At 41.8% G+C, this 144,179-nt stretch overlaps 2 protein-coding genes across 2 annotated transcripts; both read right to left on the reverse strand.

Annotated features, from left to right (window-relative positions):
• Positions 1 to 31,831: 31,831 nt before the first annotated feature.
• GXYLT1 (glucoside xylosyltransferase 1) lies at positions 31,832 to 63,754 on the reverse strand. The gene is made up of 8 exons (XM_056847621.1): positions 63,499 to 63,754; positions 51,271 to 51,363; positions 44,515 to 44,689; positions 43,169 to 43,294; positions 41,803 to 42,054; positions 38,965 to 39,088; positions 38,073 to 38,245; positions 31,832 to 32,119 (listed from the first exon to the last, which is right to left on the reverse strand). Exons 1-8 carry the CDS (start codon positions 63,711 to 63,713, stop codon positions 31,958 to 31,960), a joined length of 1,320 nt encoding a protein of 439 aa, XP_056703599.1. The 5' UTR covers positions 63,714 to 63,754; the 3' UTR covers positions 31,832 to 31,957.
• An 11,226-nt stretch (positions 63,755 to 74,980) lies between these two features.
• On the reverse strand, positions 74,981 to 114,353 carry YAF2 (YY1 associated factor 2). Its single transcript, XM_056847624.1, has 4 exons — positions 114,214 to 114,353; positions 113,792 to 113,917; positions 81,008 to 81,160; positions 74,981 to 76,239 (listed from the first exon to the last, which is right to left on the reverse strand). Exons 1-4 carry the CDS (start codon positions 114,237 to 114,239, stop codon positions 76,002 to 76,004), a joined length of 543 nt encoding a protein of 180 aa, XP_056703602.1. The 5' UTR covers positions 114,240 to 114,353; the 3' UTR covers positions 74,981 to 76,001.
• Positions 114,354 to 144,179: the final 29,826 nt, after the last annotated feature.

The following is a 144,179-nucleotide window of genomic DNA, read 5'->3' on the forward strand; positions in this document are numbered from 1 at the left end:
TCTTTATACTTACACACACCAAAAAAAAAGTAAATGCTTCCTTGCAATTTGATTTTAAAAATGAGTATTAATTCTGACACTCTGCAGCATTAGTGCTAGTCCTGAAGAACTTTGCAAATAAGTAGCAAAGAAAGAAACAGGAGAAAGAAACAGGAAAGAAACTTACCACCTCCGTCCCCTGCACTTGCTCACATGGGTGGCAAGAGCAAAATGAGTCAGGGAATGGTGCCACACACCATGACATCACTTCTGTACATGGAAGTAATGTTATGGCTTCACATGATGCCGTTTCCCCAGCTCCCGCCCACCAGTACTCCTGGATGGCACCCTAGGAGTGACAGGAGAGGAAGTGATAATTTAAGATCATACCACCTCATGCCACTGGAAGAAGCACAAACAGAAAACAGGTTCCTTTTCATTGTTTTCCTGTAGCCCCAAACCTTTCTCAGATGTTTACACATGTGTTAAAATGCTTTTGAGCTTCTCCCATGCTATTTGTAGCATGTAGGAATGTTGTTAATGCATGTTATGCTGTGGTATAACATGCATTTCACTCTCCTTTCTGTGTCTCATTTGAATGCAAGTCCTATGTTTGTGTAGGTGTTGCTGCAAGCCAGGTCACCCACTATGGCAGGTGGTCTCCTGCCAGAAGAGCTAGTTGCTCACTGCCACTCTGAGTGGTAGAAAGAGAAGTTGTTGTTTTTTTAAAAAGCAACATTATCTGTTCTGCTACATCACTTCCAGGGAAAACCTGGAAGTGATGTAGGGCAGCTGTAGGTATTGCCAGAAACTCTATGGTTTTAGAGTTTGGGAATGTCATAGCTGACATCATGCCCCCCACGTACCTGCCCCAATCTGCCTGGCAACCCTACAACTTCACAACTATTGGGATTCCGGTGTTTCGTTAAATTTAGGTTCATGGTTTTTGACACAATGTTTTCTTGGATGAATGCCTGTTCCTACCATTTACCTCAGGAAGTCCACAATTAAAATAATAATTTGAACATTGAGTGTATTAAGACAGATAGAACCTTCTGTTTCCAGTTTGAAGCTTTGGTAACAAAGTGGAAATTCAGGAGATGGCAGATCTGTAGGGTGGCCACGTCCCTCTGCTCCACTGGCGGGAGCTTTGCGGGGTCCTGGCTGGGTGTGTGCAACAAGCCAACGTCACTTCCAGGTTTACCCTGAAGCTACGCAGATATTCTAGCAATCTCAGCTGAAACTCTATGGTCTCCACAGAGTTTTGGTGGAGATTGCTAGAGCATCCGTGTCACATGGGTGGCGTGCCTGGCCCTCTTTTGGCTGCCAACCAGCTGCAGGTCAGTGGGCAGTTTGGTGGACTGGCAGGCTTTTGTCCGCCCCTACCAAGCAACTGGCAAGTCTACAGATCTGGGAGAATCCCTCCTTGTCATTCTAAAACATCTGCTTGTTACTCCTGACCCAATCCACAATAAAGATAGAGGGGGGTGAGCACAAGACCTATCAGAGTTTCTGGTAGGGCCCAGTGCCACTGAACCCCTGCCTTCACATCTCCAGAGCCACCCAACCTGCACCTACTCAAGACCACTCTGCTCCAGTCTGCACATGCTGCCCAGCACCTTTGAGGAAAGAGTGATGGACCTGGGAGAAATTGATTCTGTCGTTAAGCCTTCAGCCTCACCTTCCTCACAGGAAGCAAGAACCATCTGCATCAGCCCAGTCACCTTGGAGGAACCATGCAATAAAAATGGACAGATAGATACATTATCGATTGCTATATTGTTGTTGCTCCTAGGAGATGTGATCAAATATATGATTATAGTCTCTGAAGTTACCCATACATTTGCTGTCTACAATAATTTCAGGTAGACACTATTTTTATTATAGACTTCCTACCTTTAGCAACACTTCTAGCACTCAGCACAAAGAAATCTCTCCTAATACCTGTAATAAAAGTTATTGATCATAGCCTCTTGTACTTCATTCTGTGCAGCTAGTCATTATATCCGAACTGCAGGACAAAACATACATTCCAATGCAGCCCATATTTAACCATGCAGGAAGTTTAATCTATTCTTCCAGCACATTAGTTTGAACAAGAACCACCAAAAACAGACCTGGAGGAAAATACTTTGATAGTGTTAATAAAATAATAATTATTTGGTGCTGTGCCAGATGCAGGTTCATAACAGAGCCAGATATTGATAAATGGGAAACAAGGGATTTATTTTAAAGGAAATTGTTATTATGTCAGCAAATGTATGCTGCTGCCTCATATCTTGTCAGGACCAATATTCTAGCCCTATTTGTGTATTTTCCTTGCTGCCTTTATCATTGTCCATGACTTGTGTCCTCCAGTTCTACTGAGGCTCAGTGGTTGTGGCTCAGTGGTACCACATATGCTTTGCATGCAGAAGGTCTCAGGTTCAATTCCTAGTGTCTGCAGTTAAAGAATCATATAGGAGGTGATGTGACAGACCCCTGCCTGAGATCCCAGGCAAATTCATAGGTTCAAAAATGCATCTCCATTGTATTGTTTCACAGCTGCTCCATGGAATCTGCAAACGACAATCACCATTCTATTTCATTCTCTTACCGTATATACTCGGGTATAAGCCGACCCGAGTATAAGCCGACCCCCCAAATTAGAGGCCAGAAAAGGGAATTTCTTATTGACCCGCGTATAAGCCGAGAGGCTGCAGAGAGGCTGCCCAGGGCCCCTCCCAGCGGGGGAAAATGGCGACGGGGGCCTGGGGGGGGCAGGGCAGCTTCCCTGCAGCTGCAGAGAGGCTGCCCAGGGCCCCTCCCAGCGGGGGAAAATGGCGGCGGGGGCCTGGGGGGGCCAGGGCAGTCTCTCTGCGGCTGCAGAGAGGCTGCCCAGGGCCCCTCCCGGCGGGAGAAAATGGCGGCGGGGGCCTGGGGGGGCCAGGGCAGCTTCCCTGCGGCTGCAGAGAGGCTGCCCAGGGCCCCTCCCGGCGGGGGAAAATGGCGGCGGGGGCCGGGGGGGCCAGGGCAGTCTCTCTGCGGCTGCAGAGAGGCTGCCCAAGACCCCTCCCGGCGGGAGAAAATGGCGGTGGCTCGGCGGCGGCGGTAAGTTCCCCCCTCCCTCCTCCCTCCTTCTCCCTCCTCCCTCCTTCTACCGTATTGACCCGTGTATAAGCCGAGGCCGGCTTTTTCAGCCCTTTTTTTGGGCTGAAAAACTCGGCTTGTACACGAGTATATACGGTATGTGACCAAATTGTTTTTAAACTTCTGCATGGTGCTGAAACGAGCTCCACAGCTGCCCCCTCCTCCAGATTGCTGGGCCTGAAAGATCCAAGGTGAAATGTGGGTGCAGAAGTCTGATGAAGCTGTTACCGCACTAGGTATTCCCAGTGATGTATTAAGAGTTTGGAAATGTTATAAAAAATGCTGTTCGCACTTTCTATGTATTCCCACCGATGTATGAAGAGTTTGAAACTGTTATAAAAAATACTGTTCGCACTTTGTTTGGCCCCTTTAGTGTGAAGACGTCTTCCAACCATTTTTTAGCCGTAGTATCCAAAAACCCTTTTAAAGCGATGTTTTTTATAACATTTCCAAACTCTTTATACATTGCTGGGAATACCTAGTGCGTTAACAGCCTGAGCCTACCATTTCCATGCTTTTGGAGTATAAGTGAATTCGTAAGAGCATTAACTCTTCTCTTGATGAGGTTTTTGAACCTATTATTATTGTAACTACTACAAAAGTAACATTATAAGAATCAATATTCAATCTACAAAGGCTTTAGCTGCACTGGGAAAGTCACCTTCTTTGCCTAGAAGGATTGTGCAGATTTTATGTCCCATAAAGCAAACTAAGAGAACAATTAAGCAAGTATTATTCCAAATGTGTAACTTCAATTGTTCCACTAGCTTAAGGAGACCCTACTGAAGAATTTGCAGCATTCATTTGAAAAGCCAAGATACCTTAAGCTGATCCTGAAAGAAAGGGAAGAAAGCACCATCTGCTGTACATATTGAGTATGTGGCTGAAATAAACAGGTGATCATATCTATTCTGTTTTGGTTGTTCAGAACTAATTACATACATTTTGTTTTAATAACAAAATGGTGCAAATAAGGCATAAAATAAAGATTCAAAACCAGCATGCAGCTGCAGAAATAACAAAAAAGGCACATTCTTCAAATTATTCTCCATCAGTGAGGTATACATCATGTGTCATGTAATCCATGAAGACACACTTCAGGAGTAAAATGTATACTGATCCAGCCAGTTTTCCCACTCAATCTCACTGAATTTGTCGCCACACTATGGTCCCCACATGAATTATGTACATGCATGTCCCATGATTCTGAGCATACCCTTTATGGGTGATCACAGACAATGTCTCCTTTCTTTTTCACTAGTAGAAAAGCAGGTTGGAGCCAACCCACTATGTTGATCATCCATTTACCAAAGGATTGCATTATAATTACATACTGCATCATGCTTCTTCTATCTACAATGCAAACTATCTATATTCACTTGTATCAAGAGTGCATTTGCTACCTGTGATGTTCCCAATACACACAGTTGTTATGTCATTCAAATGGGGCAACGTGCATATTTTGCATGAGTGTACAGCTTCGGTATGCATGAACACTAAAATATCCTGTGGTCAGTTCATGTATGTCAAAGGTTCATGCACATGTAAAATACACACATTGCCCCTGTTCAGACAACACATATTGGAAGGACTGATGCGTGGTTGGGAGGTTCCCTATATGTGTGGGTATAATGGGTTGGATCCACACAGCTTTTTCACTCAATCTCACCTAATTCCCCTCCTTACTGCAGCCTCTCGACAATACATTTTGTCAATTTTGTTGCAAAATTTGTCCATTTTGTTCTCATAGATGAGGGCAGTGAGCAGTAGGTCCCACAAAGATTGGTATTGGGACTGATTCTATTTAATTTTGTTCATAAATGATTTGGAATGGGGAGGTGAGCACTGTAGTTAGGGTGTGCATTAAAAAATTCCTGAGCTGAAGATATGCACAGAAATCACTAATTCGGGTCATTACCAAGATTTTCAGGATGGTAACACAAATTCTAGATACTCAAGAAATTGTGGACTTCACAGTGGATATAGTTATGGCCATAAGCATGCATAGCTTTAAAAGGGGATTAGACAGATTCATGGCTAGTAACCATGGTTAGTAACGTTCATATTCGAGACAGCAAACAGCTGAATACCAGTACTAAGAGGCAACAACAGGAGAAGGCCTTGGCCTCTATGCCCTGTTTGTTAGCCTCCGGGGTAACCAGTTGACTGCTGGGTAAATACGTTTCTAGACTACATAGACCATGGGTTTGAACCACCAGGGATCTTCTTATGTTCTTGCAGATCCCATGATCTTCACTAGCAGAAGAGCTGGTTAGATCCAGTCCAATGTCTGAATAGATCTTACCTTACTAGCTTACTAGCTATTGTTATGACATTCCATAGGATAACAGATACTGTACCAATGGAGATGAAGGATATTAAAAGATTTTTGTCTTTCCAGGCAACAGATGTTTTCAGAAGACTTCTGGTCTGACACACAGATGTCCAATAATTTTTGGTCTGATTCCAATAATGTAATTACAAAAGGGTTTTTAGAAAATACCATCCCTTCCTTAGTATGACCTCCCCCATCCTGAAAAAAGAATAGTTAAAAAAAAATCTAACCCTTCTCTGCCTACTCACGTTTTTGTAAGATTCACAAATGTATCCCATTGATTTTCATTCCTTTGTGTTTTGATTTTCAGCCCATTGTATGTACAGCTAAGGGAAACAATAACTGTATATACAACATATTGATCAGGGACTATTGATTCAGATCTCCAGGCTATCAAAATATTACTAACTTTTAAAGATAATTCTTTCTGCTTTTTTTAAAAGCACAGAGTAGATAAGATGCAGAGACTCACATTTACTTAACTCTGAAAGATAGTCGGGGGAGGGGCGGAACAGGGAAAAGTTAATTAGTAACATTACATGGATCAGTATAAAGTATTTCAGAGTTGGTGTGTTTGACCTGTTCAGCTGCAGCTGCCTAACCAGGGCCATGTCTGCACTGCGCATTTGCGGGCTTTCCTTGCATGTTCCCACTTCAACTTACCCGAAGGATTCCGAGGACGTCTCCAGAGTGCAATTTCGCCGCATTAAGTGCATCCACTTATACGGCGAATTAAAAAAATAGCACGTCCTCCACACCTGGTGCCTGAAAGTGGGAACATGCAATGCGTGTTCGATCCACTTCCTGCTGCCAGCCCACTTCCTGCTGCCAGCCAACCCCCGCACTCCCCCCGCCTCCCTTACTAATGCTGGACCAATCGCCGTCCTTGCTTGGAGTGCTGACTGGGCATGCGTGGGAGCATGCCAGTCTGGGCTTTTCAAATGCAGCGGATAAAGGCAGCGCGGTGGGAACAGAAATTTAAAGTTGTATTGGATTCTTTTGTACTGGACGCGTGTAAATAGCGAGGTAAGTTTCTAGTGCGTTCACGGGCCAACAGGAAGTTCTGGAACAGGCTCAGATAATCCCCAAGTGCCATCATGACCCACCAGTTTCCAGCCTTCTCTTCAGAGCAGAAGAAGGCCCTCTCTGATATAGCACAGAGGATAGTGGCCACAGGCAAAGGAATCCTGGCTGCAGATGAATCTGTGGGTACTATGGGTAACAGGCTGCAGCGGATCAACGTGGTCAGTAAAAACTACTTGAAGAAAAGAAGTACTTTGGGTACTTTGCATAAGCAACTAAGACAATTAGGGCTGTTGAAATAAAAAAATTCGGTATAGTTCGGATTCGGCCCGTCTGGATTTGGGATATGCCAAAGTCCGAACTCCCCCGCTTCGGGTCCGTGCAATTCGGCACCAATTCAAAGTTCGGGAAAAAATTCGGCCGAATAAAGCCATTAAAAACACAACCCTGCATTTCCGCGGCTCCAGGGGGCATTTTTGGGGGTAGAGGTCCCAAACTTTCAGCGGAGCTTCAAAGGACCCTTCTTGCAAGACCCCCCAAGTTTTGTAAAGATTGGGTCAGGGGGGGCTGAGATATGGGCCCTGAAAGGGGTCCCCCCACCCTTAATGTGCATCTCTGAGCAGAGCTTGCCGCCCACGCACAAAACTGCCAGCCCCGACAGCTGAGCTGCAGGGAGCAAGGGCGGGGCTGGGGCGAAGAAGTTTGCAAAGCAACACAACTGCAAAACAACACAACTGCAAAGCAACACAACCATGCAAAGCAACACGTTTGCAACCATGCAAAGCAACACCTGACACCTGGGAGTTTGCAAACCATGGAAAGGGACAGAGGCAGCTAGCTATGCATAATGAGCAGGAGGGGGTGGAATTTCCCCTTTTGCATCAGACTCGGGACCAGGCAAATGCATTCTTTAAGTCACCATTTGAAAACCAGTTTTGAGCAAGCATCAAAATAGACCTAACCGATCTTATGAATGAGGGAAAACCTGAGGACACACAACTGAAGCCCCCCCTCAAACCAGGGAGAGAGAGACTCGAGGGGGCACACACACCCCAGGCAGAACAGGCGAAAGCCCCCTTTGGCTTCCCCCACCCACCCACAGAAACTGCTCCCTTCCCACACACACACAGACTCTGCTTCCCCCCCACACACACACACACAGGAGAAAAATTATAGATTAAAGCCCCCAAAGGGGTCTTACTGTGGCTGTCTTCTGTTCCATCAGGAGGGGCTGGGAGGAGGACTGGGTAATCCAATACGATTCTATTTAAGCATGGGAGGTTTTGCCTTGGATTTGCCGCTCTGGAGATGCATACAGGATCGGGTGATCCATTCATCCTAATAGGGAAAAGGGGAAAGCCCATATCTCGGGACCCCCTGACCCAATGTTTACAAAACTTGGGGGGGTCTCTTAAGAAGGCTCGTCTGAACCTATGCTGAATGTTTGGGGGCTGCACCCCAAAAATGCACCCCATGCAGCCACAGAAAGAGAAAAGGGGGGAGCCCATATTTCTGCCCCCACTGAACCCATCTTTACAAAACTTGGGGGGTCTCTTAAGAAGGCTCGTCTGATGTTATGTTGAAAGTTTGGGGGCTGCACCCCCAAAAAAGTGCCCCCTGCAGCCACAGAAATGGAAATAGGGGAGGGAAAAGGGGTGGAGCCCATATCTCAAGACCCCCTGCCCCAATCTTTACAAAACTTGGGGGTCTCTTAAGAAGGCTCGTCTGAAGCTCCCCTGAAAGTTTGGGGTCTCTACCCCCAAAAATGCACCCCCTGCAGCCATGGAAAGGAGCGAATGTGCACACACACACCCACGAGGATTTTTCTCTCTTTCTCTCCCCGGCCGGGCCGCGCAGCAGCTGATTCCTCCAGTACTCAATCCTGACTGATTGGCCAGAAGAAGACCCAGCTTGGCCACTGATTGGCCGGGGGAGAATGCTGCTTACTGACGGTTATGCTGCTGCGCCCCGAATTTGCCGAATTTATTCGTGAATTCCCGATCTCGCTGAATTCGGCTCCCCGGTTTTCCCATTTTTGAGTTCGGTTCGTCCCGAACTAAAAACCGCCGAATCAGGGGAAATTCGGCTGTTTTTCAGTTCGGGCCGAACCAAATCGACAGCCCTAAAGACAATAGTCTCAGCAATTCAAAGGAAATTTTCATAACATGCTGCTCAAATTTTCATCACATCCAGGCTGCTCAAGCAACAGCAACACCAATAGATTCCAGTGTTCACTGTCACTGTGGATCCAATAACTGGATAAAGAGAAGGTTCCTCCTGTTCAGCAAGCAAGGAGTCCTTTTGTCCCATAAGACCTGAAGAGCAGGTAGCTAAAAAGAGGTATAAGCCACGATTGGCAGTTAAGGATGTTATTTAGCCATTTTAAATTTTAAGTGATGGGATCATAGTACTCTTTCTGTTTGAGCCAGGTGAAAATTGCTGAAATTTTGAGTTGGCGATGAAATGAATCAACAAATTGCCAAGAAGAATCCAAAGAAACAGAAGTTCTAATATACAGTTGCCACAATACAAAGCAGATGCAAGATTTCTTAAGCTTGTTGATTGCAATGCTGAACTAGGTGATCGCTCAGGGCACCAGGCTTCAAGGGGCGCCAAATTAAATGGAAGTGCATTTCTTTTCTCTATTAAAATGAATATATTCCTTATAAATGAAACTATCAAATATTGTATTTGTAAAACAGGGTATCATTGCCATGTCTAAAGAAGAGTTATATTTCATGTTGTGTACCACAGTTGTGTATGTAAAATACAGTTAATTTGTGTCCCCGTAGCTTCAGAAGAGTACCACCTAAGCTCAGGTGAATGGGGACATACTGGGGGTGGTGGGGGAGGTAGTTTGGAATTTCCTGCATTGTGCAGGGGGTTGGACTAGATGACCCTGGTGGTCCCTTCCAACTCTATGCTTCTATGAATGGGCAATGGGGCAACTGTCCCAGGCCCCATGCTTGTCATGATAGGCCCCATGATAGTCAGGCCCCTGGCTTTCCACAGCCCTGCCCCCTCAAAGGTGAGGCAAAAGAAGAAGCAGCTCCTGCCACTGCTTCCACCTGCCCCATCTGGGACTCAGGCAGCTGGCTTCTGGAGGCAGAGGTGACTCCTGCCCACTTGGAACAGGGCAAGGGTCACTCCTTGCTTGACTCCAGCATGGATGAGTGGCAGGGGGCAGTGATTCTGGGCCCCCAGCTTGGACTTTTGCCCAGGGTCCCAGAATCACTAAGACCACCCTGCCTAAAGTTTGGTGTCTGGGACAAGGTTTGACAGTAGCCCAGTGTCAGCCAATCATACAATTGAGTCATACATTATTTATCCCATCTTGAATCATGCTCACCATTACTCCTTCTGATTCATAAAGACACATGTTCATTCTTCCATGCTGGAAGAGAGATATGTTGGGCTGGCTACCATCTTGATACCACATGGAATAGTTTCAAAATCTTCAGGGATATCCTCCGTTTGGGTTAAATGGCACATGTTTATGAGGCTAGTGGAGGCAGATGCACTGGCTGCTGCATCTATTTGGTTTTGCCGGAATACATGTAGGGCAGTGGAGTTGCTAGCCAACAAAGCTCTCCCTAACCAAACCCTAGGAGAAGAGTGAGGAAAAAACTAGAGACACACTTTTTAGACTTTTTGAGAATCCATATAACATTTCACTGATTCATTTGATGCAATGGAAGTGGGAAGAGTAATGGGCAAAAAAAGTATTTTTCCACAGTATCTAACTTGCTGCCCTGTTTCATCATTAATACTTTCTTCCCCAGCCATTATGGGTAACCAAAGCAAGATCTCAATTTAATTTTGGTAGTCCTTTCAATAAAGCCATTCTCATTAAACATCAATGTGTGATATGGGTCATTTTCTGTAGATTTTTCACAAACAGATCCCCTCCCCACAAAAAAGAGATTTCTTAAAGTGCGTGCACACATGTGTGTCTTCGCCATAAGCACTGTGTTTATGAAGTGCTTAGAAAGCCTATTATCTTTCTTTATGTTGTTTTCCTCTTTATGACTCTTGGGAAAAGAAGAAGAAAGGGGAAACCTTCTCTTTGAAAGAAGAGAGATCAATTCAATGGAATACACAGTCATACAACTGCTTTCTAGTCCAAAAGCTTGTGCTTTTTATCAACAGAAAGTAATTGGTAGAAACCAGTAATTTTTCTGGCTTAAGAAAAAAACTTTTAAAACATGAATGCTTACCAATGGCCAAATCCAGGGTTCTCCAAAAATCATAGAGTTGGAAGGTACCACCAGGGTCATCTAGTCCAACCCCCTGAACAATGCAGGAAATTCACAACTACCTCCCCCACACACCCCCAGTGACCCCTACTCCATGCCCAGAAGATGGCCAAGATGCCCTCCCTCTCATAATCTGCCTAAGGTCATAGAATCAGCATTGCTGACAGATGGCCATATAGCCTCTGCATAAAAACCTCCAGGGAAGGAGAGCTTACCACCTCCAAAGGAAGCCTGTTCCACTGAGGAACCACTCTGTCATGCCTCCAACCAATCACTGCTGTTGCCTGCTGCTGCCCTGAGAAAAATATAAATGCTGCCAGCCTCTACCAGTATGTCACTTCTGGGTATAATCCAGAAGTGACATGTGTAGTTCTAGGAATTGCTGGAAACTCCATCATTACACATGATCCCCTATGTTTCTGCTTCCCAACCATCTGCTTGTTGCTAGGCTTAGCCTGGAAACCCTAACCGAACCAGATGATACTCTAGCAGACTCCATGTTTAGAGCTCCCAGTGATTTTTGAACTCAGATATCAGGCACATAGGGGCCTAACTCAGATTAGAACCGCTGGTCAAGGTGAGAAGGGTTAAATCTTTCTTGCACTCCATTTTTCCAGTCTAAAATGGCCCGAATGAGCTGCCATTCCTGCCACCGAAGCAAGCATATCAGTAACCATAGTTTTTGCTGCAGAAGCTTGCTTCCCCCCACCCGTTGACATTGGCAAAGTTAAAAGGACAAAACAAAAGACCATCCTCGCCCCACCCAAACAATAATTCTGTCTCATTTTTACATCTGAGGTAGAAACAACACAAACATTTCAATGGACCAGTGTGAGTACTAAGGACACATTTCCTGCTTTTTCCAAACTATTCTACCCCACAGTATGCCTAGCTGATGATATATATCTTCATGAAAAACCTCTCATGCCACAAGCTGTGATGTAATGTTTAAAGTCATTCTACATGTGGATATGTTGAGAGCCTGATATGCATTCTACGGTACTTTTTTCCTAGACATCCAGCTGAATACATTATTCATTGATGAAGAAACTTTTCTTAATGCATGTAAGGGTTGAAAATGTTCATAGGCCCTTTCATCAGACAGAACAAGAATAATTTATCCCGTTAAAGGCTACCCTGAGCTACCTGTCCAGTAGTCTCAGATTTATTATTGCTTTCACAAAGTACTAGGTAACATTAATTTCATTGCCAAAGCCACAAATACAAAGATGACATGAAAGGTCCGCCCAAAGCCCTGTTCAGTAGGATGACTATGAGCCGTAGAGGGGGTCTTCAAAGTTTATGCCACTTGTCTAGGGTTGCCGGATCCCTCTTTGCCACCCGTGGGAGGTTTTTGGGGTGGGGTTTGGGGAGGGGGGTGAAGTTTGGGGAGGGGAGGGACTTAAATGCCATAGAGCCTAATTGCCCAAGAGGCTATTTTCTCCAAGTGAACTGATCTCTATCAGCTGGAGATCAGTTGTAATAGCAGGAAATCTCCTGCTACTACCTGGAGGTTGGCAACCCTACTGCACCTGGAGATCAGTTGTCCATCTAGTACAGCATCCTGTTTCACACAGCAGCCAACCAGTTGCCTTAGAGAGCCAACAAACACAGCATAGAGGCCAAAGCTTTCTCCTGATGCTGCCTCCTAGCATTGACGTTCAGAGGTTGCTTCTTGATGGGGAGGTTCCTTTTAGTCATTGTGGCTAGTAGCCACTGATGGACTTATTCTCTATGAATCTTTCTAACCACCTTTTTATCTAACTTATGCTAGTAGTCATCATTACATCCATTGGCAGTGAATTCCACAATTTAAATACTTGCTGAGTAAAAAGGTACTTCCTTTTGTCAGCCTTGACTCTATTGCACATCAGCTTCAGCAGGTGTCCCCAAATTCTAGCATTATGGGAGAGGAAAACAAAATTCTCTCTATGTGCTTTCTTCATCCTAAACTTAATTTCATAAACTTCTGCCATGAGAAGTCCAGACTCTTCAGCCTTTCCTCATAGGAAAGATGCTCCGACATCTTAATAATCTTGGCTGTCCACTTCTGAACTTTTTCCAGTACAAGTAAGGCAATGCCAGGATTTTCCAGTACTGAATACAGTGGTTGGAGTGTTGGGTTTGGATTGGGAAGACCTGGGCTGAATTCCTCATTCATTCGGGCCACTCATTCTCTCTCAGATTATCCTACCTCAGAAAGATGTTGTATGGATAAAATGAGGTAGAGAGTACCATGTATGCCATCTTGAAATCCTTACAGGAAATGCTGGATAAAAATATAATAAAGGGTGTCTATTTAGGAGGGGGAATGTCTTGGTGCATGTCCCCTCCCAGAATCTGGAACCAGCACTGCCATGCCTTCAGGCAACAAGATTGGCTCTTGACATTTTAGCTGGTACTGTTCTAAAGACTTGTTCATGTAATAACCATACATACATAGTTAATCACCATAATTATTAATAATAATAATTAGATAAAACAGATTTTAGTGCAGTCTGTATGAATTATTTTTACAGAGAAACCACAATATTCCTGGGAACACAGAAAAGTGAATATTGGATAAATAACATCAGGTACCTCAACTCTGTATTGTGTTTCATTATAACAGTAAGAGTTCTATGACTGCTTTATTATTCCTAAATTATAGTCAACAATTTATTTAAAATGTATTTCTTTGCCTTTTACAAAACTATCTGCAACTAAACTATGAAATTAAACACATAAATTTAAAAACAAACAAAACATTGGATATGTTAGTCCTGACTGTAGATTCCCTATTTTGTTAGTAACTATCTCCGTTTCTTGGAGAATTAAAAAGCTCTGCTGAAAGAACAGAGAAGACCATTTTGCTCCCTTCCCCCTCAGCACAGCATCTCCCCCAACCTATGTGCCTGGTGGATCTTGTTGGTTCCACACATCAGGAGTAAACTTTCTTGGGGCAAGAAAGGACTCCTGGGGCGGGGGAACATGAGAAAGATCTGGAACCATCAACAAATACTTCTGACAGAACATGGGATCCATCCAACCCAGGGTTCCCAGGTGCTCTCCCTGAGGCATAACCAACCACATTCAGACCTGCTTAGTTTCAGCAAGCTTACTGTATTACATACCTTCAGACCATCCCTTGGGACTACAGGCTTTGAGTGGTTTTGTGGATAATGCAGATGCTGAACCTGCCAACATGATGCTGAAAAAATCCCCCTCTCTGAAAGTGCCGTGGGCTAATAATAAAATAGATTATTTTAAGACCACACACAGTAGTCTTCAAAAAGGCAAATTAAAATTTCTGAGCCACTAACATACCTGAAATCCTCCAGAACTCTTCAAGCAAAAAGGAACACGGTGATTTTGAAGTCTATCTGCAATCTGCCCTCATTCAGCACACTAGTAACCTTGGAGGGGGGGGAGTACTCAGATGGGAAACATTTTAAATATGCAAAAGAAATAGGAAGACTAGGGACTCATTGTACTGTCTCTTACCCAGTAGTTCTGAAGTTTTTCAAGATTATAACATTCAAGCAGCATGGGTCTCTAGATACAGTTGCTCAGTGAGACACAGTAGGATAGCAATATAAAGATAAAACATCCAGCTTAATTAATTTTTAATTTCCTACACTCCCAAATTAGGGAGTAAAAACTGATTAAATATCTTCCATTTTCTGGAAACAAGGGGGGAAAGTGCTCTAAAGAACTATGAATTCGACTACCTCATTTTTTATTTTTGTAATTTAGTCAAAATTTCTACATTCTCTTTTATATATATTTAAAAAAATTAACATGAGTAATATAAATTGATTTAATGTGGACTGCTGTGTTAAAATGTGTACATGAATGGCTGAATGAACATTAAGATTAATCAGAGATGAGCATAAAAGAAAAAATGAATCCTTTGTAGCCAAGTCTGTAATTATGTGAATGAGGATAAGATGTTAATGAACCGAAGGAAGAATGAGACACAAATTGACCTCCCCAGAACATGATGATAGAGAAAACTGCAAGAGGTCACTTTTACAAGTGGCACATCTCCATTGGTTTAGTAATTTTATTAATAGAAAAAATGAAGATAAAATAAGCAAAAGCATTACAGGAGGAGGTAGCTTATTTTTTCAAGTGGTGATGCAATAGAATCATGTAGCAATGATAATTTGCTGACAAGTAAAACCTGGATTTCAATTATGGAAGAGAAGCAGCAAGCAAAATTAAACTTTTACCCCTGTGGTTTTTGCGTTACTCTCCTTTCTCCATATTTAAAAACAGCTGGCCAATCAATGTATCCTTGGCAAAAAGTATACCTTCACTAGCCTTGACAGAAATGGTTTTCAGCCAGTAGATCCAGACTCTCCAGTGGTTCATGGGGCACCTCATGCTGGGACACAGACCTCTATAGAGCTGCCATTTTTTGGCTGTCTTTCCGAAGGCCCTCTGCATAAATAACTTCCTGTCTCACTATCATGAGGAGATGCTGTGCCAGTGGAGTCACAGAACACGGGTGACAGTTGGGGGGAAGCTGTTCGTTTTGTTCAGTTGCTGGAGGTTTGATCAGAGGAACTAAGGCTGGCTTTGGTTTCCTATTCCTCTGAGGAAAGAAAGGGATAGTCCGTAGTAGATGCTTTAGGGATTGTATGTTATTCTGAGGTTTATTTTTAGAACTTTACCACCTTGCATTGTGTTACATTCACCCAATCCATTGGGGATTTATGTATTTTAATTTGTCCTAACTCCTATTTCTTCTTATCCCTTCATTTACTGCTCCCATCTCTTTGAATCTGTTGCCCATGGTCCTGACCTTGACTCTAGTGATGTCATAACTCTAGCTCCCTCTTTCTGTGCATGACTGTCACACATTTGCAGCTCAATGCTTTAAATATACTTTCACCTACAATGAGAGTATTCTCTGTGTAGGAAAAAGTCTGGAGAAGAGGAGGTTGAGGGGGAATATGATTGCTCTCTTTAAGTATTTGAAGGACTTAGAGGAGGGCAGGGAGCTGTTCCTGTTGGCAGCAGAGGATAGGACTATTGCAAGTTTAAATGGGTTTAAATTGCAGGGGATATTAAGAAAAAAATTTTACAGTAGTAGTTCGACAGTGGAATCAGCTTCCTAGAGAAGTGGTGAGCTCCCCCTCACTGGCAGTTTTTAAGCAGAAGCTGGACAATCACTCGTCAGGGATGCTCAAGGCTGATCCAGCATTAAGCAGGAGTTGGACTAGATGGCCTGTATGGGCCCTTCCAACTATCATTCTATGATTCTATAAGTGATATGTGAACCTACCCACAGAATCAGAGTGCCTGATTAAGATGACAGTTGACTACTATGGAAAAAATGCAAACAAATTTAGTTCCTATTTATATTACATAAATTATAACACATCTTTGTACTGATTTAGTATTCTTTCTAATATTCAAAGGGTCCAGTGTATATTTTCTGATAATACACCCTTACATGAGAAAAACCCACCAAGGACTTGCAAGAGGCATCTCATTTCTCTCTCCTGCACTATTTCCTCTTGCCCTTTCCTGAAAGCCCCTATAAGCTCTCCCCTTTTCCTGCTTCCTCCTCTCCATCCCACCAAACACCTAACCTACCTTTATGTGCTTCCTTGTCTTCAGCTCCCCCCCCCCCGGGAAACACACACTATTTCCAGTTTCCAACCTTCTGACAACCCCCATATCTTCTCCCCTTTCCCTGTCTCATTCTCTCTTCCTCCATTCACCTGCCTACCTTTTATCTGCCTCCCATTTTCAGCCATATTTCCTATTTATTTCATTAATACCCCACCTTTCTTCACAGTGAAGACCAAAGCAGCTTACATTATTCTCTTCTCCTGTTTATCTTCACAACCACCCTGTAAGATAAGCAAGGCTGAAAGTATGCGACTGGCCAAACATCACCTAGTGAGCTTTCATGGCAGACTGGTGATTTAAACCCAGGTCTCCCAGACCCTGCTCTGAAGCTCTAACCACTACCATACTGGCATACTGGCCAGGCCTAGGTGTCATGTAGTTGGGTGGTATCAAGTAACCCAGTAGTTGCTGTCTGGCCTTGGCTCCAATGAGTCCTCTCTCAAAGACCAAAAGAGCCCTGGAAAGGGCCCTGCTCCTCCCCCTGTCTTTTATTCACAGAAACCAAGCCTAGCAACGACCACTGAGGGAATCAATTTGTTAAAGCTACAGGTGCTTCTTTTATCATTTTGGGTTTTTTCAAACCCACTAATTAAAAAAAATAGTTTTCAGATTTTTCTGCAAACCTGGGGCATTGTTTAGTTTGGTAGAAAGAGCTGTCTTGCCTGTTCCTACCTCCATTCACTGGGTTTAAGTATCATCAGATTTGGCCAATTTCACCATTTGAATACACAAGTGGGGACCCACAAGAAACTTGCAGGAGCGACTATCCCATTCCCGCCTTTGCTTCTTCCCCTCTCCCATATTTCTCTAGTCTCTCACTATTTCTCCCTCCTGCCACTCTTTTTCTTACTCTTTCTCTCCCCCATGCCTGTCACTTTCATTCTTTCTACCCCCCACCCCATCACTCTTTATTCTTTTTGCCTCCCATGCCACTACTTTTCTTGCTGCCCACCTGTTGCTTTCTCTCTCCTCAGCAGCAGCAGTGGGGGCTCTCCATTCAGCCTGCCTACTTCTTCCTCTCCCCACAGCAGCAGAACTGATGGCTCACTCTGCTGCCTGCCAGCTTCTTCCCCAAAGAACAGCAGAACCGGCTCTCCCAGCTTCTCCTCCCTCCCCCCTCTACTGCAGCAGTGGTGGTAGCGGCTCTCCAAGCCTCCCGCCACCTTCTTCCTCTCCACACACACAGCAGTGGCAGCAGGGCCCCACACAGCTGGCAGGGTCATATGGACCCAACGCATCAGCGGCAAGGTCCCTGAAAGCCACAGTTTTTGCAGCAGAGCCCCTGGAGAGCTGCAGCAGTGCCCATGGGAGCCACGACAGCGGCAGCAGGGCCCCCAGGGTTGCTGGTCCAGCCACAGCAACCCCTTCCAGTAAGCGCTTTGCTTGTGAGCAGATATTTTTGTTTTGGGGAAATTTAACTCCCCCCTTTTGTTTTTAGATTTTTCTGCAAACCTGGGGTTTTCCCCAAGTTTGGAGAAAAATCTCCTCTCTCTCAGTGTGGGACTGATCTGCAGATCTGTCAACACTTGAGAAAAAGACATACAGATAATAATATCTTTAAAAACACCAAGTAAGACCATGACTTTGCTGAATTGGGAACTTCTAGCTCCTACAGCATATTGTTTTCATACATGTATGATACACATGTATGATACCTGCATGATACACAGTGTTGGGCCAGTCACATACTTTCAGCCTTACTTATCTTACAGGGTGGTTGTGAAATAGGAATGAGATTTCTGCATTGTTGTCTGTACTGTCACACCTTTAATTCTTTCTTTTATTCCTCTTCCTATAGTTCTTCTCTTTAATTTGAGCAGTAGATACATCCAAGCAAGAGGACAACCCTTCCATCTGCTTTAAAGTGGACACTGTTCTTTGAACAGTGCAGCTGACTACTGGCTGAAACCCTGCTCATTATGGTAACTAATGTCTCACTGAATGGTACTATATGCAACTCACCTGCCCCCTTCAACTATAATAGCAAAAAGCCTAATTTCCACAAAACCTTTAGAAGCAATAAATTATTTGTGCGGTTTTTCTAGGACTTAATTTAATCTGAAGATGTCAGCCCAGTAGCTTCTCACTTGAACTAGTAAATTTTTGCAAGTAGTAACAGGGTTGGATACAGCCATCTTTCCCACTCAAGCTCGCTGAATTCTTCTCCATACTACACCCCCCATCCCCTATGGCTTTTGTTCATGCAGGTTGCATTATTTTCACCAATAGAAAAGCTGGTTGGGTCCAATGCACAGCCTGTTTTTCTAGCTCTCTGGCACTAAATGCAGCAATTTGGCATGACTGCCAACATGTAAATTGACCCAACTACATTGCTTTCATAAACCTGCATTTTTTGTGAAGCATCTGTTCTGATACATAGAATCTTTGCATTTTGAGATGCCTGCCAGATTCACTTAACAAGGACTGCTTAGTACATTTTGATCTTCCTTTTGTTCACTGAACCACAAGGTCATGAACCACTTTGAATGGCAAAAGAGGACAATGGCCAATCCTGGCTTGCCATTCAGGTACCTGACTGACACACGTTGCTAAAAATACAATCTCACTGGTACCCCATGTAACATACCTCATACAAAGGAAATGTGACTTCTCTTAAGTCTCTTGTTTTTTTCCATCTCATATTACAGAAATGTCTTCAAAATGGTATTAACTTATTTCAATTTCAAATATTTATCCTGAAATTTTCATAATGACCAAGATGGACTAATACATGCCACGTGTTAAGAAACATTCTTCCTGTTTACCACCTAGGTGTCAATAATGTCCTAATACCTACATTCACAAAATATAGGAGAGGCTCCCTTTGGGAGGAGTCACACCCTTACACAGGGGGTCTCAAATATTGGGAGCGATCTACTTCTTCCACACAACAATTAGCTAGTGAGAGTTAATCCTTTGTTCAGATATGCTTGCTTTCTCCAAAAGAGTAAGTTGCAATTCTGTAAATAGCCAAGCTGACTGCCTGGTTCTCCTGCCATTTCCAGTGATATCTGGCGATGTAATCTTCTGCCCAAAATTATTTATTTTTATTTATTTTTAAATCACATTATTTATAGTTCACCTTTCTCACTGAATCTCAAGATAGATTACAGAATGTATCTCAATATAATCAACAGTATAGTATAACAAGTGAATTGGGTTTGGATTGCAGATACTTGAAAACAAGCAGAAATCTGAAGCAGAGCTGAAACAAAGCATAAGCTCTTAAACGTGACACATTAAATGATGCCGAAATTACACTGTGAGAGCATACTTACAGCAGGCAGTACACAATAGTCCACAGTCCCTATCCTTTGAAATCATTTAATTACAGTGCAGTCCTATTACCTCTGTAAAAAAAGACCTCTTGATTTGGAGAAAGCCAAGAGAGTCGGAGCCCTCCTGACCTCCTCAGGCAGGCCGTTCCATAAGGTGGGCACCACAACAGAGAATGCATGTGTTCAGGCAGTTGTTGATTTTCTACATTTGCAAGGGGCCCTGATCAGATGGGCAAAGCTGTCATCACAGAGAATAGGAATAGACGCAGAGAATAAGAAGCGATGCAGGCTATCACAGGCAAAAGGCTTTGTATGTGATAGACAATACCTTGAACTGAGCCCATTAACTGATGGGCAGCCAATGGAGTGACTGCAGAATGGGAGAAATATGCATGCTTCACCTCATTCCCGATAATAACTGAGCTGTGGCTTTTTGCACCAGCGGGAGTCTCCAAGTTTACTTTGAGGGGTGACTTATGTATAGAGTGCATTATAGTAGTTTAGGGTTGATGATACCGTGGCATGGATCCAGGCCGCCAGATCAGCCATGTCAGTGTCATCTTGTGGTCTAGTCTGAGTTGGAAGAAAGCATATTTTTGCAGCTGCATTAGCTTGCTTCTCCAGCAGCAATGCTAAATCCAATATAACCCTAGGCTCTTCATCAAGTCAGCAATAGTCAGCTGAATCCCACAGAAAATGGGAAACACAATGTTCTTCAAATAGTAAAAAGTAGCCTATCTTGGTGTGTCAGTTTTGATAGGTCAATACAAACTAAAACACCTTTTTTATCTTACTCTTATGCATGATAGGAAGGAAGGAACTAGAGTTAACATGGAAAATATAAATATAGTAAATTTAAGAAATCTGGAATTTTTACTACAAGAACGTAAGAGGCATCCCTGCTGGATTAAGACCAGTAGTCCATCTAGTCTAGCATATTGTTCTACGTAGGGGTCAATCAAGAAACAAAGCACAGAGGTCACTGCCTCCCCCCCCACCCCGTGTTTCCTCATAGTACTGGTATTCAGAGGTTTACAGCTTCTGAACAGAGGAAGTGGAGGTTCCCTTTAGTCCTTTAAGAGCCCTACTGGATCAAACCAGTTTGTTTATCTAACCCAGCACCCCGTCTCACTCAATGAATAACCAGTTACTTCGGAGGGCAAACAACAGGGCATAGAGGTGGAGCCTTCCCTGATGTTACCTCCTGGCACTGGTATTCAGAGGTTTACTGCTTCCAAATGTTGCGGTTCCCTTTAGTCACCATGGTTAGTAGCCATTGAATGTAAATGTTGGGGGAAATTGAAATATATGCAATTCCTATTGTCCTATCAAATGTAAACCAATTTTACTGCTTTAACAACATAAAATGATTGTTTATAACTTACTGAGCATATAAAATTGCCACATTTGACCCTTAGTTTTCCATAAGCAAAATTGCAAATATAACCAGTACCTGAGAGAAAACTGCAAGCTGATGCACGCTATGCTATCTGAGCACATGTGCTAAGATTAAAGTACATGTACCTTAATTTTTGCTATCTGGTTAGAGAGCTCAGGTCTCGATGGAACTTTCCGTTGTCCTCTGCTTAAGTTTCTGCCCTACCTCCATCTGATCTCTTTTTCCCTCCAGCAAGGTAGGGCAAAAATTTACTTGTTGCCCAATCTATGGGTATGTGTCAGTTGAGGGAGAGGTGCAAAGGTCAACCGTTAGATCAAACGTCAGGTCAAAATGACAACGGAAGACATGAAACACTTGAAAAGCAATGAAAACCTTGCATGCTACCTGTCAGGCCTGTATCTCGGTTTCTATGTTTACTTTCGTTTCTCTGCTGCGCTACCCAGCCTCAAGGACGATTACACATACCAAAGCTGTTTGAAGTCCTGGGAACACAAATCCTGGGAACTGTTGCTCTGTTTATGTTCTATAATCTCCCGCCATTTCTATGCTTCTTAAAGCCAAATAACGGACAGCTAACTCATAGCTGTCACCCTGCCTTACATGCACTGTATTGCCTAAATGATCTGATTGTCTCTGTGGTGATTTCTGGTTCGATGGGTCAAGAGCTGACATTGTGACAGCTATCACTCCTCATCGATTCATCAGTCAGGCTGGAGCCCTGGAGGGTTCGCCTGCCACTCGGATGAGAGCTGTGAGGGCGCTCTCCGAGTGACCCGTGACCGACACCCCGGGTCCCCCCCCCAGCCTCGGGAGGACAGTTTCCCGGAACCCTGGAAGTCCAGTCGTGGACCCTACCCTTGGAATCCTCCTCGGAGGACCCTAACCTCCTACGGGACATCGTAGCTGAACTATTCAGGACTACTTCTGAGGTTGGCCGCTTAAATGGACTGATCCAAACGCAGTGGCGATCTCTAGTGAGAATTCCCTGGATGTCAACATCGGAGGATTCTAATGCTTGTTTAGACCTCCAGGACTTTGATCGGTTGCTGGATGATGCCCGACTGGCAACTGAGGATTTACAATTACTAACTGGTTTGTTGGATAAACTCATTGCCCGTGAGACTCTCCCAACCACAACTCTGCGGCGCCCCGTCACCTTGGAAAAAAGAGCCATGGCGGGAGCCGCACCAGCAAGCTTTTCTCTGGTACCCAATGCAGCTGACTGTCAAGCTGGAGCCAAGAGGATCGCTATCCAGACAGCGCTCCTCTTTACGGATTGTACAAAAGATACAACGGTAGCCACCTTGTCTCAACTTCTGATCCCGACGTTCGGGACCAATGCACCTGCGGTTGCGGTCCGAGTACAGCCGCTGTTAGGGGGGGAACCCGACCCCCTCCTCGCTCTCCTAGAGAAGGAACTTTTGCTGCATGTTACCGCAACTGCCGCTTTGAGGCTTGAAAATGCCCAAACTCTTGCGGATAGGGAGGCTGCCGAAGCGGCTGAGGCAGAGGCCAAAGCTCAACCAGCAAGGGGCAAAAAGCAGCAGTTGACTGCAGATTACGCATGGACTGGCGGCCGCCCCAAAGATTCCGGACGGAGCGATCCTGCGGGGGGCCTGTCGTTTTCCCCGGTATTTGCTCCATCGCGCACTACCCAACGCGCGCGCCGTCTCGCTGAACAGCGTCAGGACTCCGCAGAGTCTGAGGAAGAAGACTTGTACGGAGACAACTCCCAATGGGCCACGGATTTTCGAGCAAGCAGAGCTCACCGCACAGGCGGCCCTGGGGAGGAAGTTCACCTGTTGCGAGCCCAAAATCGGGAGTTATATGACTGTGTGGATCAACTCCAGGATCAAATGGAATGCTTACTTCAGGAAAACAGGCAATTACAGCGGGCCCTGACAACCCCGGCACAACCCGTTCAACAAGGGGCCGTGGTACCGATTCAGCAGGGAGTACAAGCTCAGCCACCTGCTAACGTGCCTGTTCAACCCTTGGTCCCCGGAGCACCCGCTCCCGGGGCACCCATGCAGCCGGGACCACCCATACCTGGTCCCTGGAAGCAGCTCAAACTAAAAACGACCTACGATGGATCGCTCGAAACTCTACCCTGCTTCTTGCATCAAGTGGACAGTTTTATGCGAGAACAAGGACAGTTCTTCCCTACAGAAGACAGCCGAGTCCGCTACGTGGCTTCCCTTTTGACAGGCCAAGAAGCCGACTGGATGGTGCTCCAGTTCGACACACGGTCCCGCTCTATTTGTTCCCTCAATAATTTCATGACTGCCTTGCGGAGGAGATTTGAAGACCCCTTTGTGGGGGAACGAGCCAAAGCAGAGCTTCTGCAACTCAGACAAGGCTCTACACCAGTCCGAGAATTTGCCGACGAATTCCAGAGACTAGCAAGTAGAATTGTGGACTGGCCCGAAGCCACCCTAATTCACCATTTCAGGGAAGCCTTGCACCCTGACATCCTGAACTGGTCATATATGCGGGGTGACCCCGACACCCTCGAGAATTGGATTCTATTAGCCGAGGAGGTGGAAAGCCGTCGACGCTTTATTTCCCTCGTCCGCCAGAGAAACAGGGAGAAAAGCATCCAAAAACCCCAGTCCAAGGCACCACTATCCAACCTGCGGAAACCCGCGCGCCCATCTCAGGACCGCGAAACACGGTTTCAAAGAGGAGCTTGCCTCACCTGTGGGGAACTGGGCCACTTTGCGGCAGTTTGCCCCCAACGCCCAGATACCTCTCGCCCTAGCATGCCAACCCGAGCTCGAGGACGACCTCAGCGCAGAGGCACCGCGGCCACCCGCAGCGCAGCGCCGGGAAGACCCACACCCTCTACACTTCACGCTGAGGACTTGACCAACCTATCCACATCGAATGACCCCGCCGGGTCCCGGATTACAAATGCCCCATTGGGGGACAGCTTTCCTTCTTCTGACGAAGACAACTCATGGAACCCTCCCGCTTTGAACCTGGAAACCCCCCTTGATTTGTCAAAAAACAGCTTCGGTCTGTGGTGAGTGGAGTGTCACCACAGACCCCTGCAGAATTTCCTGCTACTCCGAAAGCTCCCACTAAAGTGAAAGAGATGGACACCACCGTTTATGTGGACGCAGATTTACAACATTACAAAGGGGGTCCCCAATTACCTGTTAAGGCACTCATTGACTCTGGTTGCGGTCGCACTTTAATTAGTGAGGCCACATTTGCAGCACTCAAAGTCAAGTCTGAAGCTTTACCAGCCCCCGTCCAATTTGCCCAAATGGACGGCAGCCATTTCAAGGGGGGCCCAGTGGATCATCGCACTAAAGGAGTGGCGATGGGCATTGGCTCCCACTGGGAGCAAATAGACTTTACCATAGCCCCGATCCGATTCGAGGTGGTCCTAGGAATTAATTGGATTAAAGGCCATAGTCCCTATATAGATTGGGAGACAAACACTATCTCCTTTACCAGTTCCAAATGTGAACAACACCGACAGCACGTCGCGGTGCTGGATCCACCCGCTCCGGCATTGACTTCAGATACCCCATCGCCGCCGTCCCTGCCCGATGCGTACCAAGACTGTGCCGATGTCTTTGACATTAAAGAATGCGATGCCTTACCACCCCACCGTGCCACAGACTGTGCAATTGAAGTAGTGAAGGACTGCACACTGACCAAAAGCAAGATTTACCCTATGAGCGCTTCCGAGCGCACTGTGCTTCGAGACTTTTTGGATAAGAATCTTGCTCGGGGGTTCATCTGACCATCGAACGCTCCTAACTCTGCTCCCGCGTTCTTTGTCCGAAAAAAGGAGGGCGACCTGCGTCTATGCATTGACTTTCGAAAACTCAACGCAGTTACCCAAACCAACGCCTACCCCATACCATTGATTTCGGATATTTTGGGACAATTACAAGAGGGATGTATATTCTCCAAATTGGACCTAGTAGAAGCTTACTACCGCGTCCGTATCCGCGAGGGGGACGAACCCCTCACTGCCTTCTCCAGCTGTTTTGGAATGTTCGAATTCCTCGTGATGCCCTTCGGGTTAAAAGGGGCCCCGGGGGTCTTCATGCAGCTCATTAACGAAATCCTACATGACTTACTGTACCGCGGAGTGGTGGTTTATTTGGATGACATCTTTATTTATTCGAAAACTATGGAAGAGCACGTCACTCTGGTCCGGGAAGTTCTGCAACGCCTGCGCAGCCACCAGCTCTTTGCAAAATTGGCTAAGTGCGAATTTCATCAAAGCAAAATAACTTTCTTGGGATATATAATCTCCCACCATGGCCTTAGCATGGACCCAGCTAAAGTCCAATCTGTCCTCGATTGGGCCCCTCCCTCCACTCGCAAGCAAGTGCAACAATTTCTGGGTTTCGCTAATTTCTACCGCGGATTTATCCCTAACTTCGCCCAAGTGGCGTTGCCCATCACAGACCTTCTGAAAACGAAGGGCAAAGGAAGCTCTGCTACCTTGCCCTCCGCCAAGATACTGTGGACTGATCAATGCCAAGCCGCCTTTGTAGCCCTCAAACGCCTTTTCAATTCGGAACCTGTGCTACGGCACCCAAACCCAAACCAAATGTTCATTGTGCAAGTCGATGCCTCCGACGTGGCGATGGGAGGAGCGCTTCTCCAGAGAGGACCTAATGGTCTCCTTCATCCCTGCGCTTACTTCTCAAAAAAGCTTGCGCACTCCCAATTGAACTGGCCCATTTGGGAGAAAGAGGCATCAGCGGTTCACCATGCGCTTACTCTATGGCGGCAATTCCTAGAAGGATCTAAAGTCCCCTTCGAAGTTTGGACCGATCACAAGAACCTAGCTGCTCTCACGGGGACCCATAAATTGTCCGCGAAACAACAGCGATGGGCGGACTTCTTTGCTCAGTTTCGTTTTGTTCTGAAACATGTACCTGGAAAACAAAATGTACTCGCGGATGCCCTCTCCCGATTGCCTCAGTACCCTGTGAAGCTCGATCGGCCAACAGATTCTTTATTTACACCCGCGCAAAGAGGAGCCCTACCCATGCTGGCTATGCAGACCCGATCCCAGACTCTGCCCCCACAAGGGAATCAATCGATGGCCGGCGCACCCAACCTTCCGACCCAACCGGCCGCCCAGCCACCTGCACTCAAGCCGCCTGCCGAGCAGTCTGCACCCGACACGGCACCGCATGTAAGCGCTTCCCCCCCATCCACCCCCGTCTCTGATCCTTCTACTACCGCACAAAAGGGGGGGTTCCCATCTCCGATTCTTTCTTAGACTCCCTTTGGGCGCAATGCTTAGCGGAACGCACTGCTCAAACCCTGCCTCCGGGTGTAATCGAACAAGGGGGTTGCTGGTATAAAGATTCAAAATTGTATGTGCCCAAAACGCTACGAAAGGAAGTCTTGCGTTTAGCTCACGGAGTAAAAACGGCTGGACACTTCGGGTTCCTGAAAACCCTCCACCTAATACGCAGACAATTCTGGTGGGGGGGGATGCGTTCTGATATCGACTCATTTATTCGCAGCTGTCCAGTTTGCGCCACAGTCAAACGATCTCAAGGCAAACCCCCAGGGCTACTACAACCACTTGAAATTTCCAACAAACCCTGGGAGGTGATCGCTATGGATTTTATGACGGATCTCCCTCTCAGTGGGGGAAAAACTGTACGATGGGTAATCACTGACTTATTTTCCAAGCAAATACATTTGGTTCCATGTGCGGGGATTCCTTCCGCTCAGAAGTTAGCCCGCCTATTCGTGTCACATGTCTTCAGACTACATTCGTTTCCGCGCAAAATAATCTGCGACCGCGGAAGTAGTTTCGTTGCTAAGTTTTGGAAAGCTTTTCTTAAGCTGGTGGGGGTGGAGCAGGGATTATCTAGTGCATACCATCCCCAAACGGATGGTCAAACCGAACGTGTCAATGCTGTATTAGAATGTTATTTACGCTGTTATGTCAATTACCACCAAGATGACTGGGTAGAACTGTTACCTTTTGCGGAACATGCCTACAATAATGCTGTGCACCAATCTACTGGTTTCAGCCCCTTCTATGCGGTGTATGGACAAGATTTCGGTCCTATCGCCCCTATAGAAGGGTCCGAGGGGGAGGGGGATTCTGATATTGCCTCGTGGGCATACACCCTCCGTACGACGTGGCCCTGGTTAGTTAGCAACCTGGACCGAACCAAACGCAAATACAAGGAGCAAGCGGATAGACATCGTTCCCCCAGTCCGAACGTGCAATTAGGTGACCTGGTATAACTTTCCACTAAGAACCTACGCTCCACCCGTCCTTGCCACAAACTCAGTGCCAAATACATTGGCCCATTTCCAATTACCCGACTCATAAATCCAGTCACTGTAGAGCTGTCTCTTCCCAAGACTCTAAGGCGTGTTCACCCCGTTTTCCATATCAGCCTCCTAAAACCTCATGTTGCTTCCTCGCAATGGCACCCAGAGCCGCCTCCCGAGCAACCCGTAATGGTGGGAGGGGAAGAACATTTCGAGGTTTCCAAGGTCCTAGATTCCCATATACATCATGGGACCTTGCAATACCTGATCCACTGGAAGCACTTCCCCCCTGCCTATGACGAGTGGGTGTGCACACGAGATGTCTCCGCCCCCAAACTCGTCAACGCCTTCCACACTGCCTACCCAGACAAACCAGCCCCCTTACCGGATGGGAGGGGGTCTTAGGGGGAGCAGAATGTCAGGCCTGTATCTCGGTTTCTATGTTTACTTTCGTTTCTCTGCTGCGCTACTCAGCCTCAAGGACGATTACACATACCAAAGCTGTTTGAAGTCCTGGGAACACAAATCCTGGAACTGTTGCTCTGTTTATGTTCTATAATCTCCCGCCATTTCTATGCTTCTTAAAGCCAAATAACGGACAGCTAACTCATAGCTGTCACCCTGCCTTACATGCACTGTATTGCCTAAATGACCAGTAAAGCCATCTTCTTGGAATCTGATTGTCTCTGTGGTGATTTCTGGTTCGATGGGTCAAGAGCTGACACTACCCTCATGATTAGATATCATTCTGGGTGCAGAAATTCAGCTTGGATTCAAAACCTATATATGTCTACATATAAGAGCCAGCGTGGTGTAATGGTTAAGAGCAGCGGACTCTAATCTGGAGAACCGGTTTGATTCCCCACTCCTCCAAAAGAAGCCTGCTGGGTGACCTTAGGCCAGTCAGTTCTCTTGGAACTCTCTCGGCTCATGCGGAGGCAGGCAATGGCAAACCGCCTCTGAATGTCTCTTGCCTTGAAAACCCTACAAGGTCGCCATGCCAACTGTGACTTGAAGGCACACACACACACACCTACAACATGCCCATCCTGTCTTTTAAAGCATTTAACTCATTCTAAAAGAAAATATTTCAGAGAAGTTTTTTTACATTACTCCCCCAAACGTCCATTTTTTTCCCCCATCAGAAAAATCGAAAAAAGGACCTAGGAAAAAAACAGCGGGGGGGAAGTGGTTTAACCAGTTTTGAATCCATCAGAGAACCCGTCTTCTTATCTCACGATTGCTATGCTTAGTCAGGAATCTTTGTTGATTTTGGTTAGTATCCATTGATGGACATTGATGGAAGAATTTTCTAACAGAACGGTTCTCAGTGGAACAGGCTTCCTCGGGAGGTGGTAAGCTCTCCTTCCCTGGAGGTTTTAAAGAAGAGGTTAGATGGCCATCTGTCAGCAATGCTGATTCTGTGACCTTAGGCAGATGATGAGAGGGAGGGCATCTTGGCCATCTTCTGGTCACTAGGGGTGTGGAGTGGGGAGGTAGTTGTGAATTTCCTGCATTGTGCAGGGGGTTGGAATTGATGGCCCTAGTGGTCCCTTCCAACTCTATGATTCTACATCCTGCATGCATTTAATTCCCTTTTAAAGCCATGTATGTTAGTGGCCATAACTATATCCACTGCCAGTGTATCTCACAATTTCATTATTTGTTGAATAAAAGTGTTCTTCCTTTTATTGATTGACTATTTTGGGGTTTTCTCGGTTCTAATGCAAGCCCAGTTGAAAGTATGAGGAGCAAACTACGGGGAACTACTTTCATCAAAAGAAAAATCAGGGAAAGTTCTGGTGCACATTTGGAAATACTTATGTGTGCTCACCAACCTTTTGGTATCCTGTCCACCACTTGTAATATTTTCCTACTGTATAAAACGGGTTACAATTAGCCTAGTTAGAATTCTTAAAACTTTTGCTTGCTATATAATCTTACAAACTAGTATCTCCAGCCAATTTCCACCCTTCTCACAGCTCTCTCACTTTCTGTGAAGGTGAAATTGACTAACTCTAATTTTGTGTTTGTCACATATATATATCTAAATATGAATATTTGGGAGTGAGCTGAAGATACAAATTTATACCAGAAGAAATATGAGCTATTACATTTAGACTGCATTTTTTCTTTTTTCGCTGTAAAATAAAAGCAGCTGGTTAGATTTGAAAAGAACAGACAATAATATAAAAACCAGTTTATGTAAAAATAATTATAACAATGATCTGCATGGACATCAGTCAGCATCCAATACTGTCCATTTTCTAAAACGTCTGAAATATATACAAATATATTTAAGTTACAGTATGACTTCATGAACATGCCTTATGTATACTCATGTTTCAATATTAAAATGAGGTTTCTTTTTTCTTCAAGCAAGAGAGCAACAAGCAGGATAAAGGTCAGTTCCAATTAAGCAGGTTGGTATCTCTTGGTTGGATCAAAACCTGCAAATGGACCAGGTTAATGGAACTGATTTTTACTGCCTTCTTGCCGCAGCCAGTGAACAGCCACTACTGATGGTCATGGGGCTCTACAGAACAATATGTCACATGTTCAGGGACTCTGAATCAAAAGAAATTTGCCCTCACTATGTTGCAAGCTGTTGTTCTGTTCCCAGAGCTTGTTCTACTGTCACAAATAGGTGGGATTTCAGCACATTCCCCTTTGATACAGCCCTCCAGTCACAAGACAATGTTTCTGAAGATTCTCTAACCCTCAAAAGTAGCTGACTAGAGAGCACAATGGGATGCTGAGAGAAGGTAGCAAAAAAACTGATTCCACAAACTTGGTTCATTTGCTGAAGCTTTGATTCAACCTGTTTTCAAAAATAAGATACAAAACAAATAAAATCATGAGCTTCATTAAGACAAATGCTAACTTCCAAACTATGAAAATACTATTCTTTTGGTGCACTGGCCACTAAGGCCAACAACATTCCAGAGCAATGATAAATGAACTGATAAATTACCATTTCTAGTCAGTGAGACATTCTTTTTCGAAATAGTAAAATGTGCTTTGTTCGCTATGCAAGGAACAGTAATGTACTGAAAGACGTGCAGTGATTAAAGTTTGGTCACACTAGTTTTGGCAACTGAACAGACAACACACATTGAAGTGTGAAGTTTATTGTTCTACAGGGACTTGAATAATTGTAATGGTGGAATAAATTGTTCCACTTTTGGGGCACCAAACTTCCAACAGCACTGAATGCTGTTCAAGGACTAAAGATCAATTGACAACTTCATTCTCACTACAGAAGTATAACTCAAATATTATAAGATACCATTTTACAGTAATGACTAATATTAGACACAGCATTTCTTTTCTGAACGAACAATATAAACAGAAAAATGCATAACGGTGCCATTGAAAACACTATAAAAAAACGAAATCAGAGGTTTGTAACAACAACGATGCTGGCCAACATTTTAAAGCTTTGTTGCCAAATGTGCATTATCTATTTGGTAAGCAAAACAAAAAAGTCACATGAAGTTAGGTAACATAATCCATATAGTACTCATATATGATTAAACCTATTGCATATTAATTTTGATGAATAATAATGTACTAAATTGTTACTATAGGGATTCAGATACCTATCCATAATAAGCAATGGTATATTTCATATTTTCTATTCCAGAATGGCTAGAAAAGTCACTCACAAATGTATTTAAATTTAATAAGAACTATACTGAGAAGTATACATATCACATTTCACCTTATAGTATTTAAAAAAAATCCAGCAAGAGCATTTTGGCATTATGACTCAATCATGTTAAGATCTGGACAGAACCAAAGAACCCTACAAATAGCTCATCTGGTTCTGAAACTGGTGGGTTGTTGTTGTTTTTTCCAAATTGCAAGAAAATTTGCTTTAATAGTGACAGGATGTTGAAACCATGTGAGTCTGCAGTTCAAAGAAAAAAATAGTAATAACCCCTACACACCAGTTCTCAAGCATGCTCTTCTAATTCCCCCCATCCTGTTCATAGCAATGTTTCATTAACTATTGCGGGGGGGATGTATTTATTTCCACTAATTATTCTCATTTAGAGTGGAAGTCCTGGGTATAATTGTGCAGGCTTCATATATAACGTGATTGTCAAAATATCTTAAAATATAATACACAAAAAGGCACATATAGATTGTCTACACTCAAATCACATTCCTTTAAAAACAGAATAACTTCTGAGATTTGTAAACAATTTGTTCTCACATTTTTAAAGTGAGGTTAGTGCTGTCCCCATTATTGCTACATTCACAGTTCAGCAAACTTTTAGACTAGGTATGACTAAAATATAAATTCATACCTGAAGTATAAAGACCTTCATTTTGTCTTATTCATTTGAGGTTTACAAACAAGTGAGTTATGTAGAATAAACCTGAATACAAAGCTGAGTAACTTATTCACTGTGGTGAATATCTGTACTAACTGAACTTCTAACATTCTCTGCAGTTTTTTTTCCCTGCAGAGAATTCTTCAACATGAACAGCATCTTCATTTTGTCCACACTGGGAGACATTTCTGGGCACATGAGTAACAACTGATTAGCGCATTATTCTATTTCTTGCATGAATATCCTTCAGGCATAACATACTCTCCCACATCTGTGTTGTTTAATTCAGCAGTTTGGAGAGCCTATAATGATCACCTTCCCTTAGATCTTCTATCATAAATGTCCTTTATGCTTTTCGTTAGCTGCTTTATGAATACGTTGTATATTCTTCCACAGTAAGTGTGCTGTGTCTTTTGTAGTTCCAGTTCAAGGGGTAGCAGCAAAGAATGTACCAGGTCATCACCAAATGAATACTGGAAGAAGAAAAAATAGAAATGGTATATGAATACAGTTCTTAAGGTCTTAATAAAGCTATTCCAATAGTGCTATTTTTTTTCAAAATTGTTTTGAAAATGCTTTCCCATTCTTGCATAAAATATTCAACTTTGTGGAAGAGTATCTCTAAATATGGTTAATGGACAGGACCAGTAAAAAACTTGACAGTATGTTTAATACAGCACAATATACAAAATCCTCTCCTGACAAGTTTGCAATATATTTCCATTACTCAAAACATCCAATTACTGTCAACTAAAAAATGAATGCAAAATGTTTTCACCTAGGGAAAAAAAACACTCTTCACATAACCATTCAGGCAAACAAATTTAAAAATGAGTCAGACACCTAAATTAATGGGTTAATTTACATGATCACACGCCTGCCATGTTGCAGCTTCTGGCCTGAAATGGGTATAATTATCTCCGTCTGCCATTCTTTAACATAATATATAGCTCTTATTGAGCTGAAACAGTAGAAAAAAGAGTAATCTATAGTACCATTAAAGATGGGGCAGTTTCATTAAACTGAATTATGAACAAGCACGTACAGTATTTAATGGAAACTCGAAGTAAAAACAGCCATTAATCCAATGTTACAGGTTATTTTACTATGTATTTTTTTTAAAGTGATATGCAAACTCAACATTTCAAAATAAAATAATTTTGCTAATCTTGTTCACATCAGGTCAGTATTGATCTACATCGTTTCTGTGCCTTATGCATAAACAAAAACTGATCGTAAATAAAGTTGGGATATTTTCTTTCCTTAATATTTTTCTGGCAATACACCAAGGAGCAAAGAAATTGTATTTTTATGAGACCACATTTTCTTTCAGTGTGGTGTATCCTCAGACCCCCGATAGTACTTTTCTTCTTTTTTATACCTTTATGACAAGATGCAACAAAGCACCATTAAAATATACTATTGATTTTTGAACGTTATATACAAGAAAGGATGCACCATTAAAATAAGCAACATTGCTGCATTTTACAGCTCTTCAGTGAGAAGGCTGAAATACTGATAAATAGTTTATTAGAAACCTTATTTGCAGAACATGGAAGCTGAACAATTATGCCAAGCATGAAAGACTTCTACAGGCTTTCACGTACCATAAATTGTACAAATTAAATCAACTAAATTATACAGAATAAGAGTTTGGGGCAAAAGCAAAACTGAACTTTCAGTATCCAAAATTGCCTACTTGTTTTATAAAAAGGTGAAAAAACAATAACTCAACTCTCCCAGCTACCCCACTGTGGCCTGCCAGTGCACTTCTCATAACTGCAAGCATTTTGATTGAAGCAATGCAACCTGAGGACTACAGCACTGTGCCAGATGCCCCAGTGAAATCCTAGAGACTTCTGAGACAATTTGTGAACTTCATTACATTGACATTTAAATAGACAGAAAGGCACACAGAATTTCAACCAAGTATTATTGTAACATCCAAGACTATATTTCAGACTTTCCTTCTCTATATCCGGTAATGACAAACCAGTATTACAGCAACCTTCTGCATACCCTGCAAATTTCAGACAGTCTACTATATCACTACCTTTGAGAAGCTGTCCAACACTTGTATACACATTGCTCTTGGACATTAATAATGTCATCCTAAGCAGAGCTACACCCATCTTCACTGTAATGGTGGAACTCTGCTCAGAATGGCACTGTAAAGGTAACAGGGTTGCATTTGCCTGTCACTGCTGTTCATTGAGTGGTCTTCTGTGCAGACCTGCCATGGAGATCTGTTCCAAAGCTTTCTAAGTCCCTCTAGAGCACTCCTTCCCTCAGTCCTGCATTTGCTGCCATGGAGAAGGATCGTGTGGCAGAAGATCTTACAGTGGGGAAGGAAGGACAAAAGACCCACACAAAAGACCATTCGATGAACAGTTACAGGTACGTGCAACCTGTGTTCATCGCTGTGGCTTCAGTGCAGTCCCACATGGGAAAATAGCAAGCTGACTTGCCAAAGGAGATGGGTATGGATCCTCAGTGAAACAAAGATCGTAGAACTGCTTTCCCCACAGCCACATCCCTTCTGGAGTGACATAGTCTGAGCAATGGTTGATGAATGCTGATGGAGAAGACCAGGTAGCCACCTTTCATATGCTATCCAAGGGAACATTACCTAGGAACGCTGCAGAAGAAGACTTAGATTTGGCAGAGTAAGTTTTAAGGGGCAAAGGACAATCAACCTTTGAAGTAGAATAAGCTAATTGGATTGCCCTGACTACCCAGCATGAGATGGTTTGGGCAGAGGCTGCCTGTCCCTTGGACGGACCAGAGACACATATTGATAAATTGTCTTCCATACTGAAGAGTGCAGTACAATCTAAATAAAAAAGAAGTGACCTTAGTACATCTAAATTTTGTAGTGTGTGTTCTCTATTTGAGGTGGGAGAGGGGAAAAGGGACTGACCCTAGAAGCTAAAATTACTAAACTGAGGCTGTCGTATTTTGGTCACATTATGAGAAGACAAGAGTCACTGGAAAGACCATCATGCTAGGAAATGTTGAGGGCAGCAGGAAAAGAGGAAGACCCAACAAGAGATGGATGGACTCAATAAAGGAAGCCACAGCCCTCAATTTCAAGATCTGAGCAAGGCTGTCAAAGATAGGACATTTTGGAGGACTTTGATTCATAGGGTCGCCAAGAGTCGGAAGCAACTTGACGGCACTTAACACACATACACACACACACACAGGGAAAAATACTGGGAGGACTATATCTTGAGAAATATGAAAAGTAAAAAGGATCTTAGAGAGGAAATCTAGACTAGGGTGGAGAACCACCTTGTCTGCATGAATTCTAGTAAACGGGGGTGTACATCAGACAGCCCTGGTTTCATCAACCCTACAGGCAGACATAATTGCCAACAGGAAGGCTACCTTATAGGACGGGATAGATAGGTCACAGATGGTGAGGGCTTGAACACCAGTGCAGAAAGCTCTAGGGAGAGGCTCCACTGAAGGGATAGAGGGATGGAAGGATACAAATTAAACAACCCCTTTAAAAATTCTTGGAAATTCTTGGAAATTTGTGCAGAAAATAAGGAGGTACCATGGGATGAGTAATGAAAGGCAGAGATAGCAGATAAATGAACTTTAATTGAGGTGACAGCCAAACTACTATCTTTCAAGTGCAGAAGGTAACCAAATATATAGTTTAAAGGGCAAGACTCAGGTCGCACCCCACGACTGGATGCCCAGAGAGCGAACTTTGACCATTTGGAGCAGTACAGTTTCCTGGTAGACCATTTGGAGCAGTACAGTTTCCTGGTAGAAGGGATGCCTAGAAGATAGAAGGACTTGGGCAACCCTATCAAACCAGCCTAGTGCTTGTCTATGAGCCATGCAGTCAAATGCAGGGATTATATGATGGTGGAGAGGCCCTATATGAAGGAGATCCTCCAACTTCAGCAAAGGGAGGTACATGCCTTTGGAGAAGGATCAGAGTTGGGAACCATACTTGTCTCAGCCAAAAGAGGCCAATTAGGAAGCAGAGGGACTTTCTGTCTATAGTTTGGCTAGAACACTCTGTTTGGGCACTGAAAAAGTCCTTGCCTTTGAAAGGCAAATCCCCAGATTTCACTTTGGTGTTGCTGGGGAGAGCTGTTCAATGTAGCCAGGAACGTCTTCAAAGGTTTGCCACAGAGGCCATGGATCTGCTAGCTGAATCAGATAAGTGCCTGGCAGTGTTCAGTTGTTGTCTGCCAAGCTTTAGGCCCTCAGCTTGAATCTCCTTGGCTAGAGTCTTTCTGTCCTCGGGTAAGGTGTCTATGGACAGCCAGCATGGTGTAGTTGTTAAGTGTCAGACCAGGATCTGGGAAATGCAGGTTTGAATCCCCAACTCTGCCATGGAAACGTGCTGGGTGACCTTGGGGCAATAACACACTCTCAGCCTTGACCCTGACAAGTATTCGGTTAGGAGACCTCCAAGGAATACCGGGGCATGACATGGAAGCAGGCAATGGCAAACCTCTTCTTGCCTTGAAAACCCTCCATAAGTCAGCTGTGACTTGACGGCAAAAAAGGTGTCTACGTATGGGGCAATGCATTCCCATCAGGAAAATCTGATAACGCCCCATAACGACAATAAAACTGGACATTTGGAGCATCAAAGTCCCAGAAGAACAGATTTTTTTGCCCTAAGCAGTCAAGTTCTCTGCCTTCTCTGTCAAAGGACGAAGAGTGGGAGCCTGAGCGCTGTGTAATTGGGATCACCTCAGTGATGACGGAACTGCAAACAGGATGACTGAATAGAAAGTTGCAACCCTCTCAAACCTTGTACATACTGTCAATTTTCTTGGCAAAAGGAGAGAATGATACTGGTTTAGCCTATATACCCCTAGCTATATCAAGGAACTCTTGCAACATAGAAAAGGCAATAGGACCAGAGTTTGGTGGACACAAGACCTTGAAAATCAGATCCAATGTGGGAGGCTCTGAGCACACAACCTTAAGCTGCACCAATTTTGCTATTTGAATTCATTGCTCAGAATATAAATGATCCTCTGTTGGGAAGATAGGGGAAGGATCACCAATAGTTTTGTCAGGCAACGGTTCCGATGGGATACTGGAACTGACAAGGGATGGAGCCATGTTATCATTGGAATTGGATCTCATGTGAACGGTGTAGGGGTTGACCAATATCGAGTATGAGGGCTCAGTTCCAGAGCCTGTGACACCAGAACCGGAGCAAAATATCCTGGTGGCTCTCATTGCATAGGCCAATACATTGGTGGATCACGTTGGTACTGGAAACACTGAGCTTGAGGAATACATAATCAACGGATTAGCAAAGGTTCTTTGGAGCCATTTGGCAGGAGGAGCCTCAGAAGTAGGAGAAGGTAGAGGAGAAATTTCCACAACCTCAACATCTGAAGGAGGTAATGCAGATGGTCCCGATATCGAAGAGAGCTTTATGAGGTCATTGAACAGGCAATGTTTCCGCTCTCAGAGGCAATGGATGAGTCAAATAAGTACGGGAAGTCTTACGCTTAGACTTCTTTCGAGGAAGTGGTTCCAACTACCTTTGTGGAACCAACAGTTGCCTTGGTGATGAGAATGGGCCTGCTCCAACACTGAATCCAAGGGCACTGAATCCGAAGAGGGAGTGTGGACCCTGTGCTCTGGCTCCGACCCCTTATTAGAAGTCTGATCTTTGCTCAGAGCTCCTAATGCCTTTTCCCATAGAAATTTCTTCATTCAGGAAGCCCTCTCTTGATGGGCTTTGGGCATGAATTGCTTGCATATGGAACAAGCAGTGACATTAGGAGACTCTCCAAGGCATTGAAGGCAGTGGTCGTGGTCATCTGACTATGCCATTTTAAGTCCACACTACGGACATTTCTCCTAGAGAGCCATGTTCGTTAATGATAGATAGACAGATAGATCTTTCATTAAACAATATTTATTTATATATATTTTAACCAGCAAGAAGCCGGTGAGCCCCATGGCGCAGAGTGGTAAGCTGCAGTACTGCAGTCCAAGCTCTGCTCACGACCTGAGTTCGATCCCGACGGGAGTCAGTTTCAGGTAGCTGGCATGCTCTCCCTGCCTCTGTAACTTGCTGGTTTGGGCAGGAACAACTCTGGCACACGGTGGAGGAGAGGTAGTACTCCGAATGTTCTAGAAATACCTAGAAAGCTTTGGAACCAATCTCTGTGGCAGGCCTGCGCAAGCACAGTCCCATAAGAGACTGTACAGAAGCCACAACGATGAACTTACATGTTTCCTGCAATTTCAGCACAAATGTCTGGAATTCCTACTTTGCATGTTAAACAGAAAACAGTTTATTAATTGAGATTTTAAAGAGTAATGTATACAAAGGATGAAGTTAACACATAGGGATAATTTTATCCTAAAAATTAAATTTAATAAAAAAGATAATACCAATATACAGATGGAACTGTGAATGCTTACATATTTTATTGCTTCATACACAGCCCGAAAAGCAGGTTGTTTGTCATCATGATAAACACCTCTGTTTCCATGAAGGATAAATATTCCTTCTCCTTCAGCCTGCTGACAATTGCTTCCATAAATGCAATGGTCAGGACGATAGTTCCATTGGCAAGGGAACACAAACAGGCTTTCTGTACAGAATAAACAAACACACACAAAAACTTGATTAGGGGCAAATGTATTCATTACGATTTTCTTTACTTTCATTACACTGTAATGGCTCAACAAGGAACCTTAAAAAATAAAAATAAAAACAATCACCCCAAAGCATTAACAATTTCACAGATATAAAGCATCCACAAGCTCCAACATATTGAGAAGAAACCAAGTTAGATTTTAGGCAGGTAATTTTAATATTTTTAGACAAATACATAAAGACTGGAACATTCAATTTAAGCTATGATGGAAGGGCCCCCAACATGAAAGTCATCAATATCGCCCTTCAAGGACCATGGTATCAATTGGCTGCAATCTACTTGAAAAAGCTGTCCTGACCTCAACAGGCACTGTATTTACTAAACAACCATATCCCCACATTCTCTCAATAATATCTAAAGGGGCATTAATTAGGAATTACAGCAGGTGAAATTTCTGCTTAGAAAACCTCTGAGCTTGAACTTACTACGGATTCAATTACCCAACCTGCTGAAAGTCCAGTCTCCTTAAGCCCCTACTGTTAATTTAACAATTTGAATAAGCCACATAACATAACCATCACACTGAAACCTGAATATGTTTCAATGAATAAGAACACACACTTTTTAAAATTAAAACATTCTGTTGACCAAGTACTGATAACTGAGATGCACGATTCAATACTATGCTAAGCACTTTTATAAATGCAACTTACCGGGATTATGGAAAAACATGATGTTCAGAAGATCCTGGTCACCCCATGTAATATTCAGCTTGTATTTTTTTAGCAGCGGCATAAGAATGTCTTCCCAACGTAACCGTGCTGTTGTCATATCATTCTTCACCACATAAATACAAAATTAAGGATTCAGTAGGGTGTTCTCTACTATTACATCCTCAGCTGGTGTTCGACTAATTTTGTGTTAAAGATATACAGTGTTCCATCTTTACAGTGATTACAAAATGTAAAGATTTCATGAGTCTTATTACTATCTTTTTCACCTACCCTTCAGCCAAGGAGCTCAGGACATTATAGGCTGTTACAAAGATACAGCTCAGCTCCCCACTATATCCTTGTAATAACCTTGTGAGGTCAGTTAGGTGAAGACTGATCCAAAGTCAACCAGGGCCGGTCCCTGTGATGGAATGTGAATGATCCCAAGGCTACTCAGTCCAAATCACACATTCTGTGATTACAAAATGCTACACTGGTTGAAATGGTATTCTAAAGTGGAGGTATGGAGAATACTTCTCATTTTTTCCTTATATAGTCCAAGATCCTAGTATTATAATGGATAGTTTTTAAAAAAACAAGGTTAATAAGAGGGATTGATCTGGTCATTCAGGATGAGTCTATGAGGGTTACCGCACTTTGTATTCCCAGCAATGTAATAAGAGTTTGAAAATGTTATAAAAAACATCACTTTAAAAGGGTTTTTGGATATCACGGCTAATAAATGGTTGGAAGACGTCTTCACAGCTAAAGGGACCAAAGTGCAAACAGTATTTTTTATAACGTTTTCAAACTCTTAATACATCGGTGGGAATACACAGAAAGTGCAAACAGTATTTTTTATAACATTTTCAAGCTCTTAATACATCACTGGGAATACAAGTGTGGTAACCCCCACTATTACACTTTAAATCAATTCAGCAAACATATATGCCCCTTCTTCAGAGATCTGCCCAAGGTGGCTCACATGACAATGAAAACATTGTACTTGTTACCAGTAAGTCTGGCTCCTGAATTTTTGGGCTGGCTCTTAGATCCAAAGAAAATCTGTCAAGGTCTGCATTACATGTTACAACTATATATGCTAGACATTGTTGTGGATCTGAGGAGAGTTACACCTGTCCTTAACAGGACTGAATTTGTTGCTTGGAGGTGACCTTGGACATACTCCTACAAACTGTTCATGTGTTGACTTCCTCCTACAGCACTTTTTAATCAGCTCCATCTAATATGCTATCTCAGCCTCTTGCTGGAGAATAAGAATCTGGCCACCATCGTACATTTTGATAATGCTTGATAACTGATTACTGCAATGCCTTTATGCAGGAGTGCCCTGAAACACTACCCAGATGTTATCAGCACAAAGTGAAACAGTCTATACTCTGGTGAGCGCAACTAGTTAGAACATGCAAAACCAGTTCTCGTGCATTTATATTAGAGTATGCTGATTTTCTGGGCATCATTCATTAAACCGGTCTAAACCGGCTCATCCTTTGTCCAAAAAGGATTAAGTCAGCAAGGATGGTCCAATGTGGGATGGACCTGAATACCTGTATTGTAATCAAGGGTCCCAGACACTCTCGGTGGGACTCCTGAGCCTTAGCAAGTTTTAGTATTTGTCACAATGTTCAAATGCTCTTAATAACTATCAATCTTTACAGATTTGAGGTACAAGTTATGATTATTAATCATGAGGTTGAAAAACCAGAATACTGTAATGTATTTGCAATTTCTAAATAAAATGTTGGTTTATATAGCAAGAGAGAATATTTTCAGGGGAGATGGAGTCATTGGTTGTGCTTAAGGTAATCAACAGATGATTACTAAATATCAGTGGATACACTGTTCGTACTGTGACAGACTTTAATTGGAACTGCTTATTCCAAAAGACAGACTTTAATTGGAACTGCTTATTCCAAAAGACAAAATACTCAGTGCAATCATGATATAGTTTACAAATAGCAATATATGAAAGTGTAATGTATGGCACTTTTCTTGCTTTCCCCTGCAGAAGTGGATGTGAAGTTATAAGCAGACCACCAGTTCTAATCATCATGAAGTACGGATGCACACATGTCCCGAGTATTTTTAAAATTTTCAGTATCTGTAGTACTATAAATGACTACTACAGGAAATAAACATGGTTCTTGTAATTTAAATGTTGGGTGATGAATGGATTATATGAACTGATTGAATAAGTAGCTTGAAAGGCTTCACACACTATATAGCAAAGTGTTTTTACAGAAACAGGAAGTTTGTAGTAAATAGTCCAGTACTGCCACCTTCTGGTCTGTTTGTCCTATACACTTACCCCACAAGCTAAAGAGCTTCACACAGGAAACTGAGTAGTATGCAGAAGACTGGGGCGGGGGGGCTCTAAATTTTGAGAAGTAGTTAAAGCTATTTTCTAAGCTTTGATTTCCCTTTCCCATCTGACTATATGCTAAAGTTCCCCTACAAGGTGGCTGCTCAGCCGACACTACTTAATACACAGCGAAGATTTGAAAAGGAGATCTAGCTGTCTTACTGATTTTCCTTTCATGGCAGAAAAGGGACATTCTCTGCAGCCCAAAACGTAGCTGCTCAGGACTGTTCTGAGGCAGATAATCAGGGCCATAACCCTTTGCCCCAAAATGGTGGCAGTTCTATCCAGAGTATCTGAAGGGACTAGCAATAGCCCATGCTACACCAGTCTCATTTAATGCATGACCACACAGCATGCTCCTTCTCTCAGAATGAGTGCTCAATGAGAGAACACAGTCAATGGTGATGTTTACAATGATACCTGTACATGAAATGGTTATGATGGAGTATACATACCTTGAAATATTTTTTTCTTATACGGGTCATATTCATTAACATTACTCCAGAATTTATTCCAGTTTTTCCATAATACGGATGCCTAGCAAAGCGATTATACCATCCAATGCGAGGCTCCTCATGCTCTGGCGCCATTGCAGCAATTTGAGAAGAATTAAATTTGTTCAGAAAAGACCAAATATCATCAACAGGTCTTAAGAACAAGATGTCTGTATCAACATATAGCAAAGAGTCCACATCTTTGAGAATTAACTGTAAAGAAACAATGTTTGGAAACATGTATTAGGTCAAATGCTGGTCAATTTCTGAAACTCTTCTTGCCCAGTGAGCTACTGCACAAGTGCAGTATCCATTCATTACAACAGACAGCCTTTAATTATCTTTTTGCAATAATATTGCGGCACAAAACTACAAAGAATATCACAAGCAATTTGGGATTGAATTCACTGTGTGCTAAAATTTAACATTATCCAGGATGATTCTTGCTTTTTCTATCTTGTATAATGCTGAATAAGGATTTGATATTTTCAGGTTGTTTATTTCATATTGTTAAATTTTACTGCTTTACTGTTTTATCATTTTTAATATTATAAGCCACTCATAGAGATACAGACACATTTCAATAGAAGCTTGTTTTCATATTGAAGGTAGACCATATTCAGTATACGCTACACATGCTGGCATGCACATTTTCCCTGCTTGTAGTATACATATACTACAAAGGACCAATGTGCAACCAGACCTGTCCCCTATCTTACATGAAAGGGGTGGGGATTCTGTAACAAACTGACTATTGTCTGCTAAATGTTCATTCAGTAGTTTCTGCTTAGCTAAGCAGTGGAAGTTTTCACTTGCTGGGAGCCCAAATTTTTACGTTTTGAGAAATATGCACTTTTAATATAGTACATTAACCTAAGTGGGGCTGAAGTGCCTTAGGAGCTAGCGTATAAAGTGGCACAGACACCAGCACACTTATGCCGGTGCTATGGAGCAACACAGCTGCATGGGCCTTGACTACTGATGCTGCCGGACAGGCAGCAAAAACCCAGAAGTGCCGGTATCACGGGGGCGTTCCTAGGGGCGGAGCTGACATTAGTCAGCTTCTAAACCCCTTTCGGCTTGGGAACATCCATCTATGCTACAGTGCTGATAAGCCAGCAAAATAGATGGTGTATCCCGTGCTACTCCATGGAGAAATTTCATGATTTTTTAAAAAATTCATTTTTAACACATTTATTTTTTGGCTGGGAAACCTCTGTGGAGGCACTTGTGGAGGCTACCACCTGTCTACACCCCCCCTTTAGGAACGGGCTGCCCATGACTCTAAAAAGAATGTAGAAATTTTGCCATAGGTACCATCACTTACAGGCAAGAAAAGTCTTTGAGAAGCACAAGGTTTGAATAGTTTCTTCCATTCTGCTGCATTTTCAGTTGGAAATGAGATGGGATACAAAGTATAATTAAATTTTCCTTGATATGCCAAACCGTCAAGCTGAAAAAAGCAAATAAATTTTTATTTCAAAACAATACAATAAGGAATATCATGAGCAACTGTTCAAGTAAGCTGATAAGTCTAATTTTCAGAGCTGCATCAGTTTTTGTTGACCAGCTTTCCACACTAAATGTTAAAAAAAATAATTGTAAACATCATTAAAAGTAAACATCATTAAAAGTTTATTAAAGTAATAAGCAATAAATAGCTAATTTGGTGAGCCAAGGGCCTCAACAAATTAGCCATTTATTGCAGGGATACTTTGTGCTCTACCCTATTAGAATAATACTTTGTAGGATGTCAGATTCCTGCAAATTTCTTTTTAGAAACATGATAAAACAAAATAAACACAAAAGCTTAAAATACAACAAAAGTAACATGTAAGACACGGAAAAAACATGTTTTCAAAGCAGGTTTGTGTTGCAGCTTTGTTTTCCCTAATTTTAAGTGCATAACTGACTCTACCATGTGGGGTCATGAATTACATAACTAGCTTAACAACAACAAACCTAGGGGGCAAATTGTCTGATCAACTAAAATTACTTTATTGAGAAGGGCTTATTTTAATTTACTAAAGGGAGAATGATACCTTGGGCAACAACCACAGAAGGGCTTGCAGTTTAAAGGTAGCCTTGAAACAGAACATATAAAGAGAACTCAATGCTTACATTTTAGTTGTACAGAACAAATCCCATAGTTTACTACATTTTGGAAAGTAATGATAATGTTATAACAAGTCAACAGCATGTGATTCTGCTTGTAATTGCAATGGTGAGAACAAATTGGAAGCAAGCTGTTGTTTTGAAGTCTTTTTACATAATCGTCTCCCTAAAAGCTGAGTGATGCTGTATAAACAGGTACAAGGCTTTCACTAGACCAAGATTCTAACTTTAATAGTTAAAAATATTGAAGGATAAAGGTCCTCCCTTCATTTCAAGATAACAACTTTTAACATGCAATAAGAATCCTTGGAGAAAAGTTCTGCAAAAAAAATCTATTAAAAAAAAAAATCAAGAGCACTGAGGGTATACTATATCCCAATGAATGACAAAGAAAATAAGCTTTCACTAATCCGCAGCCCAGACAGTAGTTTAACCCTAGTACCAAAAAAACAAACAGGTTGAGAGACCCAAAGACCAACAAACAGATATTCAAAACAAGGGAAAAGTCACCTTTACCCACTCACATTAGCAGTTAACACACAGCATCTAGATACTTACCATTACTTGGAAGTCCCTATGCAGTGGGTCCTCTGCAAAGATATGAAACTGTACATGCTTGATGCTGAAAATAATGGCTGATTTTAACATAGTAACTGTCTCCTCCAGTCTTTCTCCACAGGCTACCACTGCCAAGTGCATCTTCTCAGAAGACAGAATTTTCAAAGAATCATATCTATTACAAAAGAATACAGGTAGTAATAGTTCCCAAAGTGCTAAAGAAAAAATTGATCAAAAAAGAAACATTCTTGTTACTGTAGTAAATACTCTATGTGATAAAATAATTTGCCAGACTACATGGACAGCATATGCAGACTGAACTACCAGGAATGCGATTTGAACGGAATTCACAGGAAGTGGCAAATATGAGTAGAGACAGAAAGCGGAAAGAAGACATTTTCATCTGCTACCAAACTAGTGCCTCCTTGATAACTTTGCTTTGGTACTAACAAATAGCCATCAGATGGCATAATTCATGCACTGGGAATATTTAAGTATACTTTGATTTTGCATCTTAGGTCCCTTTGACAGAATCTTTTTTCAGTTACAATATGTCAAGCATTATCTGTTCAAACCACCAACCTTTTGCCACTTTTGCCCCAGCCTCCCAACTCCAGCTCAATTAAAAAGGCAATGTAAACAATAACAGCCCATTCCTGAAGGGGAGCGAAGCTCCTTAGGAGCCAGCATGACCCCGTGCTGGCATAGGTGCCACCTTATCACAGAATAAGGTGGCACCTGCACTGGGGCAAACACACCAGTGTCTGGGAACCAACGCCTCCACTGCCAGCACAGCTACACCAGCATAGATGTCACGGAAGGGAAAGCCCACGTCAGGGTAGGGAGGCTTTCCCAGAGGCGGAGCTGCCTTTGGGGAGCTTCCTAACCCTGTTTGACCCGGGAACGCCCCCTCAAGCAGTGGCGTGGCTGTGCCACCTGTTTTGGCGGCACAGCCTCGCTTTGCGCAATGGGGCATTTCCCCCATTTTTCTATTTTTTAAAAGTCTTTTTTGTCTTCACGGCGGCTGGGAAGCCTCTGAGGAGGCGGCACAACTGCACTGCTCCCAGTCACTGCGGATCGCGGCACAACTGCACTGCTCCCAGTCACTGCGGATCTACCCACCCCTCTTTAGGAATGGGCTCTAAGCCTAAATTATGATCAGGCTGTTGACATTTGAGACTGCACATAGCAGGTAGATTGCAATGATCCAAGTGACAGCCAGGTGATAGCTGGAGTCACATGATAGCTCAATGACTGAGCAGAAATTCTGGACAGAACTGGACTGAGCAAGTTAGTCCTGGCCACAAAGCAGCCAACAGTTCATTAGCTGGTAAACTGTGCCAGAAGTGTATATATCTGTACTATATGTGTATAGTGGTTGTGGGTTGTGAGGAGGTGCGTTGCAAAGCACTTTTATCACTGTGAATAAAAATAGCACTTTTGTATAAGTGCTGTCTCTGCTGTATTCACTTGCTGCTGGGGAAACTAATACCTCTCACAGACGCCATCACAGGCATCAATACATGCACTGACTCAGAAGAAGGAAGATCCACTTTTGTGGAGAAACTACCATGCAAGTGTTTTTGTGTGCACTGGTTCCCAAATACTAACCTCAACAGGTCACTTCCTGTCCCTCACAAATTCTAAAAAGACACCGAGAAGGAGCTATTTTGCTAATTAGAGGTCAGACACTATGATACTTGCACAATTAAGTACTTGGCTACTTTGTAAAAACACACTGGATAAGTATAATGAACTTGAACGTCTTAAAGGAGCACGGACAGGAATGAGAATTATAGCTGTGCTGGAACCAATCTGGGTGACAACGGGTAACTAAGCTTCCAAATAGGATAAAGTCCGTTAGCAAGAGTCTAACCAAAAATAGTTATCTTGCCTGTTTAAATAACTGGTTCTGGATGCAGGAAATGTTTTGAACCAATCTCTCCCCCCCCCCACCCCATTGCAGCAGGATCCAAGCTCAGTTTATTGTTATTCCCTATTTTTTAAAGTACTCACAGGAACAGAGGGAGTGCTAAGGAGAGCTGGGTTCTACTTTCTTCATGCTTGAACACATGAAGCTGCCTTATACTGAATCAGACCCTTGGTCCATCAAAGTCAGTATTGTCTACTCAGACCGGCAGCGGCTCTCCAGGGTTTCAGGCAGAGGTCTTTCAAATCACCTACTCGACTAGTCCCTTTAACTGGAGATGCTGGAGATTGAACCTGGGACCTTCTGCATGCCAAGGCTTTTTTTCCTAGTCCCACTCTAATCTGCCTCAACTGTTCACCAGAGTCAAAAACCTGATTAAGATCTAGATTCTGCTTCTTCTTGGGGAAAAAGGAAATTAGGGAAGCTCACCAGAGTAGCAAGGACCAGACAGACAGGGTATAAACAGAGAAAATAGCATTAATCAGATCATGCACTGTTCTGGCTCTGCATTTAACTTTTAACTTTCTGAACGGTTTATACCTAGACATCTAGAATATATTGAAGGTCTAGCCAAAGGAAGTTCAATTAATTAACAAAAAGCTTCAAGTATCATCTCTGATGTGAACAATATTAGTGACACAGGTTAAATATTAAGGCCAGTATTCAAAGTACTCTTTCAAGTATGGCCAAAGGTTTGTCTACAATGACAATACTATACAAACACCAATATTTACTAGTTTTTCACAAACAATATGGCAGTTAAGGAACAATCCAATAACACCAAAATATGCATGCGTTTTTTATTCTTATTCACTTCAGAGTTGCATGCACACAGGGGCTTCTCATTCTGCTGTAAAAGAGAACATTCCTTACAAAAAAAATTTTTTTACCAATGTATGCAAGCATTCCATTTCCATAAAAATGTATAAAACCTGTACCTGCTGAATCCTATTTATTAAATACAGTCTTTCAAAATAAGTTTTAAGCTTCCTACTATACTGGCTTAAAAGTAACAGGATAAATTGATAATTTTTAATCAAATTTTTATTTTTAACAATTTAAATCAGTTTTTATTTTAAAAGTTTCAATACTTTAAAGAACAACAACAACATTGTCTGAAATGAAATTTATAGGCCATATTCAGGAGCTACACTAAGGCCCATTACCTGTGTCATCACACTTTAGGCATCTGGATAAAGTTGGAGCTTATTTGCCCTCTGCAAACTGGTTTAGAATTCTAGCTTGGGGACACACACACACACACAAATTTCAATTTGCCTAGGCAACTCTATTTGGACTTCTAAACCAACTAGAGTTTATTTCTGTGCTCTGGAAAGAGTGAGAGGAACACACAGGTCATAATTGTGCTCACCTCAGCATGATGTCCAAATGTAGCCATAATCTCCTTAAACTAATTATCATCAATCAAAACAAAAACTGCTTTTCTATGTAAAGAACCACCATAGGGGAAAATGTCTAACTCCTAAGGTTGAGCATTATAAGTGACACAATCAATAACATAGTGTAGTTATATACTGCTATACTATAGTACTGCAGACTTCCCAGAGAACCCACTAATAGCAAGTCATTCACAGATCACATCCTGGATTTTACCAGAATTATTCACGGAGCCCATACAGGTGACCTTGTGCTCTTTGTTTTTTTATGCCATCCAGCTACCTAAGCTTTGTAATGTGTCAGGTTCAGAAATGACAAATGCTTTTTACCTGACGGCACAATGCTGTTTTGCCTTGTAATTACCCACATTTGCATCTGCAAAGTTCTAGACACTTCAAACCCTCAGAAGTGAGAACTACTTTGTTCAAAAAGTTTTAATTCTAAGAGTGCATGGGAGCACAGCCTTAGTGCCACACTATACATTATGAGTAGTTCTGTTATTCTCCACCCCAAGCAATTTTTTTAATGCAAAGCAGCTGTGGGTGGCTTTGAGATAGAGTAGATGACTGATAGAAACAGCCATTTTTCTATCAGATGTTTGTTTAAGCCTGCCCCCTTCAAGATGGCTTCCCATCTACAAGACTTAAAAGACAAGGCCCATATTCTTTGTTCACAAGGAGAAATAATCTGTGTAGGTTTAAGAAGCCCCTCCCTCCAGATAGTACCGTATTTTTCGCTCCATAGGACGCACCGCTCCATAAGACGCACCTAGTTTTTAGAGGAGGAAAACAAGAAAAAATCTTGTTTTCCTCCTCTAAAAACGCGGGCAGGGAGCGGGCGCGCGGGCGGGCCAAGCGCTCAGAGCGGGCGGGGAGGAGGCGGGCGGGCGCTCCAAGAGCTCAGCGCGAGCTGGGAGGAGCCGGGCGGGAGAGGCGCGCCAAGCGCTCAGAGCGGGCGGGGAGGAGGCGGGCGGGCGCGCCAAGCCGCCCCCCCTCCGCTTCCCAGCTGGGAGGCGAGCAAGCGCACAGAGCGGGCTGGGCGGGAGCACAGAGCCGGCTGGGTGCGCTGGAACGGCGCGAGGCAGCTTTCCCCGGCTGCCTCCCAGCGCGCCCAGCCGGCTCTGTGCGCACATTCGCTCTATAGGACGCACCCACATTTCCCCTCACTTTTGAGAAGGAAAAAAGTGCGTCTTATGGAGCGAAAAATACGGTACTCTACTCAACCTCAAAGCAACCTGCAGCTGCTTCGATGTTTAAACTTTTTAACACACACACACTGTATGGTGGTATTATTATTATTTTGCTGTCAAATTATAGCTGACATGGTTGACCCCATAGGGTTTTCAAGGCAAGAGACATTCAGAGGTGGTTTGCCATTGCCTGCTTCTGCATCATGACCATGGTATTCTATACATGGTCTTCCATACAAATACTTGCCAGAGTCAAGGCCGAGGTTGTGGGACTGGCCCAAGGTCACCCAGAAAGTTTCCATGGGAGAGGGGGGATTCGAACCTGGGTTTCCCAGATCCTACTCTGACACCTTAATCACACCATGCTGGCTCTCCCATGGTATGTAGAGTACAGAGTTAAACCACCAAGGAAGGCCTGGTCATAGGAAAGATGATTGTCAGTATGTGACAACTCTATGTGTATAATTGGAACCCACCCAGGAGGGCAAAGTCCACACACTCTGTGGCTGAGCTCTTCCACTCGAGTTCCATTTCAGATACAACAGATGCACAGGCAGGACTTGAAGGGGCACCCACACCATTACAGGTAAGCTGGTCAATGCACTCCCAAACCACCTCCCCCACTCATCTCCCTGGGGCGGGAAAGCTGCTGCAGGAGAGGAATGCAAGCTCCAAGCAGTCCCAGAGGTTGATACAGAAGCTTGACACTCACCCCCTAATAGAGTTTTCTCAGCTGTGCCTCTCTGTCAGGGTGGATGTAAGGGAAGGTGGGTTGATAGGTTGGGCACAGGGCTCTCACAGGCCACCTCCAACATAAGGTGTTGCAGGCTATCTGCGGAGTTCCTTCTCCCCCCCCCCCCATGTACTGCGATCTTATGTCGTTACAGAAGGGACATTGCAGCAGAACATGTTCTATTGTTTCCACTTTCTCTGTTTTGCATGGGCATAGTTGTTGATGAAAGGGAGAGATACCTGCCTTCCAGGAAAGCTGAAGGTAAGGCATTGAAACGCACAAGAGTAAAGGCCCTTTGATATTTGGACACTTCCAGGAATCCAAGGTAGTCTGCAGGGTGGAAAGGTTTGATGTATTGCAAGATGGCTGAATCAGTGGAGACTAAGGTTTTGTGGGTCACGCCCACAGTGTGGGATTGGAGATCAGGACCGGCAAGTGGTGTGAAGTCATGCACCCATCCCCACGGTGGTTGCTGCAGCATGCGGGACTGCTGGCTCCCCTGTTGCATGGTTGGGGCGACCCACTCACCTCCAGCTCTCTCCCTTCTCCCGGCCTCTGCTGCACTCCCTTGGGGCCAGGTGGTTGTGGGGGCATGCCCACCCCGTGAGCTTCTTTGCCTAGCTCCACTCCCTCTCCCGACGCCCCTTTTCCTTCCAGTGGCCCCTGTGGAGTGTGGGGGCAAGGCTGCGGCTGGACTTGCTTTGCCTATCCCCACCCCCTCTCCGTGCCCTCCCAGTGGTCCCATGCATCCACTGCTTTCCTTTCCCTGCCCCCTCTGCCCTGGTGCACACACGTCAACGTTCACCTTGCATTTATTTTCTGAAGCATGCCATTTTCTTACGTCGCCATGGCACAGCAAACCTCTTAGGAGCTGACTCCGCTGCGCTGTTCCTGTGCCATGTATGGCCACCAATGTAACACCCCTCACCCTCAGGAATGGTCTACCCATGACTGTATTAAGAGTATTTCTTTTCAAATAGTAGAGTTTCTTTTGTTTACTACAGAACTTGTTTTCTACCCTTAATTTTTATTCCCCTCCCCATACCTCTCAGGTGGCAAAACAAAGAAACATGTGCTACGCTACCATAGGATGCAGCAGTCTGCAACTCTCTCAAGTATTTGGTACATTTCCAAGTTTTTAAAATAAAAAATTAAGGCTTCCATAATTTTAAATTCCATAAATATGCCAAACAGCACAATTTTATATGCTAAGTTATAAACAATGCATTTTATGTTGCTAAATCAGTAAAATAAGCTCCCCATGGCTTCAAAATTTCTGGAAATGTTACATCTCTAATGGAAGTGGTGGTAGGTGATGATCGTTATTTAAGTTATTTTGATGTTGATAAATCCACCCTGTTTGAGGGATACAACACCCCAACAATACTACAGAACAACGAAAGGGGAAAGAATCACCACTGTTTCAACATTTCCTTAAATTGTCAAATACTTTTTAGCAAGGCTAAAATTAGCTAATTGAGCAATTAAGACTCTGTCAAAGCCTACCTAGGAGCAGCTTCCCAAAAGCAGTTCATTCCACAAACATCAGAGGGCAGCATCCAATAGGAATTCCAGTAAGATACAGACAAATTCTTACACCTAACAGGATAAGACAGAAACAATCCTGTATAAATATTACTTGTCCTATATCATAGTTCTAATGGAATATTTTTGCTTGCTCATAGAAAAAATTAAGTCACTAATTAATCATTAGTGCCAGAAGGTATAACTTCATGGAATGTATAACATTTTATTACCTACCAGGACAACTGTAACCAGAGAGTAATCCTACACAACTAACAGTGCAATCCTAAGCAGAATTACACCCTTCTAATACTCATTGAATTGAATGAATTGTGTAACTCTGCTCAGAGCCCAATCCTGCTGAAACATGATTTAATTGTTGGCTCACAGTAGAATTTCTTAAATATATCCGATTATTTTTTGGCTATAAAATAGCAAACATAAAAAATATTAAAATATTTTCTAAAAGTCAGGTATTTAAAAACTTTTCCAAAGTCCAAATGCTTAATAAAAACTATTATACACCACTCAATTACTTTAAAAGACATTTTAAATTTTATTTTTAATGAGATCCCCAATCGCTGACTGTGTTTACGCCTATCGTTTTAAATCACTATTAGGCACTCCATACTTTAAGCTGTGAAGTCTTTGCTGCCATTGCCACTAATCACTTGGGGGCTTATTCTTTTTTACTTCTAGTCTAACATTCTGCCCATATCAGAACAGCTTTTGTGCATCTGTGTGCTAACCCTTCATCTTCAGCAGCTGCCCCTACCCCATCACTCCATGTTGTGGCTCCTATTTTGTGGAATGGCATGCCTGAGGAGGTCAGGAAGGCTCTCAGTACTATTACCATTCCATAGCATATGTAAAAGGCAATTGTTCAGGATAGCATTTTTATAAAGGGAACAGGCCTGTAGTAAAATGGGATTATTCTAGAGGACTCTTTTACAAAGGGCTACACAGTTTATGGCACATTTTACTGTATGCATTATCTTGTTCTTACTGCATTGTTTCTGTAATGCAGTTTTTGTATTTCATTTACTTTCTTATCCTGTTCCTACTGCGTTTAAAAAAAGAACTTTGTAACTGCCTTAAGTCTCAGTGAGAAAGATGGACTATAAAATAATAAATATCTTCCCTAGAACGGCCTTCTTCCCTCTGAAAACCACAATTACTGGTAGACTGCATTTGTGAAGGGAAGCAAATAAAGAGGCTGAGCTAGGAATTTCACCTGTAATTTGCTACTTCCTCTTTCCTCATTATAAATACAGAATATATTTTAACATTCAGTCATTTTTAATTAACTGCAGGGCCTTCTAAAATGCAATAATTTATAGCATTTAAAATATTCCAGTCCTTAATCTGTAACTGAAAGTCATGTAATGAGGAAAGAGCAGATGCTCAGCAGTTCTAAACTGATAGAAAACTAGTCATCTGATTTAACTTCAAGGCAGCCATCTCTCAGGAAATCAATCTATTAATAACGATAGGTCCCCTGAAGCTGAAATTGAATTTAGTTATTTACACATTCAGGTGAAAATGTCATCATGGTTTAACAGGAACACACATTGTAACAACTGATATAAAACGCCACTGGAAGCACACTAAAATGAGAAAGATGCTACTTGGAAGAGATTTCAGCTCAATTTCACAGTTCATTCTATAATTTTAAAGTAACAGTAATATAGCACTGATCAGGTGGCAATTTTACATTAGCAGTGCCACTGTATAGCCAGTAATTTCCAAACAATAATCTCCACAAGAAACCCTTCTCTGAATTACTGTTCCTCCTAAAAGTTAATTAATATAGTATATTACATTATACTGAAAGGCGCTCATCAAATTAAGATGTGTGTCTAATCAGCCAGTTAATGTATATTAAACTGAAACTTCTTTACACAGAAATAGCCGCTGCAACACTTGCACTGAAGCCAAGGCACCGCCCATACCCTTGCGCCAGAGCTGGGGCATCCTTTCCAATCTTGTATGTTTCCATGCCTGTGGAGAAGAGCATGAAACCATACTCCATGAGGGTGGGGGGTGGGGACAGCAGCTTCTCTATTTAGAACTGAACCTCCAATCCTTTTAATTAGAGTTTGAGCAAGTCAATACAAAGTCAACTGAAAATAGACTTCTGAGGTGGCAGAAGTGTGCTTTCTGTACAGCAAACTATGGAGTCAGAATTGCCTTGGGCAAGTTTCCTATGTTCATTATAATGCTTCTGTAATAGTTTGATTCCTTTCAGCTAAAAGAACTGGAAACAACAGTCACTGTTGCATCACATCTTTCATGTGGTACTAAGAGGCAACTAAAAAGATTTGTATAGGCATGACCAGAGATTTTAGCAAATCAAATCTCAATCCTTACCTTACTTATAAATATTTAAATGAAAAATAAATACATCACACTGAAGTGATTTACTTTCTAACATGTAATGACAAGACAGCAAGAAGTGACTCAGGATCAACAGTATTGGAAAGAACTGATGCTTCAAATACTACAAAGTTGCTCACAGTGCATTAATTTCTACCAAAACCCGTATTTTTAGCTATGAAGTAGAATGTAATTTCCTTACGTTTTGCAATTTATATCATATTAATTAATACTATATTTCATTTTGACCTTTTTATTTAAAAAGGACTAGAAAAGTTGGAGCAACATATTGATAAGAACATGATGATAAACTGGCAAGTCCCCTGTTCAAATCTCAGCACAGGTAGCTTCCATATCACAAGGATTCTCCATTTTGCTGTCACTCCTGCTGCAAATACAGAAGCATGTGCATTAGCAACGAAGCACCCACATGTGAGTTTTCTGCACACTTTCCTCTATCAGCCACCACTCCCCCTGCATTTCTGGCTGCCATGCCATCAGAGGGCTTTAAATTTTGAACTGGTAATTGCTAGAGTTTTACAGTACTAATTTTTTTATAAAGCCTTCCAAAAGCCTCTGAGGGGTTCAATGGGGAAAATGGTGACTGCAAAGGGCTGACAGTAGGAAAATGGCACCAATTGGGCAAGACCCCACAACAATGCCCATCTTTCTGTCCCAATAGTGTGATAATGTACTTGGGACTGCAGCAAAGCAAGTTTGGAAAACAGCACACTGAAGATGTGGAAAGAATGATTAAATCATGACATTGGGTGGATGTTCCCCCCCAAAAGATGCTGCTGTTTGAAAGACAAAAGGGGGGGACTCTATATGGAAGCAGCCTCAGTGATAAACTAGGGCCAATGTACATATAGTTCTGCTGGTCTTTTAACCATTATTAACACACTGGGATCAGGTGATGGGATCAGATGCTTCCTCCAAATCCCCTCTCTTCGTACCAGTTCTTTCTTTTGCCTGTCCTGAATCTACTGCCTATCAATTTTATTGATGGTCCTGACCTAGTATTATAAGAGGAAGTTACTCTATCCACTTTTTTCACACTAAGCAGATTTTATAAACCTCTACCATATCCTCCCTTAGCTGCTTTTTCTTTTGAACCTGAGACCTGAAAACTTCATCATTTTCTTTCATGTACCTGCTATCATCCCAAAGCTCTCACAAACATGAAGGGAAAAACTCATTACAACTCTGGACCTAATCTTCCTTGATTTACATGAAGAAATTTTTTGTCCTGTAGCTCCTGCCACAAAACAGAGACACTGTTTATGTGAAGATCATGTTAACAGGTAAGAGTTCCTGAACAAATACTGATAGGGAACATGTTCCACATTGTGGTTGTGTGGTGCCTTGTCGGATTTACAAATACTCTGGCTTTCACCTACCAGTAGTTCATTTTAGACATTAATTTAGTTTAACCATCAGTGACTTTCAGCCTCTGAGCATAAACTATGAACCTCAATAGGAATCCTCAACACTGGCATCATTTACCAAAATAACATCCTTCATACTGCTCTGAAAGTGCAAGGATATAAGATCTCACAACTTCACCCCGTGAAGACAGGAAAAGCCATTTAGTGTTAACTTTTGCTTAGCATCACTATTCTCCATTTTGAATGCTTAGAAAACGGTTGTTATAATTGTAGAGGCCTAACAGAGACCATGAAAAACAAGATGCACCTGCAGCCTGTTACCAAGCAGATAAGGCTGTGCAAGGCCAAACCAGCATGCCAGCCTAATTGGGAGATAGTTTTCATCTATGAGAAGTTGGGAGGGGGGAATGATTTCACTCTTCACTCCTAAAACCCAATCCAGCTTGAACCGGCCTGAACCATCTAGAGGTTTCTTTGAGCCACTGTTCCTGATTGGAAGTCAGGGGTCATCTGACTGGGATTCAGATTGCCATAAGTTTAGCCATGCTTATGCTATTCTAACTATCATCATCATCGACTATTATCATCACCTGAACTGCTTTAGCACATTACTCTGCTCAGATACAGCAATGCCGCAATGCAAGAAACTAAGGCCTGAACCAGCTTAGCTTAAGAGTAAGGAACTTTAGCTGTGTAGTAGAGTTGTAAGTATAACCAGCAAGACTTTGTTATTTTCTTTGCCAGTGTGTCTTTAAGATTACTGTACTCGCATTTTAATTATTTTTCTTTTAATTTCTTAATAAACCTTTTCATTTAAAAGGTGGTTTGAGTTATTTGACCTGACTCGGTTACGTTACAACGCGGCTGGGGCTCTGGAGAGGGCGGCCAGTCGTGATAACCCCCAAAAGATGGATTCGTACTAGAGACATGAAGGTTCAGGGGGAAACACACACGCACACAGGGGGCGGGGGGGGAGGAAAAAAAATTATCCTCCTGACCCTGGACTTTAAGTTTTTGCAATGTAAAACTTGAGACAGCATGGAAAAAACTCCTATGAAACATTTTTTCTTTCAATAATAATGAAATTATAGAGTAAGATTTTACTTATTCAAAATGCGTAGTGTGATTTTTAAGGCAATTTATTTATTTAAAATATATATAAGCTTGTCTTTCTCCTGAGCATCTCAGGACCCAAGGGAGCATTAGAAAATGAGAATTCCTGTGTATCCTGTAGATATATACAATATTTTCAAAAATATATTTATTGTTCAAAATGTCTCTTCACTGTTTACAGTTTTTACTTTAAATATGCTTATTATCCTATTGTGACTGTATGAAACCATTTCTGTTCAAACAATATACTTTATTTTGCTTGCTACCAAGTTTGTGTTATCAACTCACTGCAAGGATTGCAGGGGAACCCAAATATGCCAGTGCCTTAAGGCTCAAACTAGTCAACAAACCTTTACACAACAAAGACAGCTGTACATGCCCCCAGTTGAAATCAGAACCACCTGAGGATGGGAGAAGAGCATTTAACCCTTTCACCACACATAACTGTACTAAACTGAAACTCCCCCATATACTGTTATTAGTGCCTTCAAGAAAAGATAGCCAGGCATTGAGGGTTGGGGGGGGGGATTCTTATATAAATATATTAAAGGATATAAATATATAACTATAACACCCTTCTCACTCAGCCCTGTTTGAAAATGTATCCTCCATGTCTGTTTTTGCCTTGAAAGACACTGCTGTTCCAAAGGAGAGCAGGACTACGCACAGCACAGAAGCAGATAACAACTGTCCTAACACTTGTGTTTTCTCTCAACCGCCAAGTTTTTTTTTCATGCCTTGCAGAAGTAGCGGAGAATCTGAGTAGTTCCCAACTATTATGGCTTTGAATCAGACATAAAATAAGAACTACATTTTTTCTTTCTTCTTCTTTTTTGTATATTCACTTTCCATTCTTTTCACTTTTAAAGTCACTCAGGCATAAAACAACGAAAAAGGAACAACTTCTTTGCAGGGGCAAGAATTGTACAGTCATGGAAATATCAAGGGTCACTTTATAACATTACTAATTTTCACAAGCTTACACTCCCATGTATAGTCTGCTATGATTCCAGCAACAATACAATAGCCAAACCTTTGAAAAGAGCCACAGATGGCATGTCAAAAAAGCATATATGGCTATAGAGTATCACTGATCTAGGACATAAAGCAACTTTTTTCCCCCAAATCAATAACTTTTGAGGGACAGATATAACTAGGCTACACAATTCCACCAATACTTATAAAGCTAATATGGCTTATAAAAGGCATTGATGGCAGACTGATTACCATGGAATACTGGCTATCAAGGTATGACTAGGCACTGGATTTTATTTAGTTTAAAATTCCCTTAAACCCAGTGAGTGAATTTTAGTTTGCAAGAAGGAATCACTGGTCCCAACCCACTGAGCACACCTGTGTACATACTCCAGATAAATCCAGTACAATATATATAATACGCTGCTTAATGATATCTAGTACTGGTCTCCACTCGGTTCAAACTGAGTCAGTCCACTAATTTAGCAAATATTTGTCTGCCCCAGACAATTATTTCCCCTTAAAAAAGTTGCTACATAAAAAGATAAAGTTTTCAACACAACTATACGCAGAAGAGATACTTACATTATTTAACCATTAATGTGCATTGTTTAAAAACCACCCAAATGAAAACCAATACTAGAAAATATTGTTAGCCCTTATACAAACATATCCTTTGGATAAAATATCTGAAACATATTAATTTCAGGCTGGTATGCAGAAACTTAGATAACAATGGATGTTTACTGTGTGTAAAGTGCCGTCAAGTCGCTGGATAGAAACATAGTGTTTTACTTCTCTATCCTCCCCTATATTGCCCATCCAAAAAATGGATTTATTCCCTCTATCCCTTTTTAAAATTTACTTTCACTTAGGGCTGTTTTATTATTATCATGAACATTATGATTGCCCTGACCTGGATAGCCCAGGCTTGCCTGATCTCGTCAGATCTCAGAAGCTAGGCAGGGTTGACCCTGGCAAGTATTGGAATGGGAGACCTCCAAGGAATACCAGGGTCGTGATGCGGAGGTAGGCAATGGCAAACCACCTCTGGCCGTCTCTTGCCTTGAAAACCCCACTAGGGGTCACCATAAGTCCAATGTGACTTGATGGCAAAAGAAACAAACCATTATGTTTAAGGCACAAGAAAAAATAAGCTGAATTAAACATTAAATAATAATTAAGTGCCATTCTGTCCTGAACTGGATGGCCCAGGCTAGCCTGATCTCGTCAGATCTCAGAAGCTAAGCAGGATCAGCCCTGGTTAGTATTTGGATGGGAGACCACCAAGGAATACCAGGGTTGCTGCGCAGAGGAAGGCACTGGCAAACCTTCTTGGTTAGTCTCTTGCCATGAAAACCCCAAAAAGGGGTCGCCATAAGTCAGCTGTGACTTGACAGCACTTTACACACACACAAGTGCCATTCTACTCACACTTGCATGTGTGCAAACTAATCAATATCCTATTCTCCAATTTGCTTAACTGTCATCTTGCATGTTCCTTTTGCACAAATGTTGTGTGCATGGTTTCTGTTTGTGTTCATCTGAGCCCTCTTTTCTTGCCCAATGCTTGCTGCTCTCTTCTGCTAAGGAAAGAAATTTGTTGAGTACAGGCTCAGGGAAAGTGATGCGTGAGGAGCTCCATTTTGCAGGAGCTCTCTGCAGAGTCATGGAAGGGAATGTTCTGTGTGAGTAATATTCTATCCATTGTTCTGTGAATTGCTATCCCACATGACTCTGGGTGTGTGCTCATGCATATATAAAGGGAGTAATGATTATTGGTTCTGTAGGCACAGCTTTATTACTAACTTCTGTTTTGACTTGTCACTCACATTGTCAAAACGCAATCTTGCAAACGTATAAGGCAGAGCCCTGATCCAGCATGATTGATGGAATACTGATTAGAACTGTCCTCTTCTGTTGTTTCACACCAAAATGGGTTTCCCAAAGGATTATGGGGAGAGTAAGTATTGGCCAGTTTGCTTTCCCCAAACCCAACAGAGAAGGGCAGTCCTTTTCACAACATGGGTGGGAACTGAGGTTGACACCAATTTGTGCCCTACGAGAGCCATCATTTAATGGCCAGCTCATTCCCAAAGGAGACATGCAGATGATTAGAGAGTGAGGTGGCAAGAGGAAGATTAAACCCAGTTACATCCCACATAAAGGATTCTTTCATAAGAAATGCCTCAGTAAAGCAGAAAGATAAAAAAGGTACAAATATACTCCCAGCCCAATCTCCCCCCACTGAGGTAGTCTGCGGAGCCAAAGTGGAGAGACAGCGCAAATTATCCATATCACCCAGTCATTGGTACCAACTCCTTATGGTCAGGGGGACAATCATCTTCCCTTGTGTTATATAGTATGAACATGGTCACATATGAAACATTCTCTCACACATATAAACAAAATTGTGTGGGTCAGACAGCTGCTGTTCCCCTAGCATCAGTCTGAGGCCAGAGGCCTGAAACCAAGTTTCAAACACTTTAAGTTTGAAGAGCTGCTCTTCATGAAGGAAAAACCATTTTTTTAAATAATGGGACTGCTTCTTCCAGATTACAACTACTTGCCTGTTATACTGACATGCTGTCTAGGTCTAGAATCACAGACTTGTTCCAATTAACTGATAAGGACAATGTCCATGATGACAGAGTAGACTATTCCCAAAGGCTCATAGAAACTGCAAAGCTACCTGAAAAGGTAACACAGATTAACACTTTCTTCCACAAGCATGATTGGTTAAGGGCTGTTTCCACAGGAAAAGGAAATTAGTCAAGAGATCTTATTGGCCAAAAGTATCAAAGAAGAATGTGGGACAATAGAACTTTGCATTCATCCAACACCTCAGAAGGCACCGTGAATATCACTTATTGCTTCAAAGCTCTCCCCTCCCCTTAAGACAGGGTGGGGAACCTTTTTTCTGCCAAGGGCCATTTGGATATTTATAACAACATTTGTGGGCCATACAAAATTATCAACTTAAAAACTATCCTGCTATATTTGGTCAAGCATTTAGCCAAGAGGCATGACCGGAGACGGCTCCGAGTGTCTGCCATGTAGAGCGACTCGCTTTTGAGCTCTGCCATCCCCAGCTGGGCCCAAGAGATTCAGGCAGGTCAGCAAACACAAGACGGAGTGGCGCCACTTGCGCCCCCAGCCCTCTTGTAGTATAGAGGGAATACATTTCTCCACAGCCTGGGTGGGAAAGGGTTAAAACAGTTTCTTGGGCGGTCTAGCAGCTTTGTAGCTTATGACTCTTCTGCAAGGGAGAAAGGAGGTTAATTTTCTCGGCAAAATAAACTCACATCCGCCTTGAATAAAGGCTATTCCTGTCTGTGGGAGGGGGCAGATCACCAATCTTAGATCCTTCTGAGCTAGAGATCTGCCAGGACCCACAAAGGGCCAGACCAAATGATTTCGCGGGCCTTATTCGGCCCCTGGGCCTGATGTTCCCCACCCCTGCCTTAAGAGATGCCAGGCTTCTGCCCCAGGCACTAGGCAAGGGACATGTGTGATATCAGATGATGCATCGATGTCATGTTCAGGTTTTCACCTGGATGTGGCATCAGCCAACACTCTCAAAACTGATTCAGACTAGGACAGACTAGTCAGGAGTGGGTAGTGCAAATTCAGACCATGGGCCTTATGAAGCAGCATCACTTCCGTCTTGTCTGTGTCCGTTTTCAGTTTGTTCTCATCTATTTGACCACAGTGGACAGATGTTGGCCAAAAGTAAAGACAGCAGGTTGTAGAAACTTAGTTGAACAGATGTATTTTTAAATGTACCCCCTATTAGTTTTATGTCCCAATAGAAAAAATACTTCAACTGAAATATTTGAATGGTGGGAAAAAAACAAGTCAGCTGGTTTAAATGTTGAACTCAAAGCTTTATGTGGAAATGATTTTTACTGGAATAAATTGTCCAACATTATTTGTGTTATCCAGTCAGGGCCAGATTTATTGAATCTGCTGTTAGTAGATCATGTAGTATAGACAAATTATTCTTTATTGTTCTGGTATTAGATATAATAAAGATACAAGTGGGGAAATCACTGAGGATGGGGCAAAGATTAGACAATCAGGGAGCCACCATACAGCTACCTTCTATTCCTCCCACTGTCATTATCATAATACCCTGGTATAGATCTACCATGTGTCCACATTTGGATTTAAGTGTAGTTCTAATCACCTTATCTACAAAAGGATATTGTAGCAATAGAAGATTTTCAGAAATAGCAACCAAAATGATCAAGGGGCCTTTGGGTTTAAAGAATTAAAAATGCAAGGAGTGCTGATAAAAGTGTATTAAATTATGCACTGGATGGAGAAAGTGGAGAGAGAACTTTTTATCCCACTCCTATAGTACTACAACTCTGGAACATCCAATGAATTTGATGGTCAGTAGATTCAGGACATACAAAAGGAAACACACAAAGAGTAGTGGAACTCACCACTCCAAAAGGTAGTGAAAGCCACTAGTTTAGCTGGCTTTAAAAGAGATTAGACAAATAAATGGAGAATATGTTCATCAATGCCAATTAGCCACAATGGCAAAATGGTACCTCTACATTCAAAGGTAGCAAAACTTTTGAATAGCATCGCTGAAGGGTTTAGATATTCTGCTCTTGCACAGGTCTCTATAACCTACTTGCAGGCTTTGTGGGGGCATCTAGTTGGCCACTATAAGAAACAGGATACTGGTTTAGATATTCTGATCCAGCACAGCTATCCTTATATTGCAAAAAGTGTCTTTTTGAATCAGTTTCATCTACGACAGACGTTTCCTACCTATCTATAGTAAAACTGATACCACAGTAACCTTAACAAGCAGAAGGAGAGAAGAAAAGTGCTTTTTTATATGCCGACTTTCTCTACCACTTAAGGAAGAATCAAACCGGCTTACAATCACCTTCCCTTCCCACAGCAGACACCCTGTAAGGTAGGTGGGGCTGAGAGAGCTCTAAGAGAGCTGTGACTAACCCAAGGTCACCCAGCTGGCTTCATGCGTAGGAGTGGGGAAAATAACGTGGTTCTCCAGATTAGAGTCCACCACTCCAAACCATCACTACACTACGCTGGAGTATTGTAATGTGCTGTACATATTGCACTTGTTTTAAGGTTATATTAGCTGCCTGTTCAAGTGCTGATTCTCACCTTTAAAGCCTGGAACCTATGCCTCTAAAGAAATCATTCCTCTAACATAAACCTGAGCGGCAACTTTGGGCCTTGGCACAGTCTCTTGTTTGTGGCCCCTAATGCAGTCTGATTAGAACTTTCTTGATCTTGAGCCTTTATGGGTAGCGGCTCTCACACTGTGGAGAAGCCATCCTGAATCTGACCGAACACCCGCTCCTGTCATTTTTAGAAAATGGAGCTAAGCAGAATCATTTACAAGGACTTGTGGTCAGACATAGTTTGACTAGTGACTGCTGATTCTCTTTCTTAATTGGATAAGTCATCCTGTACTTAGCCAGTGTTGCTATTGTGGGTTTTCCCCTCAATATCTTCATTATTCACCTTGGGTCCTCATCTGACCTAAAAGTGTCCTCAATAAGGGAAGGGGGCAGGAGGGAACTTAAAAAGAAGGAAGATGGTTTCACAGTGCGGCTAAGACAGCAAACCACAAGCCACTCTTTCCAGCGTCATTTGAGAGTGCCCTTGTAAACTTCCGCTTCCTGTTAAGTAAAACACCCTGTAAGTTTCAAGGCACTTATCACCACAAGTTAGTTCCCAACTATCTTGTAGTATTCATAAGAGAAGAGGGGGGGGGGGAGCAGAAAGCGAGCTTCACTCTTTTCAAATATTCGTTTACAAGCAAAGTGGAAATATATATATATATATAATCTGTTTTAGCCACTGCGAAGGCGTCTGGTGGATGGGTATAAGTTACTGCCTTATTATGTAGAAAAGAGCAAGAGTCCAGTAGCACCTTAAAGACTAACAAAAATATTTTCTGGTAGGGTATGAGCTTTCACTTTGTGAGCTGTGGCTCCCGAAAGCTCATACCCTACCAGAAAATATTTTTGCATTTAGAGAGCTGTGGCTCCCGAAAGCTCATACCCTGCCAGAAAATATTTTTACATTTCGAGAGCTGTGGCTCCCGAAAGCTCCTACCCTACCAGAAAATATTCTTGTTAGTCTTTCAGGTGCTACTGGACTCTTGCCCTTTTCTACTACTGCAGACAGACTAACACGGCGACCCACTGCGAACTGCCTTATGATGGGCAGACTCCGAAAAGAGAGCCTTTTCCTTCGCTCCCGCAATGAGGGGAAAGGGACCCTCCTGCCGCCACTAGACACGCACACAAGACAGGCTCGTCCCGCCTCCGTGAGGCGACCGCCAGGCCTACGCACATACCTCCCCGCCGGCCACAGCGGCGCCCGGTCTCTGCGGCCTGCGCTCCCCGACGCTGCCCTCCAGCCGCCGCCACGCAGCTGCCTCCGGACCGGGAAGGTGGGCTCTCCCCGCCGCCGCGGCGCCTCCCGCTCCAGCGACAGTTGGCTGAAGGCGTAGAGCAACGAGCACAAGCCGCAGCCCAGGCACAGCAGCGCCACCCGCGCCAGGCGCCGCATCCTCCCGCGGCCCCGGCGGCAGCAGGCTGCAGCCGGGGCCCAACCGGCGGCGGAAATGCCGGCGGCGGCCGCAGCGCGCGCTCGGGCCCAGCACGACGCGGCGGCGGCGGCGGCCGAGGTGAGGCAGGAAGGCGCCGCCCCCGCCTCTGAGGTAGTAGCGGGAGAGGCGACCCAGCGAGAGGAGGGCGGTGGAAAGGAGGCGGGCCGGACTGGTTAGGGAGGAGCCCGGGGCCCCGGGTGTCATGGAGGCGCCAGGGGCGGGGTCGGCGGTGTGTTGTTGGGAAGGCTGCGAGCGGCTGGGTTGCTAGGGGGAAGGGGGAGGGTCCCACCTTGGGGGCTCAAGTTGGAGCAAGCGAGGTGGAAGCGCGGGCCGATTACGAGGGGCCAAGAAAGAAACAGGATTTGTGAAATTGGATTTCACCCGTTAACAGATCCCTTCAGGATACAATGGTTCCATATTAACATACCACACCCTCATTAGCACATTATCTTGATACTTACAGGACAGTGATTAGCACATTACCTTGGATACTTTTTGCAGGACAATGATTCAGCTCAAACCCAACCCCTTTCTGACTATATATTACTCTTCCTACACACTTGACACTGAGAGACACTGTCCTTCAGTGTTACTCCTCTGAAGATGCCTGCCACAGCTGCGGGCGAAACGTCAGGAAAGAAAATACCAAGGCCACGGTCACACGGCCCGGATAACCTACAAGAACCAAGGAATTGAACTCGTGGCCTACCTGTGCCCCGCGCCCCGCCCCCCATTGCTAGCCAATGTTCAAAAACAGATTTATTGTAGAAAAAAATAAAAGCCTGATGCATTCCTACAAAACTTTTTATAAGACGTTGTAATTAATTATATCCCACAGCACTGCTGTGGTACTTAAAATAAGAAATATAAATTGCCAGGTCAATTTTTTCCTACGATACTGATCGGTTTAAAACGGGGGCCCTCAGGCTAGTTCTGGGCCCCTCAGGTCTGCGCCCCAGGCGACCGTCTAGTTCGCCTGGGAGCACCGGCCCTGCTCATGGCATCATCTAGCTTTTGGAGACTAGAGCCCCCGCTTTGTCTCCAACATTAAGACAAAATATTTTAAAAGTCAGTCGCAAGACTCCAGATGCTTTTTTTTTTTTTTTTTTTGCTGCCAAATTACCATGTCTAATCCATGTGAACCCATTGCTATGGAGGTGGATCCTGCTCTTGTTCACCAGTCCCACGTGGTTCGATGGCTTGATGATATTATACCTTTAAATATTGCAGCACACTGGGGGGTTTCCTTATAAGCACAGCTGCTGTTGTCATCACAAAACAAACAGGAGTAGGAAGACATGGATTAAAACTTGCTCGAATATAACTGCCTCGGGTCTGAGCGAGAAAGGTGGGCTATATAATAATAATCACTGGGTTGTTTTAAAAAAGTGCTGGTACCGAATTCCTTCCATTTCCATAATCAGGACTTGGGAGAGCCCCTTTCCCACAAAGTGCTGGTACTCAGTAATGACAGGATTGCGGATTGGAAACAATGGGAGAGGCTTGAAGGCCCATTGGAGATAATGAGTGCCAGGAATTCCAATTGACTTGGATGAACTCCATTGAAATACATTACAGCACAAAAAAAGGTGCAAAGAAAATGTGGAATGGATTTTCCATTAAGGTCTCTGGGCCAGGATGGACTACTCTGGAACTGGAATGACAGGTTGCAGAGTAAAATGATGGTCCCTAGGAATAGAAACTGCTCTGGGACTGGAATTATAGGTTGCGGAGTGGAATGACAGTCCTTAGCATAAGAACATAAGAAAGGCCCTGCTGGATCAGACCAAGGCCCATCAAGTCCAGCAGTCTGTTCACACAGTGGCCAACCAGGTGCCTCTAGGAAGCCACTAACAAGATGAGTACAGCAGCACCATCCTGCCTGTGTTCCACCGCACCCAAAATAATAGGCATGCTCCTCTGATACCAGAGAGAATAGGTATGCAGCATGACTAATATCCATTCTAACTAACAGCCATGAATACCTTTCTCCTCCATGAATATGTCCACTCCCCTTAAAGCCCTCCAAGCTGGCAGCCATCACCACATCCAGGGGCAGGGAGTTCCACAATTTAACTATGCGTTGTGTGAAAAAATACTTCCTTTTATCTGTTTTGAATCTTTCACCCTCCAGCTTTAGCAGATGACCCCGTGTTCTAGTATTATGGGAGAGGGAGAAAAACTTCTCCCTGTCCACTCTCTCCAAACCATGCATAATTTTATAGACCTCTATCATGTCTCCCCTCAGCCGCCTTCTTTCCAAGCTAAACAGCCCTAAGCGTCTTAACCGCTTCCCATAGGACAGTTGCTCTAGTCCCCTAATCATTTTGGTTGCTCTTTTCTGCACCTTCTCAAGCTCTGTAATATCCATTTTTAGGTGTGGTGACCAGAACTGTACACAGTATTCCAAGTGTGGTCTCACCATAGATTTGTACAAGGGCAGTATGATATCAGCAGTTTTATTCTCTATTCCTCGTCTAATTATAGCCAGCATTTGCCTTTTTTACAGCAGCCGCACACTGGGTTGACATCTTCATTGAGCTATCCACTACCACCCCAAGATCCCTTTCTTGGTCTGTTGCTGCCAGCACAGATCCCATCAGTGTATATGTGAAGTTGGGATTTTTTGTCCCAATATGCATCACTTTACACTTACTCACATTGAATCTCATTTGCCATTTTAATGCCCATTCTTTCAGTATGCAGAGATCCTTCTGGAGCTCTTCACAGTCTGATTTTGTTTTAACCACCCTAAATAATTTGGTGTCATCTGCAAACTTGGCTACTTCACTGTTTAACCCCAACTCCTGGTCATTGATGAACAGGTTGAAAAGCACCGGTTCCAACACAGATCCCTGAGGCACCCCACTGCTCACATCCCGTCATTGGGAGAACTGACCATTGATTCCTACTACTCTCTGCTTCCTATTTTTCAGCCAGCTCTCAATCCATAAGAGGACTTGTCCTCTTATCCCGTGACTATGAAGTTTGCTTAGCAGTCTTTGGTGGGGGACTTTGTCAAAAGCTTTTTGGAAATCCAAATATACAATATCCACAGGCTCATTCCTGTCCACATGCTTATTGACACTTTCAAAAAACTCTAATAGGTTAGTGAGACAGGACCTACCCTTACAGAAGCCATGTTGGGTTTTGCCCAGCAGACCTTGCCCTTCTATATGCTTGACAATTCTATCTTTAATAATGCTTTCCACTAATTTACCCGGAACAGACGTTAAGCTAACTGGCCTGTAATTTCCTGGGTCCCCCCTGGAACCTTTTTTATAAATGGGTGTTACATTGGCCATTCTCCAGTCCTCTGGTACAGAGGCTGATCGAAGGGACATATTACATATCTTTGTTAGAAGTTCAGCAATTTCCCATTTGAGTTCTTGAAGAACTCTAGGATGAATACCGTCTGGCCCCTGTGACTTGTTAGTTTGGTTTGTCTAGACGTTCTAGGACTTTCTGCCTTGTTACCACTATTTGCCTCAGTTCCTCATTTTCCCCTCCAAAATCTCTGTTCAGGAGAAGGCATCTGCCCTGTATCCTCAACAGTGAAGACAGATGAGAAGAATTCATTTAGTTTTTCAGCAATCGCTTTATCCTCCCTTAGAGTTCCTTTACTCCCATTGTCATCCAATGGTCCAACCGATTCCCTAGCTGGTTTCCTACTCCTAATATACTTAAAGAATTTCTTATTGTTTGTTTTGATGTGTTTAGCAATATGCTTCTCAAAATCTTTTTTTGCATCTCTAATTATCTGCTTGCATTTCCTTTGTGCAAGTTTGTGTTTGCTTCTGTTCGCCTCGTTTGGGCAAACCTTCCAGTCTCTGAAGGTAGACTTTTTTTCTCTAATTGCTTCTTTCACCTTACCTGTTAGCCATGGTGGTGACCTCTTGGACTTATTACTACCTTTCCTGACCTGCAGTATACAAGCTAGCTGAGCCTCTAGTAATGTGGACTTGAGTAACCCACAAGCCTTTTCAAGAGATTTAACCCTCCTAACTGTTCCTTTCAACTTCCTCTTTCCCAGTTTTCTCATTTTAGAGAAGTTCCCTCTTTTAAAGTCAAAGGTAATTGTGTGAGATTTCCCAGTCACTTTCCCACTTACATATAAATTAAATTTGATGCCATTGTGATCACTATTGCCAACTGGCTCAACTACATCCACATCCCGCACTAAATCACTGGCAGCACCACAGAGTTTTAAATCCAGGATCGCCTCCCCTCTGGTTGGGTCTATGACCAACTGTTCGAGAATATAGAATATGTGCTCTGGGACTGGAATGATATCCCAGGAAACAGAATCTGTGCTCTGGAACTGGAATGATAGGTTGCAGAGTAGAATGACAGCTTCTCCCAGTGGGCCTTCAAGCCTCTACCATTGTTTCCAATGGACAATCCTGTGTTCCTTTTAGTATATCCCCTCAGTAAAGGTAAATACCACCACCAAAAAAGCCTGGATAATAATAAATAATAATGGGCTTACTTTCAAGCTGCATAGGATTGTAGTCACATGCATCGATGCTGCTTAGGAGGTAGCTGTGTTGACTCACAGTACAATCCTAAACAGAGTCACAGGCTCCATGTAAGTCAATGGGTTTAGAAGGAAATATGCCTTATTGCACTGTTGTAACGCAATCCTAGGAATATTTACTCAGCAATAAGTCTCAGTGTGTTCTGTGGGGCTTAAGTGTACAAGGGATTGCAGCATTAAGCTCTCCCTTTTATACATTACCTACAGTATTTTATGTATTATTTTTAAAAGACTTTTAAATTTAGGATTTGATCAGTGGAACTAATAGAATATGTGGCAAATGATCACCAAGTAGGTCAGACTGAAGCCATTCATGACACTAATAACCAAAAAATAATAGAAATAAATTTTACACATATAATTACCACATTTATAAAGATAACGATGTAGATTGTTTATATAATGTAAGGGTTTACCCACCTTGGCATTTGTCATAAAAATGCTTCCCCCCCAAAAAAAAAAAACCACTTCAAATCTGATTAGAATTCATAAGAGACTTATTTGATGTACAGATCTCACCTTACAACATATCCAATAATGTTTTTCCCCTTTAAAATGTATTTATTCTCATACATGTCACCATTTGGTATGTACAGTGTTGATAGTGCCCATATGGGCAAGTTGTGAAGAAGTCTCCTGAAGAAGAGGATCCACTTTCATTCTCCCAGCATTGCATTCTTCTTCCTTTTCCTTTTTGTGATGGGGATGGGAGTGCTTCTCCTGAGCATTGCCATACAAAAATAGATGGTCGACCACCAAATCTCCCAGCAACTAGGAAAGATCTAGGAAGGGAAAGTATTGCTATTCTTGATCTCCCAGTGCCTAGAAAAGAACGAGGGAAATACAGCCTTGTCTGCCTCAGGCTGCTGCCAGGTGTCACATGGATCATTTCTAAGTTTTAACACATTGCTGTTGAAGAATTTCCTCCCTACCCAACTTGTATAAAAAGGTCTATTTCATGACCTATTTTGAATGGATGTTGAAATGTCTAGCAGTGGTGATAAAGTTATCCTTTCCCCTATAACAAAACTATATCCCATTCCCATTGAACACCAACATCCCCCCAAAGATATTATCCAGCAGCCAACTGACCTTATGGGCACTGAATTAGTCAACTCAATCCCTTTAAATGCATACATGAAAATGTAACTATAAAAATATTAGAAACAAGGGCAGCAAAAGGATTACCCGAAGACATTACGATTTTGCAATCATATAGAATCAAGTGAAAATAAGAAAACATACTTTACTGAACTACAGCCATGCAATTAATATTTTGGAGGGGAAAGAGATTAAGAAATAACATAGGTTGCAATCCTAATGTTTTCCCGCAAGTAAGCTATATTGAACAAAATGGGACTTCTGAGTTACTTCTCCCCCAGAAAACAATCCTAAGCAGGTTTACTCGGAATCCTTCTCAAGTCTATGGGGCTTACCTGCACAAAAGTGTTCTTAGGATTGTTCTGATAAAGCCATGATATTTAGTAATTTGTTAATTTCGAATGTACTGTCCAATACTGATCCACTTTCTATTTAGTACTTTACAGCAACAAATAATAGCTACTGAAGGCAGGATCTCATCAGATTTTATGTCTTGCTTCTTAGCGTTCAAATTGTTTTAAACGTACACCATAATGAACTTGGAAAAACCCTGAATGTATTCTGTAACACTGTAACTTGACTGGTACAACAGTCGGTACATTCCATTGTCTAGTGAGTCCTGTAGGCAGAATGTCTGATCAACATCCCTGCCTCTCCAAAGTAAGGTTGCCAGGTCCCCCTCTCCAACGGCAGGGGATGGGGGCAGTAGAGTCACCAGATCCAGGTTGGGAAACTCCTGGAGATTTGGGGATGGTGCCTGGGGAGGACAGGGACCTCAGTGGGGTATAATGCCAGAGAGTCCACCCTTCAAAGCACATATTTTCTCCAGGGGAACTGATCTCTGTAGTCTGGAGATGAGCTGTTATTCCAGGGGATCCCCAGGTGCCACCTGGAGGCTGGCATCCCTACTCCAAAGTCCTTGCAAATATGGAAGGCTCTGAGCTGATATTACAGTGGTTTCTGGTTAAAAAAATACCCCTACTGACAACTAGTTGCAGCAACCCTTCTCATTTAAATAACAATACAACATAGCATAGGAAAAAACGGAACTTTGCTATATCAAAAATTAAGAATAATGGTGTTAGTCATATTTTCTTACTTTGCCAGAAATATTAAGAGTAGAATTACTGCAACATGATGAAAGGTCAAGACAATCTATTTCACTGTTGCTTTAAGCATCTGTCAAACAAGCAACGCAATTTATCCTTCTACTCATCAAATTTGAATGTTAATGCTTTTAGTTGAGGGAGACTCTTAAAAGAGTAATTAAACACATGTAATACAGAAATTATAAACAATTTATATATAATAGACAAAAACCATGCTTACAATTGTTTTCAAATTTAGTTATCACTATAGAGTCGCTAATTTAAGTTGCTTTTATGATCAAGAAAACAGAAATATAATGCCAGTAACTGGATATGCCAATAGCTATTATTTCTACAAAGCATGTAGATTTTGTTTGATATATGAGCACTGCACACACTTCAGTATCTATTTACTTTACATTTACTGTGAACATTATTTAAAAAAATTTATTTAAAAGAAGAAATGAATTTGCCAATATTTACTTGTCCCCTTGTTGGACACCTTGCTGTGTTTACTTTTGTTTTCAGAGAAAGGTTTTGCATAGTTTTGAACGAAAGGGTTGAAAAACAAACTTCGGTAAATCTCTGAACTCTTTGCATTTAGTTATCATTGATATTATTAGTAATATTATAAACATCATTATTTAAAAATATGGATGCTAGTAAGTGTTCTGTTTGGTGGCATATTAAATGTACAAGACACAACTAGCTACAAGACACAACTGACTATTTGGTGGCATATTAAATGTACAAGACACAACAAATGTACAAGAGACAATTGGCTATTTCTTGCAGAATAAAAAGGTGTGGTTACTTAAATTACATTTTATTTTCTATGATTTCAGGTGTCATAGATAAGTAGATTACTGAGACAAACACAGCCTTTCTGCAAACAGAGATTTGCTAATTCCCACAAATCATAATATGCTAGTTTTTAAGCCTAGCAAAAAGGGTCGGAAGCAGTCCGTTAATAGACTATTCACATTGTAGTGATATAAACATCCATTTGTTCAAATACATTCAGTGTTAACTGGTAAAAAGGCTAGCAATGGTATCTTGAAGTCAGTATGTAGTTTAACATGTCCTATGCTCCAAAATCAAATTTGATGGGAGTATATGTTGAGTATCATATATTTAACTATGGTTGAACTTCTGTTTGAAGGTTGCCCCAGTTCTCCAAAAAGTTTTTTGCACAAATATCTAAATAATAACATGTTTTCCCAACTATTTTATCTGTTATCGCCATAAAAGTTGTATTAGGATGTATAGATCTGCTACAGCAGCTAAGCAAGTCTGAAGAGTTAAGGATAGTATCCTATGATGAAGTATTATTGTCTGTTTTTAATATGATGAAGCCAAAATAATAATTTGGTGAAAGTTTCACCTCACTGACTTTGGTATTTGTGAACATGTTCTGTCTTATAATGGTTTCAGCAGGGAGGGAAAGAGTGGAACAGTATCTTTAGCACCATCTTGTTAGACACCCCCACCCCCGTGCAGGTACCTATAAAGCTTGGACATAGGCAGAGGCTCTTTAGCAAGGAGGAAAAGAGTGAAAGAACGTCTTTACCGACTGTACCATCTTGCAGAGATTTTTCTTCCTTCCTAATCAGATACACCCAAAGCTTGGCCATGGCCAGAGATGTGGGCCAATGGGCAAGAACTAAAGGACCCTTGGCCCATGTGTTTTTAGCCTGTGTGCTACAGCCCAGGCCTTCGGAGGAACCAGGTTACGAATTCAGGGACTCCCCAAGATGTAGTCTGCTGTTGTGCTGCTCTTTTATTGGTTTATGTATAGTCTCTTGTTGGGGGGTTGTAATAGCTTTGGATCCCTTCAGGGAGAAAAGCAGAATGAAATAATTAAAAATGCTTACAATCTCTTTTATTAACTTACAGTCTTGCAAGAACCGTGTCTTTGACAAGCTATGCACATATAAAAGATTAATTTCATTCCCAAAGCTGTTTTTATATGGAAGTGCTACTCCTTTTGCCTTTGTTTTCCTGTACTCATGACAACACAGATCAAATGCAATATACTAAAAAGTTATTTACTGTTACAAAATGCCATTTTGTAATAGTAAATAACTTTTTAGTGTACTGTATATGATCTCATTCCTTATTCTGCAATAAGTAGCCAACTTGTCTTATAAAGCTAACAGATTTTATTTGGCACTAAAAATATACATATAATGAGATTAAAATGAGTGCTTAAATATGGCTATATCATTCTGGAACTACAGACATAATTATCAGCTAAATGGCCAAGAGTCCAAATATCTACCCAATTTGTTTGCACCACACCTTCCTCTTAGACTGCAAAGTTTTTCTCGTATCTAGCAGTGCACACACGTAGGTTCCCAGTTACTGTACTATTTCGAAGTCCCTAAAAGTAGTAATAATCTAAACATGTATTGTTGAAAGTTATTAGAAAATTTGCTTGGTAGTATGAAGCATAACAGTCCACTCTTGTTAGCAGTTCATTTGAAATACCTTTTTAGCATTTGATTTTTAGACAGCAACACCAAAAAATGAGGTATGCAAGTTTTAGATATCACATCAGACGTTCATTTTATGCAACTAACTGTATTTCACAACTAATATCTTACAAAATACACAGTACCATAGTGCCCGTAGAAGTACTGCAGGAAAAAATACATTGCTACAAGAAACCAGCAGACATCACAATTATCAGGGGGCTACAAAATTCCATTGTTTAGCTGAAAAGCTGTTATAGTATGTATTTAATATTTGAGGTCTAGAAATTCACTGCCAAAAATCCATCTATTATTTCCTTCTATTAATTCACAAAATGAATATTTCCAGTCAGAAATAAAAGTAATCTAATTGCTGAAAAATGAAGAGTGTACCCTGCAACAATATCCTGGTGGTGTTATTACCACATTGAACTAATACATTAAAAAAAGCTAACTTCCCAGTCCTTTATTTTATCAGAAGTGAGTCCAGCTGAGTTCAGTCAGACTTGTTTTCAATTAGTAGCGCATAGGATTTCAGCTAAAAATAGGAATTAACAAGACATTTTCTCACCACTTTGCTCTCCTGGAATACTTGCTGTTGTCAGCAAGAGACAACAGGATTTTTGTTTGTTTTTGAATCAGCTGGGAAATTCATGGGTATAATCAATTCATGACAATATTTGTGAGTACAAAATTTGGATGGTAGCTATGGGCAAGCACTGAGAATCACAAGAAAATGAAGATGTAAATAATACATGTTCTTCTCTTAATACATTACTTTTGACTGTTAGTGTATTACACAGTTATAATAGAGTCTTTATGAGACAGACAGAGGTTTGAATCCATCCATGCAGTTAAGAGAAGGCAGCAACTGTCAGTGATAGCCTGCTCCTGCTGTGGTCCACTGAGCCACTGACACGTTTCTACTGAGGGTCACTGGAAATTCAGCAACAGCATAGTTGGGGTCTGCATCTGGAGGGGGAAATCGGCAAAAATTGCATCTCCCCTCTTAAGGGAACCTAATTTCCCTTAAATCTTCACAGTGTGGTTGGGTACAGGTTACTGGCTTGGTTCAGACAATCCTTTAATTATACTTACTGTTTTCTCCTGTCTAATACATTTCAATTTCCATTTGTAGAGCAAATCATGACACTATATCCCAATTGGAAAACTTTACTTTGCATTTTCCCTCCAAAAACATGGTTTGAAGTAAGTTTCCAATTCTGATATGAACAGAAAGTGCTAATCACAGTGTGCCAATTAGGGTATTAGGAAAACTATGAACAGCGCAAATTTTTTTTGAAAGGATGCTGCATTTGAAGAGAGGGGAGATCCTGAACTGATCCTGTATGTTCTGGCTAATAGGCCTTCTTCATTTGATTAGCAAACAATACAATCCTAAGTATGTATTTGCATAAGTCCCACTGAAGTCCATGAGACTTACTCCTCAGTAAATGTGTTTGGGATTCAGCCCTAGTCGCTTGTCAAACCACCCCTAGAGTTACAAGCCATCTCCCATCCCACTGTGTTGTTAACAGTGCTGTACTAGCATAAGAAACTATTAATGAATCCGTTTTGTACATCAAATATTTAACTAATAGTAAACAAAATTGCAAAACCTATACTCATAAAAAATACTTTATTGGAAATTTTACATGATACCGAATGGGACTGTAAATCTTTTGTTCTGTATCTATATATTGCTAAATGCATAAATGTTCACAACTATGTCAAAAACAAAACTGCATTTTCCCTATGGTTTGCTCTATAATATTTAATAAAGGATCGTTTAAAAAAGCAAAAGGCTGATATAGGAACAAATGTTATATATATTTATATATACACACGCACGCAGGCACACACACACGCTATTTGCTTATTTTCTCACTCTGGTGCAACATTTAATATCACTGGTCTGGATCCCAAAGGCTGCATAGAGAGCTTCTACATATGCTTCCAAGGCTTATCATTTCCAAGCTCAGTCCTCTGTACCATCCAATACTTGGGGCCATTTTGGAGTTTTCTCTGATGCAGTACAAAGAGCTATGACTGGAGGAAAGAAATCCCAAGCCTGCATAAATGCTCCCTTGAAAACTTAAGAGGCTCTATGGATCCCAGCCTCTGTGCTGAACAGATATATCACTATAACACTGAGCAAGTCAAGGGATTAGGAAAGAGAAGTAAGCCAAAATGAGAACAATATCACGATTGGATTTAAGGTATCAACAGTAGTTAGATATTAAAATCTAGATTAAAAATTCCTAATCATTTGAGAACAAATTCATGTTCTATAACATAAAATACCAGTGTATAAGGACAAGGTAGTACTATATTTGAATCATAAAGCTAAACAATAAATGCTTGTAACAGATTTACTTTTTTTTTGCTTGTAAACATTACAATAAATGTTCTAAATGTGTGAGGAAAATATTGGAGAAGCCAGCAACATAATTCAGTAACAATAATCTTGTAAAATGTGTCAGACATTGGCAAAAATTCATACAAATGTTTTATTTAATAACATTTTTCCTATTCAACCACACCAAGTACCAGCAGGTGTTTTTAAGATAATCGTTATGAAAATTCTTTTGCAGCAATAGTTGATTAAGTTGATCTTTGACTTGCATACATATAACTATGTTTCACAATTCTCAAATAATACATATTTAGGCAGCTTGAACTATGTTATAAAAAATTTAATTCAGTACATGCCAATAGTATAGAGTCCAAGAGTTGTGTTAGAATTCACTAAACTAAAAGTGGAAATGGACTTACCAGTAACACTGCATAAAGAACATTCAAACCACATTTTCATGGCACCTTTGTATATGAAGATTTAAAAGTTCATCTGAAAATGTTTTGTAGATTGCAATTAAATTTAATCTCATGGCTGCATTTTGCTTTTACAAAATGCAGAAATCATATTTGAATAAACATACAAATCATGCATGGTAGATAACAAGTCATGAAAATGTGGTAATTGTTGGCCAATGTGTGTATTTGCAAGTTCTGGAGAGGAAAGAATAAAGAACCTGGAGGAAATAAATTTTAATGAGATTCTCCATTCAATGATGAGGCTTCTCCTCTAGGTGACGATGACCGGGACATTCCTCTCTCTGTATTGTCAGAACTAGAACCGCTCTGACTGTGCTGATCTGCAGAAGCTGCGCTGGAAGCAGGTGGTGATTTAGTTTTTTCCTTAAAGTCTGTAATAATCACTGTCAGATCACCCACTGTAACTTCCAAGTGTTGGGCACTACTTCGATCCACATTTTTCAACCTGGGTCTAAAATAATATGAACAATCAAATTATAAAAAGTATTTCAGAAGACCTCCCAATCTCACATTTTAAAGTTTCAGCTCACACATGCATAAGAATCTCCTGTTTTCTAAGTCAGAATATTGGTCCATCTAGTACACTGTTATTTAGTGACTGGCACTTTTTAAGGTATCACATAGGAACTTCACCCTTGCTATTTAAGACCTTGGAATTGAAAATGCAAAGGAATAAACCTTAGATTTTATAAATGCAAAGCATGTTTATGCCATTGAGTTTTGGCTGTTCCTCACAGTCCACCTGAAACACTGTGCACAAAGATGTGAATATAAGAATACAGCACAGACAACACTGCAGACAATATTCAAATGCTTAGTACAAATTCATTTAAAACTTGTTTTGTATCATTATTCATATAGCCCAGTGACACATAAAGGATAGTTAAGGAGAAGCCTGAGATAAAGGGTGTAGATGGGGATGGCATGGGTAAAATATATGGAGACAGCTTGAGGAAACAGAATCATCAAGTGAGAGAAAACTGGAAGGAAAAGAAAATTAGTCAATGCCATTTTTTAAAATCTTTTCCAAAACTGTCAAAAATGATTGCTCCATAAGTGATAGCAGCCACCAAAGATCTTTTTCACATGGGAATTCTCCAATCAGCTGCCATATATCCAGGCATACAGATCAGCACTATGATATAAAACATCTTCACACCAGATGCTCTATATGATGGCTCTGACCTAAGTGGCCATTAACATATGGAAGGGCAATCACGTAAAGTCTTCTTCCCATGAAAATCTTTTGCAGTGGTACCCATGCCACTGTCATTTCCAAGTTGACCTTACACAGGGTCAGATGATGGATCAAATATGATTTCCTGTAGGACCCCATCTCTGCATGTTTCTTTGTAACAGAGATAGTGGGAAATTAAGGACTTATTTTCTCTACACATAGCCTATCAATGAAAGCTGTTCTAGGGTTGGTAGAAAACATATTTAAATTATTTTTGTAAAAATAGTTAAATTAAAAACACAGAAAAATAATATAGGAAATCCCTTCATTTATTATTTATTCTGTCATTTATATGACTTTCTATACAAAGCTCTAGAATCAACTCATAATATAAAGTCCATATGATACAATATAATCAGATAAAAATTAAACACTAATTTAAATTAGAACAATAACCTATTGCCATGACAATAAGATAAAAGGTACACAATACTCTTAATAGAGGCCCATCAACATTTTGAAAATGCTTTTTAAAGATTTCAAATCAAGTAAGGGGGCTTCACTGTGAGAATTCCAAGGACAGTTAATAACATGTCCTGAATTCAGACATCCAAAAATGGAGAAGTCAATAAGGTCTCCTTGCTACATCTTAAAACATAAGCAGATTATATGTGAAGAGATTATCCTTAAATATCCTGTCTCCAAATCATTTGAGACTTTAATTTAAAGGCTGCACTAACATTCTGAACTCTAGTCAAAAAGAAAATGGTAGTCCAAATACTTCCTTAAGAGTAAGTGCTATATGATCATTTTGGCTAGTCCAAACAAAACTCTAGCTACGACATTCTATATTAGCTGGAGTTTCTGAACTCCTTTCAAAGTTTGCCCAAAGTTGAGATCATTACAGTAGTCCAAATCAGAAGTTACCATAGCATGAATCACTGTGGCAAAGTCCTTGTTTCCTAGGAAAGGTCATAGCTGGTGCATCAGGTGTAGATGGAAAAAAGTGCTGCTCCCCACTGACACAGCCTGCAAATTAAGTTGCAGTAGTGGATCAAGGTTCACTGCTAAGCTGTAAACCTAGTCCTTGTTGCTGACCCTCTCCAGAATGGCTGCACACCTATTCCAGATTCCTGTCCAGAACTGTGCTGTTGACTATCAATATCTTCATTTTATCTGGATTGAGTTTCAGTTTATTAGCCCTCATCTAGCTCCAGACCAAGGATTCCACTTTGCTAGTTAGTATCTGCAAAATATATAATTGGGTGTCTTCAGCATTCTAATGATACTATCCACTAAATTTTTATACAACCTCTCCTGCTGGTTATGTAGATGCCAAACAGCATGGGGAATAAAATAAGAGTGTTGCAGAATCCCATACAATAATATCCTGTCACCCCTCCCCCACCCCAGCCAGGTAGGGATAAAATGCAGTCTTCCCTATTCCCAATACTGACAGGTGGAACAGAAGCATATTATATACCATGGTACTGAAGGCACTTCAGAGGTCACGGGAAAATTAACCTCTCTTTCTATCAGTACGACCAACACAGTTTCTGTTCCCAAACCAGATCTAAAAGTGGAATTTATTGTCCAAATGACTGATTTCTTCCAAAATATAGCCTGCAGCTCAAAAATCACCACCTTTCCTATCACCTTATAAACTTGAGACTGTCCTATAATTTAACATCTTTAGTAGCTCTAGAGAGGGCTTACTAACAAGTGATCTAACAGCCTCTTTCAAAACACAGATGGCCATCTCACAATGAGGTCCTCACCACTGTCCTAACAAGCTAGTCGTTCCCTCATGGCTAGCTTTAATTGACCCAGTAAGGCAAGGATCCTAAGAGGGGGTAATTAAGAATCATAGAATCACAGAGTTGGAAGGTACCACCAGGGTCATCTAGTCCAACCCCCTGCACAATGCAGGAAATTCCGAATTACCTCCCCCCCCAGGGGGGGTTGGTTAAGAAGCACCCCAGGATAATGCAGCCGTGCCACCTCCTGAGCGGCTTCCCAGCCCGAAAAAGGCAGGCAAAAAGGTGATTTTAACAAAACGCCATGAAACTCCTGCATAGGGTTTCACGGGGCTATACCTGCTTTTTTGCAGGTACCGGCTAAAGGGGGCATTCCCAGGCCGAAAGGGCTTTGGGAGCTGACTAAAGCCAGCTCAGCCCCGGAAATGTCCCCTTTTGTGCCAGCGCAACCACTCACGCTAGGGAAATGCTGCCAGGGAAGCAGCGCTGGCACCTAAACCTTGTGCTGCTTCCCGGAGCCAGCATAAGTGATCCCTCGCCAGTGTCACTGCCAGTTTAGCCGGCACGAGTGGCACTAACACTGGTGCTGGGGTCCTGCCGGCTCCTAACCTGGTTCAGCCCCTCCCCATTAGGATTAGGCTGTAAGTATATAGGAAGTAGAGCAAACAATTCAACCATCTTCTCTACATCCTCAGCCTGCAATCACTGAAATTCATCCAAAGAAACTGGATAACGGAAAGATAAGGACAATTCCAAAATAGAAACAGCATCTAATGTGGATGTAAGTCATTTTTTTCAGTGAAGTATTTCACAACTACATTACTGCAGGAGACTGAATAGTTCACTTCTTGTCTTGAAGTTTAAATTGAATAAAACGTTTACCATCATCTCCAAAACTTTGATGGCGGCATAAAAGTAAGACCACTTTTCTGCCATCACCATCACAGTGATCTCTAATATGAGTTGTAGTTTCTATTCAGTTAGACTTATTTCTCCACTTCAATTTTATAGTTCAGTCTGCTGTATATAATCCTTTCCACTTCAAAAGTAAATCCTGGGGGGAGAATGGAAACGTATCTATGTATTGCATTACAAAAATGCAAGTTAGCGGTCATTCTTTGGTTACATTTAAAATGCCAGTATGAGTTTTTTTTAAGCTGACAGGCAATTTTGCTATGCTCTTGTATATTGTGCAAGAGACAATGGCATAATGCTCTAAATTTCTTAAAAGATAGTTGATCAATGAGACTGTAGACTGTAGAACTGTATATTCCCTCCTCCTTTAGGAACAAGAATTCCTGCTGCTTCCCCTAACTGTAGTTAAGCATTACAGCAGCAACTAAAGCAACCATGATTAAGGCTAGCCAGCAACATCTGCTTAATCAAGCTACTTTCCTGATCAGGCAGCAATCCTGTTTATGGTTGCCAGCTTTTAAACTGGTCCCTCTAGCTGTCCCTTTAATATCCATTAGATGTGCGAGGAATTGCCGGTGATGTCATTTAACTTCATGCCATGAAAAGTTTCAACTGCCCACTCCCACTCATTAAATATCTATGAAAGGGACAGGACTTTTTTCCAGTCCAGTTGGCAATCTTATATGTTACATCAATCAGTACACTATTGTACTCTAGCAGATACAACTCATGTTTTGCTAGTATACATTCCTGATTGCTACTGGGAATTCTCTTGCCCCATTGTTAAGGTATGTGAAGGAGAAACTGATGTCACAGACTTACTTCCCTTTCCATAAGAACAATTCAAGAATATGAATTGCAAATTAAAAAACCTAAGACTTTGATCCATCTATGTATGGCTTGGCTGCAGAAATCCTTTTTTTTAGCAATCAGGGAATACTGCATGAGGTGAATACCTATGTTCAGCTTTTCATAGGTTGCCTTTATCAATGGATGACTGAACCAGGCCCAAACAACTTATACATACATATATATTCACTGTGTACCCAGAATGTATGAACACATGCACTTTAGATCCTCACGCTCATCCAGGGAGGCTCCTTCCATTGTGAGATCACATGCTGCCAGTGACTGAAAGTATGGGGTAGGTTTCTTCTCATCTAATCATGCTCCCCCACTCACATCTATTCTTTTAATCTATCCTATTTCATATTCACATTTGAATTCTGAGTCAAATTGGACTCCATGTTCTGATGATCTTAATCATCATAAAATAATTTTGTTAACTGTTTCAAAAAATGTACAGAAGGATAAAGATACCAATACTTTAATACAGTTTTCAACTAACACAAAACTTTTCAAAAGTTTACCTGGTTTTCTTATGACTGTTCTTTTTGCTAGCAGTTTCCTTTTCACTTTTTTCCTTTTCTACTTTGTCTTTTTTCTCTTTCTTTGATTGCGTGGGGGGCACAAATTGCTGGGTCACCTGTTGCGCAACCAGTTGAGAAACAGGTCGAGGTTTCCTGTGTGTACAAACATAAGCGAGTTTAAACTCCTTATCTTCAGTAAAATTTCTGCATGAAAATTGATCAGTTACTACCATGCCCATTAAATTCCAATCATAATATCAACCTCATTCTTTACTGGAAGTTAAAGCATACATCTTTGAAACAGCGTTCCATGTTATTCAACTTAAAGTAATATAATGGCAGAAGTTCGCAGAAAAAGCCTGAGAAGAAAATATTCTGTTAGCACTGACCTTAGATTTATAATAAAGTCCAAAGGTTGAATTAATGCTATAAAAGGAAGCCCTATATGGCAAACCAACTGCAGTTTTGTTGATTAAATCCCTTTAATCACACAAGAAAATATATTGATGGTAATCAGAGGTCTTGGAAACATGAGCTATTTATGGAGATATTTGTTAAATTAGACCAAGTATTAGGGGAAAAATCATAGTTGTCAAAATAATTCTTAGAAACAAACCAATATAGTTCTGGAAATTATGTGGGTTTACATTGTTTGGCTTGCAGTGTGGTAGTTCATTAATATGAATGGTCATCAACGCAATTGTGAAGAACAGCTCAATTCCTAAACATGCGCACTGGCACAATTGCTTGGAATATCAGCATAACAAACATTGTTGCATCCCCTGCATAATACTACTGATGTAAAAAGTAGGTGCATCTATATATTAATAGCAAAGTCAGCCACATCTTTGGATACTTAAATCCAGTGACTGGAGCTGTGAATGGGCAAGACAACTCTTTCTACAAACCTGAGAAGGGTCCTAGATTTACAGGAAAATGTGAAATTAAAAAAAAATTGGAGGGTTAAAAAATTGAAAATGATGAAAGGTGTGCCTGTAGCTTTAAACAATGGATTCCTGCACTGACTGTTGCTAGGCAACCACAGATTCCAGGCCTGGTTCTGAAAGTAAAAGGCAGAGGGAGGGGAGGGCCCTTTCCAGGCCTATTTTTGGTCTTTGAGGGAGGACTCCTTGGGGCCAGGGCTGGGCCTAGAGTTGCCAGCTTGAGGTTGTGAAATTGCTGGAGATTTTGTGGTGGAGTCTAAGGAGATCAGGATTTGGGGGAGAAGAGGCTTCGGCCAAATATAATGCCATAGAGTCCAGGCTACAAAGCAGTCATTTTCTCCAGGGGAGCAGCTCTGTCGTATGGAGTTCAGTTGTAATTCCGAGAGATCTCCAAGTCCTACCTGGAGGTTGGCAAACCTAGGCCTGGCAGCAACCTCTGGGTGACTTGATACCACCCAACTTGCATGACTGAAATACACCTATCTTCTTGTTACTCTTCAACAGCAGCCACCTTATGGAAGTGTGATGTAGCAGAGTTTCAGAGTAGGGTCTGGGAGAGACAGGTTTGAATCCCCATCTTGCCAAGCTCACTATGTGATTTTGGACCAGTCACATCATTTCAGCCCAACCTATGAGATGTTGACTGGTGCCGAGGTGATGTATCACGGCGTCTGATGCAAGGCAACGACTGACACCAAAGAGGAAGGAGGAGGGCTTGACGGCGAAGGCATTGGGCATAAAGGAGATGCTGAAACAATGGCAGACTGCTCATGCTGCCAAGGAGACTTTGATCTCAAATCCCAACAGCAACCCAAGATTGTTAGACTTTTTCCAAGCCTTTTCTCTCCACCGCAATAGACTTCGTAGTGGACTTAGAACACTCAGATGGCACAGAAACCATAGAAGGTGTGTGGGAGCGTTTTGGGGCTTTTTGAATCAAAGTGTCAACGGCTTTGAGGGATTTTTCCCACAAAGAAGCCTTCAGGCACGAGGCCCTTTCTTGTCTTGCATTATGGGTTAACAGGGAACAAGCCTGACAGGTCTCCACAACACGGCCTTCACCCAAATAGAAGAGGCACTCAGAGTGCCTGTCATTCTGAGTCATTTTTGTATGACACATCTTACAATTCTTGAAGAGAGCCATCCGCTCAGAAATCCTCTCCTCCGAAGAATAGAAGCTGTTAGAAGACGTCCTCACTCCATGACGGCAAAGTGAGAACTGAGGGAGAGCAGCGCTCCCCGCCCCCATCATGTGATCGTTTGGGTGGGAAAGCCTTGGCTCGAGATGGAGGGCGGGGGAGCGCTCCTCAGAAGCTCAAAACCTACCAGAGGTCTGGTAGGCTAGCTCTGCGGCTGGCCTGCGCAGTTCTGACGTGGGAGTGCACTAGGGACACAATGATAAACACCAAAAGTACTAATAAACACCAAAAGCGTATCACAAATGATCATTAAAACATTAATAATTAACTGACAACCAATGGATCTCAATTACATGGCACTTTACAAATGAATGTCCTTCACAAGCACAAATGTGCAAGAGAGAGGCAATCTATCACTTGCTTTTCCTGAGAAAGTTCCACAAGAGTGAATACAACCTGTATGGAAACAGTTTGTGCTAAACTGCACTTTGCATCCATTGAAAATTAATTCACGTTCACTATATACAGATTTTTTATTATAACATTTCTTTCTAAAATAAGTGTGAAAGCTTTCAGTGGTGCCAAGTGTAACACATATATGGAGGTAGTAGTGGGGGGGATATCACAGACTAAAAACTTAGGACATAAACTTGCATGGTTATGCAAGCTTAAACCCACTGAATTAATGTAACTGTCCAAAGGATTGCAGTCTACAACTTGCAAGTAACTTTTCATTCCATCGGGATTTTAAGTCAAAAGTACTGTGTTACAAACCAGCACTGACTAAATTTTCTACAAAATACTTTCCCAAATAATTTATGCAGTGTATGGCTGCTTTTGGATCATTTTATTCACCTGGCAGCAACTGACATATCTCAATATTGCAACACATGCTCACCTGAAAGTAAATTCCACTAAAATGTACTAATATTATTAAGATAACTTTCATGTAACTAAGAATACTGGTTCATGAAGATGAGTGGGTTGTGCTACCTGCTCATAACCACTGCGCACAAATAAGAGCAATTATATATTATATACATACAAGCAGTTGCTGCCAGGCAGTAGTGATGAAACAGCTTAGACACTAATAAATCTTCCAGTGCACCTGCATGGTAATCTTCGGTAATCAGCACAAACTGATGTCAATTCACATTCATGTTGATCAATGAACCCCATTGCACATGTGCAAGGCTGCCGAAGAGGGGAGAACAAAATTCCCATGGCCCAAGTATGCTTGAGGACCCAATGAAGCTAGAATCATAATTTCAGGGTGTGTGTTTTTAACTTAGTGCAGTTTTGCAATGCAGCCAAGAGGGGTGCAGGGAAGTCACATCAGAGCAAACAGACTGACACTATTCCTAGTTGGTGCTGTTTGCTATCCATTTTCAGCAGCAATTTTTAAAGAAAGCTCTTCATGGCTACAAACTTCTAACTCAGTGATAGATCATCTGCTTGGCATGCAGAAGGTCACAGGTTTAATTCCTAGCAGTGTCTGTTGAAAGGATAGGAGGTAATATGAAAGACCTCTGCTTGAGACCCTGGAGAGTCGCTGCCAGTCTGAGTAATGGACCAGTGGTGTGATTCAGTATAAGGCCAGGGCCCTCCCGGCTGGGTTGTGAACCCCTATACAGGCACCATTTTTGTAGCGTTTAGGATGACTTTGCTCTTCTTACTTCTCTTTGCATACAAGCTGACAGGCATCAGGACAGCAAGGCAAGGTCACACAACAATGGAGATAATTCATTTTTAGCACAGGTGAAGCCATAGGCACTGGCTCTTCCTCTTCCTGTCATGTAATTCTGTTGTCATCTCCAATGTTACTCGCTTGCTGCTTAGGGGTCCTTGTCATTTCCTAGGGGTGACAGATGGGTTCAAGGTCTGGAAAGATTAAAGACCACAGATATAGACCCTTCAATACTGGTTAATGGCACTGGCAAACTTCTGAACCTCACCCTTGCATTTGCTACTTTTATTTTATTTACTACATTTATACCTACCTTTCTCCCCAATGGGAACCCAAACAAGGCTTACATAAATCTCCTCTCTTCCATTTTATCCTCACAACAACCACCCTATGAGGTAGGTTAGGCTGAGTGTGTATGACTGGCCCAAGGTCACCCAGCAAGCTTCCTTGGCAGAGTGGGGATTCAAACCTGGTTCTTCCAGATCTGATACTCTAACCACTACATCACACTGGTTCTCATCTTTTTGGTACTATCCTCTCTCTTTTTTTCCTTTGGTAATTTTAAATATATTTATGTGTACCTGCTGACTTTATTTTATGCAGTGATTATAAGAGCTAGATAAAAACAGCTAAAGAACCAGTTTTGAAGATAACTTCAAAAATTCAAATTAATTACCGTATATACATATATTTTAAGCCTCAGCTCAAAGAGCTCTATATTTAAAGCTCCATGTATGGAGCTACAGAAACAACTAATGACCTTAATTTACTATAAAGAGAAGTTGTCTGAATACGTCCTCTGTGATCCATTGCTCTAGCACAGCAAGCAATAGTAAGTAGGACCAGCAACTTGTAAAATTTGAATTTTGTTTTTTAAGTTTATATTCATTAATTTTTCCTAAATAAATTTTCCTGTTCTGTACAAAATGAAGCACTACCTCATACTTCATTACCTTGTATAAGTACAGTAACATAGCCTCGGTCAAAAACAGGAGGAGTGATGCCTATTGGAAACATACCAGTGGAAATGAGATTCAAATATATGACTTCCTCTGCCTCACTCAGGGAGCATTACCCTAGGACAGACTGACAGACACACACAGAGAGAATATTGTCTGGTCAGTAACTGTTAATAGGCATTTTTGGCTGTTCTTAGCATATTTTTAAATGATTGGAAAATAGCAACAACAACAAAACCTGTTCATTTACAGGGGAGGGCATAGTAGTAACCAGCAATAAAGAAGGAAACAGACAGACACTATTCCTAGTTGGTGCTGTTTGCTGTCCTTTATCAGCAGCAAGCTAGTTTCTGCCAGGCTCTGATACAGACATATTGAGTGCCAATTAGAAAAAAGGCCTGTAGGGTTTTTTCTCTGTATTCAGGGAGAAGAGACCTCATAGTATCTGCAGGACAATCTCTCCCAATACGCCCCCCAGACAGCACTGCACTCTGCTCACACCAACTTGTTGGTGGTCCCCAGCCTGAAGAGTGTCCAGCTGTCATCAACTAGGGTCAGGGCTTTTTTGGCCCTGGCCCCAGCCTGGTGGAACTCTCTCCCTAATGAGACCTGGGCCCTGTAGGACTTGACGCAGTTCGCAGGGCCTGTAAAACCAAGATGTCCTGCCAGGCCTACGGTTGAGGGCACCAACAGTTTTCTAACATAGCTCTCCTCCCTTCCTGTTCCACTTGCTGCTTTCGATTAGACTTGGAACAGGAGACCCTGACTGCTTTCTGGGCCAGCCTTAGCCCGTGTGTCGGTAAATGAGTGCCATCTGCCTTTAATCCACAGATTGTTTGGTTTTAATTGGGGTAATTTTGTGTGTTTCTACTACATTTTTATGCTGTTTTATCTGTTGAAAGCCTCACTGAGCTGGCTTCGGCTGGGAGAAGGGCAGGATATACAGCTATAAATACATACATACATAAAATCAAGAACTGGTTGCTCCATCAACATCTGACACAATCTATGAGCCAGCAGCTGCTCAGATAAAGAGCAGCTCTTCTGCTTCAGCTCAGTGTCATTTGATGGACCATTAAAAACACAGAGACACACACACTCCTGAAAAGGCATTATACAGTGCATCCAAGTAGAAAGGATGGAGAACCTTGCAACCTCAATCAAGCCTACTTTGGAGTAGGATTCTTTGTTATATGGAATTATGTTGTCTGAAATCTATTTTGATATATATATTTGACTGTGTCAATGTAATAGCATTGTCAAAAAAATATGACATATAGAGGATTAAAAACTTCCAGTATGTCTCCACCAGCTGTGTTTCCTAAACATAGTACGAACAGAGCATGCAGCCTGAGCACAGTCCTAAATTAGAACCCTGTCTCCATACTTTGCTCTAGAAAAATCTACTGTTAAGTAAATTTTCTTATGAGCAGGCATGGCAATATCCTATTTCAAGTGTACACAAACAGCCTGATGAAAAGCACCATAAGAGCCAATCAATTTACTCATTAATAGACACAGCAGTAGACTACAGGGCAGTATATCAACCTATTTGCCTACCACATTTGTATTCCATCCCCTACTTCAAAGAGCGCCGGGTGGCCTACAAAGTTCTCTTCTATTCCATTTTATCTCCATGAAAAGGGTTAGGCTGAGGGAGAGCGATTGGCCGAAAATTGCTCATAAGATTCATGACCTAGTGCAGATTTAAACCCAGGACTCCCCAGTCCAACTCTTTAACCTCTACTCCACACTTATTCTCTTGCATCCTATACAGTAAATGTCAAAAGAACAGCACAAAGAAAATCTGCATAGAAGCTCTGGAGTAGACACATCCTTCCTGTCACACTCAAGTAGGCATACGATTAGATGGGTAGTCTAATAGTGTTCAAGCAGTAACTGGGGATTAGAGGAGAGGTCAGCATACAAACCGTCCCAATACAACCATCCAACAGCTAAAAGGAAGAGCTGGTCTCAAGGAAGCACAGTCAAACATCACCAATCAGTAGTCTTAAAATAACCCATCGAAAAATTCAAGATTAAAAAAAAAGGATCTGAACATGGGAAGCTGAATTATGAGTTTGGACTATAATATTCAAACCATGAAGCTGCACCAACAGATGCCATGCTGCAAGTTAACTGTCATCCCTGTCCCATCCTAATTTCCTGCTGGCAGACACTAACATGTCCTTGATGCTGTCCTTGAGATATCAAGCAAGGCTGGGATTCTTCAGTGTTGCTGACCTCTCTTGATATGGCAACAGGATACACATTGTATGGAAGAGATTCAAAGACAAAGTTATAGGTACTGCATTGAGACAAAATAAGGAAAATTCTATAAACTTTATTAGCAGTGTCTCGTCTACACAAGGAACATTGTTATGGTAGACTCATCTGACACAGACTAGTATTGCTTGACTACCAGGTCAGCCTGGTGCAACACAATATCTAAATCCTGTATCTGACTTTACTCCTAACAAAATACAGGTCTGCATTAGTTGCAAACTCCTACAGGAAAAATTGGGTACTGATAATTATTCAAGAAGCAGACATTTTTTTAAAATAGCTATGGAGTGACCTAGCAATGTTCTGCACCGTAGCCTGAGCAAACAGCTCTTCCCACTTTGCTTCTGGTTTACACAGATCGTTAAACTTCAGGATGGGTTTCTAGTTAATTTTATTTTTATACAATCACTAGCATGTTTTATATGCTTTAGAAATAATAATAATGCACAAGTCTACTTCACCATTACTCCTAGCAATAACATGAGTTATGAAACAAGTGTCAGAACGGTGTTGAAACACCACAGAACCAGCTCAGGATCTCAAATCTACCAGATACAGCTAACTGTTCATATACATATCCCATTCCCCCTTCATTGTTGGCTTTTTGTTAGAAAGTGGAAGTGGTTCTTTTTCAAAGGGTTTGCAACATTTGATTACTGCTGCTATTTCCTCACCTAGCCAACTGGTTGATTTATCTGCCATGTGTATTCTTTTTGATTGGTTATCTCTGTTAATTTGTTTCTTCATCATTATATTTTTAATGTTTTGTTGTAAGCTACCCTGCAACTCTACTTTGGATGGAAAGCCAGAATACAGATATGAGGAAAACATAAAACAGAATTAAATGAACTCTAGAGACAAGATACCCAAGATAGCAGAGCCACGTAAAACCTGAACAATAATTTTATTCAAATATATGTGTACTTAGTATCAATGGCTGATAAAACAAAAATGTTGGATAGTACTGAATATTACCTTTACTGAAATTTCTTAATACAAGATGTGCTGGTTGTGGAGCATAACTTCAACAGCTATTAATAGTGTGCTGCATCTTATCAGCTTTTTGCACTGACAAAGGGAGGAAGACTGGCTCCTTTCCACCACTGAAAACTCTATGGTGAGGAACAAGGTCAAAACCATGGACAAAAGCGACTTCCTGTAGAGCGTTTGGTCCGAGCGCCATTGTTTCCTGGGGGCTCCCAGGAAACACCAAGAGTCGTTTAGATTTGGAGTGCAAAAAGCACTCCAACTCGGTCCTAAATAGTGGATCGGGAAGCAGGAAATTCCCCTGCAGCCTTCAAGAGCGGTTTGGACTCCCATATTCTCTGAGAGAGCTTTTTTAAGCCTCCTGTAGAGTTGGAAGTTGTCCCCGCCGGCATAGGGGCTACCATTGCCACGGACGACTCTTTGGATTATAGGCTTTGACCTCCTCTATACATTAACATCAAATAATCTATGAAAAGAACAAGAAGCCTCACCTTTGGAAGTCAGAGTGAGTAAAAAGACACTTTTTGCCTTTATCTTGATTGAGAAGACCTGAATGACGATAAAAACACCTACGAAAACCGGCGACTCCCTGCCCAGCGTAACGAGACTTTTAAAATAAACAAATGCCATTAAATGAACTGACTAAGACCTTATCAACTTGTTCAGTGTGTAGACGCAATAAAAGGGACTTTTGAATGACTTTACAACTACCAATTAAATGCTTTGAGGGGAGGGAGGAAGACGAAAACCTTCCCCCCCCCACTTCCGGCTTCTTTGATTCAATGTCCAGCCACGTCGCCTCTTAAGACCGGAAGATAACAAGAAGGGCTTTGTTACCATCGAAAAGACAGGGCAGATTGGAAGACTTGAAGTGAATCTCCCCGGTGTAACCATCAAATCGTTCCTACTACTTAACCACCGAGAGGAGACGACGCAGGGTCTATGATACTGCAGTTTCCTGTCTACTTTCTTTTCTTTATCTGTGCTGCTTTGAAGCATAATTGAGGATATCTTGAAAATTACAAAGCCTGCTTCTATATAAGAATACAAGCAGATATGTCAAACAAGAGGATGGAAGAGATGTTACTCAAACAAATGGACATGTTTGCAGTGCAACAAGATTTAGTCTTTGAAAAACAACAAGCGCTCTCACATCAAGCATTTCAGCTAGCTGAGGTGATGAATATCCTATTTAAATCAATTAATGGAAAACTGGATACAATTATTGAGGAGATCCACAATATGAAGACCAAAGATTTTAAAGAGGTAGCTGCAAGTGACCAGCTGGCAAGGAGAGAGAGCAACATGAGAGAACTCAATACCTCTACAATTTACTTGTCTGAGTCACTGCTGACAGGAGGAGCATTATTATCCCAAGAAAACACTTCCTGGCAGCCAGCGATGGAGGGAGACATGATGAAGGATTTTACCAAGAAGATGCTGGAAATTTTAACAAGAAGCCAATGGATACAATCACCGGGATCTTCTTTTACATCTTCAGAGGCCAGAATTGCAGCTACTATATTGAAAAACGGGGGGTGGGGATTGGGAAACAGAGAAGGACTGGCAGATCCCCTCCCAAAACAAGATAATGGCTAAAATGATGCTTATTTTTGGGGTGTAAGGGAGCCACGGTGGATTTACTTTGATGAATTTTTAATGGGAAAATTTGTTTATGTATTGATCTAATCCCTTTAATTTAGAATAATAGAATGTTATATAGAGACAATGATGATAATATAACTAGGTAGGACTTGAAATTGCTTATAGAAGTAGTATAAATAGCTTAAAGCAAGTCTGTATGAGAGAAAATAAGGATTAGAAGTTAATTTGAAATGCAAAAGTGTTAACCAGTAGAATTAGTGACTGAAGAAGATGCGGGGAAGTCACATATAGTAGATAGCATAGAATATTATAGATAACATATTCTCAGTAATAGCAATGAACTTTTTTTGTTACAAGCAGTTACAACTGAATATATTGTTGAGATATGTTTATTTTAGTTGAATTGTAGAAAATAATAAAAAAAATTTAAAAAAAAAAAACCATGGACAAAAGCCACATGGGACAGAGGCTGCAATGAGGACAGAAACTAGGCAAGCTAACCTAATGGTAACCCTAACCTAATGAATACTAAACAAAATCTCCATGTATAGATAAAATGATTATCAGATGCTTGACAAGAAAGAAGATGCATACCTATTCTCTCCAGCATCAGAGGAGCATGCCTATTATATTAGGTGCTATGGAACACAGGCAGGATGCTCCTGCAGTCATCTTGATTGTGGACTTCCTAGAAGCACCAGGTTGGCCACTGTGTGAACAGACTGCTAGACTTGATGGGCCTTGGTCTGATCCAGCATGGCTTGTGTTCTTAAGGTGGGGCAGCTGTTCCCATCAATTCCTGGCTTCTGAACATCCCAGAAGCATCTGGTTGGTCACTGTTAAAAGAAGAATGCTGGACTAGCTGGGTCTTGATGGTTTGCCAGTTTAAAAAAAAAATTCAGCTGAAATTACAGACAGCTGCAATCTGAACCAATAGATACATATGCATTGCTACTGCTGTTTAGTTTTAAAAGCTAGTTGGTCATCTGGCAGTAAAAACAGCAAGTGAGGCTCTGGTTGTGCACACTGCTCTCTTCCTGATGCATCTCTGGAAAGTGAAAAAAGTCCTAGAGCCACTTTTTTCTATATTCTATACATTTCTAAGAAAGAAACGTTAGCAAATACATTTTACTGTTACAGAACAATGAATCCTTGTTCAACTGAAAACAGGTGATCTGACAAACCCCTCATTCCATGCACAGCGATACTGTGCAGATATTTAAAATACAATGCAGTGTGCTCACCCAAAGGGGGAATTTAAAAAAATCAGGCAAGAAGATAATCAAGTCATATAGATGTTAACCTTTAAAACAGTTAGGTGGTTTTCCAAAAAAGTTCCAATCTTTTCCTAAAGGCCTTTCCAAGCCAGGCTGAGCATGGGTCCAAGCAACAATTACATGGACTTTACCAAGCACCAGGAGTTAACATTGCCAGGAGTAACAAGTTGAAAACAATTCAAGTGGAACTAAAGCAGTGACACTTTTAGCTTAGATGCTGCACCGTGACATCTGTACCGAACTATATTAACCAGAGAGATGTACCTGGAAAACAGGTACAAGTAAAGTTGTTTTTGGTTCTTGCCAAGTACAAATTGATCAGATACTGGATCAGAAACCTTGATCAATCTGACCTCTAACCAGATATTTATTTACATTATTTATAGTCTGCTTTTCTCACTTGAACTCAAGGCAGATTACACAGAGTGAGTCAATACAATTAACAGATGGGATGGTCAATAAACTCAGTTGGGAAAAGATACAATTGGTGAATCATCTTCCCTAGATTTTCTCTCATTTTTAAACTTATACAGAAAGAGTAACCTCTGGATAGTATAAACTTTCATGTTTTCAGGTGCAATTTCCTTGGTCAAAAATTTGTTCCACTTAGACTGTAAAGCACATACAGAATCCTGATTATACTGCAGATACCCCTTAATAAATTATAAATCGTAGAGAAATTGTGATCAACTTGCTGTGCCCATAAAGCTTAAAGATCAGATCACCCTCTTAGCCTTAAATCAGACTGAATTTTATCAAGTAAAATTTTTTAGTTTGACAATAGGCAAACAGAGATAGAGCCATTGCGTGAAACTGCTTCAAAGGATATTACTCTATTGTTTTCTAAGATGGCTTCATATTAATCTAAGCAGCTCTTTCCCACTTCATAAAAGAAAATGATTTGAAACCATGTGCAACTTCCATATTCCATACACATTAAGCAAGGGGGGAAAGCCCTGAAGAGAGCGTATAGCGATATTTTCCCCATTCTATTAACAAATTGTTTATTACCAAGCCATTGCCCTCATACACTTTTTTCCTATCTATCTTTTTGGCCAAAGATAAGTTTTTAAGGCAATCTCAACACATGATTGTTCAACTCCTATACCTGAAGACCTAACCATCTGCCTAACCATGTTAGTTTAGCAGCATCAAGATTAGGAACCCCAAAACCTCCTACTGAGCCACATTAAGACTTCTCTTTGGGAGGGGGGTTCCTACCCCAAATGAAAATATTAATCATTTGCTGACACTCTCTCAATCCAGAATTATTAAAGGGAGATTTATAAACAGGTGAGATAGCTTAGGTATCACCTTCATCTTTAAAGTGTTAATCTCTCTAAAAATGAAATATTGAAGGTTTCCTACCACTTAAGATCTTCTTGAATGTTTTAATTACCTGTTTATAGTTCACTTTACTAGGTGAAGAAACATATTTACCAATTTTAATGCCCAAATATTTTATACAGTCATGTTTTGTTTCCATCCTCATAACCCAATTTGCAGGGCCTAAATCTTCTTGATCTATATTAAAGAAGAGGGCTTCAGATTTATTAACATTACGTTTATACCCTGGTATTTTAGAATACCAATCTGTTAAGGATTTGAGAACAGAAGATGAACTTTGAACATTAGTCAAAAACATAGCTTTTTATAGGCTTGTTTTGTGGTGCTGAGTCCCTATCTTAAAACCACTGATCTGACAGAATTCTCTAATTGCAATAGCCAAAGCTTCCAAAGAAAAATTAAAAAGTAAAGCAAAAAGTGCCCCCCCTGTTTTACACTGTTTCTTACAGCAATTGGATTAGATAGTGTATTATGAATGAATAAGTGTAAGCATACGGGCCACCCCGATATGCAGGCACACGACTACTGTTCCAGCCGCGCGCCCACCCCAAACGCTACGGGATGGCCGCAGCGCGCACCAGTGAAACTGACATGACCGCTCCTGTGAGTCCTGGGCAGCTGGCAGCTGGGAAACAGAGGCCAGGGCAACCTCCAGCGATCCTGAGAGACTCCATGTTCCTGTTCAACTCTGCTCCAGCCGCAGCCATTTCCTGGAAAGCGGACAGTCACGTAGTCAGTGCCAATACCCCCCCTCCCATTGCAACATCAGCAGATTCATGGGGCATCAGTAGCGATCCTGATATCAGTGATGACTCGTTCTTCCAGCTATGTGAAGCAGCGATCCCCGGACATTAGCAGAATCACGCCGTTTGTTTAAGATCATTAAGCTCATCAGCAAGATTCTCCTGGTTCCTCCCGGATTGCACAAGCCACTGGAATTAAAATAGATTTCCAAGTTCCAACCTCCACACCCCGGTAGTCGAATATTAAATCCTTTGTCACCTTCTGTCACCTGGGAACCATGAAGGGGTAATCCAATCACCCCGCCCCCAGGGAAACAGTATAACTGGGGTCACCCACACCCATAATGTTACCTTAGGTCTTTCCCTGGCATATTTGCCGTTATTTGCCGTTCGGGTTTGCGCAGCCTGATCACGCTCCCTCCCGCCTCGCTGGTCGAGTCCACGGATACCCCTTGCCCTCGCCCGCTCTCTATTTTCCTCTGTCTTAGTCTACTGGAACTTGGGACAACTCATCTACAGGAAAGGTGCAGTATTACCCCACCAACGATCTCCTGACAAATTGGCATCCGTCTCTATTCTCCTCCCTTTTTGAATTCCTAGATTCTCTGTATGTTTGTGTTGCATCATTGAACATTTTAATACATAAACTCATAAACTCTCTTAATTTGGATTCCCTTGTCTCTGTCGTTATTCTGAGGGTCACAGAAAACGGGCTTTGGTATAGTTGGTTGCACCCAGCTTTATAAATATTATAGTGACTGATTGCTCAGCTAATTTCCCCATTTAAAGAGCATTTCGGGTAACATAAGCAAACTACTGAGTTGGACTATATTATTTTGGCCCAATCCATAAAAAGGACCAAAAAAAAAAAATTAGACTCCAAACAAGAAACAGATGTTCAATCTGGTTGCACACCTTCTCAGCATCTAAAAACAAGATTTGATTTTTAGTGACATAATCTGTAAGATTTACAAGTTATATTTGAGGTTAATAACCAGCCAGAGATAAAACCATTTTGATTGAAAATGAGAGTTTCTCAATATACTAGCAATCTAGCGGCCAGGATTGAAGTCATGATTTTATCATCAAAATTCAATAAGCAGATAGGGAATCATCTTTGACTCTAACCAAGAGGCAAGAAGCCTCTTTTACAAAAACACCTGGTTAATAGCAGCCAACAGCGCTAATGCTACTATCTTCTTAAAAGATTGATAAAACTCAGCTGCAATCTCATCAAACCCCAGAAGACTCGTTCTTTTTGAGGTTTTCAATAGCAAGGACAGTTTCGTTTAAAGAGATTAGTTTCTATATTTGTATTTTTTTAACCAACTGAAAACAACTGTAATTGTTTTTCAGAGAGAAGACAAAACAGTATGTCCTTCATAAACACGGTTGTTTTGGAAATACTTAAGTGCCCTTTAAATAGGTGGATACAGATAACATGTAAGGAAAGCATGTACTCACTGCAAACTAGCAACACAACTGTCTCCAAACTTCATACACATTTGGAAGGTATGCATATGTTCATATTTTTTATTATTTTGGCAAGTACATTAAAGAATTTAAGGTCTATGGATAGTTTCCAAAAAAGCATGAGGTCATATTGGATAACCACAAGGAAACAAATGTTCAGGATGCCACTGAACTTGGCCCCATAAAACATTTAAAACACTCCCCCATCAGGCAACAATTGACTGCCTTCTGACAGTGGATTCTCACTGGATTTGTGAGTTGACATGTCTCTTATATCCCATTATTTCCACTACTGGTTTCAGAAAAAAAGACTGGAATCAGAATGGGAGTAGAAAACTCTGAACTAGTGATGAATTGACAAAGTAAATACTTCTAAAGGAAGGGTAATTTGTTTTGAAGTATACTAGCCACTCCTAGTTCCTTCTGCAACAAAATCTGATCATGTCAAATCAGCATATAAATTTCAACCTCAACAACTTCAAGCTTCTCCCTTCCTCCTCTTCTCCTTTTGTTTAAGTAGGGCAAATTTAATTCTGTTACTGAAAGTTCCAGGAGACAAATTCCATGCTCAAACATGGTTTCTTGATATCTGCATTTTTACAATTTGTGTCTCTTTACACCTCTGCATAGGGAGACTAAAACAACAGAGCATCCATAAATGGCTGTGTCAAGGCTGACCTGCCTTGGTCTGAGAGATTTGTTCCCCTGTCTCTGACCTGGGACCCTTGTAACGTAGCCAAGTCTACCCTGCATTTGGCCCAGTAATTCACAGCAACATACATTTCAGGTAAAACATAATTTTATTAAGGAAATTAAAGAAAAAGATTTTAAAAGCTATAGTTCCAGCGGCAGTTCCAAGTAGACAGAAAACAAGAAAACTAGTTCTCTAGGTACACTTACAGGTCTTTGCAGAGTATGTGTTAACTTCTTATAGCTTTAGTAAGTCCAGTTTACAGCAGCATACATCCACACAGGGGTAACATGAGGCAAAGCAGGTAGAACATTCAGGAACAGGGAGATGGAATAGGGTAAGGGGCAGAGGATAAGGCCTAACAGAATAGGCTACACTTTATAGAAATGCAGACCATAGACCACCTGACCCTCTCCAACCAATCAGTGAGCTGTCTCTGAGGAAGATTCTGGATGAGAGCAAGCTCTCTGCCCCATCCCATCCACATCCAGCAGAACCAAGTGAGATAATTAGCAAGTCTTAAGAAATGACCTTGGCTTGTAACTGTGTGTGTGTGTGGGGGGGAGCTGACATCTGTTGTTAACAACCAGAGAAAGGAAAAAAATGTTAAGTGGAACTTTCCTCTGAAGATGGTTTATCTCTTGACAGGCTGCAACAATACAGCAAAATTGTATTAACTGTGTAGATATGTTGGGTGTTGTGATAGGGTTGCTCAAATGAATATTGGGATAGAGATGACATCAATACACGTTGCAGGCACTAGTTTCTATGGTCAGAGGTCGTCTCACTCTCCCCCTGCCTTTTCCCACGTTTTCAAATTCGAGATAAAACAGGTCCCTGAAAATGCAGGCAAAACGTGCAGAAACACAGGGAGAGAGTGGCAACCTCTGACGGTCGGAAACGGCGTGCATAATCAACACAAAGACCCAAAGTCATCAGAGGGGTGACAGCGAGGGAAACAACCATGCATAAAAGGCCTCAGTTTCTCTCTCTGTTGGAAGGTCTATTTGTTGGTGGTGAGTATTTTATTTACCACGAAGGAAGACTAGGGGTTTTCTTCCAGGTAGGCCATTAAGAAAACACATTCACATACAAGTTACATGTATGTACATTCATTAAAAACTTTTTTGCATACGATTTTTAGGGTGGAGGGTTATCTTACATTCAAGGTCATCTTCCTTTCAGGTAGATACAGCAGTTGCTTCTGGATGGGGAGGTGTCTTGTCTTGCCAATCTGTCTCTTTTCCTCCAGAGGTGAGGAAGCGTGTAGTTTTACATGCTTGATGTAAATAATCCAGTTATTTATACCTGTTTGGAGAATACTGGAGCAAATGCAATTATATTTTAGGGCTTGGCTGTAGACTTACTGTTGTGTTCTGGATGGTAACTGGGAAATGAAGATTTGGAGTATAAACTGATGTTTACATTTGTCATATAGTTGCACCCTGGCATCTTGAAAGTAAACATGTAGCACGGATTGGACCAGTCTCAGGGTAAAAGTGGAAGTGAAACTACTGAATTTCTGAAGGGGCACTTTTTCACAGATCCATATAATGATGTAGCTCAAGTTGAGGAGAAACACCTAAAAACAGAAGTTGGCATTCTGTATATCTGCCATAAACATAATGCCATCAAGTAGAGCCATATAGGTATTAATAGCAGCTCAGTTTACTTGAATATGCAAGATGTTCCCAAATCTCATTACTTGTGGGTGAAGATAGAGTCCCACAGCTCAACAACTTGGTGTGCCTGGTACCACCAGGGATAATGTTCCAGATAGCCTGCAAATAATTTTAAGAGCAGGAAGAACTGGTAGGGTAGGACCTGAGAATAGTGTCTACATAACTAAACAACCCTGCATTGAGAGTGTGATTGCCTGAGATATCCCAATGTTGCCAATCCCCTTTAATGTCATCTCCTTTACAGTCAATCTGCCAGCAGTAAATCCACCACAATAAGCTCTGTCCCTTCAAAATTAACTTTCAAGCAGCCTTGACAGTGGATATCAACTGTAACTCAACTAGGACTTCTCATTCAGGATGTAGTTCTTAAAGGGGTTCCAACTGTCTCTATACACTTTTGTTCTTTGGAGGGGGGGGGAATCTTGTTAAGAATGTACTTTGATTTAACTTCTTTACATTTGGATATTGTAAATGTTACAGCCAAACAACAAAGCAAACTGATTTTATCCTAAACTACTGACTGAAAAACAAATGGTTTTTTAAACATTTCACACCAAGACAAATTATAAACTACACTGAATTACAATTACTCTGTTAAGACAAAAAATCTGTTCTTATCCTGTCCTCTAACATATCCAGTCTTCTTTAAATAAAAAGCATTGTATGTATGTAAATTCATGTCAGCAGCATTCCAATGAAAGAAGAGGAGCTAGCAAACTTTGTGATGCAAAACAGAGCAAAGACATATACATATTAACAAGACAATTCTATGTGTTGTGCTTTAAAAATAAATTCTAATTTTTCTGGTGTTCCCACTTCCAACAATGATTGCAAGAGACCTGCAATCTATTAAATATTTAGTTCAAATTTATCAATTAGAACTCTTTAAGCCACATTATTTCTAGAGAAAAACCTACACACACCATATTTATCACTATATCAGTTCAAGGGGGGAATATGCACTAGACAGTGCCCTTTTAAAATAATTCCTTGAAACCATATACTGCTCCATTTTTCAGTTGGCATTTAACAGAAGGGAGAATAAGAGAGGATGTACTGCTCAGCAGCATACCAGAGCCAAAAGGAAATGCCAATATTAGCATCTCATGCATTATTAACAAAGCAATCCTATCCTTGAGTTATGCCCACTGGGCTGGACAGGATTGATCCCAAGTTCCCATGTGCCAGTAGAACACAGTGACCTGTTTGCGCCAGTGGAAAGCTACTGCCAGCAAAACCCCTTATGGTGTCAGAAGACAACAAACACAAGTGGCAAAGAGTGAACAGCATGGAAGCATGGCAAAGAAGGAATAAAGCATAGCACAGCAGCAACACAGTATAGAGATGCAGCAATGGGGAAAATGGCATGTTACAATGTTGGTAGTCATATACCTGACCCAGGCAGAGAGGTCCTTCTGGATCAGAAAGGTTGGAATCCCATTTCCATCTGCAGCTTTTGTAGAACTTACTCTACCCTTATCTTGTTCAATAGAAGTTATGCTTAGTTCAGCTGAGTTTCTGCCTTTACTTCAGCTATCTTGCCAATGTGCTGCATAGACTGGGAAACAATGGGTTGAACATAATGAATGGCAATGCTTCAGCCAGTTACTTGACTGAGACTACTGGTCCAATCCTTCCTTTGGCTATATCACTGCCTCATATTTTCTTTCTCTCTTCAGAACCCTTATCTACAGTGAGACCACGTCCAGCTACTTAGCTTAAGATGTGTACCAAGTCTATATTCTTCTTCTGGGTAAAGTACCACATGAGCGCCTTTCATTGTAGTCTACTTAAGTTTTTCTACCTAAAGGCTAGGAGGGAGGAAAGAGTGTGCATTATAAGCTAAGCCTCAAAGACTGCAAAGGCACTATATGACCAAGGTCTTCCATCTGTACCTGTAGCTGTGAGTTAGGAAATTGTTGAATGGAGTGAAAGCATATAATTCTAGTCCTGCTGCCCCTCTTGCATTCAAAATCATTACTGCTAGCAGAACATCTGAAAGACAACCTTTGTTTTTTGTAGGTAATTTTAACAGTTCCTCTATGAAACAGCAAGAACTTGCAGCTCCTGTTTCTAACTGCAGTGATCTTTTGCACTGGGCTACCAGGCAGCTCCTAATGCTTGGCCTTATGAGTTGCCTTTCACAATTTCTACTCTTTCAAGAATGAGTATTATTGTGCTCTCTTTCACGGTAGTTCAGTTCACATGAACACCAATACAGCTCTGTTGCAAGATGTGTTCTGAAAAATGTGTGCGAGCACATTAGCGTTACCATAGCAAGACCACGTCACTTCCATTGAGAAGTCTGTGAGTTCCCCATGCACACCTCCCACTCATGAAATTAGCTGGCTAGTAAGACAGTCATATTAGCATGGAAAAGAAGTTGTCGTTGACAGCTGTATTTTACCACTGTGCGTTCAAAAAAATTTCAGGAAGTTCTATAGTTAGTGATTATAGAAGTAACCAAGATATACTGCAGTAGGGATATTTCTGTGTTCTTTCTGGATGTTTGGTTGTGTGCTATGCATGGAGGGGTTTATACACTAGACTGACTGACATCATGAAGCCACTCAGCCATCACTGTGTGTTGACAGCGCCTTTCATGAATAGATAATGTGGTGACAAGCCCAACAGAACCATTGCAGAACCCTGTAATCCCAGTAGAACCACAAGCAGATGTGCCAAGCTAAAAAGAACCAAAATCAAACCAGAGAATCTCTGCAGTGAAAACTCAAGGTGGGGGAGCACTTTCGCAAGCCCAGAAGAACCAATGACAGTGTACAGAATGCCCAGCAGAACCCAGTGCCGGTCTGGCAGTGCAAGCTCAACAGGAGTAGTGTGCATCCAGCAAAGAACAAATCCAAGCACTGAGTAAACAATAAGGTAAAGAAGAAGAAAAAACCTTCTGAATCTGACAAAGAAACCTGAAACTGACAAAAGCAGCCCATCAACCCCCACAAAAGGCAAAAACAAAGGCAAGGGGGGGAGAGGGGAAAGTCCCCAGGAGCCTGCAAACACTGGCTCCCAATCTTCCCTGAAAAATCTGGGAAATATTTGGGAGAGCCGAACAAATTTTCAGCTCGGTTTCACCCAAATGCACACCCCTAGTCAGAACTTTCAACTGATATAATTCAGGCATTTGGCTAACAATGCTTGTTCAGATTATCCTTTGCCTTCAGGAAAGAGACTGAGTTCCTTCCCTGCTCCTGTCATTGTGAAGAGAAGTAAACACACTGTTCTAACGGATTTCATCCTGCATGGTTAAGGTAAACCAACATTCAATCTACTGGTTGATTAATTCACTTCTCTCCACAGTGAGTGAAACAAAGAAAGGGGACAGTTAAAAACTACTTCTGATTCACCACATCGACCCCAGTACAATTCCAGTGAGACTTAAGTGCTATTTGAACAAGCCCTTGGTAAAGAAGCATTAAGTAACCAAGTGAAAGGGGTTTATAAGAACATGAAAGGAGTTCAAAAGTCTAAAAGATTGTCAATGTTAAGAGTCTCTTCACATGTCACACAAGAGGCAAAAATGTGTTTTCTGTTGCACATACTGAACATCTACACCATTCTGCAGGCACCCTTATTGAACATGTTTGAAAACCATCATACACACGTGACATTTTTAGGTGTATACGTAAAGCATTTTAAATGCACACCTTAAAAATAAATCAAACCTTTTTGATTTATTAAATGCTTGGAATAACTGTGACCATTTCTCCATAGCAAAAGCATGTTTTTTTCCGGCTAGCAAAATTTGGTACCCCTTTCTCTTTTCGCAGTACACTGAAGGGACCCAAGGTAACAGGCCTGAACGCATCAACTTAAATAGATGGCGAAGCTCTTTCTTTGCAGCAAGGCATTCAACATCAAACCAGGTGCTATTTAGGCATTTAGAGGACCTATGACTCATTGGTTGAGCAAAGTCACCAAGTCTGTCAACAATATTATTATATATTGACAACGCCACCATTGGGGTTTCAGCATTTAGTAGTTCATTAAATAACTGCTGCCCAGTATCACTATGTATCCATTGCTGAATTTGGGTCGCAGTAGATGGAGACCATTTAATCCTCTTATACTTGCTGACAGTGTGATTTCAAGAGGAAAACACAAAAAATAACAGGCCTAAGGAAAATCAAGTGGGTTTTGGAATCATACAATATAACAGGTAGTTTTTCTTTTGTTTTACCCAAGGAGTTCAGATCTATAGAAGAACAGCACATTGAATTCAACAGATTAGAGCTTTCACATTATTTCTTTAGCCATTGACCTTAAATTTCTTTTAACTTGCTTCATCTACTCTAGCCCATGCAAGCAGTCTTGCGCTATTCTGACATGTACTTGTGCTCACTTCTTAAGAGTTGCTTTGCTCAACACATGATGAGGAAGGATGAACAAAACCAAAGTCCAGACAGACTTCAATGGCTTCTCATTATACAAGAAGCAGAAGGGAAACACTAAAAGTAACTTTTAACATTGCAGGGCATGTTCTCAAAGGTTAAGGCAGTAGATAACATTATGCTAAGCTTCACACCCACAAAACTTGACTTCTGATGTAAGGCCTATGAAGAAGGCACATCTGCAACTGATCTTGCTATCCCTAATGTCTCTAACAATGTCTTCTTAGTTGAGCATTATACTAGATGGGAAGCAATGAGAGTAAAGTGCATTTCTATGCTCTCTTCCTTCTTGGATAGAAGAGGGGAATCAGAGATTTGCTCTGCCATTTCCAGTTGCATGAGGATATTAGAGAAGCTTGAATTAGGCTGCACTGTGACTCATTTGTGAAAGAAGTATGTGTGGATGTTGGTACTTCATAAGTGGCCATGTAATGTCCTTTCACATTCAAATATGTATGACAATAGGCACACATTTTGAGTCATGCACAGTCACAGAACTCCAGTAATTCTGTGTGTGTCCTCACAAACTCACTGCCCATATCAAGGGAAAACTGTTATTTGAAGAATTTGTATTTGAATACCATCCTATTTGAGTGCATGGTCTGAACAGAAGTGTGACAATCAACTTTTCTTGTCTTAAGGCTGAAATAGGATGCATGAGTACCTCCTCAGACAGCCTCCTGCAAAAGGAGAATAGAAGAAATGATGTGTGTCTGTTCCCTTCAGGGGCATAGAGAAAGGGGTGGGCAATCACCTTCACCTTGGCGAACTATACAATATAGCCACCTTGGATCACACATTACTTGAAGATACAATTGGAATTTCATACTCTGAAAATTTTTAAGGGGATTTCGTTTTAGCCTGATGACCAAACAAGACTGGATAAAACTGTGAGAGGCACATCATACTGCCTTATCTGTTGGTGTGTGTTTCACAAGGGATAAGCTGGTATTTAATGTAAGACAAGCCACCTTGGAAAGTCTTGCTTTTGTTCTTTTTTTATTATTTAACATAGTTTCTAGCCCTCTTAGTTTTGAGAAGAAACTTACAAGAAGATCTGCAGTCTGGGGAAGGCTTAAAAACAGAACGAAGCAAAATATCTGTAAAATATTGAAATTTCAGTGCTCTAAACAGCTATGATTCTATAGCTGTGATTCCTAATCGCCATCCTGTACTATCCATAGAATCGCCTTCCTCCCCAGTATTTTAATTGTTTTTTTTATCTTCTGTACTTATTTTAGGCTTTGGTTTTAACTTGTTTTAATAATGTATTTGAGTGTTGGGTTTAATGGCTTTGAGATAATATTTTAATGTGTATGTTTTAATTTGATAGCCGTTTTGGTGGCCCTAGGAGGCAGGAAGGCAGGATACAAAACTTGTTAATAATGAACATCTTTTTCATTCCATTTTACTCTCTCAAAATATCAATATTTTTAAAATATTGCTCCTACCAAAATAAATTATGTACATGTACTTGATCTGCATAAATGTTTTACACATTACTTGTATACTTTTTAGGCACAAATATCCCAAAATATCATTTGTCAATATTTACAAGATGACAACATTTTCTGTAGTCATCAAGCCATAACAGTTCTGGCTCTGCCACAGGCATTACTTTCATATTAACTCAAAGAATTAGTGCCACTGACTGAAATGATTTCCAACAACGATTAGATTGTATGGTGGCTGTCTCCCATGTCACAGTCAACCAAGCAAAACAATATTGCAAAAGATACAGCGTTCACCTGCCAGTCTCCTTCTGCAGAAGGTACTTCGAGCCTAATTCAGACGGATATCTAACAGTGTCAACCTAAGAACTGAAGCTAATGGCTATAACATCACTTAGGATGGCACTATAAATATTATTTATATTATCCATATTATTATGGATCAGCTATGCATTGCTTTCAGTGGAATGGGTATATAGATACATATTCTCATGGACATTCTTGCACAACTATAGCTGGCCATAGCTACTCATGGATAATACTGGGACATGCAAGATAGAACAAAAAGTATTTCATTAGATTTTAAAATAAATCCCAAGTGTTCTAAAATATCATCTCAACAGTGACCAAACAGATGCCTCTGGGAAGCTAATAAGCAAGACAACTAAAAATGTGCTAATGTGATACTACAAGTTTTGCAACACCACATATTCTGCAAAAGTACTAATTAAAATGATTATTTGTTATTACATTTTCATATGTACATATTTTACTTTTAAAATTCATTTTTATTTTTCAGTAAATTTCATCCATGCTCATATCAGCACAACAATTCAGAATAAAGCAAATTTACACACTCACACTTAGCAAATACATACACATTAACAAACACACAATAAATTGAAACTGCAAATTTCTGGGAGCATAATTGCTAACATTCCTCAGCACTGAAGGTTTTAACAGATTGCCATGTAGCCTAGTGCAATATTTGGCAATGATTTTACAATGCAAAGTAATGCCCTTTGGGAACCATCTGAGGCTATCACTTCCACACAGAAAGCATTTATCCTCAAAAGCACAATGGCAAGGGAATTCATCCATTGTATCATCTGGCAGTTATGACACCATACATTTTACAGTATACTGATATTCTCACATTCAAAACCCACATTTGGTTTCAGTCCTGAAAAATCTATTTATGCTCAGTCTGATTTAAATGGATAGTATGTAATGTCTTTCAAATGTAAATTTACAAAAGAACTGTAAACATAGCTGCTAAAGACCTGATACTACAACTAGATCTATTCAGCTTTACTCTGGAGTGATGCATGGATACCAGATAAAGACCTGAATGAATATGCAATGTGAGCAAGATAGAGACCTACAGACAGACAACAGACATGACCAGAATCACATCTTCTTGCACACAAAAGCGTGCCAGATATTTAAAATGTTGCTTATTTTTGAAGTCATTCCATCAACTTTTATTATGAAAAAATCATGAATATTCCATAACCATTTCCATATTTCTTAAGCTTATTCACTCCCCAATTCCTGAATTCACTGAAATTCCAGATATCAAACGACGCTACAAAATGACTACTATTGACTACAGTAACAATGGTTTATCACCGATGGTACATCCTTCAGACTCTAACACTGCAGTCATACTTCATCCTCCTGTAAAATGACCCAAAGAGCAAAATGCCTAAATCCTGTATGATGCAACCTTAAATTTCATAAATTAGTAAGCAACTATATATACAACACATCACTATCTCTGATGTACAAGAAGCTATAACATATATACACACACATACACACTATAAACCTAAGTTTGATACAAAACAGATTACCACAAAGATATCCCACAAAGCAGCGTTCTCAGTTCTAACTTTCCCTGTCAATGCAACAAATGGCTGAAGGAAGAGGAAAATATGAACTTGTAAGCAGAACAAGGGAGGACATCATGATCTCTTACCAGGATTCAAATTAAATGCCTAACAAGGGTATATATGGATCTTTCATGTAAAAATCGCTATTTTGGCCACAGTTTGTTCCCTACTGAACCAATGGCAATAGTTTTTATTGGACAAAGTTTGGTTTGAGTATACTGCTTTTGAGTATAGAGAAATATTATACAGGAACAGTGGAAAGCAGGGTGGATTTGATTTAAGTCAAACTGATTTAAATCACAATTTAAATCACTAGTCAGTAAGACTTGATTTAAATCATGGTATTCTATAAAAAGACTCATTCTTGATGGTATAATCTTAATATTTAGAACCAGGTTTCATTTTTAGAATAATAACTTTTCAGATTAGTTTTACAGTTATATCAAAAAATTACTGATTTGGTTATACTATTAGAAATACAAGATAAATAATTATTAAATTATTGCAAGGTGAACTATCTCCAGTTTCATTCAGGCCATCAGGTCTTGCATTTCTTTGTTGAAGTGTTTGCATTTTGCACACATGACTGCCTTACCCATAGGTAGAGGAACTTCATTCAAATATTCCCAAACTGAGTTTCTTTTAAAGCCTGTTGCCATTATAGATTTCTCCTCCAGGGAGCGATTAATATGATAAACCTCAGGCTATTCACACAGAGATCCCAAGACTTGTGCAGAATTCTGCTCTAAAGGTTTCACTATCATTTTTACTGCTTGCCCCTCACTCCTCACACTTAGCTCCTTGTGCAGATCTATTCCACTCCAAACAATCTTCTATTCACCGAACTTCTTGAAATTTAGCACTTGAGAGGTAAGGGGTTGATTCTGTGTATATAGATTTGCAAATAACAATGGGATTAAGGTCTTTTTCTCAACTCTGTATGTTTATTTTATAACATTTTTGCTGTGAGGAAGGGGCATGTTATCTCTGCAGTCACAAATTCACAGTTTTGAGAACTGCAAAACCAAGCATCTGTGATAATATCTTCTAGACGGAAAAATTGCCCAAAATAATCTTACCGAAACCTCTGGAAGAGCATGACATTGTGAATGGATTAATAGAATTTCATTTATCAAAAAATTTAAACACTGCATGAATATACAGTCTCATGCAACATAATTCAAAACTAATCCTTATTTCATGATGAATAACCTTGGGACTATAATGTATCTTAAACAGTAAACTGTTTATCTTTAAATACATTTTTACTCAAAAAACATTTTAGTTTTTAAAAATCCGATTTACATTTTAAAAATCTGATTTAAATTTTAAAAATCTGTTTTTTTTGTTTTTTTAAATATTATTGATTTTTATACACTTTGGTGGAAAGATAGTGCTCAATTTTATACGCACTGAGATTCCAATCCTTTAATACTTTTTCACAAACAAAATAAAATCTATTTTATATCTCTCAGTGCAATCAACACAGCAAATCCCAAATACCGTGAAGTCAATACTAATCTAGAAGAAGAAGAATTGGTTTTTATATGCCGACTTTCTCTACCACTTAAGGCAGAATCAAACTAGCTTACAACCACCTTCCCTTCCCCTCCCCACAAAAGACACCCTGTGAGGTAGGTGAGGCTGAGAGAGCATGACTTGCCCAAGGTCACCCAGCTGGCTTCGTGTGTAGGAGTGGGGAAATGAATCCAGTTGACCAGATTAGCCTCCACCGCTCATGTGGAAGAATGGGGAATCAAACCCGGTTCTCCAGATCAGACTCCACCGCTCCAAACCACTGCTCTTAACCACTACACCACGCTGGCTCTAGTTAGTACAAAGCCAGAGTATAGTTAGTTTGAAAAAAAATTAAATAAAGCAATGTCTCTATAGTTACCTTAGTTTTTCAGTGTTCTGCCACTACAAAGTCTGAATATTCTGTTTGTCATACATTAAAGATTGTTTGACCCCTCAGTCTGTAATTTGGCATGGAGAATTTTCCTTGAGATTTAAGAAAAAAATCTCACGTAAAGCAGCTGAATGGTAGAAAATTTTAAAATTTGCCTTGATTTTCAAAACGCTGAAATTTTGCAACTACTTATTATGCACACATTTTATTTTACCAATTTATATTTTTCAGGGTTTATAAATTTACTGCTTGGCGAAAATCTATTCAGTATCCATCAAGTTACAAAGTTCCCATTCAAATTAAATACATTCAAGTTATGAGTGAAAGCATGTTTTTTTTAAAAAAACAAAAACCCTTTCTCATAAACGTCTTTCCAACATAAAAATGATAGCTGCTTCTCAAAACTTATCAAAACTCTAAATGAAGGTTTCTGCCTTAGTTTATGCCTCATGTGAGTTAATACAACAATTGTGCAAAGTTATATTCCACGTTCACTTAGACCCCATTCCTGAAGGGTAAGGGTGAGGCTCCTTAGGAGCTGGTGTGAACCTGCACAGATGTAGGTGCCACCTGATCACGGAATAAGGTGGCACCTATGCCTGCATGGGGGCAAACACACCAGCACCTGGGAGCCAGCCCTCGCCACTGGCTCCCACCACCAGCGCAGCCATGCCAGCAAATCTTTCCCAGAAGGGAAAGCCCGCGCCAGTGTGGGGGCCATTCTTGGGGGAGGAGCTGCTGTTTGGAAACTTCCTCACCCCTTTTGCCCTGGGAATTCCCCCTCGCACTGTGGCAGTTCTGAGCCACCTTTTTGGGTGGTGCAGCCCCATTGGAGGCAATGGGGGATTCCCCCCCTTTTTTGGTTTTTTATTTTTAAACCTTTTTTTTTTTTTTTGCCTCCGCTCCCAACTGCTGTGGATCTGACTCCCCCTTCAGGATTGGGCTGCCCCAATACAGACTCTATGAGGCTGAGAGATGAAAATTCCCTATGTGCTTCGCCAACAGGTTTCTTCATGGGAATATTGTCTTTCAGTGTCCCTTCAATAAGACAAGATCAGAGAGTACTGACCTTGTGCTCTTGTTGAAGGAACTTGCACCATCAGCCTTGGCCTTATTTCATCTCTCAATGATTGGTGTGTGTGTGTGAAGTGCCATCAAGTCGCAGCCGGCTTATGGCGACCCCTTTTGGGGTTTTCATGGCAAGAGACTAACAGAGGTGGTTTGCCAGTGCCTTCCTCTGCACAGCAACCCTGGACTTCCTTGGTGGTCTCCCATCCAAATACTAACCAGGGCCGAACTTGCTTAGCTTCTGAGATCTGACGAGATCAGGTTAGCCTGGGCCATCCAGGTCAGGGTGCAGCCCTTTTATTTCCTCCTTGGTTCTATGCAGCTACAATTTCCCTTGCTTTTTGTCCTATTTCACTTCCACTTCATATTGTGATGCAACTATGGATATGGTCACTGCTGTATAAATGTTTAATAAGAATTTCAGAACATGTTGAAATTAACAGTACAAAATATTCATTTGAAGGAATTAATAAAATAGCAATGGCGGTTCAGAAAAAAAGCGAAGCAACAAAGGAAAACATACTGTATGGAACCTAAGTTATAAAAGAGAATAAAGTATAACATTTTTCGTGCTCACAGAGCAGACATTCACATGGCAGCCTTAATTTCCATGGGTTCTGGAGCATGAGTGAAATTTTACATACCTTCATATAAACAAAAGGTATTTTTGATTTTAGAATAAAATATGATATTCTTCAAACCAGAAGCCAGAATGGTACAATAGTTAAGAGTGTTGGACTAGGATCTGGAAAACCTAGGTTGGAATCCCCACTCTGCTGTAGAAGCTTGCTGGGGGACCTTGGGCCAGTCACACACTCTCAGCCTAATTTACCTCATAGGATTGTAGTGAGGATAAAACAGAAGAGAAGAGAATGATGGAAGCTGCTCTGAATCCCCATTGGAGAGAGGGATATAAATGAAATAAAGTAGAATAAATAACTCACTAATACAATGGCCACCAGCTCAAATAGCTTTTTAAAGGAACAGATAAATTCTTGAAACATTAAAGGTATTTTGATATTCAGTGAGAGTATACTTCTAGATGTCTGAGATAAAACCTAAGGCAATTACCATTACCTGTTTATAAATCTCTAAATTATTCTTAACTGGCTGTTGTTGAAATATTGCACTAGATGGATTGTGATGTGATCCAGGAAAGCAGTTTTTAAAATCTGTCACTTAACCAATATCTGAATACCTCCAGGGACATTCAATGTAGAAAGAAAAATCTTCATTATGTAGCTAGCAGAACAACGTTAACCAGACTTACTAGGGAACTTAGTATCTGAGTAAACATGCTTAGAGTTGTACTATAAATGATAGGGATGTAAAACATTAAGCAAAAATAAATTATATGGATTCCTTTACCATTTATAGATTACTGTAAACATGTAAACATTTCCCAAGATATGGAAAACTGGCAAAGGGTGACCTGTGCATTTCCAATACATGGAAAACTGGCAAAGGGTGACCTGTCTGTCCTTGCTGAACATGTGTTTGCCAATGCTGGCTGCACTGTTAATCATCTGTGCACAAGAGTGATAACAAAGCAACATATTAATTTTTTAAAAAATCAGTTGTAAGTTGATGATATTAAAAAATATGTACGTGGGCTAGATGGATTGTGAGCTTGATAATGTTTCACCAATAAATATTCTGCTGAAATACAATCTAAGCAAAACTCTGGAAACATTAGCTTAAATGTTGATTTTATTAGTCTTCACTCTGCTGAATTTATTGAATTGATATCCTAAGACAACAATCCTAAACAGGTCTACCCAGAATCCTACTCAGGTCTATGTGTTCTTATGACTAAACCGTAACTTATCAGATAGCCAATATTCCAACAATATAGTGACATATAAATTAATGCATCCATTCTCATAGAAATCCAACCTGCCAACCCTACTTACACCCAAATGTCCAGTTACAAATGATTATGCATGCTTACTCCAGAGAAAGTCCCAATACACTCAGTGACACTAGCATAGGATTTGGCTACACAGCGGCACATGCGTTACTCCGTCTAAACACTTTTCAGTCTGGAACAGAGTATGGTCATGCCAGTTCAGACTTGTGGTCTTTTGCAGACTTAGTGTGGTCACTGATACCATATGAAGCCAGTGAGAATTCATTCAGAGCTGAAAACTCAGCGTTACGTTTAAACACACAGGAGCAACTGTGATCGACTGGATGAGTTTAAACAGGCTAAAGTTGAATCTAAATAACAGAGAAGTAGTATGGAATTTCTAGGCTTTGAATGAAGTTGCCATGACTGTAAATAAGTGCGGCTGAACTATCCTTACTTGAACAGGCTCCAACATTAAAACTGTTCCTAGGTTTGTCCTGCTTTTGGATAAGTAGCTGAAGATAGTTGCCAGAAGTGCTCTTTATCATCTTACCGTATATACCCATGTATAAGCCGACCCGCGTTTAAGCCGAGGTGCCTAATTTCTCCCCCAAAATGGGGAAAAATTAGGCACCCGCGTATAAGCCGAGGGTCGGCTTATAACCCCTCCCCCCCCGCAGGCTTACCTCAATCCAGGTGCGCAGGCCAGCGCCGGCCGGCAGGGTCCTCGCTGTGCCCGGCAGGGGCGGCGACGAGGCCTCCAGAGGCTTCTGGAGGCCCTTCCAGGCCGGCGCCGGCCGGCAGCAGCCTCGCTCCGCCCGGCAGGGGCGGCGACGGGGCCTCCAGAGGCCTCTGGAGGCCCTTCCAGGCCGGCGCTGGCCGGCAGCAGCCTCGCTCCGCCCGGCAGGGGCGGCAACGGGGCCTCCAGAGGCTTCTGGAGGCCCTTCCAGGGCGCTCCTGGCCGGGGGAAGCCATGCGGGCACGGCAGCAATGGCGGCGGAGGCGGTAAGTTCCCCCCTCCCTCCTCCCCTACCGTATTGACCCGCGTATAAGCCGAGGCCGGCTTTTTCAGCCCTTTTTTTGGGCTGAAAAACTCGGCTTATACGCGAGTATATACGGTAATTCAGCTCTTTTTTGTGGGGGGGATACCTCAGAAGCCTAATCTATGCTTTTATAATCCCTAGAATTTACTATGATAATACTCTCTTTAGGAGGTGACTTTAAAGAAAATTTGGAAGCTGTAGCTGGTAAAGAATGCCACTGTTTACTTCCTGCTGAATAATGGTTGGATATGCTTAAGCCTCCTAGTGTTGGAGTAATGGCACTGGCTGCCAACTTTCTTCTAGGAACAATTAAAGGTGCTCATGTTTACCTTTCACAGACCTGGACCCACACAGACCACCTCTGCGTTTATCAACTCTCCTAGGGCTTACACTCCACATATCAGGCTCAACTCTATGTTCTGTCACTGAAAATGAGGAACGTCTACTGCTAGGAGCAGAGCCTTTACCACAAATGTCCCGAGGATTGCAAGAAATACATTCTATTCCTATTAATTTTCGTCATTGCATTTTTAGAGTACTGCGTTAAAACTTATTTTCTGTGCTTGTCCAATGTCTTTGAACAAAGAAATAAATGCCTTAGCAAGTTTTCCAAAAAAGGTACAAAGGATAGTACGATTTCACTCTGTACTTCGCTACTTTAGTATTTTTCTTCTGATACTGGTACGCAACATATACTTCCATTTGTATATCATACATCCCGGTGTCTAGGACAACATTAACAAGTACATAATTAATGCCTTACATGGTTCATTTTAAGGCAACTGTAAATGGGCAGAGGATACTGCTGATAGTAATATCTATTAAAATATCAATTCCAAATATCCTTTCTGAAGATGCCATTATATTCTCATGTGACTAAGAAAGAGATCTCATGATGGGCTGTGTGGCTTGAAGCAGGGATTCATCAAGGGTAGGAAGCAGAGTTAGCATTCCCATCATACATGCTTTTACTTTCTCCTATGTAAGTAAATGGCTGTCATCTGCTTCTATGAAGAAATAATGCACTGCCCTTGGGGACTGTGTCCTGAGGGCAAAACCTGAGCAGCAGCTGGTATAGTGGCTTGGTGACAGGAACCATCTTCTGTTGCTGCCCACTGATTATGAGAGGGGGGGAAGCATGCCATGCTCTCACAACCATCAGGAAGTGGTGAAAGGGGCACAGTGGCAAGCACACAGTTGCTAATTAGGTAGCAGTCAGCAACCACACATTTGCACAGTTAGAGATGTCTCTGCTGCTGCTTCCCAAGGCTTACCAGTTAGGAATGTTTTTACACGCACACATCCAGAAAAGATCATACTCCAACATCTGCTGGCAGTTCTTGCCAGGGCATCACCACTACCCGCTTTCACAGACAGGCACCTCCCAGGGGAGCTTCCCATACAAGCCTTTCCCACCCGTCATACACACCACCTGCCATAAACGGGCATTTTAACTGTAAGCAAATACTTATGAAAGGGAAAGGAGAGGTTTTGACCATGCTCCTGTCTTTACAAAATACCAACAATAATAAGAGCACACATATTCAGGAGACACATCATTGACCCTGGAAAATAATCCTCCACTGTAAACCATTAACACTGTAGCTTCAACTACTGCACCACTTAAGTGCAGTAAATGAAATTACAGTGGGATCTAGGCAAGCAACCAAAGCAACATTACAAACCTGACCCAATTCTTTCTTCAAACAGATAAATCTTTTTATTTCTTTTTTAAAACAATTTGTAGAACAGCTCACTATCTGGTAAATTTAAGCATTCCAGAATATACAGACTACTATGTGCCATAAGAAGGCGTGTTTTTATTTAAAGCAGCAAGCACTTCAGCCATCTGTACTGTATACAGCGACACACAGCAAAGGGGGAAAAAGCTGTACAGAAAGAAGATTATTTCCCACCCTCTCATAACTGCGTGGCTGGCAATATGAACTCAGCAGGTATGGAAGGAGCTGAAGTATGTTATATTTTTTAAGTGTACAGAAAGGAATTCCTTCTTTGCCAGTGGAATGGTTATGGAGGGGGGGGAGAAGAGGGGGGGAGAAGAGAGGTGGGGTGACCAGGAACCAGCCTAGAAACCGAGATGCAGCTAGCTGGTGCCTGCTGCCTACCCACTCTCTACTGTCAACCCTCTCCGGAGAAGGGCCATAAATAAACACGCCTGCGCCGGCGGCTCGGTTGAGGCGCGCGGCTCCTTCTTCTTCCCAGCAGCAGCCGCCCAGGCCGCCTCTCCTCGGCCCAGCGTCGCTCTCCCTTCTCCCTCCCTCCCTCCCTCGCCCGGGCCGTCGGGTGTCAGCGCCCCCCCCCGTCGCGCCCCGCCTCACTCACCGGGTGGAGGTGCCCTTCCTCACATCGCACATCATGCACTTGAAGGCCTCGGCGCTGTTCCGGAAGGTGCACACGCTGCAGTCCCAGTAGCCCTCGTCGGAGGACGGTTTCGGCTGCCGCTTCGGCCTACCCGAAAAGGGGGAGGGGGAGAAAGGGGGAGGGGGGGAGACAGAAGGAGGTTTGAGAGACAAAACGAGGCAGCGCCGCGGTGGCTTCGTTCCCTCCCCCCCCCTCGTTCCCTTCCTCCCTCCCTCCCTCAGGGCCTCCCGGTTCCCCGGCCACCGCGGCTTATCACGAACTCACTGTCCCTCCCCCCACCGCTTCTGCTGCGTTGGGGGCGCCGGGGTCTGTGGCCCCTCCCCCCCTTTCCCCGCCACCCGGGCCTTCCCGCTCCGAGGCGGCCCCTTCTCGCCTCGCCTCACCTTGTGGGGCTCTTCTTGTCTCCCATGCCGGCTCCAGACGCCTCTCCAGCCCGGCACGGCCCTTTGTGTATTTGTCAATAAGGAGGAGCGAGAGCGGGGGAGAGGCGGGGGCTGGCGAGAGCGGAGGGACCCGGCGAGGAAGGCGGGGGGGGGGGAGGAGGAGCCGCCGCCGCCGCCGCCGCTGTTGCTGCTGCTGCGAAGAGCCACGGCTGGCTTCAGCCTCCAGCTGTCGGGGGAACTCCGCCGCCCCCCGCCCTCTCCGTCACGTGTCACCCCGTCGCCAACCAGCAGCCGCCCGCAGACAGGCCAAGGCCGCGGCGCCCCAGACGGCGGTGGCGGCGGCCGCGGCAACCTCAGAGCAGGTTTTCCCTCCTGCGGAAGCTGGAGGAGGAGGACTGGGAGAGGCGTGCAAGGGGAAAGGGAGGGTAAGAGCTGCCTCGCAACACCCTGGGCGGGGAAGCTGGCTCTCCACATGCACGGACAAAAAGGCTGCTCTTGCCACATGCTGCCTTTATGAGGTAGTTCGCAGTGGGTCGCCGTGTTAGTCTGTTTGCAGTAGTAGAAAAGGGCAAGAGTCCAGGAGCACCTGAAAGACTAACAAAAACATTTTTGCTGTGGCTCACGAAAGCTCATACCCTACCAGAAAATATTTTTGCATTTAGAGAGCTGTGGCTCACGAAAGCTCATACCCTACCAGAAAATATTTTTGCATTTAGAGAGCTGTGGCTCACGAAAGCTCATACCCTACCAGAAAATATTTTTGCATTTAGAGAGCTGTGGCTCACGAAAGCTCATACCCTACCAGAAAATATTTTTGCATTTAGAGAGCTGTGGCTCACGAAAGCTCATACCCTACCAGAAAATATTTTTGCATTTAGAGAGCTGTGGCTCACGAAAGCTCATACCCTGCCAGAAAATATTCTTGTTAGTCTTTAAGGTGCTACAGGACTCTTGCCCTTTTCTACTTTATGAGGTAGAACTCCACAGCCGCCCTTTTGGCACCCGGTTTCCCAGCCGAGCAGTGCCGGTTCGGATTAGGATTCGCGTTGCTGCCGTGCGAGGTCACGGCCTTGTTTTCCTCGAGCTGTAATCCAGACCGCTTTAGCCCTTGTGGTGATGTACAGTCTTTACTGAGGCAATCAGAGCTGCAGACCTGCTCAGATTTACCTGGGACTGAGCCACGCTGAACACAGTGGGGTTTCTTTCAGGGTAAACGTGCCTAAGGATTGTGGAAGGCTTTCACGGTCGGAGTTCCTTGGTTCTTGTAGGTTATCCGGGCTGTAGGTGTGACCGTGGTCTTGGTATTTTCTTTCCTGACGTTTCGCCAGCAGCTGTGGCAGGCATCTTCAGAGGAGTAACACTGAAGGACAGTGTCCTCTGAAGATGCCGTCCACAGCTGCTGGCGAAACGTCAGGAAAGAAAATACCAAGACCACGGTCACACAGCCCGGATAAGAACAAGAACCAGTGCCTAAGGATTGTCCTGTGGATGATTTGAGCTCTGCTGGGGTTAGGGCCCTCCTTTTCTTAATCTCTGTGGCTGGGCTCCAAAACGGTCTTCGGAAAACTGTCCTGGGTGTGCACTTTTTAGTCACTTCCACACCAGTATTTGGTCCCGCTTTGGCATTGATGGCAACAGAGTTGCTTCTTTGTTTTTCTATTTCCACACAGTTTGGAGTTCTCATGAACCTTCTTGCATTTCCTTGGCTTTTCCTGCAGTCATTCCTAAATGTTGTGTACTGTGGGGATTTGGATGTCACAGCAAAGCCATGGTGGCTGCTGCATGGACAGGAAGGTCTGTGTCTTTGCCACATTGGTGCCATTTTCCCTGCCCCAATGCTTCCTGGTGGCCATCTCTTCCATGCCATGTGTGTGTGTGTGTGCAGGGGGGACTTTTCCAGGTTTTTTTTAAAATGTAATTGATATCTAAGTGAGCCCCCTGGCCAGTGCCGGATTTACCTAAAGGCTTGACAGGCTGAAGCCTAGGGCCTCTGGCCAAGGTGTATAATATTTTTGACACTGTCATAGGCCTTTCTTACATATGCTGTCATAATGCACTGTAGTCTCTAAACAACCCTTCAGTTGTTCCTTGCACTCCATTTCAGAACTCCGGCTTATTCCACAAATGTTTACAAAGTTCGATTATTGCAAAAGTTTTTCACAGTGTTAATTTTAATATTTATGGTTTTTTTCCCAATTTCGACAGTATTTAACAATAACTTCATATGTCTTTCAGAGGAGGAATTGTAAATTGCAGAATTTTAAACACCCATCATCATCCTTGGCTTCACTGAATTTTGTTTAAAACACTCTTCCATCTTTCTCTAGCTGTGAGGGTGGGAGGTTGAGAGGGGCCTCACAAGTGGAACAGCCTAGCCTTCCTCTAAATCTGGCACTGCCCATGGCGCAGAGTGGAAAACTGCAGTACGGCAGTCGAAACTCTGCTCACAACCTGAGTTCAGGTAGCCAGGTCAAGGTTGACCCAGCCTTCCATCCGAGGTCAGTAAAATGAGTACCCAGCTTGGTGGGGGTAAAGTGTAGATGACTGGGGAAGGCAATGACAAACAACCCCGTAAACATAGTCTGCCTAGTAAACGTCATGATGTGACATCACCCAAGCGTCAGTAATGACCTGGTGCTTGCACAGGGGACTACACTTACCTTTTAATTGATATCTCATTACAACAGTATAACACTATAGTCATTTGCCAGTTACCAATTAACCTTCCCAGACACCCTCCTCTAACAGGAGGGAACTGATAGAGAAACTGGGAAAACCTGCCAAGTGAAAGCCCTGTTTTCACTGTGCTTAATCACTGAGCACCCACAGTGATGACAAGGAAACCACAGAGAATCGTCACTGGTGTGGAAGTCCCTTTTGTAACAATGAATGCTGATTTGGTACACAAATTCTGTATTCATCAGTGTCTTAACAGTGCAGTCTTACAGAAGTAAATCCCACTGGATTAAATGGGGCTTACTTGCTAGTAAGTATCCTTAGTCATATGGCTACAGTGTTCTGTCCTATAATGGCAGAATCAATGCTTAGCACCCCTTTCATGACTGACAGGCTTGCAGGGGATTTCGGGAAATCGGTTTTATCCTTTCATCTGCATTTCTCTGCATAAGTACTATACTTGGTTCAGTATTCTTCTGCTTATTTATGATACCTGAAATCAAAGAAAGCATATTAAAATGCAGTGTACAGTTATGAAACAATATTTTTCATTCTGTAATAGATACCCAGCATATCTTCTACTCAGGCCCTCTCTGAGGTCCTGAGAGACCCATGCTACTTTCTGCTTTTGAGGAATACAGCCATAATAAAAACAATAAATCACAGCACATGAAAACAAATTAAGGCATGAAAAAACAGATATAATTTTAATATTTTTCATTTAAGATGAGATAGTATGTCAAATTACGGTTTGATAGGCATGTGCATAAAAACAAGTTGTGAAACTTCAAATGCCCCAAAATTAACAAATCTGAGGCCTTCTTTGAGTTTAAGGCTTAGGACAAATGACCCAGCCCCTCCCCGTTTCTACAATCAAAATAAAAATATTCGCATTTATATCATACTAAAAGTGTATATGTCACTGATGCTTTATCAGCTAAACAGAGTCAAGATTTCTATCGAAGACTTAACTCTACCACCTCCTCTTTTTTTACCAACTTTTTAAACCCTGCAGTGGCTGATGGGGAATGGAGCCTTTTCAAATGGTGGCTTTAAGCATATGGAATTTCCCTACCTTGAACTTTCATTTCATCGTCAATTATAAACAGGCTTCTCTTTTTTTGCCTAATCTGAACTTTCTGCTATTGGATTGAATGATCTGGTACATTGGTTGCTGTTCATTTAAAAACAGTCATTTTAACCTTATTAGTTAGATCTGATTGTCACCTTGGTTTAACTGTTCTTGTTTTAATAATTGATTGCCTTTGTTAGCTGACTTGCACTTTTCAAAAGAGGGAATGTAAACATTTTAAATGAATAAAAATAAAGCAGTATAGCCAGCCAGTGTGGGGAGCCAGTGTGGCACAGTGGTTGGAGCCCATGAGGAGAAGTAGTTAGAGTGTCAGACTAGGCAGACCCAGGTTCATATCGGTCATTCTGGGTGACTTTGGGCCAATCATACATTATTAACCTAATCTACATTATTAGCCTAATCTACCCTACTAGGTTGTTGTGAGGTTAAAATGGAGAAGAGAATCATGCAAGCTGCATTGAATCCCCATTGTGGAGAAAGGCAAGATAGAAATGAAGCAAATAAATTACAAAAAAGAGATTGAAAATGTACTTTTAAATAATGAACACTGAGATTCTCAGTGCTGAATTCTCTACAGATGTATACTAACTCACCTGGTCTGGACTAAATCCCAATATGACCCAATAGGGCATCCCCATAAGCTGAAATGAAGCAGAGATGAAGCATGAAGACCGCTTTTTGCCATGTTTGTGTACTCTCACCTCTTGCAACTTCTTGCACATGCAGCTTGACTTCAACACACTTCCTGCTTTGATGAAGTTCCACTTGCCATGACATCACAATGCAGATGTCCTGACTGTGAAGGCAGGAAAAGCCATTTAGTGTCAACTTTTGCTTAGCATCACTATTTTCCATTTTGAATGCTTAGAAAACCGTTGTTATAATTGTAGAGGCCAAGTAGAGCCCATGAGAAACAAGGTGCACCTGCAAGATGTTGCCAAGCAGATAAGGCTGTGCAAGGCCGAACCAGCATACCAGCCTAATTGGGAGATGGTTTTCATCTGTGAGAAATTGGGAGGGGGGAATGACTTCACTCTTCACTCCTGAACCCAATCCAGCTTGAACCGGCCAGAACCATCTAGAGGTTTCTGAGAATTACTGTTCCTGATTGGAAGTCAGGGGTCATCTGACTGGGATTCAGATTGCCATAAGTTTAGCCATGCTTATGCTATACTAACTACTATCTATCATTATCACCTGAACTGCTTTGGCACATTACTCTGCTCAGATACAGCAATGCCGCAATGCAAGAAACTAAGGCCTGAACCAGCTTAGCTTAAGAGTAAGGAACTTCAGCTATGTAGTAGAGTTGTAAGTATAACCAGCAAGACTTTGTTATTTTCTTTGCCAGTGTGTCTTTAAGATTACTGTACTCGCATTTTAATTATTTTCTTTTAAATTCTTAAATAAACCTTTTCATTTAAAAGGTGGTTTGAGTTATTTGACCTGACTCGGTTACGTTACAACACAACTGGAGCTCTGGAGAGGGCGGCCAGTCGTGACATGGTGGCAGCTTTTAAGGGATCAGGTCCAGTTACTCAAAAGTAATTCTTAAAACACTGGCAGTTTGTTATTTTGTGCAGTCAGGATGTCGTTCAGGAGTACTGCGAGTTTTGAGTTAGGCACCAAGCCGTGGCACAAATCAGCTGGAGCCGTACCGCGGAGGCAGCAGGCAGAAATTGAAGTGACTGTGCTTGGAGATACAGAGCCTAATCTCCTGCAGTTTGAGGAAGGATTTATGGGCGGCGTGAACCCTCGGGTCGGAGGAAAGCTTCGCTCAAGGCACCGGGCAACTACAGAGCAATGTTGCAGAGATACCTCTAGCAGTTCCGATGCTGGAACGGATAGGGACTATGCGGATGACGATGACCAGAGGCCATTGCAGGGGTCGTTACCAGATGTCCAAGGAGCAGCCGGAGGGCCGAGTTCCAGGAATTGGGACAGAGACGGCAAAGGAGGCAGCCCACGGGACAACGGAGGTGACAAGCCTAACAGCAAAGGTGAAGAGCCTAAAGGTCAGCCCGCAGGTTTCTCTGAATTCATCAAAGGCTTTATGGATTACCAGAAGAACATGTTTGGATATTTACAAGCGCAGAGTGCAAATTCTCAAAGGGTCCAGCAGCAGGCACCTAAGTGGTCGTGTAAGGATTTACCGAGCTACAAGGAAAATGACTGTGTTGTGACTTATTTAACACTGTTTGAGAGAGCCTGTGTAAGTCTCAAAGTGCCAAAGGAATGTTACATGCAAGTTTTGTGGACTAACACCTCGGGAGAGTTGGCAAAGTTACTCACCCAGTTAAGTCCTGATGAAGTTCAAGACTATGAACTCTTTAAAGAAAGGGCAATCCAGCGTTTCTCCCTGACAGCAGAGCAACTTCGAGTGCGACTGAGGAAGGCAGCACCCAAAGGTAAAGAGACTCTTACTGACTTTGTATACCGGCTGTTCCAGAATATTGAGCAGTGGTTTGTAGCAGCTGATATTCGTTCTGTGGATGATGTCATCGCCCTTTTGGTAAGAGAGCAATTTGGGCAGTCTATAACTGAAGAGCTGCATGCTTTGATTCAAGCAAGGAATCCTAAAAATGTTGTGGAGATGGCTGCTTTTGCTGACCAGATACTTGCGGGGCGGAAGGAGGCTCATAAATCTCTCCTTCGGCTTGGACATGAGAGGCATGGGGCTACACCATTCCGTGGGAAAGAAGCAGGGACAAGAAGACCAGAGGTGAACCGGGAGTCGAGTTCTGGCAACCGGGCCACCCCAGTCAAAGATCCTGCCCAGCGGATAGACAAGCCCAAAGCCACTTCTACACCAGCAGCTACATCTGGATGCTTTCATTGTGGAAAACAAGGACATATTGAAAAGGACTGTGTTATTTGGAAGAACAAGCAAGCTTCTTCAGCTAAAGTCCAATGTATTGGAGGAGAAGTCTCTAACGCTGAAGCACAACCACAGACTACAGAGAACTGGGAGGCTGAATATGTTCCGGAAATAAATCCAGAGCAGATCGTTCGAAGGCACCCTGTTCCACAAGATTGGCCGAGAGGGGCTGTGGCTAATCGAAAAGAAACTCAAAAGCAACCAGTTAACACTCAAGAAGGTGAACACACAGCAGCTAAGATGGGCTTCACAGCTACTGTGGGGAAGCTGAGGATTCTGGACTCTAAGGAGTTAATTTCACCTCATCAGCGAGCCTGGGTTAAACAGATGAGAGAAGAGGAGATCATCATAAATCACCGCCATGTAGTAAAAGGAACACGGGACACGGGCGCTGATGTCTCCAGCGTGCATTGTAAGTTACTCAATGACTGTGATTCTATTCCATGTGGTATTTTGAAGGTTGAAGCTTTTGAGAGTGCTGTAAAGCAAATGCCTCTAGTGAAAGTTCACTTACAGTTTGGAGGCTGGTCTGGAGAAAAGCTATGCCTTGTCCATAGTAAGGGAGACCAACCATTTATAATTGGGTCTGACTTGCTCTATCAATGTGCCCAAATGAACGCTGTGCAAACCAGGCGGCAAAAGAAACAGCTAGAGGGGATCCAGGAGAGTGAAACTGCAGATGCAATCTCCAGCCCTGGAGATGGGGAGGATGAGAGTAGCAAGGGGAGTGCACTCTCTCTCTCGCCATCAGAGGGGGGGCTAGAACAGCCTGAGCAGCAACCTGCAGCTACAAAGCCTGAAACCTTTCCTTCTGCTGAGTTTAATGAAGAGAAAGTTATTTTCTCAAGTTCAGCTTCTGATTTTAGAGAGGCCCAATTGGTCTGTGAAACTTTGCAGAGTTGCAGAGAGCAAGCTAACACTTCTCAACCTTTGTCAGTTGACAACCCAAGTCGTTTTGTGTGGCTTAATGGACTGTTATACAAAGAAACAATTCCAAAAGGATGCTCTCAAGACTGGGACACCGAGAAACTTCTAGTCGTGCCCAGAAAGTACAGAGAAGAAATCCTGAGAGTGGCACACGATATTCCACTTGCAGGGCACTTGGGAATCAAAAGGACGACAGCCAAGGTTCAGCGTAATTTCTACTGGCATGGACTTACAAAATCAGTGAAGGACTATGTGAGCACTTGTGATACTTGTCAACGTGTGGGTTTTCCTCAAGACAAGACCAAGGCTGAGTTACATCCTTACCCAGTCATCAAAGAAGCTTTCCATACTGTCGGATTGGATTTGCTGGGACCACTTCCAAAGTCAAGGTCAGGTAAACAATATATTGTTGTCATTGTAGATCATGCAACAAGGTTTCCTGTCGCATACCCATTCAGTAATATCACTGCGCAGTCAGTGGCTAAAAGCATTCTGGACTTTGCTTCAGTATTTGGTTTTCCTAAGACTATAATTACAGACCGTGGTTCAAACCTGATGTCTAAGCTAATAGCAAAAGTGTGTGAAATGGCAGATATAAAGCATGTCCCTGTGATAGCTTACCATCAGTCAGCTAATGGACTAACTGAAAGAATGATCCAGACTTTGGGCAAGATGCTAAAATGTTTTGCTCAGGAGCACAAAGATTGGGACGTGGCTGTTCCTTATTTGATGTGTGCATACAGAGATGTTCCCCAAGAGTCTTTACAATACAGCCCAAATGAACTCCTGTTCGGTAAAAATATCAGAGGGCCTTTGGAGATCCTCAAGGCAGATTGGGAAGGAGTGCTGTCTGAAAAGTGTCCAAAGAATGTTGTGGAGTACTTGAGCAACTTAAGGAGCACTTTGGACAGAGTCAGAGAAGCTGCTAGTCTGAACTTGGAGGAGGCCCAGATAAAGCAAAAGGTGTATCATGATGAGCATGCTAGACATAGATCTTTTGTGGTCGGAGATAAAGTTCTTGTTTTGAACCCAGAGCATGTTACTAAGCTGGCAGTGGCTTGGTCAGGTCCTTTTGAAGTTTTACAAGTGATGTCTCATGATAATTATCTTATCAAAGAAGTGGACTCTGATAAAAAACCTACTGTGCTTCATGCAAACCGTTTGAAATTGTACAAAGAAAGAGCTAGTATGGTGTTCCCCCTTACAGCAGTTCAAGAAGAGAATTGTGAAATTCCTGAGACTGCTCCAGAAGGTCAAAACAGCTTGCAGGAAGTGCAATTTTCTGAAAACCTGACAGTTAAACAGCAGCAAGAGTTGCAGGAAGTTTTGGAGTGTTTTCAGCCTTTGTTTTCTGAAGTACCAGGCAAGACTCATGTCATTTCTCATCATATTGACACCGGCAATAGTAAGCCAATTCAAACCAGACCTTATTCTGTCAATGGAGCCATGAAAGAAGTCGTAGAGACTGAAGTTCAACAAATGTTAGAATGGGGAATTATAAAGAAATCTACCAGTAGATGGGGAGCTCCTATTGTGCTTGTGCAAAAGAAAAAATTGGCAGAGGATGATCCACCTGAATATAGACTGTGCATTGATTATAGAAAGCTCAATGACATTACTGAATTGGATCCTTATCCTACTCCAAGAGTTGATGAATTAGTGCAACGTTTGGCCAATTCAAAGTACATCTCTACCCTTGATTGTTTGCGTGGCTATTATCAAGTTCCCTTGACACCTGAAGCTTCAGAGAAAACCGCATTTGTTTGTCATGCAGGACATTTCCAGTTTACACGCATGCCGTTTGGATTAAATGGAGCCAGTAAGACTTTCCAGAGACTGATGGATCGAGTCCTGGAGGGTCTGCCGTTTGCCTGTGCATACCAAGATGACATTTCTATCATGTCTTCCACTTGGGAAGAGCACCTTCAGCATTTGAGGGAGGTTTTGCAAAGAATGCATGATGCAGGTCTAACAGTTAGAGCAGAAAAATGTCAGTTTGGAAAAAATGAGGTTACTTTTCTCGGGCATAGTGTGGGAGAAAATAAAATCAAACCTTTGGAGGCTAAGGTGGCCAGTATTGCAGAATGGCCTGTGCCCATTACTAAGAAGGATGTTCAAAGGTTCTTAGGCATGGTTAATTTTTACAGAAAATTTGTCCAGGGGTTCGCTGAACTCGCTGCACCTCTCACTGACCTGTGTAAAAAGAAAGCACCTATTAAGGTTCAATGGACACCTGAGTGTCAGTTAGCTTTTGATCAAATCAAGCAGAAGCTGGTGCAAGCTCCTGTGCTCAGAGCACCAGATTACAGTCAATCATTTTATCTGCAGACAGATGCCTGTGACAGAGGCCTGGGTGCAATTTTGGCGCAGATGGATGAAAACCATGAGTTACACCCAGTGGCCTATTTAAGCAGAAAACTTCTAGAGCGGGAACGGGCTTATTCAGTTCCTGAAAAAGAAGCTCTTGCAGTGGTGTGGGCGGTCAATAAGTTGCGTCCATACTTAATGGGTAACAAGTTTTTTATTCAAACAGATCATAATCCGCTTGCTTTTTTGAATAAGATGAAAGGTAACAATGCTAGAATCCTGAGATGGGCTTTAAGCCTACAAGATTTTCAGTTTGACATCTCACACATTAAGGGGAAGAATAATGTGGTGGCAGATGCTCTAAGTCGTTGTGGAGAGTAAATTGTCAGTTCTCCAGTTTCTGATGCTTTTTCTGTGTATTATTGCATTGCTTATTAATTTGTTTTAAAGTGCTGCTATCAGTATCTACCTCAAGCATGTATGATTGCTAGTTGCAGTAGTAGCTTTACAGGATGGCAATGTATCAATGATGTTGTTTTGTGGAGTTGTCACATTAACATTGGTTAATGAGCCTAACTCTTAAAGGGGGGCGTGTGAAGGCAGGAAAAGCCATTTAGTGTCAACTTTTGCTTAGCATCACTATTTTCCATTTTGAATGCTTAGAAAACCGTTGTTATAATTGTAGAGGCCAAGTAGAGCCCATGAGAAACAAGGTGCACCTGCAAGATGTTGCCAAGCAGATAAGGCTGTGCAAGGCCGAACCAGCATACCAGCCTAATTGGGAGATGGTTTTCATCTGTGAGAAATTGGGAGGGGGGAATGACTTCACTCTTCACTCCTGAACCCAATCCAGCTTGAACCGGCCAGAACCATCTAGAGGTTTCTGAGAATTACTGTTCCTGATTGGAAGTCAGGGGTCATCTGACTGGGATTCAGATTGCCATAAGTTTAGCCATGCTTATGCTATACTAACTACTATCTATCATTATCACCTGAACTGCTTTGGCACATTACTCTGCTCAGATACAGCAATGCCGCAATGCAAGAAACTAAGGCCTGAACCAGCTTAGCTTAAGAGTAAGGAACTTCAGCTATGTAGTAGAGTTGTAAGTATAACCAGCAAGACTTTGTTATTTTCTTTGCCAGTGTGTCTTTAAGATTACTGTACTCGCATTTTAATTATTTTCTTTTAAATTCTTAAATAAACCTTTTCATTTAAAAGGTGGTTTGAGTTATTTGACCTGACTCGGTTACGTTACAACACAACTGGAGCTCTGGAGAGGGCGGCCAGTCGTGACACTGACACATGGGCATTTGTTTAATTCCCATAAACTAGGATTCCAGTGTGAGTGTGTGTGTGTGTATGAAGTGCTGTCAAGTCACTTTTGGCTTCTGGCAACTATGAATTACTTCCAAAACATCCTACCATTAATAATCTTACTTAGGTCTTGCAAACTGAGGCCCATGGCTTCCTTGGTTGAGTCAATCCATCTCATGTGCTTTTCTTAGCATTACTGTCTTTTCCAGTGCCTTTTGTCTTTTCATAATGTGATCAAAATATGATAGCCTTAGTTTAGTCATTTTAACTTCTAGGAAGAATTCAGGCTTGATTTAATGTGTAACCCACTTATTTGTCTTTTTGCTGGTCCACGATATCTGTTCTCCTCCAACACTGCATTTCACATGAATCAACTTTCTTCCTGTCAGCTTTCTTCATTGTCCAGCGTTTACACCCATACCTGGTGTGGGAATGCTATGTGTGAATTATCTTGATCTTGGTCACCAGCAACACATCCTTACACTTAAGAATCTTTCCTAGCTTCTTCACGGCTGACCTTCCCAATCTTAATCTCTTTCTGATTTCTTGGCTGCCGTCTCTCTTTTGGTTGATGATGGAGCCAAGGAATAGAAAAACTTGAACAATTTCAGTTTTTTCATTGTCAGCCTTAAAGTTGTATAATTCCTTTCTGCTTTAAACTGCATCAGTAGTCATTCCAAGTCTTCAATATTTTCTGCGAATAATGTGGTGTCATCTGCATATTTCAAATTGTTAATGCTCCACCAATTTTTGCTCCACCTTCATCTAAATCTAATCCAGCTTTCCTTATGATATGTTATAGATTTAAGAGATAGGGAGATAAAAATACATCCATGTCTGACACCTTTGCCAGTTGGAAACCATTCTATTTCTCCATATTCTGTCCTAACTGTAGCCTCTTGTCCAGAGTACAGGTTGCACATTAAAACAGATGTTGTGGCACACCCATTTCTTTTAAAACCAACCATGACACACAGTCAAAAGCTGTGTTGTACTCTATGAAACACAAGCTGATTTTCTTCTGAAATTCTCTTGTATGCTTCAGTAATCTTTTCATTTCTTATTTATAGTTCTTCAGCGTATTGTTCCCATCTTTTCTTTATTTGTCCAGTTCATTCTTCCTTTATAATATCTCTTGTTTCAAACCATAGTTCTTCCAGTTTACGTAATATAAATCTGTTATTTACGTGGTCTTTAAACTTCAGGAATGTCGTTTAGATTATATTTTGGCACTATAAAAGTATTAAGGTTTTTTGTCAACTTTATTCTAATTTTTGATATTAACAATTCATGGTCTGTACCACAGTCATCTCCTGGTCTAGTTTTCGCAGACAGAATACAGCTTCTCCATCTTCTGCTTTTGATTATATAATTGGTTTAGGGTCTCAGTATGTGGAAGGCGGTTCCAGTATGTAGTAAGATGGAGCTTGATCAAACCAGGAAGGTTTCAATCAAGCTGTACAAAGGAGAGAAGGAGGAAGGTGGGAAGAGTAAAGGGAGAGCTCAAGCACAGCTAAAAGTGCTTTGTACCTGACCTGACAAACCAATGTTTCATTCCATATTGCTATGATGTCTGTATGCAACCAACAGTTTCCATTAGGCAAACGTAGTAGTTTTCATGATTGAGAGGGAGAGAGAGCTGGCAGTTCAGCCTCTTGTTTTTGCTTCATGGTTTTATTCTCTCTACTTCTGTTTTCACTTGTGACTCCCATCTGTGCTTTCAAGTATTTTCTCCCTTTATTTTTCTTTCATCTCTTTCTAGTATACTGTCTTTATGTAATTCTTTTTATTTGCTCCCTTTTTGGCTCTTCTTGTGTGTTATTTATTCCCCTCCTAAATTCTGATCATTTCCAATTATTTTCCTCTTTTTTTAAATCATTCATTTTCAGATGTTATCTCAAAATATTTAAATTGACTTATGGTTTAGCTTCTAAGAAGCAAATAGACATTACATACAAATGTGTATAGGAGTCTCAGAAAACCTTTTTAAAATGAAAAGCAGCATCAGGAGCTTGTGATTCTGAGCTGAAGAGCAGCTTTCCTCACTGGCCACCTTTTTGCTTAATATCTCCCACACACACACACTGTAGTTGTTTTCCCCTGCATGAACATCAAAATGTATATTTTGAAAGGTAATGCTGTGGAGAACTTTCCGTGCTGTGAAAGTGTGAAGTTCAAAGAGCTATTAAAGCAAAGGAAGATCACCTTTGAGCTGATGTTTTAGACAGACACAAAGTGACAGCTTGCCAGCCTAGTGCCTAATTGTGTAAGGGGGCTCCTGAGCCAATGACTTAACCCCTGCCTTGCAACCCAAAGAAAGAGCCCTCCGAGAAACCACACAATGACCCGAGGTTGGATAAAATGGCCACAACTTTATTGATTGCACCAGCAAGGCTTTGGCATGACATGGGGGCGTTATCCTTCCCATCGACCTGCCCATCTGCAGGCCGATGCGCTACTCCCAGCCCAATTGCTGGGACCAGTTAGAGATGGCAGTGCCTGGGACACATGAGGATGGATGCCAGGTGTATGGTCCCCTGCCACTTGGTGGGAGGCCATTCTGACAGCCCACAGCAAGGCATGGCCCCGACAGCCCCCGAGCTGGGCTTGTCCCTGGCAGCCCCCAGCTTGACATGTCCCTTTCAGGCCTCCCCCAAAATCCCTTAATGGGATCCTCCACGTTGGAAAAAGGGGAATGAAGGTTGGCTTTTCCCCCAGACTGGATCCGGCCCTGATGCCAAACCGTCAAAGTTATGACAAACAAACATAAACCTGCATGAACTTCAAAATGTATATTTGGAAAGGTAATGCTGTGGAGAACTTTCCATGCTGTGAAAGTGTGAGGTTCAAAGAGCTATTAAAGCAAAGAAAGATCACCTTTAAGCTGATGTTTTAGACAATCACAAAATGACAGCTTAAATTAAATTTTAATAGTGTCTCTGAAAGTTTTAGAAGTCTGAATAATATCAGCTAAGGCCTCTATTAAGTTTTAATTCAGTAAAAGCAAACAACAACAATAATAATACAGATGCCTGCATTACTGCGGGTTTGCTGTGTGATGATGGTGCTATCTCTATGGACTTAAGGGACACACCTGGTCCTGTTGGGAGCCAGGGCCCCTAGGGAAAGAATGGGCATTAATGGTTAGAAGATGGTTTCTTCATAGTTCTGGTAAATACCACATCAAGTGTATGAGAATGAGCAGTTTGAGTCTCAAAAAAAGAGAGAGGGACAGAAGTATATATTTTTGGGAATTGGCTGAAACATCTTCAGAATATGTGTTCTTTCTCATTCTCTCTCTGGGTGAGGGGTTAATGGATCTGCAGCCCCCTAGGAGTGCCTCTTTATTTTCTGTTCTGTATTTGTAAATGAACATCCCGTTTTGGGGCAAAGTACCTAAGTGGGTGGTGGCAATGCAGCTTCAGGCGGTCTTGTTGGAGATGGCTTATTCTAGACCCATTTCAATCCGATTGAGGCCTGAGTTTGGGATGGGAACTGTCTTGGCGGTACTAATGAATAATTTTTGCCAGAAGGAACGGTTTCATAACTTGGGAGATCTCCTCTGTAGCATGTAGTGTCTTTTATGAGGTTCAACTGATACACCAGCTATATGCAAACAAACAGCAAATCAGGCTACTACATACAATAATACCAAGAAATTGTATTCACATTAAAGAATCAATCACAACTCACAAGCCAATAATAAGCAAGACCTTATAAATATTAAAGTCCTTATCCGACTTCTGTTACAAATTGAATTTTTGTACTGTTCCTGTAAAGTCCATAGCTTATTATTTTGTGTAAATACGCATTGCCAAGTCCATCCTCCTTCTCTTCTTTTACAGGGATCGGTTATTCGCCTGTTTCAACAATATTTCTTCAGAAAATACTGATGGACTGTATAAGGAAACAGACTGCAATCTTGCTAGTTCCTTCCCTTTACATACAAATAACATGGGAACATACAAGTTCTAAAGGGAAGGAACTAGCAAGATTGCGCTCTGTTTCCTTATACAGTGAATGTGAATACAATTTCTTGGCATTATTGTATGTAGTAGCCTGATCTGCTGTTTGTTTTCATATATCTATGTGCTACAGCATTTCTTCCCCTTGTTTTGGAATTGTGATATACCAGCTATGGCTATTCATCAAAAAGTGTGATTGGGCCACAGTGATCCACACTCTGACTACATCCAGGTTAGTTTATTGTGCGCATTTTACCTGGGGCTGCCTTTGAAAATGGTCTGGATGGAACCTTCCACTCATCCAAACTGCAGCAGTCACTGTCAGCTCCCATTTACTTCCATCACACAGAGCTGCAGCTGGAGAAAAAAATTGCCATTGGGCCATTGGCATGACATTTTACCATAGAGTTTACAGCAATCTCTAGAGAGGTGTGATGTCACTTCCAGGTTTTCCCAAAAGTGATGTCACATTGTCACTGATGGCCACCACCCATATCACTGCCCCACCGGTCTTCTATTGGTTATCAGGCTATGGGCTAATGTGCCCATTTGTTTCTGGGCACAATATTGTCCAGCCTGACAGTTACGTTCTGCCTCATGAGCCCTACTCTCTGTGCCCTGCCTTCAGTGGTGAGAAAGATGGCAACCAGAAATAGGGTTTTTTCAGTCAGGCCCAGCTATACTGGCTCCCTGTTCGTTTCCGGGCACAATTCAAGGTGCTGGTCTTGACCTTCAAAGCCCTATATGGTTTGGGACCAACATACTAAGGATCTGCCAAGGATCTTCTGAGGCAGCTGGGGAATCCTTTCCTTACTCAACCTGTCTCAGTGGAGGCATCCATCTCTCTGGGCTACAGCCGATTTATCTACAAAAATGCTCCTCTCTGTGGGTTTCATTCCTCACTGTCCCAATTTGACATTTAGGGGAGGGGCTGTGGCTAAGTTTGTAGAGCATCTGCTTGGCATGCAGAAGGTCCCAGATTCAATCCCTGGCATCTCCAGTTAAAGGGACTAGGCAAGTAGGTGATGTGAAAGACCTCTACCTGACACCCTGGAGAGCAGCCCCCAGTCTGAGTAGACAAGACTGACTTTGATGGACCAAGGGTCTGATTCAGTATAAAGCAGCTTCATGTGTTCATACCTGAAGGACATTCCTACCCCCTTATGAACCTGCCCAACCCCTATGGTCATCTTCAGAGGCCATGCTTCATTTGCCTCTGTCTTCTGAGATTAGGCTAATGGCAACCCAGAAGACAGCCTTCTCAGTCATGGCACCAAAGTTCTGGATCTCTTTCCCCAAGGAGATTCATCCGTCCACTTTTGTTGCTGTCTTCCTCCAGGGGGTGAATACTTTTTTGTTTTGTTTGGCATTCCCTCAATGATCCCTCCTTCCTAACCAATGTTTTAATTGCTGTTTTTATGTTTTGTATGTATTTTAACTCTGTTTTTAATTATTTTGAAAATGTGTGTGTGTTTTTGGGGGCTGCTTTTACTGATTTTCAAATTTGATTTTTATCAGGTTTATTTTGAATCATTAGCTGCCTTGGTAGCCCTTGTAAGGGCAGAAAGACAAGATACAAATTTTGTAAATAAATACGTAAGTAAAATAAGTAGCGGCACTTGGCTTATGGAATGCTGTTCCCCTTGAGGCTCACCTATCACTTATGTTGCTTTCTTTCGGGTACCAGGCCAAAACATTTCTGTTCATCAAAGCTTTTAATTAAGGGGTTTATTGTTGTAAACACTATTATAGTCTTGAAACTATCATTTTAAGCTGTCAATGCTCTATTTTTATTTTCTATGTTTTTATGCTGGGCTGAGGTTTCATGCTGGATTTTAATTAATATCTTTTAATGTTTTGTTTTTATTATTTTTATTTTGTAAACCACCTTAGGCAGGTTCCTGGAGAGGTGGCATAAGTATTTTCTAAATAAATAAATGAAACAAATATTACAAATGCCATAAGTTTCTAGTGCTCTCTCTCCTCCACAAGGAACCAACACAAGTAGTAAGATCCTTGGAAATTCTTACTGCTCGAAGAAGTAAGGGAGCCCATAACAATATCAAGAACAATCTTCATAAGTACTTCACACCATCACAGAGTTAGAAGCAGAGTCTTGATGCCATTTATAGGTCCAATTTTATCCATTTAACATTCATAATCATACACATGAAATCAGAATTTGGTCTGCATGAGTCATCTTGAAAATGTCTGTCGATGTCAAGGTGGAAAAAGGATATTAAGGGGGAAATATGCTAACATCACTGTTTTTTAATTAATGTGATTAACTGGTTCAGTTTTTCACAGGAAAGATGTACGGCATGCTCTCTATGGACAACAAGGAGTGAGCATATATTACTACATGTGTCTTGTCACACATTATATCATGGCCAATTATGTCAGAAATGTATCCAAATTTCTTCTTCTCAGATGCAAGCTACAGGGTGAAGAAAGCTGTGAACAAATTAATTTTACACAGAAGAGATCTGAGAAAGAAGGGCTTTATCAAGATGCAACAGCCAATATCAGCAATGCACAAATCTTTATATCCGGATTCTAGTTTGACTGGTGGTTATAATCTCTCTGAGTGATTGCAGTTTTATTGAGCACATCACTAACACTTTCTCCCTCTATAATTAAACAGATAAAGCAAGAATAAAGAAAACAATAGCAGACAGTTGCAGGCAGTTAATATATTTCAAGGGCAGACAGATTAAAAGTGGAACAGACTATCTAAACCCCCTTGACAAATTCATGGATTATCTCTTTTTTATGAGACACAACTCCTTGGCTTTGTCCAATATTGTAGTTAAATATAAGCCAATGGAATCTTTAACATTTCTGACCTGCATCTTCTGCAGAGAAGACATCTGGAATCATACTGAGATGGTATCACCATCTTATTTATTTGGCTAGTTTATTTATAGCCTGCCTGTCTCACTGAGACTTGAGGTGGATTACAGAGTATAAACAGAGAGAGAAAATGTACTCATACAGTCTACGACACAGAATGAGTTATGTCATTAGACTAGGAATACAAAATTGAACAATGTGAGCAACAGTTTGATCATACAGTACAAGGTATACAACAAACAATAATAAGCAATAACACTAGGAATACAAAATTAAATGACAATGTGAATAGTGAACCGCCCAGGCTGGCATAGTCCAAACAGTGCAGAGCGTGGGATTACAAAGATATGGGCAATGCTGTTCTGTGCTACTACAACTCCATTTGATTACAAGACCTGCCCCACCCCCCAAATATTTATGTTTTGTACATTTCATGGAATGATAGTACTGTGGGAGCCTTCCTGAATTCCTCAGGCAGGGTGTTGGAGAAAATGGGAGCCACCACAGAGAATGTATGTGAGCAGATGGTTGCCGATCTTACCAATTTGCTTGGAAGAACCTGTCAAGAATCCCTCGTTCAAGAGATTCCTGGGATGGGCAAGCAATGCACAAAATTACAAAACTCTGGGGTATGAGACTTCACACCTCAGTCTTAGTAGCTGCCAACCACGTTGTCTACCCAAGCAACCAGAAGCCAAGGGGCAAGCTTCCAACCTTCCTGGGATTAAAATCAAGAAAATTGCTCCTGCAAGGTAGACCTCTTGCAGAGTGAGTTTCACAAAACAATTAACCTGGTAGGTGTAGCCACGTCGGCCTAAATACTAGAATTAGATTGAAGCCACCTAAAGACAAAAACACCACAAGATTATAACTAAAGTGATTTATTAAAATTGTGCAAATATATTTTTAAAAGAACAGTGAGCAGTGAAGTTTTAAATAATAAAACTTAATTAAAGAGACTACACAGTAATAGCATTGGTTCAGTTTTATCAGATGTTACCCTTTCCAGCTGAGGTCTTCCAGCATTCAAAAGTCCCCTCTTATCTAAGAGTCAGCATAGACAGTATGTCTGACCCATAAAGAAGGCATGAAATCAAAAGGTCAAAGGTTGGATCAAGGAGCCATGGAGAAGGCATCAAGAGCAAAACTAGAATGAAAATGCTTTATGGACAAGGGTCTGAGTTGGCTAGAGCTCAGTTGACCAATCAGATCTGTGATTGGTGATGTCAATTAACTATGTAACCCTGTCACTAACCATGTGACCAAGGGAGGTCAAGAGTATCAAGATGTGGCTGAATGTATCGACTGTTAAGCCCACCCCCTTCTCACAGGTTTCAACTCTCATGATCTCATCTGCGCTAATTGAAAGGAATGTGGCTCCACCTTTCTCAGCCTTGGAGTCTTGAGGGGAGTTTGGGTAGAAGCTTGTTACTCCTTGCATCTGAACTCTTATCTGGGCTGCAAAAGGTCACAGCTTACGGGATCTCAAGCAACAGCACAGTTCTTTTCAAACGTTTCCATTGTAGGCCTGAAGCCTGAATGTCTGAAAGAACAAGAAACTGCACTAAGGGACTCAGTTTCTTGACATAACCTTTAAAAGGTTCATTTCAGATGACTGAAATTTCATGTCACGTAGCAAAACTCTATGTGAATGGAAACAGATCAGTGTCCATCATGCCTTTGACTACCTAGTTCCTACTTTTTGGTTCTTGGCAGGCTGCTGTTGGGCTAGACAGATCTTCATCTGAGTCAGCAAAGAAATTGTTGCATCCTTATCTTGTAGCTATCTTACACTTCTTGATTGGAATTATCCTATACTCCAATATTGTACTCAACAACTGTGAGAGGTAGGGTTACTAACCTCCAGAGGGGTCCTGGGGTTCTCCGGGAATTACAACTGATAGCCAGACTTCAGCCCACCTGCAGGAAATGGCAGCTTTGGAGGCTGAACTCCAAAAGACATCATACCCCTGCTGACCTCCTTCACCACCCAAATTCTTCCCTCCTCAAGAACCAGCTCCAAACCTCTAGAAATTACCCTCACTGGAGTTGGTAATCCTAGAGAGGTACAATTGTGAGAAGGTGGCTGCCACCTGTTTAAGATGCAGGCTGAGCTCGTCTCCCTCCTGTTATAGGAGCTCAATGTTTGGGCATGGCCAGACATAAGTCAAAGGGCAAGAGGGAAGGGTCTCTTGGCCCTTAACTGATGGTGCATAGTCTGTGGCCTTGAAAAAACACTCTGGTGGATACCAGCCAGCCCAAGACACATTCCTGACACCACCCATTTATTTGCTGACACCAGGTTTATACCAGGGCAGTGCCAGCATGACACTGGTAAGACTTGGTGCCAGCACATCTCCAGATAACCAGTGTATCTTGTTGCTCCAGATAACCTGTGCCAGTGTAGCTTCAGAATCTGAATGTACCAGTGTAGGGGAAGCCCATTTGCAGACTGGTGCTATGATTGTACTGTAAATCCTGCTTTCCTTGACACACCCAGGCACTGGCCTTTTGTGAATTTTATACCTGTGAAGTTGCAGCAATGAGCAGTTTACCCCAGTGTAACCACAATTATTTTAATCACACCCGATTTTACATTGTATCTTGAAAATATACACGCGAGTTACTTTGCTGGGATTCCTTAGTGCTTCAGCCAGTGTAACGAGTATATGTGTTCAAATACAGCAAGGATATCCTCCAGGGTAAATGTGATCTAATGCAACTGCTTTTTAAATGCTTATATGATATTCAACTCTCACCCAATTTTGTATTGTTTTTGCATTACACCAAGTATGTGCTGATTTTTATTCCAAGCAAGTGAAATGAGTCAGCAGTAAATATGCAGAACCATTTTGTAAATTATAAGTAAAAAAAATTAAAAAAATATTCTGTATATTTATTGCTGACTCATTTCACTTGCATGAAATAAATATGAGTTTATACACTGGTGTAATGCAAATAATACACAGACACACAAAATCACAATATTTCATATTTAATAGCGAAAAAGAGACTGAAGATCATAGAAAAGCTTTGGCTCCACACTTGTTTTTGTATGCATTAAGACAAAGTTATGTTGCACATCTAGTTGGGTATTACGCTATTGTAATAATTCACCTTCTGGCTAAACCAAAAAACCCAGGAGGTGAACTTTTACAACAGTACAATAGCAAAAAACACCTGGATCCTGTCCATGGCACCAATAACTGCTGTGGAACTTGAAAAAGAACCCTCGTGATGGGACAAACATACATGACACCACAATAATGTTTAGGAGAACTCACAATTGCACAGACGCTGTGAATCTCCATGCTCCATCACGCTGTGAATCTCCATGCTCCTGTCCAATGTTCTGGGCTGCCACAGATGGAGCTGCGAAGACTCGCAAACTGATGGTCTTCAAATACTTTCAAACATTGCAAGAAGAAAATCAGCTGTCTTGCAAATTTTGGGCAGTGTCCCAGTTGTAGGGAAATATTTTTTATACCTACATATATACGCAGCTGCTAAGAAAATTGTCAGCAGCCTTATTGCCCAGCCTTGCCCAATTTCATCAGAGCTAGGAAGCTAAGCAAGATCAGCCATGGTTAGTATTTGGATGGGCGACTACCAAGGAAGACGTGGGTAGTTATGCAAAGAAAGGCAATGAAAAGCCATCTCTGCTCATCTCTTGCTTTGAAAACCCTGCAGTCCTGGGGTTGCCATGTGTCAGCTGCGACTGGATAGCAAGAAAGCAATCACTCTTTTCTGTAGAAATGGTGACAGCCTTCTGCTCACAGGCTAAAAGTGTCCAAATAAGTACAAACGAGTGGTGAGAGCATCCAACTTGGAGAAGCAGGTTTAAATCCCCACTCTGCCATGGAAGCTCATTAGGTGGCCTTGGGCCAGTCGTTCTCTCTCAATTTAACCTACATCTCAGTGTTGTAGGTGTAAGTATAAAATGGAGGAGGAGAGAATGAGGTTGTAAGCCATTTTGGTTCACCATTTGGAAGAAAACGGGAATAAATACATAAAAAAAATAAACAAGAGATGAACAAACAGCATCTGTTCAACAATAGCAGGAATGTGGACAGGACTATAGCTAGAAATTTGGCACAGTATTCATACTTTTCAAAATGTAGGTCCAGCTTCCAAAAGCAGTATTTTAGACAGAAACCTTTCTCCAAATTTCTCAGGAAAGCTAGACAAAAGAGCCTTATAACTGTCTGCTTGTCCCTGAATTTCCGGAATTCTACAAAAGTTCAACTTGACTTGGCCAATATTACAGCCACACTAGGACTGTGTATCTGTGAGCTTATTAAAACAGGAGCTGCTGCCATGTAAGCCCAGTATTGTAACAATGGGGCAGGTCAAAATGCCAATTTACTTCAAGTATCAAAGACTTATTTCTGGTTCAGCCAATAAGAGTATCTTGAATGGCAGCACTCAGATATCTCAAGCTGAGAACAAACCTTGAAAGTTTTGTTTTTGGTGCAAGCTGAGGTTAGTAATATAGCAAAATGAAATGTTCTCTAGCTGAGAGAACAGTGACTACGTGAACAAGCTTTAAGATTTGTCTGCATGTAGAAAATGTCAAGTTGTTTAAAAGAAGAAAATGTCTTTTTCCATAAGGAAAGACCATGTGCTTGACTACTTTCTTTTTCTAATTAGCCAAGAACAGGAATCACAGTCTGATGCAAGGAATCAAGAGGTTATTTATAAATACGTAATTACATTATTATCTGGCAATGATACATAATGCCACTTCTACATGTTTAAAAGGAAGAACTTGAAACACAACTTTAAAAACAAAACAATGCAGGCATCTCCATCGGTTTCTACCATTCTGTAATACATAAAGATACGCACTACATAAAAGTTTTGGTTGCATAATCAGTTTGGGGGAGGGGATTGTCCATTGGAATTAAAGGCATTATATTTTTGGCACTCCTCTCTTGCATGCTGGGAGAACAGTGCTACCTCTGTTCCTCCTGAAATACTTAGTTACCATATTGTGAGAATAGGGCAACGTATATATTTTCAGTCTTCAGTACACATAAATGCATATCTATACTAACCTGGGATTCTGATTGTGCGTGCCCAAACTGGAAAATACACATGTTGCCCTATTTGCACAAAATGGCATTGATGCATATTGAGGATTGTGTGTAGCACACTGTCCTGGTACGGAAGATAGGAGTGCCAAAAAGTGGAACAAAGCAATCAATCAGCTTGTCAGTATGAGAGGACCATGTTAGCACATGAGCCTCTTCTGATAGTCTTATGCTGACCTTAGAAAGCACATGCCATGTATGTGCAGAGGGAAGTAGCATCATGCTGCTGGTCCCACACCCAATATCTGCATGTTCAGTTGAACAAGCAAAGGCCATTTACACAATCAGGAATGCTGCTTATATATAGTAAGTAACACTTTTAGATTCCTGTTGGCATGTAGGATCAACACAGCATGAATGGGATCGAGACAGACTTTTGCATCAGTTTTAACATTATAATTGATATTCACAAAAGGTTACTTTAGCAGCACTGATCTCCAGAGACAGGCTGAAACATTTTAATGAAAAGTGTTACATGTGTAGTATGAACACTTAGCACGTTAGTTGGGCTCCATAAGGGAGCCAGTGAAACCAAAATGACCTGGGGCAAAGAGACTGGGTAAGAAGAAATTGCTGGTTATTCTCTTTGGTCAATTGGTAGTCTATTTCTGAACATTTTCTTCATGTGCTGGAAAAAAGACCCCTGAGATTTTTTAAAGCATCTATTTAAGTTCAATTTATTTATTTAGTGCAGTTTTCTACTACTCTTCTTTTAAGAAGCTCAGGACTGCCTACATTGGCCTCCCATCCTCCCTTTTATCCCCAGGGCAACCTGTAAAGTAGGTCAGTTTGAGATAGAATGACTGCCCCAAAGTCACTGTGAGGGTCAGGGTTTTAAACGTTTTTTTGACTAAAGGTAGTGTGCTGTATAGTTCAACCAGAGCTGTCTCTACCCCAACTTTCTACTTAACCCAGCCTTCTAAATGTAGTTATTTCATATTAGACAACAGGGAAATAGGATTAAAAAAACCCACCACCAAGGATAGGGAAAATAAAATGCTCAGTAAAGAGGCTTAAAACTTTTTAAAACTAACTCACCACCTCTGCTGGGCTTATTAAGTTATAATGTCTCAGTTGCCATACCCTAGGGGAAGAGATCAGTTATCATCAGCCAAGCTTTTATTCTTGAGGAGAATATTGGCCTTCCCTCAACGTCAGAATGCTTAGTGTAAATGTGAGCTCATCCCAGAAACCAGATCTTTATGCAGTTTCCCTCAGAGAATAGGCTCTGGGACAGCTACAGTCCCTTCCTCAAGCACTCACTATGTTAGCCTGCTTACTCACAAAAGACAGAATCTGAGATCTGTGTAGTTCCCTGAGATGAGTTCTCTCCAGCTTCTCTAGAGATGCAAACCCTGTTTCCAAACGTTCACTGGTTTAGTCTGCTTACCCACAAGACAGACTCTGAGGCATCTAAAGGCTCCTGAAAAAGGATTTTCACCCTACCCCTTTGTAAGCACAGAACTGAGCGGATGGTATCACCATTTTTTCCTCTCGCTCCTTCTTCCAATATGGCTTCTTCAGCCATCCATGGGCCCTGATGAACTGTTCACTGTTCTGCTCATACACCGAATAGGCATACTGTTTCAGCTCTAGGAAACAGCATGGGTGGGTGGGGAAGCAAGAACCCCTCCTCTTCCTGCACAATGGTCCCAATCAAAATTGGGCCCGCTGCAGTGCTTTTACAAAGAGATGCCACCAGGGACTTGCAGCGCATGTATGGTTGCAAGTCCTTGTGGCAAACTCGTGTAAAATGTAACATGTAGTTCAGCCCGAAGTGAGTGACAAGGGACCTGACCAGTATATACAGCCAAAACAGCTGGCTTCTTATGGCTAGTGTTCTAAACGAGAAGTTACCTTTCTTTAGCACACTTCCTTCACTCTGTTACTGTACTCTGGATAATCTAGTGGTAATGCAGTCATCATATGGACACACACTTAGAAGAATACAATGCATTAATCTAAAATGAAGAGAGACAGTACACACTGATTGACTACCTCAGGAAAGCCATTTTAATTTCCTACATATGGCAGCTCTCACCACTTTGTACATCAATGATTCTATGATTTTCCAATACCATTTGACATCTTAAATTCTGATTGAACCTTTCACAGAACTATGCACAAAATGCAAATTAATAAACTGGTATTACTGTTGAAGCAATGGCAAGTAGAATTTACATGATCAGAGTAAAAAACACAATGCACCTAACATTTCCGATAATAAAACTGTCATAGCTTTTAAGTCCTTTAGTAAAGCCATCTATAAGAATAAAAACTGATGTATGATGCAGTCACAACATTCCAGGCAAATATTGCCTTATCTTTCCAACAGTATCTCTGAATACTTTCAGAAAGCTTACAGACAGTATTAATTTGGTATAACTTTTCTGTGCTTGCAAAGACACCAAACTGAACGTTCTCCGTCATCAGCAAAGGTTATCATCATAAAAGGTATGCCCACAGCTATTTTGGTTGTGCTATAATGAAACAAAACTGTATGCTCAAGGTGGTTAGGTCTGGAGGACAGTTCTATGGTCTGCAGGCAAAATTCCATTCAGTATGCTGTGTGCTATTTGTGTCACTCTATCTGGCAATAATGGATTGATAGAGGATTTCAGTCATTTTTGTAGAGATAAAAATAATATTATTGTCGAAGGCTTTCACGGTCAGAGTTCATTGGTTCTTGTAGGTTATCCGGGCTGTGTAACCGTGGTCTTGGAATTTTCTTTCCTGACGTTTCGCCAGCAACTGTGGCAGGCATCTTCAGAGTAGTAACACTGAAGGACAGTGTCTCTCAGTGTCAAGGGTGTAGAAAGAGTAATATATAGTCAGAAAGGGGTTGGGTTTGAGCTGAGTATTGTCCTGCAAAAGTATTGTCCTGTAAGTATCAAGATAATGTGCTAATGAGGGTATGGTATGTTAATATGGAACCATTGTATCCTGAAGTGATCTGTTAATGTGTGTAATCCAAAACTAATCTGTATGGCTATTGTTGAATGTTGTCTTTGTCTGGAGGTGTTTCAGGGCAGGAAGCCAAGCCTTATTCATTCTTAAACTCTCCTCTTTTCTGTTAAAGTTGTGCTGATGTTTGTGAATTTCAATGGCTTCTCTGTGCAATCTGACAAAATAGTTGGTAGAATTGTCCAGTCTTTCAGTGTCTTGGAATAAGACCCTGTGTCCTGTTTGTGTCAGTCCATGTTCAGCCACTGCTGATTTCTCAGATACTGCAGACTTGGCCAACCTGAGAAATCAGCAGTGGCTGAACATGGACTGACACAAACAGGACACAGGGTCTTATTCCAAGACACTGAAAGACTGGACAATTCTACCAACTATTTTGTCAGATTGCACAGAGAAGCCATTGAAATTCACAAACATCAGCACAACTTTAACAGAAAAGAGGAGAGTTTAAGAATGAATAAGGCTTGGCTTCCTGCCCTGAAACACCTCCAGACAAAGACAACATTCAACAATAGCCATACAGATTAGTTTTGGATTACACACATTAACAGATCACTTCAGGATACAATGGTTCCATATTAACATACCATACCCTCATTAGCACATTATCTTGATACTTACAGGACAATACTTTTGCAGGACAATACTCAGCTCAAACCCAACCCCTTTCTGACTATATATTACTCTTTCTACACCCTTGACACTGAGAGACACTGTCCTTCAGTGTTACTACTCTGAAGATGCCTGCCACAGTTGCTGGCGAAACGTCAGGAAAGAAAATTCCAAGACCACGGTTACACAGCCCGGATAACCTACAAGAACCAAAAATAATATTGTTTCAAGCATTTCCCCCATTACAAATGAAATTGTCATCTTTTCCTTTGAGAACAGTAATTATATTAATGATATTCTCAGTGTAAGCCCAAGCCATCCTGTACTATATACCCACGAGAGAGAGAGAGAGAGAGAGAGAGAGAGAGAGAGAGAGACAAAAAAATCCAGGAAGCCTCTTTGAAGTTCCTCCCTCTCTTTTCAATTGTGTCAGCTTTGTTTCTATAAAACGATATGAAAAGCCAATTCTCAGAGTTAGCCTCTGTGAAATTGTTCTGGTCAGCTTTGCCTCTCACAAAGCAGAGATGGGAAGAAAGGGTTCCAGTTTGGTAGGAATCTTTGATTGTTCAAAAGGACAAAGAGCCATAACAGTGAAGGGGGAAAACAGTGCTGTTTCTGGTCCACAAAAACAAATGGGGAAAATATAAGGTAGTATTTAGCATCAGTGAAATTTATTTTTTTTAATCTATTATTTAGTTGAAATGATCTGTTTACCAATTAAGTAGATCAGCAGGGAGACTCTGCCTTTGCATCTTACACAGCTATTCATCCCCTGATGTAGCCTGGAGCGATGATGATCAATTATTCAGCAAGGCATTTTAAGCTGCATCTATCCTTGTCCTCTGGATTGCAAGCTGTGGCAAAAGGGGGGAAAAGATATTTCCTGAGCCTATCTAGAATTTCAGTTGATAGAGCAGTGGTTTCAATTGAGTCTTTAGCATTGGCAGAAGTTATACTCCGTTTTTGTGTTCTGTTGCAAAAAGTAACATGCTAATATCCAGTTGCTAACATGAATTAAATAAACACAAACACCCTTCAGTCCTATTCTATTAGCACATACTTTTGCCTCCTGATGGCATACAAATATGACTAAAGGAATGGCGTTGAGATCGATCTATTTTCTTAGTGGGAACAGAGGCGTACTAATCAGTTCACCTTCCAAAGTTACAAGCTTTGACCTTGTAGGAGAAACTGTGGTTGGAATCTTCAAGTTGACTGAGCTGCATTGATTTTTTTTAAAAAACACAACACATACCGATTCTCTGTCGCATTTATACATTGTCCTAGTCTTGCTTTGATTTTCATTTACCTTACTAAAAAGAACAATGTAGGATTAAAATGAGCTCAACATAAACATGGAAATGTACAAGCACAAACAGTACTATCCTTATTCCTTAATCACTAAAATCCTGTCTTTTAAAAAATTATTAGTGTAGTGGTTAAGAGCAGTGGACTTCTTCTTCTGGCACCTGGGAGGGAGGGGAAAGGGTGGCATTGCCCAGTGGAGACTTGGAATAGCTGTTTTTTTTTTTTTTTCAAATCTCCCGAGGGCCAACCAGAAGGAACAGGGATGGGCCTGTTAGTCCGTTCCTTCACAGACCATCATTGCAATCTTTGTGTGTCTAGTGTTTCCTTCTTCATGCTTCTGTGATCCACCCCGGGCTCTGTGTATGGAGATGTTCTCCTGTTTCTGGAGACACAGTAAATTTGATTGGTTGAAAATACAGTATTTGCATATTCCTGAAATGAGATGGTTAGTGTCCTGCCTCTGTGAAAGAAAGAAAGAAAGAAAGAAAGAAAGAAAGAAAGAAAGAAAGAAAGAAAGAAAGAAAGAAAGAAAGAAAGAAAGAACTACCCAGAAGAATACTCACATGATGGCCCAGTCAAGGGTGTAAGAATTTAAACTGGGAATGAATGGAGTATCTCATAAAGATTTTTATTAAATGCTGAGTGATTAGCACTATAAGATATGGAAACAGGCAAAAGCTGATGTAAAAATTATATAGTCTGAAAACATTTAAGTAAACCAATACAGTTTAAAAAGAGCAAAAGATAAGAAATATGACTGTTTTCTCAGTCAATAGCAATCTTGGCTGCAAAGGTCAAGCCATGAAGATATGAGATGGGGAGGTGATTTGACAAACATAAATATTTGTGCAAAAATGGTTAATTGGATATGATGGTCTGGAAAGGCATGTTAGGATTGTCTAATCAGAAATATTTTTTCAGGATATTTGAGAAAGTTCAAGAAGAGGTGAAGACGTCAGGAAGACAGATCAGAGAGGATCACGGGGATAGAGATTCTGTAGTTTAAAAGTGATGTAAAGTTGTGATGAGAGGCTAGAAGGCAGAAGGAGAGAAATGGGACTAAAAGAAGCCTTTATACGCCAGCATTGCATGGAATGCTGCTGCTCAAATAATCCGCGAATTGAGACCAATGTGGACATTAGAGGCAGTGAAAGTAAATGCCATTTCTCATCATGGGAAAGTTTTTTGTTAGTCTCCTCAGGCAGCAACTAACATGTAAACTGGCTCCAAATAACAAACAAGTAAAATTTGTTCTTCATCTGAAAACATCTCTTCAAATCTATTTCAATGCTGTATAAGAATACAATAATATTTTGAGAAAAACAGAGTTGCACTTACCTGTAACTGCTGTTCATTGAGGTCTTCGGTGCAGACACACATGTGGGACTGCGCCTGCGCGCAGGCCTGCCGCCGGAAAAAACTCAATAGCCTTAGTCCTCAACCGGGGATGCCCCTCCCTCGCAGGCGGGGCCGGCTTTCGCGCCGTGCAGCCCGCTTGCTCCTGGGCAGGGCATCCCCTTCCCTCCTCAGTTCCTTCTCTGCCGCCGACCAAGACAGCCAATCAATACAGATTTCTAAACCACTAATTCTTTCCTTTCACTTTAGGTCGACAGCGGGGTTGGAAGGGAGGGATGTGTGTCTGCACCGAAGACCTCAATGAACAGCAGTTACAGGTAAGTGCAACTCTGTTTTCATTTTCTGTCTTCGGTGCAGCCCCACATGTGGGATAGTAGCAAGCTTACCCAAAAAGGTGGTGGGGTCGACTTAGGAAAAAAGGGTCTGAAGAACTGCTCTGCCCACTGCTGCATCCTTCCTGGCTTGCAAGTCCAGTGCGTAGTGTCTCACGAAAGTATCCTCTGAAGGCCGCTCTACAGATGTCTCCAACTGGAATCCTTCTGTGGAGAGCAGCAGAAGAGCTCTGCGCCCTAGTGGAGTGTGCCCTAATGCCTAAGGGGCATGCCAATTTTGCTTG

This window comes from Euleptes europaea, chromosome 3 (assembly GCF_029931775.1).
Source record: "Euleptes europaea isolate rEulEur1 chromosome 3, rEulEur1.hap1, whole genome shotgun sequence".
Lineage (NCBI taxonomy): Eukaryota > Metazoa > Chordata > Lepidosauria > Squamata > Sphaerodactylidae > Euleptes > Euleptes europaea.

Coding starts and splice junctions, on each gene's coding strand:
- GXYLT1 (XM_056847621.1), bottom strand. CDS start 63,713: ATGCGGCGCCTGGCGCGGGTGGCGCTGCTGTGCCTGGGCTGCGGCTTG. Junction 51,364..63,498: donor CCGCTGTGGCCGGCGGGGAG/GTATGTGCGTAG, acceptor TTATCCTGTTAG/GTGTAAGAATTTGTCTGTAT. Junction 38,246..38,964: donor CATGTTTTTCCATAATCCCG/GTAAGTTGCATT, acceptor TATTCTGTACAG/AAAGCCTGTTTGTGTTCCCT.
- YAF2 (XM_056847624.1), bottom strand. CDS start 114,239: ATGGGAGACAAGAAGAGCCCCACAAG. Junction 81,161..113,791: donor AGGAAGGGCACCTCCACCCG/GTGAGTGAGGCG, acceptor TTGTACACACAG/GAAACCTCGACCTGTTTCTC. Junction 76,240..81,007: donor AACAGTCATAAGAAAACCAG/GTAAACTTTTGA, acceptor ATATTATTTTAG/ACCCAGGTTGAAAAATGTGG.